This window comes from Sceloporus occidentalis, unplaced genomic scaffold (assembly GCF_023333645.1).
Source record: "Sceloporus occidentalis isolate IW3139 unplaced genomic scaffold, rSceOcc1.0.p SCAF_4, whole genome shotgun sequence".
Classification (NCBI taxonomy): Eukaryota; Metazoa; Chordata; class Lepidosauria; order Squamata; family Phrynosomatidae; genus Sceloporus; species Sceloporus occidentalis.
In genome coordinates, this window is record NW_028316984.1 from 78,255,358 (window position 1) to 78,360,727 (window position 105,370).

Below are 105,370 nucleotides of genomic sequence, written 5' to 3' on the forward strand. Positions count from 1 at the left end.
GAAGTTTACTCTGAAGGCATACAACAATTTACTTTAAAGACATCTCCCATTAAAGGCAATGCTAATTTGAACTGTTGATTTCCACCTGTGGTACAACTACTACCATGGGTTTCCACAGCTGAGTGTATTTGAACCTTGGTCTCCCAGAGACCTAGTCCAAAACTCAAATCACTCTACCATGCTATCAAAAATTCAACAGCTACTTAAAAGCTCACTGCACAGTCTCAAAAAGCACATGGAAAAGTTATTATATTTATTTTACCTTTCCTGCAAATTGTGACACAAAGTGGTTTACAACAACAACAAAAAATTAAATGGCTAAAAATAATCAAGTTATGGACTTTAAAACATGATTTAACACTCTGAAAAAGCTAAAACCAGATTAAAACATATATCATTAGAACACACACATACCAGCACAACAGTTAGCAATATCCAGTGTCTAAAATAGGCTTTATATAATCTCTCTTCAAATGTCTATCAGATTAGAAAAGTGCTTGTCCACGAAAAGAAAGTAAGGAGGGCGTCAGTCAAATTTCTCTGGGAAGGGAGTTCCAAAGGCCCGCTCTTGTGCTCCCACAAATGCATCTCTGAACCAGTTCCCACCAGATGGACCAGTAATGACATTTAGTCACATCAGTAAGCCCAGAGTTTTAGCTCTTCCACTTGTTCAAATGCTGCAGTTGTTACAGATGTGTTTGTAGTAATAATGGTATCATGTTTCTCTGGCAGTGGGATAAGGTAACCATGGTTTGCAGTGTCCAAGTTCCAGGACTTTTGTTTTTTAATGAGAAGATAGATGTAATCTTCCACCCTCACCTGGACTTCCCTGATCCTTCTGAATTTCACTACAACCCTGACAGAGAGAGACAGGGGAGATTTCCCCAGCAACAATAGCCCAGTTGTAATAGGAAGCATGTGCAGCGTGGGGTGGTCTTGAACAAGTTACTAAGACCTATGAGCTTTACTATGGCCTGGTGATGGAGGAGGCAGAAATTGGTTGGCTGATACGTGTCTAACATTTTTGCAAGGCTACAAGGATGACGACTCTGGGACCCTCAAAATTTACTAATTGTTTTGGTCTTCTAAATCTACACACGCAACACGAACCCATGTAAGTTGGTTTAGAAGTCAGTCCCATATATACCCTCAATAAACATGCTTCCATCATGATAATTCCTATTGTAACAGGCTGTGAGTGGTCAAAGAAACACTTCTGGATATATAAAGGCACTCAATTCCTTTGATGTGGGCTAATGGTTACACTGAAGCTATCCACCCAGGCCAGATTTGAATGTACTGCCAGTACAATGTTCTTATGGAGGTGGAAGTTTCAGTCTCTATAAGAAGATGAGGGGGTGAGGAACAGCACCTGCTCCTCTTGCAAACATTAAAAAGGGGAAAAATGTGGGAGGGGTATGGTTCTTTCACAGGAAAAGAAGAACACTAGATACAGTGAAGGCTATTTGATTTCAATATTTAGATGATCCGATCATATATTTGAATGCATGGAGCGGGAAGGCGATTCTAATATACCACAGAAAATAGGAATTAAGAAAAGCATGAAACACTCTAGGTAAGGTGGGAAGGCATGCATCTTGAGATTTTAAAAGAAGAAATAGTTGCTGTGTCTCAAAGGGGTAGGAGAAGGAAATGGAAAAGGCTGATGAAACCAAAACAATTGATAGAAGGAAAACAGCAGTTGGAACAAAGGTAGGCAAACAAAAGCCATGCCATAGGAGGGGAGGAGTTAAGGCAGTTGGTATCAACAACACCAAAGTTATGAAACAGATCTAAAAGCCCTGAGGCCCACTCATGAAAGTCCTTATGAGGAATAACATACAAGACATATTTACCTTTTCCCTAATGCAGAAAGTTTTTAAAAAGAGGACTTTTATTACTTCCAGAGCTCAACAAATACTTTGGTCCAACAAAGTACCATAACTCCATCATTCCATCCTTTCATCATTTCTGTGCTCCTTTTGCTTCTGCCTTGCGGCCCTTTCTCGGTTTTTAAGTATGTTCATCTTTCTCTCAACATCGACAAAATCTTCTTTGACCATATTCATCCCATTACTTTTCACTTCCTTCCAAAATTACTTCAGTAAAAGGAGTGCAGGAATCTGTTCTACAGCTCATCTCTAACTAAAAACTATTTGTACCATGTTCTCCTCTTTCTACCTTTGGGTCAAATGTTAGGTTTCTTCTCAGTTCTTTTGTTGAACATATTGCTTTTACATATTACTGATATTGTGACAGTTGGCTTCTGCTCTTCTGCTGCTGATAAAGACTGCATTCATTTTCTTCCTCTGATTTTTGGATCTTGTGCAAGTGGAGTATCAGCAGTTTAAACAATGAGCAAAATGCGAAATGAATGTTTATTTTACCAGTCTACAAACCTTTGTAAAGATTTTCACAGTGCAGTCACATGTCTACATAAAAGTCTGAAAAATTCAGTGAGGTTACTGTCAAGGAAATGGGCACAGGACTGGAGCCTGTTGACAGGTTATAATGCTTGACCTCCACTGGCAGAGCAAGGGGGGGGGGGGAACTAAGAAAAAAAAGCACTCCTTCCCCCTGATAAACTCCATAAAACATAATCTGGGGTGTTTAGGCAATTCTGAGAGCTGCATGGAATAGGAGGAAAGTTCTGGCATGCTGGTTTTCAGCACAAAGTTGGGTTTAGTTTGGTAAGCAATAGGAAGCATTTTTATGTCTTTCAGCGCCGCCAACATTTCAGAATACCAATGGAAAACATATATAGCAGACACTTTCTTACACTGGAAATTTAAAGAAAATTCATTTTATATTGTATTTTAATGCCAACCCCTATTAAAACAGTATTTAAAAATCTACGTGTCCAGGATGATCTGTGATAGTGATGTTCTTCTAGCAAGAGTAGAAATAAGCATATGGAACTGGTTCATGCTTTTGGAAAGTCTCAGTACTAGCTGAAACTGAAACAGCACTCTGCAAACTACTGTCCTTACAGTAGAACAAGGGACTGATTGTGATAGACAGACTGGGGTAATAAAATATGGTAGAAGCCATTAAAAATCACTGTGAGTGAATGGCTAAGTAAAACTCTTCTACTAGAAATTCTGAAAGTTTCCAATGTCTCATTAATAAACTGAATAGTAACCTCTGTGGTCTATACCCAATTGTTATTCCCAAGCAGAATATATAAACTGAAATGGAATCTTCGTAAAACTTAAATAAGCACTATTATTCAATGGGTTTATCTGTTACCCATGCTGCAATATAAATTTTGGGATCAATGATAACCCTTAATGACCCCTGGATGAACTCTAGCAACCTGTTCTCCATTACTGGCAAAGCGAGAGGACATGTACACCTCCCCTGAGGGAGCACCCATATTAACATCTCAGAGGGTCCAGGGAAGTCGCATGAAGGGATTATCTCAAGGCTGGGAAGAGTGAAAGGATTGCCTTCCCTGAAGCTATCACCCCTTCCTCAAGTCTGTTGTCCAAACAACTTAAGTCACTGATACTATCAGATCCAGACATCCAGGTGAAAAGAAAATCTTTAGAACACCTTTGTTTCGGCCAAGCCAGCCTCTTTGCCTCAGGCCAGATTTGGCCTATAAAAAGTCCCCACTTTGGCTGCTCAGCGCGCCATTTACACGGTCTACTTACTCCACGTCAGTCGGACCTCTGTTTTGGTAGCCGGCATTTCTGCTCAAACCCAGATTGCGGAGCAGGCTTGTCTCACTGTCCATCAACCCATTCGCTTCCCGGAGGGAATCTACATTCTGGTAAGCATCTCCATTAGTAACGCCTGAAATCTGTTCCTATTTTCCAACCCTAATTTTCCTGAGCCTTGTATGTGTGCGTGTATGCCAGTGAATCGTATGTGTTTTCCCCTATTTCAATAAATTAGACATCTAGTTATTAATATCCGTCTCAGCTTTATTTATTGGGATCCCCTGGTCTACTCCGTATACATATCGGGAGGGCGATTTCGGTGGGCTCTTGTAGCCAGCCCCTCTTGCAATATTTGAGCTAATAACAACATAATAAAATTCCCCTACGGACCCTTGGCTACATATCTTAACAGACTAAAATTGGATTTAGACTTATAAACAGCATGCCCTTCCCATGTGTAGGGGTTCGGTTCCAGCCCCACCTCCAGAATGAGAAAAAACATGAATGCTCAAGCCCCTTTATAGTCAATGGGTAGCAATATGCACACAGCTGCATCAGCATGGCCACATGCCACCACTGGCAATAACGGAGCAGGGTGATATGCAGATGTTTGAATTCAGAGATGGCTAGCCCACCAATACAATGGGCCCACTATAATACTGTACATACGGTATGTACAAGTAAATGATAGTCATATCAAGAATTTTTTTATATGGAATTGTCCTCCATGTAATTGTCTTTTGAGAATTTAAATAGTTTATAGATCATGAAGTTGCTTCTTGGCAAGAAATTTGATTAGTTTGTTATATGGTTAATTTAGATGCTACAGATAATGACCCCAAAAGCATCATGGCAATAACAGGTGGCAAAGAGACAAAAGAGGAAGCTGAACTATTTCTATTTTAATACTGTTTACAGTATTCAAAGGGATCTTGCAGCACCTTTGAGACTTTGGAGCAAATGCATCTGAGGAAGTAGGCTAAGAATACAAAAGGTCATGCTACCAACTTGTATCTTTCTGTTAACCTTAGAGATGCTGCAACAGTCCTTTGCATACTGATTTTCCAGACTAACAGGGCTATGTCTTTTATTTCTACTAATATTTAAAGATAATGAAAAATAATAAATTAACGAGGGAACTGAGTAACTTTTGTATTTCCATGGTCCATCATGTTCTGCTTCAACATCAGTCCCATCCATTTCTTTGTACCCTGCAACAAAGATGTGTCCCACTTGTTAATGATAATTCCGTAACAGAAATTTCTAGAAGTTTTCAACTCTGTCCATGAGACTGTTCCTGTGGCTATCATCTCTATGAAGCAAGTGGAAGCTACATATCATTGAATGGTTCTGCCCGTTCTCAGCAGGAAGGTCAGAAATAAGTCATTGGACAACTTATCCTTCAATATCTTTAAATGAAGGAGAGAGACCCAAACTTGTTCTATTTATCAGATGGTACTAGGTGAAGACTTGTAGAGATTATGTGGACTAGAATCATCAGTAAGGTAACACACATCTTGATCTTTTTTGAACTGCCCAGGTCCTATCCGTATGCACAGAGCCATGCTTGGGGGCTGGAAAAGAGGCAAAATAGGGGTACCTATATCCCCCACCCCAATTCATCAATGAATTCGTGTGGGCAGGCTCTCTGAGCAGAAGCGTCCGCAAATGCAAGGCTGCAGTTTGTTAGGAGAGATTATAGGGACTACATAGCCTAGGAATCAGTTGATAGCAATGTACAGTATTTTCCACCCTAGTGGAAAACAGAGCACTTCCTAGACACTGTGCATTAGAAAAATAAAATATTTTGAAACTATGGGAAAAGAACAATTTGTTGTCATCTGGGGGGGAAAAGCAAAATATAGTTTAAAAAAAACAAACATAAATTAGCACATTTTACAAATAGAAAGAAAGTTTGTTGCCTTAAGAACATAAGATCCCTTATGCATAACTTGGTTTTGCATAAAATTATCAGGTTTGATTATATTAAAAAACACAGCTATTATTAAAATAATTCCAAATCCAATTTCCCTTTTGAATTTCCTTTTGTTGTTGTTGTTGTTGGCCTCATTACAAATTGAGCTACACGGTTCCAGACTGTAAGGAACACCTGAACTTTAAGCAACCGCTTTGGTTTTGCAAGTTTCTAAGGAGCAGGCACATAATCCAACACAAACCAAAAATCAGTTTGGAAAAAAAATATTAGTAAAACAAATAAAATTCTTTTGTCTCCTCTAACCTGCTAAATTGCCAAGCAAACATAAAGCATTCATTCTCATAAAAGGATCAAGAAAACAAAATAAAGGCAAGGAACAGCAATAATTTAAGATATTGCACATAAAAATCTATATTGCTGTTGTGTATCTTCAAGTCGTTTTCTACTTATGGTGACCCTATAATGGCCTTCCCAATACATTTCCTTGACAAGATTTATTCAGAGAGTCTGCCTTTGCCTTCCTCCGAGACAAAGAATGTGACTTTCCCAAAGTCACCCAGTGTGTTCTCGTGGCTGAGAAGGGATTTGAACGCTGGTCTCTGGAGTCACAGTCCAGTGCCCAAATCACTATACCACATTTTGCATAAATCTGCTATGTATTTTTAAAAATAATTTGGGGACTGAAAACACAGGAACACCTTACCCTAAATATTTCATTCACAAATCATTTTCTTCACTTTTTCCCAGAAAATAAAAGCTTTGGGAGGAGGTTTTTCCCCTGAAATATTCAATTTTTACCCCCTGGACTTTCATATCTCTGTTGTGCATACATACAATGAGTTACAAAGGGGGAAGGAAAAGATTGTACAGATAACCCTTCTCACTTGCAGCTGCCAGAAATGGATCAAAGATGGCCACTATCCAAAATATAGCCTAAACCAGTGGTTCCCAAACTCTGGTCTTTCATCTATTTTGTACTTCAGCTCCCAGAGTTTCTGACCCTTAGTCTAGCTGGCTGGGATTTCTGGGAGGTAAAGTCCAAAATGCCTGGAGGGATGAGAACCATCATCCTGTGTGGTTCAAATCCTGCAGAGGATCATATCACAAAAGAAGAGGATCAGGTATCAGTCATATTTGTAATAACAAGCAAAGAGAAAGGACTATTGATTCTGTAGTTGAAAGCTCTGGCATGCTGCCAATTGGAATAAAAAAATTTCATATGAAGACTATCCTGAAATCAGCTAAACTAGATATTCTGAATGCAAATATTCCATTGATCATTAAATTAATTAGCCCTTTGGAAAGGGCATGTTCAGTGTTACAGTTACGATGAACCAATTATAGCGTTAAAGTGTTAAAGAGCTGAAGTGAATCAACTGCCAGTGAACTAAATACAATGAGGCGCTGTCCAGCCTGTTTCTCATCAGGCAGTCTGGCTGCAACTTTATGGGGCTCAACAAAGGTCCTTTTATTATCCAGCACACCAAGGACCTTGAATTCTAATAATTGCCAGGTCAAAATTGATTCAAACACATCATGTCTTGGACCAGTGTAACACTAAATGGAAAGAAGTTTGGGAATTCCTATCTATAGCACTAGACAGTAAATAAAGACTTGTGCTCTATTATTTTAATAGTTTTTAAATAGTGTTACATTCAAGAATGTATTTTTCACTGCTTCCCCTTTAAGATAATAAATTTAATCTCCTCACCTCTGCAACAATGTTAACTTGTCAGAAGATCCTACAATTTATCCATGGGCACCAATATTTGGCTATTATTTATTGCCTTTGAAATTGTCAATCACCACCATAATCCATCAGCACCATTATGATTTTTCTGAACAGCACACCACTTACAAAGCTCATGCAACTCAACAAGTTGTAGGCCACTCATGCACCACCAAAGAATTTTACCAAAGCTCTGTTTTTGCCTAAATAATTCAGAGGCAGATGGCTAACAGAAAGCATAACAAAATCATCAGTATTCTCCCCTAGGGAAAAACCTTCCTTCAAAATTCAACTCTTATCTGCTAGGAGCCACCCTCAGCTTGCTGGCCATGCGGTTCTCTCCTTAAGTTTGGTCTGGACTGTCCTTGGCATCTTGACATTTTAGGATAAGTTCCATGTTCTCTGTTCTTGCTCTTTTCCCATCGCCTGCAATTCTGCATCCCACGCTGACCCTGCCAACTGGCTGGCTCCCTGAGTTCACTATGGCTAGCCTCTATGTCATCTTTCTCTCTGTCTTGGGCCTCAGTTTTCTGCACTGATTCCCATTTCCCCACAGCGTTTTTCTTTTCTCTTAAACACAACTCTTCTTTGACTGTTGAGATGTCACTGGTACATAGCTCTTTTTTATCCATCTGGAAGGACACTTGGTCTTTGCTGCAAGATTTTGGAAAGTTTTGGCTGTACTTCCCACAGCTCCACTGCCCTCTCTCTTTCCTCCAGTTAGGTCTTCTACTAAAGGCTCTGGATTCTCCTTCAACACTGGTACGCATTTCTGCTGGCATCTCCACAGTCTTGAAGTGCAATTGCAAGCCAGGGCCTCGCAAAGATGACTTCTCCCCTCGTGTCCTCTCTCTCTTGCTGTGGTGATGGAAGGTAATAGGCGGTCTCGCTATTTTGTCAGATTCATTTCTCACTGGAACAGTGTTTATCATTCCCTGAGGATGTTCTGAGTCTGCTGGTGGCAGCTCCTTCTCTGCATCCATGGCATTCTCTGTAATGGTTCCATGCTCATATTGAGGGTCACCTGAAGACTGAGAAAAAGAGATAACATGATGAAAGGCAGAAAACACATGCACTCAGCATAGTCTGATCCCCAGGCTATGATACCAAGAGGTAAAATCCTGGTGTCACCAAATGAGTATTGAAGTCTAGACTAAACCCTTCAGACTTTGTATGCTGCAAAATGCTGCTAGGAATAATACTGTACAGATACAGAGTACTTAAAAAAATCGCCAAAGATATAAATAGCAGTCACCTCTTGCAATACAAGACAGGGTACATCAGCTACTCTCCTAGCAAAGAAAATCAACTGCTCTTGTACTGTGAAAAGATTTCTCAATTTTATCATTTTCCCCTAATACCAATCATCAAATTATCATCTCTGTAGTCCCAATGATCCCACTAACCTTTTGCAGGCTAATGAAGTACCGATTTCGCTCTGCCTCAGGATTAATGATGCCTCCTTTTGCTTGTTGTCTCTGATAGATCAGGTGTAGTTGCTCTCTGTGCAGCAGTGTCTGTGTGTCAGGTTGATATACTTCCTATGGGGAAAAGAAATGTTTTCTAGCAAGAGTTGAGTTTTCTGTCTCTGTGCTACAAATTTGTTATATGCTTATTTAAGCAAGACATGCAAGAGCCACTGGTTCTGCCCCCAGAAGGGCAAACTGTTTTGGAATTGTACAAATAATTATATCTGTAAGCACTGAAAAAAACACAAAATTCAATGCATCAAGGCTAGTTAAATCTACTACATAGTGTGTACTGAAAACAAGATAGCAAAAGGAAAGGTAGGAGAGGGGGAAAGGTCCCCTTTTTGGCCTGTGAATGTTCTGGCACTTGTTTTCTCTTAATCAGATTACAATCTTTCCTCTGGATTCAGGGGGTTAGCGGCGGAGGACCCTCACAAATATGGAAAATTGGCAAATAATGGGTGGGAACTAGCATGTACTCATGTGCGCGTACATTTCCCCTCCAAAGCCTCAAACAGCTCTAGCAAGCTGTTTGATGTGCTGGAAGGGCATGGGAGCACGTGCTGGCTGCTTCTTCTTTCCCTCCCAAGGCTTGAAAGAAGTCAGGGGACCTCTCTCAAACCTTGGGAGGGAAGGGAAAAGGGTACTTTGGCTGCATCTGCCTTCAGTACCAAGGCTTGGGAGAAGTCGGGGGGCCTCTGTCAAACCTTGGGAGGGAAGGGAAAAGAGTGCACTGGCCCTGTCCCCCTTCCCTCCCAAGACTTGGGAGAAGTCCAGGGACCTCTCTCAGACCTTGGGAGGGAAGGAAGGAGGGCGCTTTGGCCACATCCCTCTTCAGTCCAAGGCTTCAGGGAGCTCAATTATTCACAAGTCCCTAGCTGTGAGCGTGCACCTTCCTGGCTTTTCTGTCACTCACAGGGGAAAAGCCTGGGGGGGGGGGGGCAGGATGGAGAGAGAGGAGTGCACACGCACACACCTAGGGACTCGTGAATTATCGAATCCGTGAATTCGGGGGGACAACTGTACATTTCTTGGCAATGGATTAACATTCAGGTAAATTTTTCAGTACTCAAACCACAATCATCCACAATTCACAAAAGCACAGAGCACCATGTATGCTAAAACTAAGGGGCAAAACAGACTGCCACTCTGGAGCAGAGTCCTGTCATCCTTTTCTTCGCTGGCTTGGGACTGTGGCAACCACATACTGTGGCCCTGATCTGGCGCTCTGCCGGCACTAAAAAGAATGGCAAAATGCTGCTCCTTTTAGCGCGAGCAAAAAGGTGTTCTCACTGCTATGGCAGTGGCTTCTCAGTGCTCCTTTGCCACAGCATGTCTAAACGCTGCACCAACAGAGTGCTGTAACGGCTCTGCCATATTGTTTGGGGCGAGGCGTCAAAATGCCACGCTTCCACACTGGCCCTTCAAGACAGTTTGTTTAGCCCCTTAGTTACATGTGGCCCTCCATACTTATTACAATAAGCATCATTCTTCAAGTTTGCTACACTGGCTTGGGCTGATGATAGTTGCAGTCCAGCTGCATATGCAAGCCAGGCATTCCTCAAACTTGATGCATGTTGTAATCTGGAAAATATCAAGAACACTGTTTAAGAGCTTCTAGGTAGCCCTGATTAGTAACAAAGAATACTGGAAATAGAGGAAGCATCCCTTAGAGTAGAGCTGGGTAATTTCACAAAAACCTGGGGGAAATTTCACCCCAAACTCCCACAGGCCACATTCCCCCCATCCCCCAGCAAGCTGAAATGGTTTTCCTCTGCAATCCCTCTACAAATGGTAACAGGAAGTCACTTCTAATTGCCATTTTGAGAGGAACTGCAAACTATGGGGTTCTGTAGTGCTTGATGGGGGACAGTGGAGGTATTGTAGCACATTTTCTCATGGGCAAAGCTTGAGGGGGGTTTGTGCATGGCTTTTTTGATGAAATTGCACAGAAATCACACATTTTAAAAAATGGGAGGATTGGAAGACTAGCACATGGCTTCATGGACTACAAAAGTCAGATTCAGGGGACACATGTTTCCCACCCATGCTTTAGCAGGAGGTGAGATGCTCTGAGAAGTTTATTTTGAATGCTCTCTCACCATTGGTTGTTGAGGTGGTGGCGCTGTTTGCAGTGTTTCAAGGTCATACACCAGAGGCCCCCGGCACACAGGACATGGCACATCATCTTCCTGTACAGAAAAAAGTTAATAAAAAATTTAGATATGGATTAAGACATTACTGACTACACAGTCTACAATTTCTCTGATTTAGTAAGCAGCAATTTTCCTTTTTAAAAAAGTCCTCTTCCTTTACCAGTTAAGGTCACTGTTATTAGCAAAAGAATTGTGACACATCACTCAAGTGTTACTGGCATAGCCTGGATCCTGAGCAAAACGCAATGCTTTTTATGAACTACATTAATTGCCTGGCAGAGATTTTAGCCATTAAAGCTTTCTTCTTTTCAGATGCTATTAGATCTGCACTTAGGGCGGAAAAACTAAATGCATAGATATAGGATGGGGGACTGAATGAAACTACATGTGAAAGGGATCTGGGAGTCCAAGTAGACCACAAGTTGAACATGAGTCAACAGTGCGACACAGCAGCTAAAAAGGCCAATGCAATTTTAGGCTACATCAATAAAAGTATACTGTCTAGATCAAGGGAAGTAATAGTGCCACTATATTCTGCTCTGGTCAGGCCCCACCTGGAATATTGTGTCCAGTTCTTGGCACTACAACTTAAAAAGAATGTGGAGAAACTGGAGCATGTCCAAAGGAGAGCGACTAAAATGGTGAAGGGTCTGGAAGCCATGCCCTACGAGGAACGACTTAAGGAGCTGGGGATGTTTAGCCTGGAGAAGAGAAGGTTAAGAGGTGATATGATAGCCCTGTTTAAATATTTGAAGGTATGTCATATTGAGGAGGGAGCAAGCTTGTTTTCTGCTGCTCCAGAGACTAGGACCCAGAACAATGGATGCAAGCTACAGCAAAAGAGATTCCACCTCAACATTAGGAAGAACTTCCTGACAGTAAGGGCTGTTCGACAGTGGAACAAACTCCCTCGGAGTGTAGTGGAGTCTCCTTCTTTAGAGGTCTTCAAACAGAGGCTGGATGGCCATCTGTCGGGGATGCTTTGATTTGGATTTCCTGCATGGCAGGGGGTTGGACTGGATGGCCCTTGCGGTCTCTTCCAACTCTATTATTCTATGATCTTCTTGACACAGCAAGAGCTTATATCAAAACCAGTAAAAAACAAAACAAACTAACAAAAAATGAGTTGGAAGATCAGAGCTGGGAATACTGTCAAAAACTATTCTATTGGTTGGGAGATTATTTTGTTTCCTGAGAAACTAACATGTATATAGAAAAACACTGCTACATAAGAAGTAAAGTAATCAGTATATCTTCTTCTCCCCTTTCCACCATACAGATAGGCTTCTGGTCCACTCCCTTTCCCACCACACAGGTTGGATTGTGATCCACCCATAATATTTTCTATGTGGTTACTGGCATGCATGATCTTCAGTACACAGCTCCTTTATACTGGAGCTGCAAAATCCACCTCTATCTGTAGAACCCTAAAGTGTAGTAACTGGAGCAAGAGTTTATTGTTTATCTCTCAAGATAAACATCAGATTTTTGAATTTACTCATTGGCTATAGCTTTGTTCTTATTAAACAAAAGAACCCACAAACGAGTACAGTGGGCCTTGGTATCTGCTGGGGTTTGGTTCCAGGACCTCCTGTGGAGACCAAAATCAGTGGATGTTCAAGTCCCATTAAACACAACGGCCTAGTAAATATGTCTTGCTTCTATAAAATGGCAAAATTAAGGTTTTCTTTTTGGTATTTATATTTTCTTTGGAATATTTACAAGCTGTGGATGGTTGAATTTGTGGATAAAGAATCCCTGAATACGGAGGGCTGACTGTACAAATATATGACACTGAACAATGGGAAGCTGATTTCTATCTAGCCTGGAAAATGTTCTCCATGTATTATGATGCCATAATCTCAAAGATTACTCCAAACTCAGAAATCATTCCTGAGCAAAACAGCCAGAGAACTGGTAAAAACAATTGCAGTAAATAAAGAAAGTGCTATTACCTCTTTTGGCAGAGGAGCCAATGTTTGTAATCTTTCTTTCCTCTGTGCACATTTCTCCTCTTCCATATGCTGTGTATAACTGGCAAGGCAATATGAGTGGAAGTAATGGTAACATGGCGTCTTAGTGAAGGCTTCATTTTCCTGTACAGTGGAAGGGGGCAGAATATTATGAATATACAGTATTACCTCAAATACTGTGTGGTTTGAAATATATGTCACAAAGTGTGTTACTTCTAGAGTCTCAGTTCTCCCTCTGCAGTATGAGGATAATGCTTTGGATGTAAAACACATGTATTGTTCTGAATATGAACAGGGGTGTCTCATTTCTGTTGTAGCAAATTGCTCCTTTCCTTGAAAAGATCAATCTAATTGGTTGCTCCAGAATGACATACAGTGATATACCAAGATGGGGGAAGATGAATGTTTTAAGGTGTTCTGATAATTCTGAGTTCATAACCCTTGCAAGTTAGATAAAACCTCTAACTGCTGTAAGAAGACTGATTGGCATACCTCTGCATTCTTTACAACTGTTCTTTTCTTTGGGCTTTGGCCATCAATGCCTTGACAATTTTATAAATTCTTCAGCAGCTCCAAAGGCCAGAATATTACGCACTTTCCAGTCAGAAAAGATTACATTTACAATGTTTCTGACAAATAAAAAGAGTGAGCATCCTTGACAAGAATTGTAATATTTTATTATGGTGAAATGAATAGTTATCTTGGAAAGAACTTTTATACACTGGGAAAATAAAGATGTAAAATATAATCACTTATAATTTTAGCTAGGCTTAAGGCTTAAAATTTTTACCAAGCTGGTGGAGAGCAACATTTCATGGAACTATGGAATCTCCCTACCCTCCACCCCAAAAAGCTGTGAAGACCTGGGAGGGACCTTAGTTATTGCTGCTTACTGGCGGGGAGAGTAAGAGAGGAGGAGGTCATTTAGATGATGAAAATGCAGCGGGTCCTATGGCGGGGGGGGGGGGGGGATAAAGGTGTAATCCAGATAAGAGAGCACCCTTCTTTTCCTTCCTCTCAAAGCCCTGAGCATCCATGTCTTCACTATCTAAATGACTTCCCCACCCACTGCTAAGAAGTGACCCCTCCTGGGGTTTGACAGGTGCTGGGGGAGGTTTTGGATTGGATGCAATTAGTGAATAATTCCCTGCACCCCATCTAAAGAAACAAATTTCACACTTACATGTGTGCTATGTCACTAACAGGATGCTGCTCACAGGATGCTTCAAGACAATATAACATCTATTCATTTGTCACATGTCATCAAATCCAATCAGGTTTTGTATCTCACCACCATGCAGAGTTTACCTGGCTTTTTATAGTTCTTCCAGCTATAAAATCCTATGTGATGCTCTCTCATGGATCACCATAGATGTACAAAAGGCTCTGTTACAGATTTCCTTCTTGAGTAAACCCCATCATCACCTTATATCTTGGCCTCAGAGGGAGCGATCAGGCAGACCCAGCAACATCAGGGACTGCCTGAAGGAAGAGGCTCCTCCCTCTTTTAACTGTCATCTTGGCCTGAGAGGGAGCGATCAGGCAGACCCAGCAACATCAGGGACTGCCTGAAGGAAGAGGCCCCTCCCTCTTTAACTGTCATCTTGGCCTGAGAGGGAGCGATCAGGCAGACCCAGCAACATCAGGGACTGCCAGAAGGAAGAGGCTCCTCCCTCTTTTAACTGTCATCTTGGCCTGAGAGGGAGCGATCAGGCAGACCCAGCAACATCAGGGACTGCCTGAAGGAAGAGGCTCCTCCCTCTTTTAACTGTCATCTTGGCCTGAGAGGGAGCGATCAGGCAGACCCAGCAACATCAGGGACTGCCTGAAGGAAGAGGCTCCTCCCTCTTTTAACTGTCATCTTGGCCTGAGAGGGAGCGATCAGGCAGACCCAGCAACATCAGGGACTGCCTGAAGGAAGAGGCCCCTCCCTCCTTAACTGTCATCTTGGCCTGAGAGGGAGCGATCAGGCAGACCCAGCAACATCAGGGACTGCCTGAAGGACGAGATTTCTCCCTCCTTTAACTGTCACCTTGTATTTTGTATTGTATTACAATTTTTACTGTACACCGCTATGATCATCGCGGAATAGTGGTCTATAAATAAAACGTATTATTATTATTATTATTATTATTATTATTATATCACTGTTGTCAATTTCACTAGTTCTCAAATGGTTAGAACAAGAAAGCAATCCAGTATCTACTTACTTGAAAGCCATACAGGCAAATCACACATTGGCCATGTGGGATGTTGTTGTCAGTGAGGATTTCCTTTCCCTTCTATGAAGAGATGGAGAGCCAATATATCATTTCACATATGGTCAGGCATTCAAAATAAATTGGTCTCTCTGTTTTTCTGTTTTCTTACCTCTATAAGTTCATATAACATAGGTGTACCAAGTCGGGCCTTAGTAAGACTTCGCAGTGTCTGTGAAATCCTAGAATGATGACAAAAAAGGGGTATGAATAGAACTATTTTGATAAATGTTTAGAGGGTTTAGAGGGCAACACTTAAAGAATTGGCTAAACCAGCCAATTACAACAAGATGAACATCAATAAAATTTCAGCTGAATAGTCCACTACTTCAAGTTGTGTTCCACCTTCTATTTCTGAACATGTTGAAAAAAAGTGGTATGATGCCAACTGGTAAGTAATGTGCCCCTTGCTCAGACTAGTGCTGCTGTGTGAATGATCTTGTGATGGTTGTCTGGCAGTGGAATATGACCCATGAAAAGGTGTAGTTATTTCCTAATTTGGACTATGGCAACAGCAATTTAGAATTATTCACTTTTTCAGGGAACACTTTAGAAGGACAGGAAATCTCAAGATATTTGTCCAATGTCCATATTGATACCCAAGGATTAAAAAACTAGACCTTGTTTTCAATTAAGACAATACATTTTGATATTATCTCCCTCTTCTCTTGGTTGATTAAACACTTCTCTCTTTCAGAAAAGGGATTTCTATTTTCCATAACGTTACAAACCTACAGCGCTTTATAAATAAATCTTAATAATAATAATAATAATAATAAGGAGACTTTCTGCTGTGCTTTCTGCAACCGGACTTGTTTATCTCAGGTTGGCCTTTTTAGTCATCAACGCGCTTGTAGAAAGCACGGGATGAGTCCTTCCTGAATCTTTGTTCGCGAAGAAAAGTCAGAGAGAATAATAATAGCTAGGCATTTTTGGCTGTCAACTCTGCAGCCTGGGCATAAACCAATAAAGTACAGAATATAACCTATAGAGTATAGCATATAAAATATAACAGAGGTTCAGAAATCTAGATGCATTAGAGTGGGTATATGTATCAGTGAGAAATTGGCAACAGCTTAAGTCTTGGAAAATGCCTGCTCAAATATCAATGAAATATGACTGAGAATAACCTTACACTGTGGATGTGAGCAGATGTGACCGGTAGTAACCTTTAGCAGGTGTAGTGTGCTCAACTGTAACTAGGATAAGAGGACCTCCAGTAGATTTGACTAAGGATAACCTCATAGCTGGTGCTATGATGGTTGATGTAATCCAGACAGACAGCAGCTAAAGACTTCTAGTGGACCACAACCAGGATTATAGTTAAAGATCTTTGTTTTGACTGGATATCACAAACATGGGAACTGTCAGCATCTTCATTTTAATTTGATTGGATAACTGACAACCTGGGCAAGGATAAGGAGAGAATAAAAAGAGCCAAGATAGAGCTACAGATCAGACTGTTATTTGGGCATGTCTCCACTGATGAAGACTGTGGTCCTTGATAGTTGGGCTGTTACTGAGAGACGGTACTGGTGAGACATTTATCTAGGTTATGCTGAAATAGATGTATGTTCCATTATAGATGCCTGTTAAGATGCATATAGAAGATACTGTTAAGATTTAACAGTGCTCAAGGAGATTAACACTTGAATGCCTGTGTTATCAGAAGTGACTGTTTAGAGAAGGGTAGTGCCTCAACAGATTAGACCAGTGGTTCTCAACCTTCCTAATGCCATGACCCTTTAATACAGTTCCTCATTTTGTGGTGATCCCCAATCATAGGGGAATGGTCTCGGTTCCTAAAACCATTGGAAATATGTGTTTTCTGATGGTCTTAGGTGACCCCTGTGAAAGGGTCATTCGACCCCCAAAGGGGTCACGAACCACAGTTTGAGAACCACTGGATTAGACTGTATTCTTTGATTGTTATGGATATGATACAAGGGCAGAATTCTGTACATGTGAAAGCCTTTATGAAATATCTGTATAATGCCTTAACAGACACTATAGATCATATGAAAGAATGTGATGACGATGGATATATGGCTGAATTATATTGTTTAAGATGGTAATATTCATGTATGTGTTAACCATTACAACAGTTGCAAAGAGATAAAGGTTCACTCCTTATGAAAGTGAAATATCCTAATGGCCATCTTATATAATGTAAGGAAGGCATGATGCCTTACAAGTAACTTAATAAGATGAAGGTAAACACCGATAAATTGACATGTTTGTGTTCCTCCCTCTGAGGAATGTACATGTTTGTGTATTTATGAATACATATAATAAATAGCCTATATTACCCCAGAGCCTGCTCATTTCCCATAAATACCCTGAGAATCCAATATTTAAGAATACTTAAGACGAGTATTGATGTTAATTTGGCCTGTTTGGTATAACTACCATCATGAAGTAGGCACTCTGGTAGCTAAAAGGTGATGATGTAACCCTAAACAGAATCCAGATTAGCTGACAAGTCACAATAACACTCAATCCCTCAATTTTAAGAGACAGGGTTGGGGTTTGTTTTTACATTGTAGCACAGCAATAAACCAAAAGGTTTATGTTGTATATATGACTACAATATACAGTCCTATAAGGTATCTTCCTTCTCTTCCTCTCAATATCAGTACGACAGTAACAGCTTGAGCCCTCTCTGCCATAGTACAGTTGCAAATCTAAAAAAAGCGTTAACTAATGGATAATTCTCATAATATAATGTGGGCAAAACAAGATTATGTGATTAGAATTACTCCTTCCAAAGAAAGTCTGTAATAGAGGAAAATAATGTTATTTTAGTCTCTGCACTAAATAGTAACACTGAATGTTCTCCACATACTCCACTTACTTCCCAATCTGCTCATCTGACAGCCCGCGGGGATTTCGAATAGTTATTTTTGGCACTTCATTTGGATACTAAAATAAATAAATAAATAAATAAATAAATAAGTTAAAACAAATAGTATAATCATATATTATGGCAAAATGGCAATAAAGGGAGTATTTGGTTTTACCTGAACCGGCACAGACAGGACAAGAACAAAGCAGACATACTGAGAATCCTGATCATCTGCAGTTGCTGGATGTAAGGTGATGGAGATTTCCCAGGGGTCAGACCTACGGTTGGAGTAAAATTCAAGTGAGGGTCAGTTATCAGAAGAGCACTAACAAATGGAAGATCAAACACAACAATGACACAGGTATATGCTATTCCTTCCTTTCTCAGACTGAAGAAAAAGTAAATAGAGACTTTGCAAAGACGTATGTTCTTACCATGATTCTATCTATCTATCTATCTATCTATCTATCTATCTATCTATCTCCCACCCTTTCCCCAAAACCGGGACTCAGGGCAGCTCACAACATTAAAAAACAGTAGAGTTAAAAGCATACAAAATAGTACATTAAAATTGAATTAAATTATTACAATCTTAAAACATGTTACATATTAAAATAATAAAATGCTAAAAATACTTTAAAACAATACAACACCATCTCACACTTTAAAAACTTTCTGTTTTAAAAGCTTATCTAAACAGATAGGTCTTAACTTACTGGTGGAAGGATAACAAGGAAGGGGCCATTTGGGTCTCCCTGAGAAGGGAGTTCCACTGTCTAAGGGCAGTCACACAAAAGGCCCTCTCTCATGTCGCCACCAACTGTCGAGTAATGGTGGTGGGATGGAGAGAAGAGCCTCTCCTGAGGATCGCAGAGGCTGGGCCAGTTCATATACAGAGATATGGTCTGCCAAACAGCCTGGACCTGAGCCATGTAGGGCTTTATATTACAGGTGAAGAATCCTTTAAGCCAAATCTAGCCTATGGAGACTTCTACAGTTTCACCTCACTCAGCTTCACAAAATAGTGTTTTTTTTAAAGAAAATGTTCTTGGACATACAAGCAGGTATTGCTGATGTATGTGGGTGTATAACAGTGGCCTGTTACAGACTGCCAAAATAAAGCTGCTTCAGGTCTCTTTGGAGGTAAGCTATTTAAATGATGCATGGGTCCTAAGAGTCTGGAAGTCACACCAAAGCCACACTCCATTCCTAAGCACTGGAGGGCAGCTTTGGTGCAGCTTCCGGATTCTTAGGATGCATGCATCATTTAAATAGCATACCTTCAAAGAGACCTGAAGCAGCTTTATTTTGGCAGTCTGTAACAGGCCAGTGTGAGGTGGTCTTGCCCACTTTTTCTTTGGGCCCACCCACTTTTCGCATGCAGCCACAGGTTAGCCCTGAGTAAATGTAGCCCAGCAGCCATCTGTCTGAAAAAGGCTTCCCACCTGTATTTCATATCTAAGGACAAGCAACATATCTGACAATAATGCAAATACCTGTCATTTCCTTTAGTCACCTGTAGCTCATCCAAGTAGATAGACTCTAAGACTTCCACCTCTGAAGGCAAAACCCTGAAGACAAAGAAATGTTACAAACAGGCTCATCTTCTCAGATCTCCCTATCTAGATAGCAAAGCATTACTGGAGCAAGCAGGTTCTACATAATTATTCCAATGGGAATTGGTCTTAGAGAGAAAAAGACACCATGCAATCTTACTCCCTGCTCCCAAACAAACAAACATGAACTGGAACAATTTATTGGCTACGTTGTTACTACTTCTAATGATAATGTCTAATTAACAAATTGTAAGCCGCTCTGATAGCCTTTTGGCTGAAGAGTGGGGTATAAATAAATTATTATTATTACTATTACTATTATTATTAATAATAATAAAATCCACAGCTTTTAACCACTCCCCCAATCACATGAAATCCCATATCACTGTGTAGCTTTAAAACATATACTTTTCTCTTGATTCTACAGCTTTTGAAACATAGCTTTGTACAATCATGCAGCAACAGGCATAATCACAACTGTTGATATTGGTAAAGAGAGACACGCATGGAACTGGTTTATAAAATATGTAAGAAATGGCTATATAGTGGGCCCTGGTACCTGGTCAGCTTTGGTTCCAGGACATCCCCATGGATACCAAAATCCATCGGTGCTCAAGTCCCATTATAGACTATGGGGAAGTAAAATGATTTTAAAAAATGGCAAAATCAAGATTTGCTTTTTGGAACACACACACATACATATATACTATTTTCAAACCGTGGATAATTGGATCCATGGATAGAGGGATGACTGTATCTATGTCTTAGCTACTAGAGCAGCTGAATGTTAGGAGACCTCAGGGTCAGCATATATGATTTTAGAAAGAGAAGTCTTCAAATAAGGGAAACCATTTTTGTTATCCACAGAAACAAATCAACCGAAAACAAAAACAGTTTTGGCAAGACCCCTGGCAGCATTTCAGAAGAAGAAGGAAAAACGGTGGCCCCAATGCTGCAGACTTGTTACTAGGGATGGAGAGGGGTTAATATTCCTACTCCTCCGGTCACTAGATTCGGTAATTTATTTTTCTGTTCCAGTCCTCAGTACCTAGAATGCCAAGAAATGTCATTTTTCTCTCCCTCTTTCCTTTTTAAAACAACTTTATCTGATGAAGAAGCCATAGGAGCTTCGAAAGCTTGCATCATGTTATAATGTGCATTTTGGTCAGCCCCATAAAGGTACCACTGTTTTGTGGATTTTGGATGTTATTGTACATTAAAAGGTGACCAGATGTCACATCCACAAAGGAGGACAAGGCATCACAAAAATGAAGGACCTTCCAGAAAAAGAGGGCATGATCCAATAAAAGCTCAAAACACTCAGCAGAAATATAAATCCATGCTTCTTAGCTATGCTAAAAGTGAAGAACACTTGGGAATTCCTCCTAGACAGAAGGCTGAAATATAGGGCACATCCTGGAAAAGGAGAACACATCTGGTCACCCTGTACTTTGCGATATATAGCCAACACGGCTTCCCTGGCTATGTTTCCTTTTCCTTGGTTGGTCGTAACAAACAAAGTAAAGTTCTACAAGCCCTCCCTCCAGTCCATCTGCCTTGGTCCAGGCCTCGGAGGTAGAGAGGAACTGATGAACCTCTTACCCTCTCCCTCCACCACTCCCTTCTCCTTCTGTGTCATGTCTTTTTAGATTGTAAGCCCGAGGGCAGGGAACCGTCTAACTAAAAAGATTGCATGTACAGCGCAGTGTAAATTTACAGCGCTTCATAAATAAAGGTTAATAATAATAATAATAATAATAATAATAATAATAATAATAATATAGTTAGTCCTCCCTATCCATGGATTTAAATTTTTAAATTATATAAAAATTCCAAAAAAGCAAACCTTGATTTTGCCATGGTTACATAAGGGACACCATTTTACTACGCCATTGTATTTAATGGGACTTGAACACCCAAGAATTCTGGTATCCACAAGGAGTCCTGCAACCAAATCCCAGCAGACACCAAGGGCCTGCTGTAAAGCCATGTCTTATAGATTTTATAAACCAGTTCCATTCATGTCTCTCTTTACCAATACCAACAACTGTGATTATGCCTGTTGCAGCATGATTGTACAAAGCTTTGGTTCAAGAGCCATAGGATAAAGAGAACATTACATACTTTTTAAAGCTATCACAGCAATGTGGGGTTTGCTTTTTTTATTGAAATAAATGTAAACGTACATACAAAAATGGTACATAATTGGTATATTATTGAATGTATATAATAAATTGACTTCCTCTTCAATATAAGTCTTACACAGTTTCTTTATAGTTATCAATATCCTTAATACTCTACCTTAACCACTTATTTTCCTTCATTTACAAATTAAATTTATTCTACCCTCTTGAAAAACAAATATATCTATCTTGTCCTTTCCTTTATTATCTTATTTTCTCCATTCTCTACGTCTTCTGCTTTCTAATTTCTTAATAATTCAGTAGGTCGTTCTTGATTCCAAATAAGTCATGCCACCATTGAAGAATGGAGACCATTCTTCTTCTAGTCTATTTTTTGGTTTATTGTTAATCAAGCATGTTAATCTCTCTAGTTCTCTTAGCTCTTGTCCTTTTATTGCCCATTTTTCTATGGGCGAGACTTCTTTATTTTTCCAATCTTTAGCTATCATTATTCTGGCTGGTGTTATAAGATAAAAGATTACCCTCCAATGTTTCCTTTCAACCTTTTCTTTCATGATTGATGTTATATTTAACAGGTATAATTCAGGAACCATTTCAAATTGGATTTTAAATACCAGTATATTCTGAATTTGCCCATGTATCTCACATGACCACCACATATGATGCATAGAGAGATCTTGTAATTTATAGATTCTTTTTAGTTCTGCCGGTGTTAAATGCCACCTGTTGGATATGTTCATGTAATTTCCCTTAAGATCTTGTGAAGCTGTAAAGTTATTTGTTCTTTGCCATGCTTTCTGCCAATCTTCATATAGTATTACATGGCCGATATCTCTTGCCCATTTTATCATACTTTCCTTAATCGTTTCTTTTTCCATAGTTCTAGTCAATAATATTTTGTATGTATTAGATATTTTTTTCTTACCAGGTTTCCACCATAATTCATCTAGTTGATTTGCATTTTTTCCTATCCCATCTTTCCTGATGTCTTCTATGTATTTCCTCTTAATTTGTGTATATGTAAACCAATGTACTGTTTTACCTTCCTGTATTAATTCCTCTCTGCTTTATTTGAACATTACTGTTTTTGTCTAGCTTTGTTAACTCTTTATAAGTTAACCACTTTGAATTATCCTTCCACCTGTCCTAAAAAAAAGCCTCTTGCGTTGAGTGCCAGAGGGGTATTTTATTGTAGATTTATTTTTATTTTTAACCATATCTTCAAAAGGCCTTTCCTGATAGTATCTTTGTAGAAATCCTTATTGGTTTATTGCTTATTATACCAGAGGCATGCATGCCAGCCATGTCTCATGGGGGGTTTCATATGTTTGGGGAACTGGTCAAAAGCTACACATACCAAGGGCTCATTGTACAAGCCTTGCACAAGTAAACAAAAGAAGACAAAGAAAAAGACCTGAGCAAGCTTATATAAAGGCTTTCTTGGGTCTTCTTCTTCTCTCTCTCTCTCTTCATATATATATATATATATATATATATACACACACACACATATATACACACACACACACACAGAAGACCTGAGCATATATCTATGTACATTTCTATCTATACAGAAAAGAAGACCTGTATATAACCTGTTTATAACCTAATATATTAGCTTGCTCAGGTCTTCTTCTCTCTCCCTCTCTCTCTCTATTTTTCTATATAGGTATATACAGATATGTAGATATAAGAAGACCTGACCATATATTTATATCTACATACCTATATAGATATATATGAAGAAGATCTGAGCAAGCTAATATATGTATAAACAGAGGAAGATTTGAGCAAGCTAATATATATATATATATATATATATATACACAGAAGATTTAAGCAAGCTTATATAGAGTGTGTTTGTGTGTATAATATTAGCTTGCTCTCAGGTCTTCTTCTCTCTCTCTCCTTCTATATATATATGTGTGTGTGTAAGACCTGAGCAAGGTAATATATATATATTATATACGTATAATATATATATAATATATATGTAAGCCCTGAGCAAGCATCCTCTTCTTCTTTTGTTTACTTATGTAAGGCTTGTACAGAGAGCGAGAGCGAGAAGGAAAGGGAGAGAGCTCGGTTCGTGACCGGCTGCTGCCCGGTGTCCCTGGGGGCGCCCAGCCGCCCTCTCACCGGTCTTCCTCCCCTGGCTCCGCCGCCGCCGTGGCCGCTGCCTCCTCTCCTCCTGCGGCCGCCGCCATCTTGTCTCTCCAGAAAGGAAGGCGGGGCGGCCGAGCGAAGTCCACTTCCGGGCCGGGCGTTGCTAGGCAACCTCCGGGCGACGCCATTTTCTGGAGCCTTCTCCTCCCGTCCTCCTCTTCTTCTTCTTCTTCTTCTTCCCGAAGGGAGGAGTGTCGTCGTCGTCGCCCTTTGCCAAGACCCGGAGGCGGCGTAAGCCATGGAGGCCCGGCGGATGGGGGCCAGGGGATGGGAGGAAGCGCTCAGGCCGGTCCACACTGGAGGAATAACCCGGTTTGGCACCGCTTTCACTGCCTTGGGGTACAGACCCTGTGGGCTGAGAGGAAGGGATTTCCATGTTAATAATAGATTGCACAGATTAACATGGAAACCACTCCTCCCCACCCAGGGTCACGCAGTATACATATATATACACCCCCCACTCTCTTCCATGAAGAAACTCTTCCAGAACATGGCCTCCCTCATAGCCTGCACAACCAACCCACAGACAACTATGGATGCTACAACCCCTAGTTGCATCAAGCCCTAGGGCTGGCCCCTCTCTCCCTGGCCCCATTTCACACCAGACAGGAGCCTCAGCCAGGCTTTGTCACACTAAGGTTACTCCCTTGGAAAAAACATCATTGAAACTAAAATCCGTACAATGAATATTATACAATGCATGATTCCATACATATATTCTATATTCCATTACAACTTACCTGAATATCTGTTGCATGCCAGAGCCATTTCCCCTTCTGTTCCCTCCAAAGGCTCAGTTCCTCTCCTGGAGGTAATCTTCCCTCTTCTTTCCTCAATACTTTCTCAATCAGTTCTTTCCAGATTCCACCAGAGTCACTTCTTTTCCATAATCCCTTCTTTTGTACTTCCAGTCCGCTTGTCAATTGATCATTAATCGCTAATTTCCCTTGATACCACTCCTCCAACTGCAGTTATTTTCGTTTTGAGTATAATTAATCTTGCTGCTGTAATCAAATTTGTTATCAAATCTTTCCCCCCTTTTTTCCCATTTCTCTGAGTTACATAACGATAACAATACTATATTCGGACTCCCGTCTGCTAATGCTACTCCTAAATCCTGATTCCCATAGACCACTCTGAATGTCATGCTCATAGTTGCAACATAAACAACTAGCACAGTTAAAATTATACCTTCAGGTCACAGTTTTCATATGTACAACCAGATGTATTTACTTATACATAGTGAAGAATTGGCTGATATGTGATGTTTTTTCAAGATTTTTTAAAAATATTTTTTTAATTTAATTTTTTAAAAAATGTAAAATTTTTGTAATTTGAAATTTTAATTTTAAAAAACCCTGCGGCCTCTCCTTTCTCCTCCCTCTGAGCTCCACCCCAATCCCACCATCTCTTAAAGCATTTTAAAGGGAGGCAGATTAATGCCATGGGCCATTTCAGCCAAAAGGTAGGTACTGTACTTGAAGAGAGGTGGTGACACCCCCCTCCCCTTTAAGGTGTCACTTGGTGTGGTCCCCACCCGCTTAGTGACAGCACTGTTTTCTAATCTCTTACTTGGATGGATCTAGATGGAGTTTACTTCTGAGAAGACGATTGCACAATCATATACAGTTGCCCCTCTGTTTTCACAGACTTCAGAGCCACGACCCTCGCTTACTCGCAAGGAGCAAATGGAGAGGGTTAAAATGGGGAGCGTGCCTGCAGCCGCTCACAAGCACCCCCTCATTCAATCCTATGGGACTTGAATATCTACGAGTTTCCATTTTCACAGGGGAATCCGGAACAGATCCCCCATGAAAACGGAGGGCTGACCGTAGTCAAAACAAAGGAATCTTGTGGGGCATACACTTAAAGCGTTTAAGACTAAAGCATTATTCTTTTCCCCCTCCTTCTATTGCTGCTTTTACTCCTTCTGTTTTTCAGATTAAATGCTAACACAACTATTTATTTCACAGCAACAAATCCCAGTTAGCTTAGTGTGATTGTCTGTTCCTCCATGGCAGCCCTCTTCAAGTTGCTTGTAGTGGGAGCAATTATATGATTGCAGCTGTCCATCGGCTTGTTAGGAAAGAAACTCAGGCCTCCTGATGTAGGTATTGAAGGGGAGTCAGCCCTAGAGACTGCCTCAGCCATCATGGCAATAGTGGTCTCATGGGCAACCTCTCCTATAAAACCTTGTTCTGAACAAGTATCCCTTCACTGTGAGGCAGAAGTATTTGTCAGGCTCTCCGAAGAGCAGTATGACAGGGCTCTGCACAAAAAAAGTGGCAGGCAGCAGAAGGGGCCATCTTGATGGTGGGGTATATGTACAATTTGCCATCTCAAAATCTACTATCTATTGATGTATGAATGAATGCCAGCAAGAGGGTAGCACAGAAAAGGGCAAAATTGTAAACAGCTGAATTTCTGCATTTTCAGGTTAACACCCATTCGTCTTCCCACATTCCTATCATGGAGCGGTATCATGTGTTGGAGATGATTGGAGAAGGCTCTTTTGGAAGGGTATATAAAGGACGCCGTAAATACAGCACACAGGTAAGGGCAGAATGGAAGAGTGGGATGGTCATCAACAGCGAGACGACGTAAGAAATGCAGTAGGTGTTAATACATAATTCATCTTTCAGGCAGAGAAATAGGACATGTTTTCAGCTCCCCTCCTGCTTTTCTTTTCTTTTTTAAAACTTTGACAGATAGTGGCCTTGAAGTTTATCCCCAAAGTGGGCCGGTCACAGAAAGAACTGAAGAATTTACAGCGAGAGATTGAGATCATGAGGGGGCTTCATCATCCCAATATTGTCCAGATGCTTGACAGTTTTGACACTGATAAAGAGGTGAGATATTTGCTTGAATGGAGATGAGGCAAGGAGTGTACATAGCAGACCATAAGGAAAGATCTAAAAAGGTGCTTCATTTTGCTCAGCAAATTTCATGATGTATGGTGTTTCAGTTGTGAGGTCTTAGCAGGAGTGGACCAGGCACTAGCAATTTTGATGACAGCTGCCTAAATTACAAACCTTTTCCTGATGGCTAGATTGCCATGTTAGGCCTATTGGCTCATAAGGCTGCATCTGGCACTTATCCTGCATCACAGTGGCATTGTCCCAAATAGCCACCTATGAGTTTTGACCACTCCCTAGGTATCATTGCCAGTTAAGTCATCAGAATGTGTTCATACCTGTTGAACTCTTCTTTTGAACAGTGGAGATGCACTAGTTATAGTATTGCCCCTTCCTATTGCTATCATTGGTCTTCTGGTCTGATTTTCATCTTCCAGGTGGTGGTAGTGACAGATTATGCTGAGGGGGAACTCTTTCAGATCCTTGAGGATGATGGGAATTTGCCTGAGGATCAGGTAAGTGATCTAAAGGGAGACAGTGGCCAAGCGGGCATTTGGACAAGCAGACCAATATCAAAAGTAATAGCATGTACATTGGCCACATCCTGCTAGGCCATGAGTCCTCACCTGTGAACTTGGTATAAGTCTTTTGGATTTCCTAGATAATGATCAAGGTGTCATAATGGTAGAGATGGACAAATGTTGTCCTGGTTCTCACAAAACAAAAAGGAAGATTCTGGAAACCTAGAACTGTAAGTCTTACTTTGATTCCAAGAATGATACTAAAACATATGAAATTATTAGATCTGTTATTATTTTGATGATAATGTAGTAATTAGTATAAAGTAAGTGTTTTTTTTTCTAAGTGTCAAGGTCACAAATTCTTTCTCAGGTTCAGGTTATTGCCTCCCAGTTAGTCTCAGCACTGTATTACCTGCACTCCCATCGGATCCTCCACCGTGACATGAAACCTCAAAACATCTTATTGGGAAAAGAGGGTGTAATCAAACTCTGTGACTTTGGGTAAGTACTGTAAGATCTTCCATTTCCTATTTTTAAAGTTGTGGAAGCTGAAAGATCTCAGTTGTTTTCATTCTTTTCTGTAAAGGTTTGCCCGTGCAATGAGTATTCACACCATGGTACTGACATCTATCAAAGGAACACCACTGTATATGTCTCCTGAATTAGTAGAGGAGAAGCCCTATGATCACACAGCTGACCTGTGGTCAGTGGGATGCATCCTGTATGAACTGTATGTGGGGACTCCCCCCTTCTACACTAACAGCATCTTCCAATTGGTCAGCCTGATCATCAAGGACCCTATCAAGTGGCCAGAAAACATGAGCCCTCACTTCAAGGTAGTTTCTATTTACAAATCTTTTGAATTCCATGCAGAGAGTTCAGGGCGCATTTATATGCACAAAGTCCTTATTTTGATTTCAGTATATAAGAATAATTCCTGATAGATCTGCTCAGGGTTAACCATGAAGCATTTTGCTGCAGGGATTTATAATTTTGAGTTTCTCATGGCTAAGTCTCACTTGTATCTGCTACATCATACTGTATGTACTTGTGGTCTGAATTCATTCTCTCCCAGGAAACACGATATCTTTATGTGGATTTCACATATGCTGCTTAATCTTACTCTCCCACTGTCAGTGTCTGATAATCTGTTATATTTTTTTAAAAAAAACTCCCTAATTACAAGATGTTTTCGTAATGCTGTTTGTCTCATGTAAATCTGGGCATATAGAATTCAACACAGAATTCAGATTCTGAGATATATTTTGACTCTTGAGAATCCAAATAGGTATGTTTAAATATGAAACAGTGTTCTAGTTCCTTTGGTTCTAGAAAGGAATTTGAAAAGGGTGCCCGTAGTGGCAAACATTCCCATCCTGGTCAGTTTCCTCATCGTTTCAACCCCATTGCCACCATCTCAATGTTTCTATGGCCTTATAACTCAGATCTCTCAACATTAGCTTTTAACATAGGTTTGGTGACACTGAACCATAAAGCACAAGCTCTTAGAATCTTAGAGTTGGAAGGGCCATTTAGTCCAACCCTCTGTCATGAAGGAATACAGCGTGCCCTCAGCTTACGCAGGGGATCCATTCCGGCCCCCCCCCTGCGTAAACCGAATTCCGTGCATGCTCAAGCCCCATTGGAATGAATGGGGCTTGTGCATGTGGTGGAGTGGTGGTGCGATGATGCATGTGCACACGCCCCATTCTTTCCATAGCACTCCTGCCCTCCCAACAGTTCAAAGTTTCAATTACTTCAGTAGGTCCAAATGTATGTATCTCTTCAACATCTTAGAGCTATGACTGGGAGAAACATGTACTCACTAAGAGAGATGCTTTGATTAAAAAAATACTTTCTAGCAGCATTGATTGAGCAGTCTAGTTTTTTAAGGCACAGTATACAATCAGGGATTCAGTATTATTATTTCTTCCTACTGCAGTTTTGAAAGATAGAAACCTAAACACAGGGGAAAAGTTAACATTCTCAGGTTATTATATGTAGGGTTGGATTAAAGAGACTCACATTCACAGCAAAGGAGGTGCATCGCTCTGATGCTCTTCTGCTTAAATTAGTAGATAAGATTGTAAGAAGGCTGTGGTTACTGTCTGGATATAGAAGTGATCATCTTTCATCTTTTTGTAGAGTTTCTTGCAAGGTTTGCTAATGAAGGACCCTCGCGAGCGTTTGTCCTGGCCAGAGTTGCTATATCACCCCTTCATTGCTGGGCAAGTCACTGGTAAGCATTGACTCTTACCCATTTCTGCCATTTCTCCCCAATCTGTCTTTTGCATGAACTGAACTGACTACTCCATACAAATCTGCTTCCTGACCTGGACCCTCTCTTGCAGTGATTGATGACACAGCAGATCAGAGCATAATTAACCCCTTCACCAGCAAATTGCCCCCTGATTTACAAGCTTTGAAAGAGCAGCAGGCACATTCACTTGCCCCTCACAGTGGTGAGTCAAAAATCTTGAGAAAGGCACGGCAGAAGATGGCCCAGGAAGCTCGGAGAAAGGTGAGAGTCATGTAACACTGTCCCTGCAAATTCCTTTGTGGGTTGATGGGCACAGTCCATTTTACATTCCAGTCTGATCATCTGATGTTTGGCCTTTTACAGGAGAGGGGGAAACCCAAGGCTTCACTTAAAGTAGTAGTTGTCAAAGAGAGTGAAGTGTACCCACATAAAACCTGCCTTGCTGAGACAAATGGTAGCAGAGAGCATCAAGAACTTCCTGACATTGGAGAATGTAAGCCCCATGCTTTAGGAGGAAAAGGAACAGAGTGGGAGCAAAAGGATCCCCTCTCCAAACTTCGGTAAGGATAAGAAGCAGAGGTTGGAGATAGCATGATAAGGATGAGGAGTATAGGGTGGATGCTAGTCTGGCTTCAGTTTCTAATCCCCCTTCTTTATGGGCAGAGAAAACTTGATTACACAGGATTATGAACATGAGTTCCCAGAAATACAGCCAAGAAGTTGCAGAACAGAGACCCGAGCAAGATGCAGCATTGATACTGTTGATCTAGAAACTGAGGTGAGAATATAGCTAGATAGCACAATCCTTTGCTAAAAAGTAAGGAAGTTATTCTGTGTTCTCTTGATCATTGTGGTCTTCATTGGTCTTCATGCTTGCTCTTTAGGAGATAGATAGTGATGAAGAGTGGCAACACCTTATAGATGCCACAAATCCCTCACAGATGCAGCTGAGTGCCCCACTGAATCTTTTGAGAGACCCCGCATTTGTTCAACGGGTCAAGGTCCGGCTCAAGGATTCTGGTCAGCAGGTGAGTTGCATACAAAGCCATAAAATTCATACTGTGTTCTGTGGCTAGTCTTTCAGAAGCTAAGATAAAAATCTTATAATGATACACACTGATAGAAATATTCTTCAATTGTAAGATTTGCTTTGGTCATTTAGATAGTATTTGCAGGGATAAGACAATCCATAGATGGATACTGGAGGAATGAAGAATGAAAGAAAACCTTATGAACTGATAGGGTGTAGAGGAACTGATGTACAAAGTAGGGATGTGACATATAGATGAGCCCTCCATACAGAATGAAGTTAGGGATAGTAATGTTGTGTAAAGATGTAGTTGAAGACAAAGTGATAGTGGAACCAGTGGTTTGCAAGTTTCTGCCGTATTTTATGATTTGAGCTGGTGGTGGGGAATACAGTTACCTCTGGCAGAGTTCTCAGCCTGTATTTACATGAGTTGTATATTAATGTACATTGGTCTTTTCTTTTTCTACAGGTCTTGGAGGGTATGCTTGAGGGAGCATCCCATCTTCGTCTTGCCCTCCATGTCATCAGCAATTTGTTAGGTACCCACTGCGACTCTGAGTTGCTGTGTTTGTTCTGCAATGACATAGGACTGTCACAGTTCCTGGTACAGCTAGTGGGAAGCATTCTGGAGAGTTTTAACGTCAAACAGGTAGTGACTCCTTGAGATAAAAAGTTGTATTCTGAAATATTAAAGCATCTAGGTGAATTGCAGTTAGTTCTTTTGTGCTTGTATCTATAGTACAGTCGTTCCTCCGGATTGGGGGGGATCCGTTCCAGACCCACCCACCCATGGCAAGTATGAAATTTTGCAAATATTTAAGTTCCATTGTTCCCAGTGGCAGCACCATTGTGGACAATGGGACTTGAATATTTCCTTCCTTACCTCCTTCCTGGGAAAGTCACACGGCCCAGAAAATGGTGGGGCCAGCTGCTGCAATGCCGCACCAGCTGAGGAAAGGCTGCATGGCCAGGGAAATGGCCACGTCAGCTGGATGAAGGCCTTGCCTTGGCCAATGTGGCCTTCTTCCAGCCAGCACAGTCTTTCCTCAGCCGGAGCAAGGTCGCACCAGCCGGGAAAACTATAATGCCACCTGGGGGAAGGCCACACCAGCCAGAAGAAGGTCTTGCCTCGGTTGGCGTGGCCTTCTGGCCATCACAGCCTTGCCTTGGTCGGAGCAAGGCCGCACTGGCCAGGAAAGCAGCATGCCGGCAGGGACAAGACCACGTCGTCTGGAAGATGGCTTTACCTCGGCCAGGGTGGCTTTCTTCTGAGGGTTTACCTCAGCCAGCGCAGCCTTACCTCGGCCAGAGCAAGGGTGCGACCTTTGGGAAAACAGCCGTGACAGCTGGAGGAAGGTTGTGTTGACCGGAGGAAGGCTGTGTTGGCTGAGGAAAAGCTGCACCAACTGGAAGAAGGCCGTACCAGCCGTAAGGTAAGGGAGGGAGCCATGGGCTTGTTATTCGTGAGTAATCGAAACCACGAATGGCAAGCCCATGGATACGGAGGGACAACTGTATTTCCCTTTGTAGCACTAGGAGAATTTCAGGCAAAACACATTTAAATCTCTCTTTTTAGAACAGACCTGCAAAATGTAGCAGTAGGCAGGGGCCAAACTTCAGGCCGCAGATAGGGGTGGTGGTGGAGCTGCCTTCGGAGCCCCACCTGACAGCCACCTTGCAAGACACGGAGGACATGGGGGGTGAGGTGGTGCCCTCTCAGTCCCTGGGACTTGGAGGACATGGTGTGTGTGTGTGTGTGTTTGAGAGAGAGAGAGAGGTGGTGCCCTCTCAGTCCCTGGGACTTGGAGGACATGGTGTGTGTGTGTGTGTTTGAGAGAGAGAGAGAGGTGGTGCCCTCTCAGTCCCTGGGACTTGGAGGACATGGTGTGTGTGTGTGAGTGTGAGGTGGTGCCCTCTTAGTCCTTGGGACTCAGAGGGCATGGGATGGGTGGGTGTGAGGTGGCATCTGAGGGTCACCATAAGTCAGAAACAACTTGAAGGTACAAAACAAGAACAAGAACAACAACAAAGCCCCATTAGAAAAGGCAGGGTGATGGAAACATTTAAAGTTGGAGACCAGGGTTTGAATCCCCTCTTGGACCACTGGGTGACCTTGGATAGTCACACTCTCTCAGTCTCAGAAAGATAAGGCAAACCCACTCTGAACATAATCTTGCCAAGAAAATCCCATGCTAGACTCGCCATAAAACGGGAATGATTTAGAAGGCTCGTAAAAATCATGCATAGGATTGCCATAAGTCAAAGTTGACCTAGAGGCAGTGAACATCAACAAGATGCTGCTTTTAGGACCCATCCTGGATCTGATGCCTCTTGGGACAGAAAGCTTGGAGTCTAAACCATCAGGGAGGTTGCTGTGGAGGTGGGAAAACCCCTCGACTCTCTTCTTCACCCACTTTCTTGCCACACTCTCTCAGCCTCTTCTCTCCTCCTCGCCCCATGGATCCACTAGCTGGCTCCCCCAACATTGCCACAAGTGAGAATGTTAATGTTTGTTGTTATTACTCAACAGACCTCTCCTTGGGCTGCTGTTTTTTCCTGTCCGGGCTGCCTGAGGTTTCTGGGGCAGCAGTGGCACAGCCATAGCAACCAAGTGCCAGGCTAAAGTAGTGGCTGCCCATCTGCCCGCCATCCTCCTCCTCCTCTTCTCCCTGGGCGGTTGCTCAGGCAGCCAGAGAGCTGCGGCTGCCTCACGCTGTTACCATGCAGGGCTCTGGAGGCCTGGGAAGGGGGCTGTGCCTTCGGCCGGGTGGGTGGAAGGAAAGACGGAAGAAAACTTGTATCCTCTACATCCCCAGGAGCTGCACAAAGTGCTCTGGGTGGCCTCCTGCGGCCCACAGGCTGTATGTTGTGGAGGCCTGGTTTAGAAGAAAAAAACATTGGCTAGTAATGCAACATATTTAATTTGGACAATGTTTATTCTATTTGTTACATTTATACCCCACTGTTTCTTCAATTTGTTTAGAAAGTGGCATACCATTTCTATTCTTATCCATTTTCTCCCCCCCACTGTCACCTTGTATTTTGTATTGTATTGCAATTTTTACTGTACACCGCTATGATCATTGCGGAATAGCGGTCTATAAATAAAACGTATTATTATTATTATTATTATTATTATTACCATGTGAGGTATGTCAAGCTGACAATGAGTGACAGTCCCAAACTCTGCTGTTAAGTTTTATTGCTTAATGGGGATTTGAACATGATTTCTGAATTCCTCATCCAACATTCTAACCACTGTCCCACACTGGTTCTCTCAAAGTTGACCATAGTGTTAAGGTATCCACAAATTTTCAGCTATTTTGGCCAGAATTGTAGGGAGTGAGGAAGAAAAGGAGATACAGTATGCCCTTGCTATGCATGGGAGATCTGTTCCGGAACCCCCCACGGATAGCAAAAAAATGTGACCTTTTCCCGTTCTTTTCAATGGGCATGTGCACCCACTCAAGCCACCACCTGCATGCATGTGTGCCCATTGAAAAAGCTGGGGCTTGCAGTCTGCAGAAGCTCAAACCTCTGATGGCAAGCCTGCAGTTAGCGTGGATATGCTGTACAAGTGGTGGGCAGGGAGTAAAAGATAAGGGATTTACTGGATACTTCAGCACTTGACGTAGCTAGTACTTGTATATATGAAACATAGAAACACATAAAATTAAGTGAGATTATTTGGAAATTGAACATTTTGTCTGATTCTAGCTTTAGAATTGCATGGAACTTACACCGTTATGCAAAATAGCTTTACCCATAAAGATTTTTTACTGAATCTGGCACAGAATTCATCTTACTTCATTTAGAGCTTGGTTAGTTTTTCTTTTCTTCATCTTCCTAAGGCAGATTATCCCAACTGGGACCAGTTATTCTTGATCATTACTTCTTTCTGTGGGGCTCCCTTCAGGTATTCAGCCCCTGGGAACACATCTTTCTCTGTCTGTCCCACAGCAGCCCTGGCACATCACACTGCTGACTGACTTAATTGCTGTGATGTCGGTTTTCTTTGCCAGTGATTTCATCCAAGAAGAGTGTGGGGAAAAGCCAAGGTAAGGAACTTGCACAATGAACAGAATATGAAAGGAAACAATATTTAAGAGCACTATGTTTTTATTAAGATGGGGGTGGGGATACTTTATTTATATAGCACTGTAGATTTACACAGGGCTGTACATACAGTCAGTAAAATTGATAAAAATGAAACATGCCAAAGGCGTACATTCTACAGGATAATAACAAAATACATATAAAAGAATAGATAATAATACAAGATAGAATAAGATAAAATAAATAGGCAACAAGTTAAAAACATCAAATATCTAGTTAAATATGAGATAACAATCAGAAGAACAATCACATGATGCCTGGGAATGCTTCCTTGAACAGTATAGTCTTCAACTCAGTTTTGAAACTAGTTAAAGAAATGATGACCCGTGTTCGTGGGGGAAGAAGGTTCCAGGAGTGAGGAGCAGCAAGTGAAAAGGGATGAATCCGGGACGGGGCAGTGGAAATCCTTGGCTGGGACAGCAGACCTTGACTACCAGAATGGAGGGCACGAGGGAGAATTTGAGGAGAAAGAAGTTCAGATAAATAAGGAGCGGCCAGCCCATGCAAGGCTTTAAAAGTCAAGAACAGAAGCTTGTACTGAATGCGGTAGGGGACTGGGAGCCAGTGAAGGGATGATCTTAGAGGAGCAACATAGCCAAAGACCTGGACATAGCAGGTTATACCCCTGGGTGGATACAAAGACTGAGCTAGTCAGAGGATGAGGAATTGTTGAGTGTAAGTGCTGAGTTAACTACCATGTTTCGTAGCTAAACTCCTGGGTCTCACCTAGCCACCCCTAGTGTGGTGTCCTCTAGATGTGTTGAGGTTCAACTTGTATAACCACTAGCTTCAAGGATTACTGGAATCATTGTCCAATATTTATATGGAATTCCTGGTTGGGGAAGGCTGGGTTCAATATATAAACACAGATTTATTTATTTTTAGTTTGCAGACATTCCAAAGTTCTGCCAGTCACTTCCTTACCCTGTTGCCAGCATTGCTCGCTCAGCCCACAGATCAAGAGGGCAGGCTGCGAGAACAAAGCCTCATGGTAAGGGTCTACTTCTCTGTCTTTTGTGTTAAGCAACTTCATCTTGTCCCAGCTCTCTCCTTCATCACCCTTCTGTAACTTTGCCATTCAGTGCCCTGAACAGTACACATGTACAAGTGGTGCCTGAAAACTCATCTCTTCAAACCTTTTCTCTGTTAAGAGATGGCTTCAAGCCATTGCTGCTGTCCATGCTCTTTATCATTTATTAAGCCTGGATAATTATAGCATTCTGTATGGTAGGGGTGCCCCAAGAGTCACATTTAAGCTTTGCTGGTGGGCTAGGGACAAGGTTGCCAACAAGCCTCAAAGATATTCCCAGGAATGTTTTACCAAAATCCCCAGAATTGCACAGTATTTACCGGAATATTCAGTCAAAATCCTCAGAAAGAAATTAATTAAATTCCTGAAATTCTGGGGAATTCCCCGGAAATTGGCAGCACTGGCTAGGAACCATATAGGTTTGCACACACACACACATTCTAAACAATGGGCAAGGATGGAGAGGTTTAACATTCCTCTTCCTGTTGAGATCTAGGAATAGTGTGGGAGGGGCATGAAGGAGAAGCCTCACTGTCAATCCTACAGAAATTATTCGGCTTTAGCCTGCATTCCTACTCACTACCTTCAATAAATACAGTTGTATTCAGTTTGAGAAGATCTGTCTTCAAGTTGAAATCTTCTCTCCCAAGAAAACAAATTTGGAATGTTGGTTTCTCAAAATATCATAATCACCTTAGAGTCACACAGGTTTTTATAGAGAATTGAAACAGAATAGAGAACAGTTGTGATAGATCTCCATTCTCTGTAGGTCTAAAAGTCTAAGAATGATATTTGTTATGTGAACAGTGATGGGCATAAAGAGTTATGATGCACTGAGAGGATAATTTGGAACCCTTCAATTTCTCAGTGTGAAATAGCTTTTCCAGCTTTTCAATAACTCTCACAGCTCCCTTTTTTGGCTTTATAATTTTCCAATGCTCTTTCCAAAGTGTGGTTATCAAAGGTAAGCACAGCATTTCAGCCCAATGATTAAAAGCACTTATTTAATCCTACTTAATTTTTCTTTGTTCATCCATCCAGTAATCAAATTATTATACATGTATCCCTTTTGTGTCTAAATAGTATACTGAATTCTCAATCAGTTGTTTGCTCAAATCTCTAAGCCCATTACAATTACTCTGATTCCAGCAGCACACATCCAGTGTGTAAAACTGAGGGAGTGTTCCCCTCTTCCAGTTGTGCTCAATTCGCGTCTTGAAACAGCAGCTTTTATCTCCTATACTTGCAGTGCTTCACTCATTTGTGTGAGACTATGAATAATGCCTGCCCTTCCACCTCCATCCCCTTCTATACGGGTTTGTTTGAGGATCATTGCCCTCTGCTGGATGCACTCTGTCATGGTGCCAGTTATGAGCAACCCATTCAGGCAGGTAAGATACTGATTTTAGAGGACAAACAAAATATTTCCATTTTTTGATGTGGCTACTCACAACCATTGCATTTCTCGCCATTGTCTGTTTTACCAACTTGTCTTTTAAGTGCCAGTTGGGGATTGCATTATAAAGTTATTCTGTTATTGACGGCAACTGAAGCAAACTACAAACTAGTGTGAAGCACTGACCTGGGTCCGATTTTAGGGCTCAGGAGAGCAGAGCGTTCACACGCTCCCAAGCCCTTCCACGCTGTCTGGGCACCATCATGGCTCACCCCAATTCACACGGGCCGCCATGATGACATACATTCAGCGCAGCATCCAAATGGCGCCATGTGGATGTCATCATTGCACCTGAGGGCGGCAATGGCGCCCTGCACGCAACCTAAAAAAACCCACTGGAAGCGGGTTATGTTTAGGCCTCGTGGAGGCCTCGCCATTTGGTTGGTGCAGCCTCCATCCAGGGTAAAAATGGGCGGCTACAGGCCGCCCTTTCAGGGCAGTCTGTACAACCCCTAAGTCTCCAGGACCAGATGAACTACATCCAAGGGTATTAAAAGAATTGGCAAATGTAATCTCAGAGACATTGGTAATAATTTTTGAGAACTCCTGGAGTAGTCCCAGCAAACTGGAGAAGGGGCAAACATTGTCCCCATCTTCAAAAAGGTAAAAAAGAAGATCCCAATAATTATTTCCCAATTAGTCTGACATCAATACCAGGAAAGATTCCAGAGCAGATCATTAAACAGAGAGTCTGTGAACATTTAGAAAGCAATGCTATTATCACAAGTCAACATGGATTTCTGAGAAACACGTCATGTCAGACTAATCTGATCTCCTTTTTTGTTAAAATTACCAGCTTGGTAGAAAAAGGAAATGCTGTAGCTATAGCATATCTCAGTTTCAGTAAGGCCTTTGACAAGTTTCCCATGACATTCTTAAAAACAAGTTTGTAAAATGTGGGCTAGACAAGGCAACTGTTAAATGGATTTGTAATTGGTTGACCAGCTGAACCCAAAGGGTGCTCAACAATAGTTCCTTTTCATCCTGGAGAGAAGTGACCAGTGGGGTGCCACAGGGTTCTGTCCTGGGCCCAGTGCTATTCAACATCTTTATCAATACTATTCAATATCTTTATCAAACAGAGGCTGGATGGCCATCTGTTGGGTATGCTTTGATTGAGAGTTCCTGCATGGCAGGTAGTTGGACTGAATGGCCCTTGTATCTTCCAATTCTATGATTCTATGATTCAATTACTTAGATAGAGGAATAGAAGGCATGCTTATCAAATTTGCAGATGACACCAAATTAGGAGGAGTAGCTAACACCCCAGAGGATAGGATCAAAATTCAAGAAGACCTGAATAGATTAGAAAGCTGGGCCAAAGCTAACAAAATGAATTTCGACATGGAGAAATATAAGGCACTGCACTTTGGGCAGAAAAATGAAATGCGTAGATATAGGATGGTGAGGACCTGTCTTAACAAGACTACGTGTGAAAGAGATCTAGGAGTCCTAGTACACCACATGAGTCAACAATGTGATGCGGCAGCTAAAAAGGCCAATGCTATTTTAGGATGCATTAATAGAAGTATAGTGTCTGCTATTCTGCTTTGGTCAGGCCTCACCTAAAATACTCTATCCAGTTCTGGGCACCACAATTTCAAACAGGATGTTGACAAATGGTGAAGGGTCTGGAAACCATACCTTACGAAGAAAGACTTAGGGAGCTGGGTATGTTTAGCCTGTAGAAGAGATGGTTAAGGGGTGATATGATATCCCTATTTAAGTATTTGGTCTCACATTGAGGATGGAGCACATTTGTTTTCTGCTGCCCCAGAGAATAGAATACAGATGGATGGATGTAAGCCACTGGAAAAGAGATTCCACCTCAACATTAGCAGGAACTTCTTGACAGTAAGAGCTGTTCAGCAGTGGAACACACTCCCATGGAGTGTGGTGGAGTCTCCTTCCTTGAAGGTCTTTAAACAGAGGCTAGATGGCCATCTGTCAGGGATACTTTGATTGTGATTTCTTACATGGCAGGGGGTTGGACTGAATGGCTCTTGTGGTCTCTTCCAACTCTATGATTCTATGATCCTAGAGGAGTGAGAATTCTTCCATACTTCATTTATTCATTTATTTAATTTGCATGTCACCTATCTCTCAGAAGGTGACCCAAGCTGGCTCTCAGATAAAAACATTTTAAAAAATACAATAAAATTTAAAACAGTTACAATCATCTAAAAAGAGTATAAAATTACATTAACATATACAAAAGTTAAAGTTAAAAGGCATGACTACTTTGCAGGTGTGTATTTGAGCCAATGCCTACCATTGTCCTGTTTTTGATGCTAGAAGTGAGCTCCGAATGGGGAGGGACTTTTCACCATGTGGAAAAGCATGATCTCTTTATTAATGCAGAAGTCCAATCATCTCTAAAATATTTTGGACCATTAGAAAAGGAAGTAGTAAAACATTTTTTATTTTTTCTGTGAGCTTGAATCACAGCATTCTATTAAATTATTTACTAAGGTACAGAGCTTTGTCAGATGCATTGTTCAACTTCCATGGTTTTTACTCTTCTTTCTCCCTTCTTTTCTAACAGTGCCCCCAAAAAATACAAGGTCAGAGGAGGAGTGGAGTGTACGCACGGTAGCTACCTTCACAGCAGCCCTGGCTGCATCCTGTGTCATCCCTGTAAGGCACACCATTTGTCAAAAGGCAAAAAATAAGGTTGGAGTTTTCTTAGCTTTTATGATTTTGAGGAATTGGTGTGCAGCACACTTAAGTAGTAGGGAACTAGTGATAGTGTTAGTGATGGCTGTGCTGTAATTCTTCTGCTCACTAACAGAATCACACTTACCACTATATTTGCAAAATTACTACCTGCTATTTATTTCTTGGCAAAAAGTGAATAACTAATTGGAAGCTTATTTCTCTACGAAATGATGCCCTTGGTAAGCCTGCTGAAAAATCACATTAGGAAATAAAGGCTTTAAAGATACTGGTATGAATACCAGATGCAGTCTGTATTTCAGAGGAAGGAACTGGCAAAACCACCTCTGAGTATTCCTTGCCTAAGAAAACTACGAAATTCATGGGGTCGCCATAAGTCAACAGGACACTTGAAGGTGCAAACACATATGCAATGCATAAGAGGAGTTCACTCCTCCTGTCTCCCCTTCCTTTCATTTCTTACAGTCACAATCACAATGATTAGAGACTTGGAACAAAAGTGTTGCTTGTTTTTTGTTTGTTTTTTACTTGCAGATCTCCCAGCACATAGCTGAGAAGCTCACTGAGAAAGAGAACCAGCTGCTGCTGAACTTTCTCTTAGGAATTTCACGTCCAGCCTGTGCTTTGCATTGCATAAAGGTAACACTTCTTGTGTTCCTTTTGTTTCTATGTGAGTTGGAGAAGAGATGCCCAGCCACTTTATCCTACAGTACAACATGTTTTAATGCATTCTCCCCCCCTCCTCCCAGCTGGGAAAGGAAGACATAATGATTCTGTGGTCCCCTTTTGTTTGTCTTTCCATCACCCAGGTCCTGTACGCCTGTTGCCATGTCAATCAGACTCTGTGCCATCACTTAGCAACACCCAAAGTGCTAAATTCCCTGGTCTGTCACCTGCAGGGCAAGGTAATTATTCATTCATTCATTCCTACACTATAAAGAGAGTTGTCTGGCCATGGAGGCCTAAGCCCTCTGCCTGTTCCATTGTGTACACAGGGTTGTGACTCAGGGAGAGGGAAGCAAGAAGTTATCTTATAACAGGTCTTTCCATGTGCTTTGATATTGGCGCGTTACAGACTGCCTGTTTGGGGCGGCCTGTAAGCGGCCCTTTCCCCACTGTATCGGGGGCCTCAGCTGCCACAACAGCAGCCTCCAAGGCCCCTATCCGCCGCTTTCCAGGCTGCGGGGAAGCTGCAAAAGGCCGCTTCCCCGTGGCGTGGAAAGGGGTGTCCTTGGGGCTTCATGCCCCAAGGACACCCAATGGCGGTGGGGAGGAGGAGAAAGGGGCCACTTGGCCCCTTTCTCCTCTGCGTTGCTGGCGCAGCCATGTAAAGGCTGCGCCCAGCGACACAAAGCTGGAAGGAGCTCCGAAACAGAGCTCCTTCCAGGGCCACAGAAAGGGCGCTCTAGGCGCCCTCGCACGGCCCCACTACATCACAACCGCGCCACCCCATTTAGAGGCGGCACGGTGGTGACATCATCATGGCGCCCCCCGTGTAGAACGGGCGCCACCATTTTGTACCTGCTGAACACATACTAGGGTTGGGGGCATCCGGAAGGGACGCCCCTTTCTAACCCTAGTACGTGCTGAGCATGTACTTTTAGGCGTGTCTGTAACGCGCCACTGTCAGCTTGGATAAGCAGTGGCTTTTCCAGGTGTCTTTCCTCTCACTGTTCCCTATATCTCCAGTTAAAAAGGATAAGGTATTTCAGGATTTTGAGTTTATGAGTAGGGAATGGGAACAGATACTACCAGGAGAGAGGGAGGAAGATAATAGGAAGGGATGGGTTGGTAAGCAAGTCATTGGGAAACTCCATAGTCTTTAGAATGAGGCAGTGTAGGAATAAAACCAGACAGCCTCTATTTGGACTGCATAGGGGGATTTGTTGGATTGTGGGGACAAGGTTTTAGTGCTGAGCCTCTTCTTTTCAAAAGGTCCCACTTGATGAAGTGGCTCAAGTGCAGACTGCTGAAGGCTTATTGAGACTCCTCTCTTTGCTGCTGCTTCAGCTCCAGTTTCTTCCTCCTCAGTAAGTGTTTGATTATCAGTTTTCATGTTATCATGCATATTATGCAATTAGAAGGAGGGGTGAGGTGTAGGCAGCAAAGACATAATGCTTGACACTGATCAATAAAAAGTGAAAAGCCTTCCAGTAACGATACTTCCTGCATCTGTGGGAAGGTACAGATAAGGGCCTGATTGGTATATCTGTGGAAAACTTGCACACATAACCTGCACACATAACCTGCTGTGAGGGATAATCTGTAAACTAAGATTCAGTCTAGGAAATACTTAAGTGCTGCTACATGCTTGTTCTGCTGTCTGGGTGAGTGTTTCTGGGTTTGTTTGGCCGGTTACAAACCGGCACTTGGGACGTCCGCAGGACGTCCCATTTTAAAAAAGGGGCGTCTCTTCTAGACGCCCCTGGGTCTAACACAGACTCTGGCCGTACAATATGGCGCCAGCCGTTCCACATGGCCGGCGCCATCTTTACGTATTGGACGCTGTGCGTCCAAACGTGTCGCGGCGCCTGTGATGTCGCGAATGCGCCCCTGGCGCCTCGCGACGTCACAGAGGCGCCGCAGAAAGAAGCTTCATTTTGGAGCTTCTTTTTTGCTCCATAAGGGAGCCGTGCGGTGTGGCTGCGACGGCTCCCTTATGGAGCAAACGGCGGCGGCGGCAGACCGCCTCAAAGTGGTGGTCTATAACCCGCCATAGTCTGTTTAGATGAAGCTTATGAGGTGCAGAAGGACTGCATTCATAACTTGTGGATATATAATTGTCATGGGCACAGAAGATCTTATTAGCACATAATGTGAGAGCCAGTGGTCTGAGTGTTGGACTACGAGTCTGGAGACAAGGGTTCAATTACCATTTCAGCTACAAAACCCACTAGTGATCTTGGGCAAGTCTCATGCTCTAAGTCTCAGGGGAAGGCAATAGCAATCTTCCTGTGAAGAAATCTTGCCAAGAAAACTTCATGATAGGTTAACCTTCTGGTCACCACAAGTCTGAAGTGATTTGAAAGCACACAACACAAACACACATTCTACTGGCTTCATCTGCTGGTCTACCTACATCCATTTCTAGATGGACAACTCAGAGCCAATCATTTGTGCTTTATTTAGTAGCCTGCAGACTAGGTTACTACTGTGCACTATACCTGATTTTACTTTTTGAAGACTGGGGAAATGAAGCTATTGCAGTAGACGATGGACACATTAATCACAGGGACCAGATGGTTGGATCATGAGGCACTTATTTTGGACTATCTGCAGAGCTGCTGATACACATCCAAGCCTAATTCATATCTTGATTTTAACTTGATGTGGCTTGGAACCCTAGTTCCAAGACAGAACACCTTGTAAACCTGCCTACATCCTGAGAACCACATCTGAAGCCTTCCTTAGAGTGGGAGAAGCCTAAAAGGTGATGAGAGGGGAGAGGACCCTTTTAGTTGTGGCCCACCATCCACTGAAATTTCTCCCCAGTGAATCATAGAGTTGGAAGGGACCACAAGGGCCATCCAGTCCAACCCCCTGCCACGCAGGAAATCTAAAAGCATCCCTGACAGATGTCCATCCAGCCTCTATTTAAAGACCTCTAAGGAAGGAGACTGCACTACACTCCGAGGGAGTTTGTTCCACTGTCGAACAGCCCTTATTGTCAGAAATGCACAAGTTCCTCCTAATGTTGAAGTGGAAACTCTTTTCCTGGAGCTTGCATCTATTGCTCCGGGTCCTAGTCTCTGGAGCAGCAGGAAACAAGCTTGCTCCCTGTTCAATATGACATCCTTTCAAGTATTTAAACAGGGCTATCATATCACCTCTTAACCTTCTCTTCTCCAGGCTAAACACCCCGAGCTCCCTAAGTCGTTCTTCATAGGACATGGTTTCCAGACCTTTCACCATTTTAGTTGCCCTCCTTTGGACACGCTCCAGTTTTTCAACATCCTTTTTAAATTGTGGTGCCCAGAACTGGACACAATATTCCAGCAGAATAGAGTGGAACTATTACTTCCCTTGATCTAGACACTATACTTCAATTGATGCAGCCTAAAATCGCATTGGCCTTGTTAGCTGCCGCTTCACACTGTTGACTCATGTTCAACTTGTGGTCTACTTGGACTCCCAGATCCCTTTCACATGTAGTTTTTATTCAGCCAGGTGTCCCCATCCTATATCTGTGCATTTCATTTTTCTGCCCTAAGTGCAGTACCTTACATTTCTCCGTGTTGAAATTCATTTTGTTAGCCTTGGCCCAGCTTTCCAATCTATCAAGGTCATTTTGAATCTTGATCCTGTCCTCTAGGGTATTAGCTACTCCTCAAAATTTGGTGTCATCTGCAAATTTGATAAGTATGCCCCCAATTCTATCATCCAGGTCATTGATAAAGGTGTTGAATAGCACTGGGCCCAGCACAGACCCCTGTGGAACCCCACTGGTCACTTCTCTCCAGGATGAAAAGGAGCCATTACAAATCCATGTAACAGTTACGTTGTCCAGCCCACATTCCACTAGTTTGTTTGCAAGAATGTCATGGGGAACCCTGTCAAAAGCCTAACTGAAATCAAGATATACTATATCCACAGCATTCCCTTCATATAACAATTGGGTCTGGCCTTGATATTATCTTTTTGGCATCAGGGTGAGAAGGTTTTCTGTTTACCTGTTTGTTGAGATGTTAGTGTCTAATTTATAAGTATTGATGTAAGCCAAATTGATTATCCCTGTAATTTGTTCTTGAGGAAGATACTGGCCAAGATACTACATAGCATGGTGAAGTGTAACACTGGGTGCTGTTCCACTAGGCTACCCAATCAACCCCCTGTAGAAAGCTACTTCGTAACACTGGATTGTACCTCCACAGCCGTACAATAGATGGGGAAGGGGGGGCTGAGCAGTGTTCAGATGCAGTTCTACAACTAAGAGAATAAAGGTTGCTCTTCTGGATCTCTAAGAAGTGCATTGGCATACTCTGAAAATCCAGAGTGTGGCTGTTTGTGAGAACTAGGGTTACTCAGCTGATTTCATAGATAATGAAACCTTGATGTGACTTGTCCTGTTCCTCTAATGCTATTATTTCTTGATGGTATTTTAGATTTGACATTGTGATGAAAAAGACTATGGAACTTTTCAACCCTGCAGCAACTCCCTCTGTTTTAGTGAGTCATTTTGCTAATAGTCTCTGTGTCACAGTTTAGAATTTTCTGTATAAATTCATAATGTTTCATAGATATGGTCTGTTATTAGATCTAGCTATGTATATTCTCTGTGAGGAGAAATCCAATCATTATCTACCTGATGGCAAGTTTAAGAGGAGTGCTTTACACACTGCCATTAAATCCTATGATGTATAAATATTTAAATAAAATAAAGGAAGGAATTAAGCCCGTCTCCATCTTATAGTTATTTGAACGTGTCAGGGACAAAACTTCATGGACTGTGTAAAAGAGGACCCCACTGCTTCCATGCATTATGACAAGTGTGCACTAGGTCTATTTGAAATACAAAGAAAGGGGTAGCCTAGCTATTATGGCATCTAGCTGGAAAGTTTTACTATTGGATTCCTGTGAACTATGAAGGAAGTAGTAGTTTATTTGAGAAATCTAATCACCAGCTCCATATCCAATTAAGGTCAGAAAGCATTCTGATGTTCAACATGGAGCAGTGTAGAGCAGACCTCTACATAGATGTGTACAAAAATGTGTGGTTTCCTTCCCATGTAGAGTGCTGCAGGATTGCTGCTTACAAATCTTATCCAGTATGGTGCTACTTTAAAGCTCAGATGGGAGGAAGCCTTGACATCTATAGCTACTGCATTCACAGAACCTGCAGAGGTAAGAACTTTCTACAGAGAGGTTGGAATGTATCAGACAGTGGAGGCTCTTGGCTGTACTGTGCCTGACATTCAATAGTAGTGAACTGTGACACCTCTCCTGGCTCAGGTCTAAATCTTCTTTTATGTCTTTCAGCTCTCTTTGCCACCACCTATGGGAGCTGGCCTCTATGATAGCCTGCTGATGTTACTACTCCACCTATTAAGTCAGGTATGTGGTTTTTTTCCATGTACCACAAAGATTTTTGTTATTTAAAAGGAATCCATAAGTTATCCAGAAAATAGGCATCAAGAAGGTATGAGGCTGCAGTTGCAGCCAGGTGGGGAAAATGGACTACTGTATATAGTCGACTATAAGTTGACTTCATGTATAAGTCAAGGGCAGGTTTGGGGGCCAAAATAAGGAACTTTTATGTGACCGTGGATAAGTCAAAGGTAAAACATAATGGCAGCTATGCCGCCATTAGTGACAATGGGTGCTCAAAGCAGGGGATTCAAAGTAGCTCATAGTGTAAAGAAGGCTACAAATAAAATACAGGGGCTGGAAGGAATTGGGAGGGGAGATAAGTGGAGTCATTTCATAAAGGAAGACAAGATCCATGTGTAATATCTATCTCTCCTTCCATCCACTCTCCTAACCAGAGAGATCTGAGGGTCAGTCCAACTGTACCACAAACCCTGTCTCTGCTCCTGTGCAATGCCAGGTCTGTAAAGAATAAGACCCACCTAATATACGATCTATTAGAGCAGGGGTAGGCAACCTTTTTGACCCGGGGGCCGGCTTGCTGTTCCTCAGACAACTGGGGGTCCGAAGCCAAAAAATAAATAATTAAATAAATAAATAATATATGACAACATTTTCAAATGTAGGACACTTTTTTTAAATGGAGGACATGCAAAAAAATTGCTGTTTTTTAAAAAATGTTAATATAAATGCATGTTTCTTAGCCATGATCAAAATAGAGGACATTTGGGCATTATTCCTAGACAGATGACAGAAATATGTACTTTCCTTTTGGCCAACCCCTCTCCCCCATTCCAAACAGCACATTTGGCCATTGAACATGGCTTTACTTAACATGGCCTCTTGCATATTTCAGAGGCTTACTGCATAACCAAACTCTTTGGGTTTCACACTGAACATGAGTTCACATGGCTATGCATATTTGACATGTAAAGCTGGTTTAGCAAGAAGTGATTTGCCCTAGGTTTCAATGTCTTGCACCAACTATACTACTCAGAAGTGTGTACTTGGTCAAGGGACTTTGTTTTTTCTTCACTGCGCATGAGTTTGTAAAAATCAGAGCAACTTGCATTGGCTGTGCCTCAGAAGCTGGCTGATATCAATATCACCATCATCACCACCACCATCATTGTCACAACAAGGCAGCATTATAAGGACAAAAAACGCACAGAAAGACAATTTGGAAAGTCACACTCTCTCGGCTTCAGAAACAATGGGCCCATATCTCAAAAGCTGACTGATATCAATAAATAAGGAGGAAATATATAAATAAGGGGAAAATGTACATGGGAATATAATTAAATCCAGGGGGAAATGTACATGGGAATATAATTAAATCCAGGGGGAAATATACATGGGAATATAATTAAATCCAGGGGGAAATATACATGGGAATATAATTAAATCCAGGGGGAAATATACTTGGGAATATAATTAAATCCAGGGGGAAAGAGACATGGGAATATTATTAAATCCACGGGGAAATAGACAGGGGAATATAATTAAATCCAGGCGGAAAGAGACATGGGAATATAATTAAATCCAGGGGGAAAGAGACAGGGGAATATTATTAAATCCAGGGGGAAAATATACGTGGGAATATTATTAAATCCAGGGGGAAAGAGACATGGGAATATTATTAAATCCAGGGGGAAAGAGACATGGGAATATTATTAAATCCAGGGGGAAAGAGACATGGGAATATAATTAAATCCAGGGGGAAAGAGACATGGGAATATAATTAAATCCGGGGGTAAAGAGACATGGGAATATAATTAAATCCAGGGGGAAAATATACATGGGAATATAATTAAATCCAGGGGGAAAATATACATGGGAATATTATTAAATCCAGGGGGAAAGAGACATGGGAATATAATTAAATCCAGGGGGAAATGCATATTGGAAATGGTACCTTCCTCCTCCTCCTCCTCTTGTTGCTCATTTTCGGAGCCAAAGGGGTTTAGGAAACAACGTCCCTTCCTTTCCCTTCCCTCTGAGCCAGAGGTCTTCCTCCTCCTCCGCATCCTCCTGCTCTTCCCAAGTTTCTCTTCCTCATTGAGGCTGGCCAATGGCAGAGTGGGGCTAGAAACAGCCCCCTCCCTCGCCATTTTTCTATTGGCCAGCCCCTGCCAGGCTCCCTGAAGAGAAGGAGCTGCTCTTTGCAAGCCCTGTAAGCGCGCGCTCGCAAACAAGGGCTTGCAAGAGGTGTCTCTGGCCCCGGAGAAGGCGCAGGAAGAGGAGGCGGAGGAGGCTGCCAACTGGCCCAAAGGCCTTGGCGGTGGCGGCGCCTGTGGCAGGACCGGGCAGGGGCCGGATCTGGCTCCTCCCCGGGCCGGATCCGGCCTGCGGGCCGTAGGTTGCCGATGCATGTATTACAGGATAAGAACTGTGACCTGGCTTGCATTACTGAGACCTGGCTTGGGCCTGAAAGTGAAGCAGTGTGGGCTCAGGCCCTTCCTGCCGGGTACTCAGTTAAGGACCAGACCAGGTTAGGTGGGTGGGGGGTGGGTGTTGCCTTGATTCACAAGAACACCTTTTCCTTAACCAGGAACTATGTCCGACAAACTGCCCATATCGAATGTATTTACCTGACCCTGAAGGCCAGAGACAGTTTACGGATTCTGTTGGTCTACCGGCCACCCCGTGTGCTAACAGACTCCCTGGCCGAGCTGACATAGCTGGTCTCGGAGCTGGTGTTGGAGTCCCCTAGGCTTCTTGTCCTGGGGGACCTCAACATCCCCTTTGAGGCCAGTCATAGTCCAACTGGTGCGGCTCAGGAGTTCATGGCTACCATGACTGCCATGGGCCTGTCTCAACTGGTCTCAGGGCCTACGCATTCTGCTGGTAATACACTGGGTATGGTCTTTTGTACAGACATGGAGAGTCCCTGGGTGGAGGTAACAAATATCTCCACCTTGTCATGGACGGACCACTTCCTGGTCGAGGTTAAATTCAAGGCATCTACCCAGATCCCTCCCGGGGGTGGCGGACCTATTAGGATGGTCCACCCTCAAAGGCTGATGGAACCCAAAAGGTTCCAAGAAGCCCTAGAGGGGCATATGGTTGGAACTGACGGCGATTCTGTTGATGCCCTGACTAACATCTGGGATACCAATCTCTCCAGGGCTATACACAGTATCGCTCCCAAGCATCCTCTCAGGCCTGCTTCCAAAAAACAGCCCTGGTATACAGAAGACCTCAGGGAAAGGAAGCGGGTTCTGCGACGACTAGAGCGTGACTGGTGAAGACACCAGCACTTAGCCGACAAGGCACTCCTGGACTCTCATTTGGAGGCCTACGGAGTGGCAATAAGTGCAGCTAAGAATTCATTCTATGCTGCACGTATTGCGTCCGCGGAGTTGCGTCCGGCAGAGTTGTTCAGGGTAGTGAGGGAGCTTACCCAGTTGCCCTCCTCCCTGAACTCTATTTTGGAACCATCCAAGGCCTGCTGTGATGAGTTTAACAACTTCTTCGTGGATAAAACCTCTCGGATAAGGGCTGATCTCGATGCCAGTATTTCTTCAGGATCCAGAGTAGAGGTCCCCAGAGCCTCCGTGGACTCGATTGTACTGGATCATTTTGAGTCTGTGAGTACCGAGGAAGTGGACAAGATCCTTCGAAGTGTTAGGAAGACAACGTGCTCTCTCGATCCCTGTCCCTCTTGGCTAGCAGCTCAGGGGGGGTCGGTTGTAACTGTTATGTTGCGCTGCATAATTAATTCATCTTTTAGGGAAGGGCGTTTTCCATCCAGCTTGAAATTGGCCATTGTAAAACTGCTGTTAAAAAAGCCCTCCCTAGACCCCCTGATTCGAAGTAATTATCGGCCTGTTTCCCTGCTGCCTTTTTTGGGGAAGGTGATCAAGAGGGCAGTTGCCTTTCAACTTCAATCGGTCTTGGATGAAACAGATTTTCTAGATCCATTTCAAACTGGCTTCCGGGCGGGCTATGGAGTTGAGACTGCCATGGTCGCCCTGGTCGATGATCTCCGCCTGGGCATGGACAGGGGTAGCGTGTCCCTGTTAGTGCTCTTAGACATCTCAGCGGCTTTCGATACCATTGACCATGGTATCCTTCTGGAACGCCTGAGGGAGTTAGGTATCGGGGGCACTGCGCTCCAGTGGTTCCGTTCCTACCTCTCGGGTAGATTCCAGATGGTGCAGCTGGGGGACGTGTGCTCCGATAAGAGGGCACTTACATCTGGTGTCCCTCAAGGAGCCATTTTGTCCCCCATGCTATTCAACATTTACATGAAACCGCTGGGAGAGATTATCCGGAGACACGAGGCGCGGTGTTATCAGTACGCTGATGACACCCAAATATGTTTCTCTGTGTCTCCGACAGATGCAGTGACCAGGGATGGCATCTCTCCTCTAGACGCCTGTCTGGAGTCAGTAATGGGCTGGACGAGGGAAAACAGACTCAGCTTGAATCCAGAGAAAACGGAAGTACTCGTGATAGGTTCCCCGGGCCCGGGGATGGAGATTTGTCCACCTGTCCTGAATGGGGTCACACTTCCCCTGAAGGACTCAGTTCGCAGTCTGGGGGTGCTTCTGGACTCGTCGCTCCACCTTACATCTCAGGTGGATGCGACAGTCAGGAGTACCTGTTATCAGCTTTGGCTGATACACCAGCTGCGACCCTACCTGGGCCAGGGGGACCTTGAAACGGTGGTACATGCTCTGGTGACCTCTCGGTTGGATTTCTGTAACACACTCTAAATGGGGCAACCCTTGTACCAAACCTGGAAGCTTCAATTGGTGCAGAATATGGCAGCGAGGTTGGTCACTGGATGTTCCAGGACCAGCCATATAACGCCTGTCTTATACGATCTGCATTGGCTGCCCATTCGCTTCCGGGCACAATACAAGGTGTTTGTTCGGTTTTATCTTGTAAATTTTTACTCTGTTTTTAATTAATCTGACGTATTGTTGTGGTTTTTATATGAATACTGTTTGTAAATTGTACATTGTGTAGTACTCTGTTGTAACCCGCTTTGATCTCCCAGGAAAAGTGGGCTATAAATAAATAGTTTATTATTATTATTATTATTATTATTATTATAAGTAAAAGAGTCAAGGTGGTGAGGAGGGTTGGGGAGCCAGCGCTGATCCCGGGAGAAAGCCAAGGTGGAGGGGAAAGAGGAGGGCTCACCAAGGAGAAGAGGAAGAAGGAACTGCTTTAAACCGGATCCCAGTGCCCAGTAATTTCTCCTGTCCAGGTTTAAAGCAGCCCCGGAGGTGAACCATCCACCCCTGGGCTCTCAAACGGAAGCCTCACTAAGAGGAGGAAGCAGCAGTGATGGCATGCTTTGGGCAACATTTGGAGATCTGCAGGAGCAATGGGTGCATGGCTCGCATGTGGAGCATGCCAAGGAGGGCTTTGAGGGGAAGACTTTGGCAGCAGCCGGGGGGGGGGGGGACTCCGCATGATCAGTTTGCCTCTGGTGAGCTTCTTTTACTTATCCCTCACTCCCAATTTCTTCCAACCCTTGTATTTTATTTGTATCCTTGCTTTACATTGTGAGCCACTTTGGATCCCTCATTTGAGCCCGTTGTCCCTAATGGGGGCACGGCCATATGTATGCGCTGTCACTGGGAACAGTGAGGGCTTACCTGACTATATTGACCAATGTATAAGTCAACCCAGGTTTTTTGGGTCAATGTTTTGAAAGAAAATGTACAATGTATACATGAGTATATACACTGCACCATTTAATTGTACCCCACAGTGTTTAGCAGTAGATAACTGGGTTTTGTCCTTGCTTTACCCTTTCTGTTCATGGGAATCCTTAGAAATAGCTCTGCCCATAGTGGGAGAGGCAGCTACATCATAGGAGAGTAGATGGATAACACAGGACCTAGAAAATCCCATTTGCTATCACAGTTCTACAGATAGATATGGTAAATCCTAAGATTTATTTCTTGGTACATGGTTCAGGTTTAACTTCTGAATTAGAAACTGGAAAAATAATAATTTTTGACATTGTAGCTTGGCAGTGAAACTGAAAGGCAGTGTGTGGAAAAATTCCAACCAATTTCTCAACCATCATGTGGGCTAGCTCTCCAAACTGGTTGTTTATTTCCCCCTTGACATAAAAGACACACCTTCAGCATTTGCAGAATTAAGGGTTCCATACTAGCAACTGTATGTTCAGTTTGGGATTGGCTTAGAAAAGTTGCTCAACCCTGTGTAGTAATTCCTCTGTGTGGAAACCCAAATTTCCATCTCTCTAGTTACAAAGGGAAAGAGAAGCCAAGTAAGAAAACTTATGTGGAAGGTAGTATATCAAGCTGCAGATGGAACATCTACACAATTCAAGCTAGGCAAATTACTAGGGAAGGCATTCTAGCCCCTGTTTAACTGGTCTGTCCCTCTCCTGATAGGGCGATGCAGCAGTGGTGCGGGCCTTCGCTGCTTCAGAACTCTGGAGCATCATATGGCATCGCTTTGCCATGGTGCTCCACTTGACCACTCAAGAGCCAGTGATAGATGGAGAGAACCCCAGAGCTGGTCAGCATGTGCCAGTGCCAGACTGGACCCTCATCTCACCTCAAGGTACAAAAATAAAACAATCCAGGCCTCCCAGAAATCCCTCCTGCTGTCTCAGTGACAAAGACACACTGGGAGGTTACAGTTTTCATGAGGCTGTATGTAAAGATGTTCAGATTTCTCTATCATTACATGTTTGGGTATGGCAATCAACTTTGGGAAGGGTATTTGTCCATTAAATGGACAAACATGGGATACTTGCTCTCCCTTTCTGCCCTGTAGGAACCTTGCTCTTCCTCAGCTTAGCCATCTTTGTCTTCACACATGAACCCCACCAGTGTCTTCTCCAGCTGGCCCAACCTAATGGAGTTATCATGGCAACTTTGAACAAGCTCCTGGAGCCTGATTTCCTGGAGTACTTAGCCCAAACGTGAGTGATAAATGTATCCCAAGTTGACTTGCAGAAGGGACAGAATGGCAACAGAAGTTTAATGATATGGGGGATTTAAGGGAGAGTATTGTACAGAAACATATTTCTTATTTATCCAAACATGACTGGTATCATTCAGCAGTTGCAGTGTGTCCCACTCAAAACCTTACTTTTGTTGCTTCTCTTCTTTCAGCTTCTGTTCTGAACAAGAAAGCTGCCAGCAGAGACCAAAGTAGTGCATGTGATAGGGAGACTTCTGTGCTCCCCTGGATCTTTTATTGCCATCTAGAGTTGTGCATGATAATTTAGCTTTTTAAGAATATTAACTTTCTTAAGAACAGAAGTTTATAGCGTTACACTTACCAGGAAAGATTTTGATGTTGCTGGACTGTGAAATAAGAAATACTAGATGGATTATACATACCTCATTAACACTTTCTCAGCTTTTAGCATCAGCCTCTCTGTTGTTGAGTGCCTTCAAATTATTTCTGACTTATGACAAATGTATCATGGGGTTTTCTTTGTTTTTCATTTTTTCCAGACAGGGTTTGCCTTTGCCTTCCTCTGAAACTGAGAGAGTGTGACTTGCTTTAAATCACTAAATGGGTTTGCATGGCTGAGCAGGAATTTGAACCTTGGTCTCCAGAGTCATAGTCAAACCACTATCCCACACTGACTCTCATCAGCCTCCTTATGGTCACCTTATTCTTTGTCCTTTTTCAGCTCAATTCTCTTTAAAATATTAAAATGGTGCAAATTATTATTATTTGTGCAGATTTACACAATCTGGCCTACCTCATTTGAGCATAATATTTGTTCCTTTGAGGCCAAACACAGTGGTTTGGCTCAGAAATCAGCATTTATTGGCTAAAATTCATGGCATGGCAGGTAGAATATTGGTGCCTGTCTCATATTAAGTCAGACTACTGGTCCAAGTTCATCCAGCTCAATATTGTGTACTACACTGAGTGGTGATGGGTCTTCAAGGTTTTGGGCAGGCTTCTTTCTCAGACAGCATCTGGAACATTTTGTGGGCAAAGTGTATGTTCTGCTAGTGAACTGTAGGCCTTAACTTACTCTAGCTGTGGTATAGCCACCTGGAAATGTGATTCCACTGGATTTAGCTTTCCTTTGGCATTCAGACAAGACACTGCTCATACTGGGAAGTGGGTGTTTGATTCATTGCTGCTCTCTTGCCCTATTTCCAGGCAGTTGCATGAAGATGGTGATCTAGAGCTAGTGCCAGCTACTGTGCTCCAAGTCTGCCAGCTCTTCTGTTTCCCTTTTGCTATGGACATGGACCCTGAAATATTAGAACGTATTATGACTACTCTGAAGGAATTTGAAATCCCTGCCCGGTTGCTCCAGGTAAAGCTTTTTTTGTTAAACTCTGCTCATTCTTCCACACTAGAAATGTGAAGCTGCGGGAGGGACCATGCCTGTTCCACCTCACTTTTCCCAACTGATTAAGTTTCTTCCCTAGCCAGATCAGTCAGTTCTGGGTAGATCATGTGGTTCTGTTCCATATAGAATATACTTCACCCTGCCTTATTATGGCTCTGTTTGTGAAGACATACCATCCTCTTAAACAGGTTTTTAGAAAATGTTATTCACAGGTGATTTTTTAGGCTGGGGGGTAGGGGTGAAGAATAAAAGTTCTATCCTTGACAATGCATAGATTTTTGCCCTTCATAGGCAGCTACAATAAGAATCAAGAGCCGTTTTGTTTCCCACACTTTGCTCTGTTTTCTTGTCTCTTTTTAGGTTTGCATTCACCATCTTCCCTTTCTGGAGACTGAGTTGCCATTGAGTCTCCTCTGCCACTTGGTACTTAGTGATGAGGAGGTTATTGAACAAGTGGTGGGAGCAGCCACCTCACAACATGCTACTGACTTCTTGTCATCCATTTTCCTATCAGACCAAGTATCCCTTCTTGCAGACCTGCTCTCGCTCCTCACCCATATAGCCCGGGCCAGTCCAACTCACCTGCCTTTTGTAGAGAAGCTCTTATGTGGCTCTACTTCCCAGGCACTGAACCACCTTCTCTGCCACCCGGAGTGCCTAGTCCGTGCCAGAGCCTGCAGCCTTGTAGGCAATCTGCTGCGCCATAGACAGGGATTTCCTCAGGTCCTGCAGGGCCAGACTGGGCTGCTGGAACGTCTGCTGGAATGTCTTTCAGATGAAGATGGACATGTGCGTCGCTCTGCCAGCTTTGCTGTTGGCAATGCTGCCTACCAAGCTGGTTCTTTTACGCAGGCCCTCAACAAAGCAGTGCCTTGTGTAGTTCAGCTCCTAGGAGATCCTCAAACCAAGACTCGTTGCAACGCAGCTTCAGCACTGGGTAACCTGGGTCGGCAGTCAGTGGAGTTGGGGGATTTGCTGATCCAGAATAAGGCACCTGATCTTCTCTTGGATGTTGCCTGCCATGATTCCCAGCCAGCTGTGCAAAATGCAGCCCTCGTTGCTCTCCGCTCCATTAGCCATCAGCCCGGGATCCACCAGGTACCAATTCCTCAACTGTGGAAGCAGTGGGATAATGTTGTGAATTCTTAGCTTGTTGTGCTTCAGTTAATGCACTAGCATGTATAGTGGAATCTTCATTTTCAGATTCCCTGAAGTAGTCTTTGAAGGCAACAAAGCACAACAGCCTTCAAATCCATCATTTACACATCAAAAATTGGAGCCACTTAGGGGGATTAGAGCCAAAGGAAAATGCAATTGGTAGGTTCCTTGTAGAAAAAAGCTTTAAGAGTTGCTACCAAGGTTAGAAAGATCACAGATTTGGAGGAGCTGCTGCTTATCTTGATTTCTGCTCTCTGTAAAGTTGCATTTTATAGTGACAGTAAGACAAATTGCTCTCAATATTTTAACTAGTGGATATTGATGTGCCTTGATCCAGAGTTTGAGAAGTTATTCTTAGCAAATTTAGGTTTCCTGCTCCCCAGTTTTCTGGCACACTACACAGATTTCAACACTAACCCCGCATCCTTATGAGGTCATCAAGTCTCCTGTTTCCCACACTACATTCCAATACTCATTCATATGGTTATTTACTCTCCTTACCTTTATACAACATCCTTCCTCCTGCCTTTGTTCCTCAATGGCCATTATTTGAGAATGCTACAACTGATGGCCTATAGCACAAACCATCCTCCTTGCACACACAGATGCTTGTTGCTTTAGCACTTATAAGTGTATAAAACATAGGTCAGCATTTGAACTGTGTGGTATTCCTTCATTTACTGAGGTCACACCCCAATAAGTTAAAATACACCCACACACACAAAGTTTGTTATGCAGAAAGGGATGTCATTCCACCTGTTACTATTGTAAGGTTATAAAGCTATATCTTAATTATTAGGAAAAGTAATTACAAGTAATTAGCTGTTTTTAATCTCTCCCTGTAACTGTTCTGTACTTTCTAGGAGAGTTATACCTAGAAAGTACAGAACAGTCCTATTCTTTTTCTTAATTACAGCTATGCACATTTTAGTGTCCAGTACACTAGTCAGCACACACTTTCACTTTCTATGAAAACTTCTGGTTAAGAAAAATGTACTTGCCTCAGAAAGTACACATTGATCTTGTTCTGAACTTGAAGGATTTTTCTATAATTACCTCCATTACCCAAGTCAAGGTGCACAATATTACAAAAACTTAAAGCCGATTGTTTTGGCATCCAAGATAATCATTTCATAACCACCTTTCCCCTCTCTGGTAGCAGAAATACATCTACTGTATAACAAATTCCTTAGCTACCCTTTTATGATGGCAAAATCAACTATCCTTATTTTGCCTAATGATGGGGTTGGCCCTGTTCCAGTATGTTATGATATTCCTATGTACTAGACCCCAGACTCCATTGGACTTTTACTTAAAAGTATGTGCCTTATCTAGCCCTGGTCCTAAAGCAGAAAGTTCTTTAGGACAGTGCTGCTTAAGATATCTAATGTAAAGGATCAGCAACTCTTTTCCCCCTCATGTGCCAGGGAATGGTATTATATTTGTATCCATAGGTTACAATCATTTCTTTCCTTTCTGAAACCTCTCCAGGGGCTGGCACCAGTAGACAACTACGGGTTTAGAGGAAGCTGGCCATTAGAGAAGATACTATGTCAGGCCAGTAAGCTCCTATCATAATCTGTTTTTTAGGTGCTGGTGTCACTCAGAGCAAGTGAGAAGCTGGAAGCACATTTCCTTGATCAGTCTCAAAGTTGTACGTGTAGCAGCCCTTGGCACTCATCAACACAGCACTGCAAAAAATTGATCCACCTCCTACAGCCTGCCCACAGCACTTGAGAACGAGAAGGGGCATACCTGTAGCATTTCTTCCCAGCACCTGAGCCATGGAGAAACTTTCTGAAATGTGCCTTCAGTTTGCTGAACAGGAGACCCTAACCTTTGTAACTGAAGACTTCTTGGTTAATAGTTTTTATGGCATCCATTTTGAGTCATCTGATCAGCCAGGACACCATTTAAAGCTGCCTCTCCAACCAGCCATCTGTGTATGATTTATCTTTTCCCTATTTGGCAGAAAAAGCCTATGCAGGAACAGCACTAAATTCCAAGTATGAAATGTTCTGTCCATCCCAAGTTATGACACTCCTGTCAGCAAGTGCCTTCTAATATTTTTATATTTCTTTTGAAAAAGATGGTCAACAACTGTACCTGCTCAAGAGAGAGGACCATGACACAGCAAGCCAAAAGAAGGCATTCTCTTCTTTTTGCTTTAATTTATGCAGATTAACTTGTGGAGAAGAAGCTAGGAGGCATTTTGAGTTGACAAAGAACAACCTTCCTGAACAATCATAATACAGTGCATGTATTATTTATGCACGAAGGCCTTCAGGATTTTGCTAGAACACAGGCCTAGTGCTCTTTTGCATTTTTATTTACTACTATGTATTTCTCATAAAGCCTCTTTTCTTTCCTGAAGTGTTCTTGCTTATGTAACACAGAAGGAACTAATAGAGATATTTTTAATTCTGCTCCAGTAATATTCAACACACTTATAATACACACATGGCTTATACTTGAAAGGTTTGTTATAATATTTAGTATTTAAAATGGTATTATTCCATTTTCATGTCAAATACCACTATAGGAAGCTGAGGAAGGAAGGACTTCTGCCTTGTACACATTTTGCTAGGAGTTCAATATGGACAAATAAACACAGGATTCGCTGCAGAGCTGTGATTTTATGCATACTTGCCTGGAAATAAGTCTCCTTGAGTAATGCAAGACTAATTAGGCAATAAAGAATACAAACAGCTCAGAATGGATTTACTAAGCTTACCTAACAGTTTTTGTTGTTGTGTGCCTTCAAATCATTTCTGACTTATGACAACCCTAAGGCTCAGCAGGTTTTCTTGGCAAGTTTCTCCAGAGGGGTTTTTAATCTCTAAAATAGTAGCGTCCTTTGATTTTTCTATCTGTTTCGGGAGTAAGCCATCATTATGCATTTTGAAATGAAAGTGAGGAGTAGCTGTAGTGACAGCTACTATATTTCATCCAGTATACACAGAGAAGCTTAGTGAAACTTTTGTTGTAGTCAACCAAATTTGCAAGCGCAAGTTGCATTCTGGAAACTCAGTCAACCTTATCCTATCTATTTACTTGGCCAACTAAAGGAACCACAATGAAGTAGGGAAAAGTTATACAAGTTCATTAAATTAGTTTCTTTTGGCAGAGCAATGGCAGCCCTGTTTGTGAAAGGAAACAAGCAGGAGATCTTGTATACAAAGAAAAGAATGCAAGAAAGTTTGATGGCCTAGCACTCCCAAGAAGTATTCATCTTCTATATGCAGACTGACTGAGTTTCTGGTCCAAAGCCACAGAATCAAGGGCAATTAAGCTACAGTATTATTGCTGTTACTATGATGATCTGGCAGAACAGGAATAGTGATTCTGAGCTGCACAAAAGTTATTAAACTACATAATAAATCATATCCCGTTATAGTTTCATATAGGTATGTAACTTAAAAGTACATCTTATTTGAGTTTTAAATAATTTTGGCATGCATGTAATGTAACATTTATTGATAGATCACAGAATCATAGCATTGGAAGAGACCACAAAGGCCAGCCTGTACAACCCTTTGCTATGCAGGAAAACACAGTCAGAGCATTCCCAACAGATGGTTATCCAAACAGCTTAAAAACCTGCAGAGGAGACTCAACCACACTCCAAGACAGCGTATTCCACTGTCAAACACTTTTTACCACCAGGAAGCTGATAATAATGTTAAAGGTGGATATGTTTGCTATTTTTTAAAAGCCAAGTTCTGCGCTTTATTAAGAGTGTGTGGTAGTAACTGTAAAATAAAGTTGCTGCATTCTTGTTTTGTGAATGGGAAAAAACATAGAGGAAGATCAATCAAGGAAAAGAAATGTATGTTGTAACCTGTTCCAGCCTACATTCAAATCCCCAAATAACAATTTGGACTGTATGACTTTGTTATACTGAAGATCCTTTGGGCACCATCCCCTACTTTATAAGACAGCTGTCACTTCAGAATGAGACCAAAATCACCATTGTGTTGGCAGGTTATTTCTAGTGCCCGCATGGACAAAAAGTAAATGTTGTAACACAAATGTTTGGTTACATACTGCTGGGCAACTGAAGTTTTCATCCTGTGTATATGGAGTGTTTTTTGGAAATCAGCCATATGATTAAGCCTAATCTTTGCACTTTTTAAAACTAAGTGGAATAGAAAGGTAAGATGAAACCTTTTGTTAACATTTTGATTGTAGCAGGTTGATTGAGCTTCCCTGACCTTTGCTGAAGATCCATGATCCATACAGTAGCAAGTAAGCTTGCCAGCTGACCTACACATAATAACAGGCTCATGAAAAGATCTCCTCAAACTAACAGAAGCAGGAGCCCATATGTATAAAAAGGAGAATTTAACATGTAAGTCAAAGCCACTATGTTGCTGTATGAGAGCCAACTCTGCCAGTAACCATACAGATTGGTCACGGATGTCCTTGGTTCATAAGTCCTAGTGCTCTGACAGCAGAGAAGCAGGAAGTCTGCATTCAGGCTTTTTAACCTGAGATTGTGTGTGTTTCGGGGGGGGGGGGGGATGCCACTTGATTCAATATTCCTGTGCAAGGAGAAGAAATTCTGACACATCAAGGAGCTGCTGTCAGATCAATGATCTGTTGATGTGCTCCTTTTTTTTACATCAAGAGACACTTTGCAAGGAAGAGCAATCAGTATTATAAGTCCTCACATACTATGTTACATACTGTAGTTAAGAAAGATTGATTGTCTCATTTGCGGGTTGTGAAAACTAACCCAAGCACAAAAAGGAGTTCTACAAGGATATGTAGGTGTACTCTTTTACTCTGCACAAGAACCCCTGACATAATCACCTGAATCTGGGTAAGGAGCAGAGCGTTCGCAAAGCTGCTGCAGCAGAAGTTGAATGGAATATGGGTCTTGAGAGACAAGGATGAGGGTAACAGCCACTTGACCATGGAAATGGCTGCCTCATTCTAATACATCAGAGCCATCTGTGGAAGTGAGCAAAGGGAAAGGGCAAATGGGAGATGGTAACAACAGAAGACAATTTTTTCCACCAAGAGAGCTGGCAAAAGGCATGCTCGCAAGGATTACAGTCACACACCCTCTGCCCACCTGGCAAAAAAAGCTGACAGATCAGCTAAGAAAATAACATTTTAAACCCCAAATTCACATCTTTCACCTTTTTTTATTAAAAAGACTACATTTTACTTTTAAATATTTAGCCATAGAATAAACATTGCTACACAGTTCAAAGTCCTCCACCTTTACTGGGTGACATTAGCAAACTTCTAGCTCTTCAGTAGGAGACCCTTGTCCCAGAGCAACATGGCACTATTGCCATCCAAAGAAAGGAGGAGTGCTTAGAGCTCCAGAGAGAAATACCAACACATCACATGCCTCCTTTACCAGAAAAAGAAAGTGAGGGCTTCTGGTTATCAAGAGGTGGTGGTAAAATCTGTGCTCAGGACACAAAACAGAGGCAGGCAAGCATCACACTCAGTGCCACACGGCTTCCCATTTCCAAAGTGCAAACATTAAGAGGAAGCTGTTTTTAACAGCTATCCCTCCACAATATTTGATCGGGGGAGGGCACGGGTCAGGCAACACAAGACAGGACAAGAGTCAATCCTGGGGAAGAATATTGCAAGAAGATTTCCAGAAATCCAGTGAAGAAACCCAGTAAAGGAAACCCAACTCAATACAGGGGCGGAGGAATTGAATTGCACAACAACTAACGTATTCTGAAATAGACCAAAACAGGAAAAGTCTTGCAGATACATGTGGAATTCCTCCTTCAGTTTGAAAAATATTTTTAAGAGATGCAGTGCAAAGATGTAGCATAACATCTGAAAACTAAGGTGCACTTGCTCTTATGCAAAAACCAAGAGCATCAGGAATTGCCAAGAAGTGCCCATCCCGAATACTTTACACAATGAGATAATGATCAATTCACAATACCACTGTCATGCCCTACTCTGCAATCCCTTGAAATCAGACAAAAAGAACTATTCCAGGCAGCAAACAGTGTTCACTCAACTGATAAGGCAAATGCCAGAGGCAAATCTTAGCCTTGCAATGCACTCATGGGATGCACACTGAATGGGCAGAGGAACTCTGTTTCTATATAATAAAAACCATTATACTGTTGTAAACTAAAATCCCCCTTTGAAAGATTCAGTTACTCAGTAGTTTCAACCAGATTTCCTTTTTAAAAGAAAAAATACTGCGAAGCTGTGCAAAAAGCACGCTCCACAGGCAGTAATCACCTTTGGGGAATAAAGCCTCAACAAACTTCCCACATCCTGAGAACACAAATAGGCACACTATTCCAACTAGTTAAATAAAAAACTATAAAGCATTCTGAAAGAGGCAGCAAGAGAAGTTAGAGCGCTTGCCCCACAAAGAGTCTAGGGTTCTTCCCACTTTCCTAGATATTCCTCTCTTCTCAAGATGCTTCTTGCTTCTCCCAGAAGCAACACTGAGGAAAGAAAAGCTTGCCCTCTGCCAAGGTTGCATCACACAGCAGGACTGGTTTAGTCAGGTTTTAAGAAAACAGGAACAAGCACATATAGGGGTATTTTGCATTTAAAGTGCAGTGGCAGCAGAATGTGAAAACAGAAGGCTTTCAGGTTACCTCATTTTTTCAGTTGAATTAAAGAGGCTTTCAAGAACCTGGCTTAAAGTTAGAACAAACAAGACTGGGCTCTCTTTTCCTGGAGCCTAACTCAGGTCTGTCAAAGTCACATTTCTCAGAGAGGAAATTAGACTAGGAGTTTAAAATGATAGAGAAGGGAAAGGGTTGACGGTTGAAATTTAAGGAGCAACTGCTATTTGGTGCAAAGTGGGTATCAAAGCCCAGATGTGTCCCCCCCCCCTCATCCAAACAGCAAAATTACTGGTGTCTCCTTTGAAGCTGCTTCCTTTACCCATCCAAGTTTCTATATAAAGGGAAGAAGACCTCCCCAACTGATTTTTCTATATAAAAATCCTCATCCCTGTTCAACTAAACACCCAATGTTTTAATAATGTTATATACAATTTAAATCCTCCTACCCCATCCAATAAAACCATTTAACTTCCTACTGGGTGCGTTGGGATGAGCAGCAGGTATACCTAGAGATGGTGTGCAAAAAAACAAAGACAAAGACAGACGAATTGCAGCAGCAGACAAAAAGACAGCATCATCACTAGAAAGCATGGATGGACACAATGACCTGATGGGAAGGTCAACACAGGAAGAAATGGGAGCAACAATTCACTATTCCAGACATAACACTGTGAATGCAGATGCTCTGCCATCCCAAGTCAGCATAGATCAAACCCTGCCATGTGTTTACTTGTCCTTCCTTGCAGCTACTGAAATGCAGGAGAGTAGCAAGACCTAGGAGCTCGGTGATGATTCTTCTTCAAGAGGGAGAGGAGAAGCTGTTGGAGCTGGGGTCTCTCCAGAAAGGCCCAGCTCTGCATCCATCTGCTCAAGCTCCTTCTGATCTAGCAGCTCAAAGTCATCTGCTTCCTCCTCCTCACCAGCCAGAGAGGCTGCTCCTATCTCCTCACTCTCAGACAGCTGTGCCTGGAAGCTGAGTCTCTCCTCAGGCTCAGTGGGCAGGAACTCAGAGAGGGAAGGTCCCTCACTGTCCTCAGAGGAGCGGAGCAGGGCTGACAGGGTGTTCTGCACTACGGTACTGATAGCAGTTGTGACAATCTCTTGGCTCAGTGAATCAATGTGCAGCCCCAGGCCGCCTGCAGAAGCACCTTCGAGCTCAGGAGCTCCTCCTGCCACTGCCTGCCCATTCCCGTTGAAATGCGTATTTACAAAATGGAGGGGTGAGGCCAGGCACAGGATGGATGGGTCCGAAATGAGGGTTGTTGATGCCTCCACCTCTTCCTCGGCAGAGTCCAGCTGCTGGGCAGCATGGGCAGGCACCGCAAAATTGTCATCCTCATTGGGTGGTCCTAAGTCTCTGGAATGAAACTCTTCCACGGAGGGGAATTCTGCCATGTCCTTGGAGAAAGACTCTTCTGGCTCACTGGGAAGGCTCTGTTGATCCAAATCTGAAAAGCAGATTGAGAGTTGATTAAACACCATTTTCAAAACGCCAAAGGTTGAAACCTCAAATCTTACTCCACTTCAGCTGCTTGCCCAAGAATGGCTCTCAGTCTGTTTTATTACACCAAGTCATTTCTGAACATTTTCACTTGGCTTTTTGCTCCTCTTTATTTTCTTACTCTGACCTTGCTCAGCAATGCTCATGCCAATCTTCACAACTGGTCATAACAGGCCAGTCATTGGGATAATACAACAATCCACCCAGGTTTAAGATTATCAGCCACAAAAATGATCCTATTCCTGATTCTCTCCCTTAGTTCTTCATCAGAAGAAAGCAGAGCTGATCAGTGTGTGTGTCACTGCCTATGATTTCACAAAAGTCATTTAACCTAATGGCTAAAATATGCTGTGCATCTTTCTTCTTTTCAGCTCTGGAGAGACAAAAGCCCTACCCACTGTTTTCAATAATATGGTGGTGGAATAAAAGAACAGACCAATATGAGGAGAGTTCAGCTAAGCCAGCGACGCCAACCAAGGCTTTTTTACTATGCTGCGGTATAACGTCAGGCAGTTTGTCTGAGGCCAACACCAATAGTCAGGGCAGGGGAGCTACAAGTTTACAAATGGCAAGTAATATGCAGAAGAGTACAGGGTGACTATTATCGACAAAGTACAGACTTATTGGACCCACCACTTTAATATGCTGAGACAGGACACATGCAGCCCAGTTCCTCATGGAGAAGAGAGCTGTATTCAGAGATCAGAACTGACAGTTCTCTGGTCTTATCCAGTCCTACACTCCCTTCTTTCCTATTAATCTTAACTATGCAACTACTCTTCTGATCTTATTTCTGCTCTGTTATGTCTCCACCAGGGAACAAACAACCTGTACTCTATTATATAGGTCAATTCTCAACAGACTGGGGGGAGGGGGGAATGAGGGTTTGGGCAATAAAAATGGCACCTTCAGACACATCTGTCAGCTGTGGTGTGGTTGCTCTTGAGACGGTGAAACCTCCACTCTCCAAGATAGAGGCCTCCTCATCAGAGAGCTCCGAGTCTGTGATTGCCAATGCTAGTGCTGTCTTCTTCACATCCACCTGCAAAAAGGAGGAGAGTGAGGAAAAACTGCAAAGCTGGACTTGGCTCACTGGGATTTGTGGCTAAAAACCAAAAAGAAGAGAGTTCACTTTGTAACAGGTCCACTACCTGTGGGCTTGGGGTCTCCACCCTCAGAAGATGCTAAGGCTAACTTGTCCTTAGCCCTTGCTCTATCTTTGAACCTGGTTAACCTTACAATCACCTGTTCACTAGACCATCGTTCTCATAATACAGCTGGGAAATAATTTATAACAGCAGGGCGATCTGGCTACGACATCTGTCACCCCATTGATCGCCAGGGTTGATTGGGCTGATCTGGCAGGCTAGGCGGGTGTCCCCTTCCTCCCTCACCGCTCCATGTGTGTCCCTCCCAAAGCTGCGCGCTTGGTGGAAGAGGAGTGTACCGTTCTTCGGTCAAGGGTATACGATAGCTGTGCTCCCCTGCTAGAACCTCCAAACAAGCTCAAAAATAATGTAAACTGTTTGTGCTGAGTACAAGGTGAGCCAGCTACTTTATGTATGAATATACCATATGAACCACCAAGGGAAAAAAACTTAAACACTTTTATCTATTACTTTACTTTTATTAATTTTATAATATTTGTATCCCATCTTTCCCCTACAAAAAGCATTCAAGACAACTACCAGACAACTAAAAGTAACATAAACAGTCCACACAATAAAAATCACCACCATATTGATTTCAAATTGAGAGGCACTATATAATTCACTTTTTACTGAATGAAAAAGATAGAAGAACGTGTTTCTGTTTATTGCTGCAACTTTAAAAAATAGTTCTAATTTTAAAAAGACTATTGTCCAAAGTAGACGAATGAATGGCTTGGGAGAGATGCTTAATCATTTTTTGATTTAAAGTTGTGCTCAACTCAATTCTTGTGCCCTAAACATCTTCTCACTCTGACTAAACAGAAGCTTGAACACAGACCCATCATTCCACAAACCATAGTCAGCCACTGTGCAAAGTATTAAAGTAAAAACATGATGAGAGAACTCTCCTCTGCTCTCACTCTTTTCATGTTGGTATCAACAGTACAATGAGGAGAGCATTCTCTCCATGTGGAGATTCTCCACATCAATCTGAAATTCCTCATCAGATTGTCAGCCACAAGATCTGTAACGTGATGATGGACAGGGCAAGACTAGCACTCTATCCTCCTTGTTTGTCCACTTTCAACTACATTGCAGAATATCTGTGCAGAATCAGATGGGTTATATATGTAATTAGTGCTTGCAATACTGGGGAACAGTCATATGGCAATTCCACCAAACCAAGGAGGACCAATGGACTGTTGCTCCAAAAGAGGGAAAATGAGAGGAAACTGAGGGAGAAATGCTTTTTCAACAGTGTGACGTCCCAAAGGCTCACAGCTCTCAAAAATGTCAGCCTTTTGCTCCCTCACACTAGAAACTGAAGTTCATACCAAGTCCCTTGGTCAGCATAAATGCACTAGCTGGTAGCTGTAGCCCCCTCGACCCCTGATGAAACAACAAATCCCAGGTCTCTAACATCCTAATCTTTTAAGGGAGCTTTCTTGGAAGAAGATAGTTCTTGTGCATGAAGCCTCATGTCATCATGCTTGCGCTTACCACTGGAGAGTAGCCAGACAGTTCTGCCTCACTCTCACTTTCCGTCTCTGCCATTGGCTCATTACCCGCTTCTGGCTCACTCTTTCCTTGACGTTCTGTGGAAAAGAACAAAAGAAATATTTTGGGTGGTGTTTGTGAGTCTAGTCCTACAAGAAAGAGACTAAGGTAAGAGCTTTCTCAGAGTAATTGTCCCATCTGCACAATGATATCCAATTATCCCCAACTATTGTAGGCCCTGTCCCCATTGCATCTAGGATTCTCACCAAGTCCAGTCACTCCTTGGACATTTTAACTTGCTGGGGCTTTTATCTTGTCCCACCATCAAAAGCAATGTATTTCATCAAAAGTAATGTTTTTCAGTTAGTAGAAACCTATTGTCTTACTTTTCTTTTCATGTTTAACATGCAAGGTCTCCACCTTCATGCTGTAGTCCAGTTTCATTAGGATAGGTTCCAAGCGTGTATACATCCTTTGGATAAGCTCATGGTAAACCACTAGTGGCCACAGCAAGATACTGAGCACTAGAGATATGAAGAAAGAACAGAGTGTGTTAGAAACAAATACTGTGGAGAAATGAGGTCTAGTTCCCCGTTACTGGGCTCAGTCAATACTCCACCATGCCTAGGTCCAGAAGCACCCAACTGCCACTGCCCTAACCTCAGAGGGAGAGAAGAAGAGGCAGTATCTGCTGGACTTATTCCTCTCCCACACTGCTATTCCCTTTTCCTTTTGTGTCATGTCTTAGATAGAGAGTAATTCTGAAGGCAGGGAATTAAGTTTTGTTTTTCTGTAAGACTTTTACTTGTAAAGCACCATGTATGGACAGGTTGCTCACCTGTAACTGTGTTTCGAGTGGTCATCTGCGAATTCACACAAATGGGTTATTCTGCACCTGCACAGCAATGCTCAGAAACTTCTAGAATCTCTGGGCAGAATGCAAAGTAACTTTCTGCAACTTTTTGGCGGTATCCCCGCCCACCCCTATATAAAGCCCCTAGCGGCCTGCTCTCCTTCAGTTCTGAATGAGCCGCCACAGTGTGATGGTAACGTCAGCAATAATCATGAGCGGGACACTGAGGGGATGGATGGGCGGGATTTGTGTGAATTCGCAGATGACCACTCGAAGAAACACAGTTACAGGTGAGCAACCTGTCCTTCTTCTTCGTGGTCTCTGCGAATCACACAAATGGGTTAGACTGGCTAGCTAAAGTCAACGGAGGAGGGAGTGTCCAAGCATGTAAATCAATGAAATTTATTGACACAGAATAAACAATATGAGCAACACGGCCTTGTCTGTGTAATCAATGCAAACCTGAGAGTAACACTGCCCTCCCAAAGGCTGCTCCCTGCCTATCCCTAGAGTCCAGCCTGTAGTGCCTAATAAATGTCAGTGGCTGGGACCAGGTAGCAGCCCGGCAGACATCCTCGAGGGGAATCCCCATCAAGAAGGCTGAGGATGCTGCCACCGCCCTAGTTGCATGGGCCCGAACCCGTACCGGAGCAGGGATGCCTGCCAATTCATAACACAAATAAATGGTGTTTGAAACCCACTTAGAGAATCTTTGAGATGAAACAGGCAGTCCCTTTTTCGCTTCCGAGTAGCAAACAAAAAGTCTATTGGAGAGCCTCGAGCCCGAGGTCCTGTCCAAATAGAATGCCAGTGCCCTTCTGACATCTAGTGAGTGCATACGAAGCTCCTCATCAGTGGATGGGTTCGGGGCCAGAGTGGGAAGAATAATGTCCTGATTGAGATGAAAGGCTGACACCACCTTAGGCAGGAAAGTGATGTCAGCCCGAAGTACAACCTTGTCCCTGTGGAAGTGGAGATAGGGCTGGTCAGCCCGAAGCGCACAGAGTTCACCGGCCCGACGAGCAGAGGTGATGGCTACCAAGAAGGCTGTCTTCCATGTCAACAGCCTCAGGTCCGTCGTAGCCATGGGCTCGAAGGGCTTGGAGGTCAGCTTGGAGAGTACCAATTCTAGGCTCCAAGCAGGGGAAGGGGAAGAACAAGGCGGGTGAAGGTTATTGAATCCTCGCAGAAATCTCTTTACCAGCGGGTTTCTAAATAAAGAGGGTTTATCTCCAAATGTATAATGGGAGGAGATAGCAGACAAATAACACTTAATAGAATTCAAAGACAGTCCTGCGTTGGCCAGGGACATAAGAAAGCCCAAAATCGTGGAAATAGAAACCTGGGATGGTATAATATCCTCCTCGTTAAGGAAAGCGAGAAATTTGTCCCACTTATAACTATAGGCCCTGCACGTAGAGGGCTTCTGAGCCGCCATTATCACGTCCTGGATATCAGCCGGGAGGGAAACTAACAGCGGATCCTCCATGCTGCCAATGGGAGAGACTCCATGTCGGGGTGCAGGACCATCCCGTTGTGGAGGGAGAGGAGGTCGGGACGGTAGTCGAGTCGGAGATAAAGGCCTTTGGACAGACGGAGGAGTGGAGCGAACCACGGCTGTCTCGGCCACCACGGGGAGATTAGAATGACGTCGGCTTGGTCCATCATGATTTTCGACAGCACCCTCGTTAACAAGGGAAAGGGGAGAAAGGCATACAGTAGTCCCTGGCTCCAGTCGAGTTGGAAGGCGTCTCCCCTGGAGCCCGGTCCCCGAGTTCGAGAGCAAAACTCTGAAACGTGGGTGTTGTTTGGAGAAGCAAAAAGGTCCAACACTGGGAACCCCCATCGGAGGAAAAGGTTGGCAACCACCTCCGGATGGAGCCTCCATTCGTGGCAGGTCTTTGGAGATCTGCTCAGTTGGTCTGCTCGGTCGTTCTGGTCCCCTGGTAGATGGATGTACTGCAGCAAGATGCTGTGGGCGATGCACCACTCCCAGATGCGGAGGGTGATCTCCAGGAGCATTGTTGATCTTGTGCCTCCTTGCTTGTTGAGGTAATACATGGTGGTAGTATTGTCCGTAAGCAATAGTACTACCTTGTTGGTGAGGAGGCAGCAGAAGGCTTTGAGAGCTTTCTCCACTGCGAGCATTTCTAGAGCGCTTATGTGGAGAGAAGTCTCTGTCCGCGACCACTTGTCCTTGATGGTAAAATCCAGGACATGGGAACCCCATCCTAGTAAGGAGGCGTCTGTTGTAAGGGTAATGTCCGGCTGTGGGGGTATGAAGGGCATGCCCACGCAGACGTTGTCGGGTTCGAGCCACCAGCGCAAGGATCTCTGGACCTTCCTCGGGATGGTAAGCACCTTTGCTGGAGAGTCTTGTACGGGATCGAAGATGGAGAGGAACCACGACTGAAGAGGCCTGAAGCGAAACCTGGCCCAGGGGGTAACGAATGTCGTGGAAGCTAAGTGCCCCATGGCGACTTGGACTGTATGTGCCCGGGCTTTCCTTCGGGAGAGACAGTCCTTTAGAGAGGAGGTCAAGGCGTGAAATCTTGGGCGCGGAAGGAAGGCCTTCATCTCTTCGGAATCTAGAGTCGTCCCAATGAAGTCCAGCCTCTTCGTTGGGGAGAGATGTGATTTCTGCAAATTGACCCGGAGTCCCAACGCCTCTAGCAACGATAGTGCGAACTGGACGTCCCGCAGTAGCGTCTCTCGGGATGGAGCGGTGAATAGCCAGTCGTCCAAGTAGGGGAAGACGGTTATCCCTTTTTGCCACAGGTATGCCACCACAGGGGCCATACATTTCGTGAAAACCCTTGGTGCTGTGGAGAGGCCGAATTGCAGAACCTTGTACTGGAAGATGTCGGTCCCAATGGTGAAGGCGAGGAACCAACAGTGACCTTCTCTGATGGAGATATGAAAATAAGCGTCCTTCAAATCTAAAGTGACGAACCTGGAGTCCTTCTGTAACAACGGCAAAATAGAGGCAAGAGTTACCATTCTGAAACGTTTGTAGATAATAAAAGAATTCAACTCGCGTAAGTCCAGGATAGGTCTAAGTCCAGAGTCCCTCTTCGGGACCGTAAAGTATCTTGAGAAGAAGCAGTATCGGGCCCGAGCGGGATTCACGGGCTTGATAGCGCCTTTTTCTAAAAGGGACTGCACTTCGTCGAGAAGGGTGTCCGAGGGTAAGGTGGAATTAATAGCTCCGGTGGACGGGAGCTGCAGAAACTCAAGGGCATAACCCCGTCGGACGATGTCCAAAACCCAAGAGTCCGTTGTGATCGAAGCCCAGGCTTCAATCTGTCAGAAAAGGAAGGAGCGAAGTGCGCTGGGGGACTTCAAAACCTACGCTTGCCTTTGCCATCTTTCTTCTTATAGCCCTGCTGGTATCTGGGCTGGGACGTCTGGCGTCGATCCGGCTGGGCCGATGGGGACTGGGACGGATGGCTCTGAGGCGGCCTGTCTTGAGGATGAAATTGGCGGTCCTGCTGTTGGGACCGGTGCTGTGAGTGTGGGTACCATGGGCGCTGGCTGCCATATCTCATGCGAGGAGATTTGGAGGATGAGGACATCCCATGCTTCCGTGCGGCCGTCTTCATCCGGTAACGGAAGCTTAACTTCTCATCGGTCTCTCTGTTGAACAGACCGGAATTATCAAAGGGCATATCCTCTATTGCGGACCTGGCCTGTGGAGTAAGGTCCGAGGAGTGCAGCCATGCGTGGCGTCTGAGGGCTATCGAGCCCGACAAGATCTTGGAAGCACAGTCAGTGGAGTGTCTGGCCGAAATGATCTGCTGTTCTCCAATTAGATGAACCTCATTGAGGAGAGCTGTCATGATCCGCTTTTTGTCATCTGGGAGTTCTGCGATGGTCGGGTCCATCTTCTCCATGAGGAGCTGTACGTACGCTCCCATGCACGCCGCATAATTGGCGATTTTGATGTCCAGCGCCGCGGATGCGTAAAATTTTTTAGCCAGTCCATCAATCTTCTTTCCCTCTTTGTCCACGGGAGAGGAAGCTTGACGGGGAGTAAAGGACGTCTGCGACCCCTCCACTATGGCAGAGTTGGGCTTGGGATGATTGAAAAGCCATGACGGGCCTGATGGAGTGACCCTATAAAGGTTTTCTATCTTCCTCGATGTGGAGGAGATAGTGGCAGGAGTTTCCCAGGACCTCTTGGCAATTTTTTCTAGAGATGGGAGAAAGGCCAGAGAGGGAGGAGCAGGAGCGCAGCCATGGATCCGTCTCTCCACGGGGTCGAGGGCATCATCCTCCATGTGGGACACCTCCAATTTCAGTGCGTCGGCCATCCGGACGACTCTATCGGCAAAGGATCTCACATCATCAGATGGGGACGGGGCGTCCGGAACCCCAAAGACATAAGGTTGGTCCTCCTTGGGAAATGGAGACGGAGAATGGGATCTGGATGGAGATCTCGAGACGGACCTGCTCGGTTGTCGGCTAGGTGGCGAAAGGTCCCTCTCAGAAGATGGTCTCATCGTAAACAAGTCATCCGACTTGCGAGTGGTGTCTTGCCGCGGAGAGCGAGGCTTCACCCTGGTCGGGCCCGGACAGCGTTTCCGGAGGTGGGAAGCATCCACAGGCAGGAAGTACTGTCCGGAGTGATGATCATAGACCAAGTCCGGGTAGGTATCAAAGAGGTCTCTATCCGGCAAGTTGCGGTCGTCACGGCCCTGGTCCAAGGCCTCATCTGCCTCGGTACCAAGGGCAGCTCTGTCTCTGCGTAAGGGAGACCGGGCCCGACGGGAACCTTTGGAAGGCGACCTCAATCTGCAGGGCGAAGCCAGCGGGTCGGAATCCGGGATCTCCCCCTCCGATTCGGAGCTATGGTCCAAGGTGACTATATGGAGGTCCTCATCAGGAATGGACAGATGAGGCGAAAGCAAGACCCTCGGTTCCAGAGGTGGGGGAACGGAGCTTGAAGCCGGAGTCGCCACAGTCCTACGGTCTGGAGGCGGGACCGAGACTGTACTCGGCGGCCCCTTTCACCTCGTCTTCGGGACTGGAGATGCTGACCTAGCCCGCCTGGCCCCTTCATCCTCCTTAGAGGATTTGTGCCTTTTCTCCTTGTCTTCCTTGGAGGATTTTTGCTTATCTTCATGTCTCCTTTTCGGAGCCTTTGCCTTCTCGGCATGGGACACAGACGGTGCCTCTTCGGGAGCTGGTTCTCCCGAGAAGGTTGATGGTTGGAAGACCTTCTCGTAAAGGGAGGCCTTCAATTTCTGGTCCCGGTTTTTTAGGGCCTGGGACGTGATGGCCTTACAATGGACACAAGAGCCTGGGATATGGGTCTCCCCCAGGCAGAGGACACACTTATCGTGGCCATCCGACATGGGGATTTTCACCCCACACTTGGAGCACCGCTTAAAGGAGGCCATAATGGCCGGTGAGAGCGGTATCGCGGGGGTCAAGGTCGCTTACCAGTCCAGGTCGAGCCGAGAAAAACACAGTGCGTCTAAATCTAAGGGAAAGTCCGTATGAAGTGGTCAGTGGGTCAAGCCGGTGGTCAGTATTGCCAGAGATTCAGTCCAAATGGTAGTCGATTGCTAGCGAAGTTCCTCGAGCTGCTTTCGCGGCGGAATGAAGGAACTGAAGGAGAGCGGGCCGCTAGGGGCTTTATATAGGGGTGGGCGGGGATACCGCCAAAAAGTTGCAGAAAGTTACTTTGCATTCTGCCCAGAGATTCTAGAAGTTTCCGAGCATTGCTGCGCAGGCGCAGAATAACCCATTTGTGTGATTCGCAGAGACCACGAAGAAGAAAGTGATGATGCTATATAAACAAACAAGCAAACTCAGTCTGGAACCATAACTACACAAAGCATCAAACATGATCCTAGAAAAAGTATGACTGATGCACCTATTCAGCCTCTACATTCCAAAATAACTCATAAGATGAGTCCATTCATATTGGATGGAAGAGGAAGGAAAAAGAATCCAAGGTTGAAAATGTCATTCAGTTTCATAAGCAACCTTAGAAGTCTCTTCCATTTGTTTTCTGTAACATACTGGAAATGGGAAATAGCCCCTCTCTACATATCTGTACTCCTTAGCAAAACCAACATAAGACAATAGCTGCTTTAGAGTCATAGCTATCATTGTTTGAAGACCACGATGGCTTCTGGATTTACAGCAGGGGTTATACAACACCATTCTGACTGATAAGCAGGTGCAGAGAAAGGGAAGAAAAACCTGTATTGAAATGAATGTGCTTGATTCCTTCTATGTTAAGTTTGATACACAAGTTTATTGGACATAAAAAGTACTTCCTACAATACAGCCTGCTAAATTCATGTGTCTCTTCTTAAGGGATACAAAAGACTCAGTGGTACTCACAGACAATGTAGGAGATCATGATTCCTGGAACATAATGTCCTACTACTACTAGGATCAAACATCCTGAGCAGACCCTGGCACAGAACTGGAGGAAAAAAACAAGGGATACAGAAGAATAATTTAGTAATAAGGAACATTACCTATTCCTGCCTGAGTATCCCTATCTAGAATTTCAAAATATGAAATATTCCAAAATCCAAAATTGTCTACATAGGTGGCTGAGATAATGACACCTTTGCTTTCTGATGGTTCAGTGTACACAAACTTTGTTTTGTGCACAAAATTATTAAAAATATTGTATATAAAATTACCTTCTGGCTATGTGTAGAAGGTGTATATGAAACATAAATCAATCTCATATTTAGACTTCAGTTCCATCTCCACGATTATATATAAGTACTGTATGTCTATGCACACACACACACACACACACATATGCAATGCTACCCCCACCACCCAAAATAAAAAATCCAAAACACCTCTGGCCCCAAGTATTTCAGATATGGGTGACTACCTGTACCAGTTCAGGAAGACTTCAACACAGTAACCCAGGTTTAATTTCCAGCTCAGGACTCTTGTCTTCTTAAGTAACAGCTTGGATGTACTGATACAGTTGTTCTACATGGTCACTGACTGTGCTGCACCAGAATGCTTGGCTACAATTATGCTTTAATGTACTGCTGCCGCTTGGTAACTATATCTCAGGGCCAGTCTAAAGGTAAAATTCCAAGAGACCCTAGACAAGCAAGCCACAACCAAGATCCTCTTGATGAGTTGTATTAGGGGTGGCTATTGTTGCATGCCTTCAAGCCATTTCTGACTGGGCAACCCTAAGGTGACTCTACCCCAGGGCTTTCTTGGCAGAATTTTTGCAGAGGGAGTTTGCCCTAGCCATCCTCTGAGGCTGAGAGAGTGTGACTTGCCCAATATTAAATGGCTGCAGGACAGCACCCAATAACAGCTCACCTCCAATGCCCATGAATTGCCTCTGGGAGTATCATCTGGAAGCTTTTGCACAGCCAGGAGAAGACATACAACCTTCATCCTCCCCAATCCACACTGTAAGTAAGAAAGCAGCAGACTGTGCTCTGCCTGTATCAATTAGGATCTTGGCCCAAATGTTCAGAAGTAACAGTAACAAATGATGAATTAGCAAAACTTTAAGCAAAAATAGTTGACAGTCACTTTTCCTGCATCAGTCCCAGCATTTGAGAGCAGTATTGAAAGGGATTTGCTTAGAGCAACAAGGGGCTAGAACATAACTGTATGTTCTGAAACAGCATAACATCTATCCATTTTCCTACCTCATCTCCTTTTGCTCCCACATCTGCTTGCCTTTCACTTGACTTTCTTACATAGGATATGTTAGGCACTGCTTGCTCCTCCAAAGAAAGGGAATCATTGGTCCACAGACAGGAATGCTAGAAACCTCCACTTAAAAATTGCAAGAAGACCTCACATTCTGTTTAAATTAAGTCCAGACCTTCATATTATAACAGAAGTGAAGCTGCCACTACAAGCAATGTTTTCACACCTTCATCTGCTTTACTAATAGAAATTATGCAACTTCATCACATTTCAATACGCCTCCGCAGTGAAGATGTGGAATGCAGAAATGTACAGTACAATGATATTGCGTCATGCATTTTGGATTGCTTATTGAGGTAAAAAGAAGCAAGACAGCACTCCTGCTTTTAATGACAACTATCACACCAATATTCAAGTCTGGTCTAAGGACATGTTCTCACCCAGATGGTTTTCTCAGCATAGTTCTTGGAATGTGATAGGAAAAACCTGCACTTGGTCTGAAATGATGTAATCACTCAAAATTCTATTTCTATTTTTGGTTTCCACATATACTGAGATATACCGAGCTAAGTTTGAAACGGAACATGTATAAGAAATGGAAAAAGGGGGAAATCACGAAAAAGGAATTCAAAGAAATAGCAGGCATGTGTAGGGGTAAAGTCAGTAAAGCTAAAGCGCAGAATGAACTCAGGCTTGCTAGAGAGGTTAAGAACAATAAAAAGAGCTTTTTTGGATATGTCCGCAGCAAGAGGAAGAAGAAGGAAACAGTAGGGCCACTGCGTGGAGAAGATGGCAAAATGCTAACAGGAGAGAGAGAAAAGGCAGAATTACTCAACACCTTCTTTGCCTCAGTCTTCTCAGAAAAGGCAAACGGTGCTCAACTTGAGGATAATGGAGCAGAGGACAGAATAGGGGAATTTCAGCACAGAATAAGTAAAGAGAAAGTAGAGGAACACCTTGTTAATCTAAATGAATTTAAGTCTCCGGGACCAGATGAACTCCATCCAAGGGTATTAAAAGAACTGGCAAAAGTAATATCGGAGCCATTGGCAATCATATTTGAAAACTCCTGGAGAACAGGAGAGATCCCAGCAGACTGGAGGAGGGCAAACGTTGTCCCCATCTTCAAAAAGGGGAAAAAAGAGGATCCCAACAATTATCGTCCAGTTAGTCTGACATCAGTTCTAGGAAAGATTCTGGAGCAGATCATTAAACAGAGAGTCTGTGAACATCTAGAAGGCAATGCCATAATCACAAAAAGTCAACATGGGTTTCAGAGAAACAAGTCATGCCAGACAAATCTAATCTCTTTCTTTGACAAAATTACCAGCTTGGTAGATGAAGGGAATGCTGTGGATATAGTATATCTTGATTTCAGTAAGGCCTTTGACAAGGTTTCCCATGACATTCTTGCAAACAAGCTTGTAAAATGTGGGCTAGAGAAAGTAACTGTTAAATGGATCTGTAATTGGTTGACTGGCCGAACCCAAAGGGTGCTCAACAATGGCTCCTTTTCATCCTGGAGAGAAGTGACCAGTGGGGTCCCACAGGGCTCTGTCCTGGGCCCAGTGCTATTCAACATCTTTATCAATGACCTGGATGACAGAATTGGGAGCATACTTATCAAATTTGCAGACGACACCAAATTAGGGGGAATAGCTAATACCCCAGAGGACAGGATCAAGATTCAAAATGACCTGAATAGACTAGAAAGCTGGGCCAAAGCTAACAAAATGAAATTCAACACAGAGAAATGTAAGGTATTGCACTTAGGGCGGAAAAATAAAATGCACAGATATAGGATGGGTGACACCTGGCTGAATGAAACTACGTGTGAAAAGGATCTAGGAGTCCAAGTAGATCACAAGTTGAACATGAGTGAACAGTGTGATGCGGCAGCTAAAAAGGCCAATGCTATTTTAGGCTGCATCAATAGAAGTATAGTGTCTAGATCAAGAGAAGTAATAGTGCCACTGTATTCTGCTTTGGTCAGGCCCCACCTAGAATATTGTGTCCAGTTCTGGGCGCCACAATTCAAAAAGGACATTGAGAAACTGGAGCGTGTCCAAAGGAGGGCGACAAAAATGGTGAAGGGTCTGGAGACCATGCCCTATGAGGAACGGCTTAGGGAGCTGGGGATGTTTAGCCTGGAGAAAAGAAGGTTAAGAGGTGATATGATAGCCCTGTTTAAATATTTGAAGGGATGTCACATTGAGGAGGGAGCAAGCTTGTTTTCTGCTGCTCCAGAGAACAGGACCCGGAACAATGGATGCAAGCTACAGGAAAAGAGATTCCACCTGAACATTAGGAGGAACTTCCTGACAGTAAGGGCTGTTCGGCAGTGGAATGCACTTCCTCGGAAGGTGATAGAGTCTCCTTCCTTGGAGGTTTTTAAACAGAGGCTGGATGGCCATCTGTCAGGGATGCTTTGATTGGGATTTCCTGCATGGCAGGGGGTTGGACTGGATGGCCCTAGTGGTCTCTTCCAACTCTACGATTCTATGATTCTATGATTCTATGATCTTTTTTATGTTGTTTGACTAAGTTTAAGTTATTTTAAACTGGGCTTGAAGGTACACTGGTTTTCCTGTAATGAATCACTATTAGGCATGATGAAGTCTTAAGTGTAGGCACAAATAAATATTAGTAAGCCAAAGTCCAAAGGCAGCATGGGAGACTTTGCAAGTATTACCCATACCACTACTTCATATCACAAGCCCAGCTGACTGTTTGCTTACCTTGGCAGGGTTTTGCCTCTTGTACTGCAATAGTTCCTGTAGGTACAGCCTGAAGGTAATCCAGCTCTCAGCCAGGTAACGGCAGAGTTCTGGGACACTTAGCAAGTGAGGCTGTGCTTCTGCCATCTCACTGTCACTACAGCAATGGAAAACATACTTGAGTAAACTAGGACTTCCATATACACTGCCATTCTGTGATTATAAGAACCACAAGCAATAAAGAGAAACTTCCCCCAAACAGAACAGCAAGATCTCTAAGGTGAGCCACACTGACTTTTTCAGACAGATGAATAATGCAAAGCTCATATTGCAGCTTGTGAAATCCATAAAAGAAGCCAAAAGACTCATGCTACTGGAGAAGGAACATTGGAAAGCACTTTTCAGTTTGCAGCACAAATCAAAGTTATTCACCTTCCTACACAATACAAAGAACATGGGACAAGGCAAAGGGATGGCAGGTAAAATCTCCAGCCTCATATTCTGAATTATATGACTTTGAGCAAACCTACCTATCTCTTCCATGTTCTTCCAAGGGCTGTGCTGTAGAAAAAAAGAGTGAAAAGAAATATAATTAAGCTAAATGAATTTAAATCAGGGACAGAGAACACATTGCCTCCAGATGTTAGTGGACCACAACTCCCATCATTCCTCACCATTTGCTATGCTGGCTGGAACTGATGGAAGCTACAAACCAGTAATATCTAGAGGGTCGTACTTTCATCCTCCCTGCACTTGATGTTTGCTCCTTCAACAATGAAGCCTTTAACAATCATTCTGCATAGCAGGAAGAGCAGCACAATCAACATTTGATCATTCTAGAAAGAAAATGGAGTACTTGTTGACAGGTACTGATGAAACATCAAGAATTGAAATGGGAAATTGTGTTTTCGGAGAACAATCCCCAGGATTCTCCAGCCAGATAAGGTGTCTGCAGAATTCTGGGAACTATAGTCCAAAAAATAACTCTTCTAAGCTCTGATAACCATCTGATGTTATACAGGTACACACTCAAACACAGAAGATTTAAATTTAATATGTACTACTAACAAAAGATTAATGAATCAGAATGGGCAGAGTCCGGCTGACACCCAACAGTGCTGGGCTCAAACTACACAGTCCTGGCACATCTACTAGACACAGGAAAGCTTTGGGCAGGAACAATAATACAAAATGTTGGTGCTTATGTTGTTGTTTATACTGATGGTTTTTATATTGTACATGTAAATGTTGTTAACCGCTTTGATTTGAAGAAAAGCGGTATATAAATAAAAATTATTTATTAAAATTTTGAATGGAAGAATTTCAAGATGTTGTATTAAAACATTGTTCTAACTTCTATGGTTAAACATACATTTTGGAATGGCTGAGTTCACAAAATACTTCTGTATCCAAACGTATAGCATCTACAGTCTACCTGCATGTCCATTTAAATTTCAGATCCTACTCTTCTATCAATGCTTTTTAATATATATTTATAGTCCATACCTTTGTAAAAAAGTAATGAACTTGTCCAAAAGTAATAATAATCAAGAAGACAATGTTACAAAAAATGCATATTAATATCTGTGACCGAATGTGGATTGCAGGATTGCTGCAGAAGATAGTATGCTTTGGCACAGAATATAAGCAATCCCTTGCTACTGCAAAGCCACCTGGGAAAGATCTAAAACGTGTATCCAGACATCTGAGACTTACTAACCTAGTTAAACAGAAGTATTGTGAATAACCCCCTACATGCCAGACATTTGGAACTCATCTGAATTGACTATCTGGTGTTGCTGGCATGCTGTACCATTATTTAAAGCATGCTGTGAGTTGTGCACAGTCCCTACAAGCTATAGCACTTGGGGCTAGCTCAAGGCAATGAACACAGAGCTGACAGCCTGGTGAACAGTGTGCACTGGAGTGGCAGAAAGCAATCTTGTTAAGTCTGTGACCCAGATTCCAGACAACCAGCCCTAGGTCAGGGAGCCAATCAGGATCTTCCTCTACCCACAGAGATTCTGGTGGGGACTCGAGCAATAAAGCAGGCACAGCCCACATCTTGAAGCCATTCCAGTAGCATGAAAAGCTACTATTGTTCAGTTAGTTATATGTTCACAACATCCATTTACGGCACCTACAAATACACTGACTACTGTGCTGCCCTACTCTTTTGATACTGCTGCCTGTCATAATGGTGAATCTGGGCATCATGTACTGGAACACTACGGATATGAATCATTTCCACCAGCCTATTTTTAAAGCACAATTTTGTTGAGCTTTGAAACTTTGGTACTTCATAATAATCTCTCCTTCTGTTGTAACCTTACATGCCTGGAAGATTTAAAATAAACGTCAGTTCTCCAGAGGTGCTGCAACAAATACTGTAAATCACCAACTCTGCTTCCACAGTGAAAACCAGGTTCTCACTGTGATTCCAGCATCAGCACATGCTCCAGCACTGTACAGCTGAACTGTTATAGGATGCAAGAAGAAAACAAGCAAGAGAAGCAAAATCCAGCCTTTATGTAGATATATGAAGCTACAACTATATTCTGCATACTGAAAGCTGAAGCCTTTATGTAGATATATGAAGCTATAACTATATTCTGCATACTGAAAATATTCTGCAAAATAACTGATCCTTCATATGGGGAAGAAGCAGCACTTTGTTTGATGGGAAAGCTTTGTCAATGTGATTTGCAGTAGTCTTAACAAAATCTGCCAGGGACCAAAGCTTGCTGACAAGGTCAGAATATAGCATCCAAGTTTCTTGGAGAGCCGGCCTATTTGCTGGTTTAATATAAAACAAGGTTCGGCACCTAATAATAATAATAATAATAATAATAATAATAATAATAATTTTATTTATATTTTCCTGCCTCAATCCACCTGGGAGTGAGGCGGGATTACAACCCAATAAAATATAGAAGACACAACAATAAATTACAATAAAAATTAACTAATAATTTCATTAAAACCAGTTCTATCAAAAATCGACAGTGGAATGGAAATATACAGATTCAAGGAAGGAAGGGACAGTATTTCTTATATGAGGTCAGGTGGATAAGCTTGCCGGAAGAGATCCGTCTTAACTGCCTTCCTAAAAGCATCCAGGAAGTAATAAGACGGGTCTCTTCCAGGAGGTTGTTCTATAGTTTTGGAGCTGCAATGATAAAGGTTCTTTGGGAAGTTGAAACTAATCTAGTTTTTTGTAATTCTAGTTGGTTCTTGCCAGTTATTCTGAGAGTGTGGGGCAGTTAACACCTTAGTTAACTAAGAAGAGAGAGATGTTTAAGAATCTCAACAAATCCTAAAAACATACCTTAGCCCATGTTGGATGGTCTACTGTTTTGTGTTATATAATAACATTGCAGCGCTGTTATCTACAAGTGTTACAACTGGAATTTAAAAAGCCCTTAATTCAGGTAATTTTTTAACATGAAGTCAAGGCCCCCTGATTTTGCTACTTTAAAAGATATGCTTCTCAAAAAAAAAAAAAAAAAAAAAAAAAGGTAAAAGCTAAGGCACATTGGCAAAGGTAGGAGAACTAAGTGCTTTGCCTCACCCAGAGCCATGAAATCAGTCTGGCAGGATCTGTTTCATTGTCCAAGAAAGATGAGAGAGATCAACAAAGATCATATTATTTGGGCTGTACTCTTTTAATGATTGCTGCTTGACACAGGGCATCTAGTATCTCATCCCTCTTAAACCATTCCCCTAGCCAGTGTTGTGCTCAGGGTAAGCTTTCTGGCCAGAGTCATGCCTTTTAAATCAACTAATGACTACATCCACACAGGTGACTCCCACAAAAATCTTGCCCAAAGCATGCTTCTTGCAGGATTTAGTATAAATCATTGACACTGTTTAAGGAAGGCCAATTCTTGAAGGTTTTTTATAGCTTGGAAGTGCATTAAACTATCCACAAGTAGCCACTTGCCACAGCTTCTCCCCTGTGCATTAATAAACAACCAGTGGATTTATTAGAGATGATCCTGTGACTGTTTCTACAGCTATTAAGACACAGCCTCTACCTGATGAATTCACGAGGAGAATATTTGGAGAGGAAATGGAAAGAAAGGCATGCTGTGTTAGTATCACAGAGTTCTCACTTGGATAAATTGATAATCCTAGTTGTATTTGTTAGGTGCAGTGGTCCACATGCTTTAGAAATTAGAAACAGATGCTGTGTTTGGTACAAAATAACGTGCTGCACTTTATCTTACTTCAGACACACAGAATTTCTCATATAGCTGGTCTTAGCTAGTTGAAAGCTGCTTTAATTAATAATCAGAAACACCCTCATTCTAACCACATAATCCCATTATTGGAAGTTAAGGTTGAACCTAAGTTGAGAACACAAGGTTGGTAATATTTATGTCAGGGTTTGATTGCCTTTGCACTGTTAGGATCTAATGGAACCGAAGATGAACCATTTTGCACAAGTCAACAAGAGCAGAGAAATGAACAGAAAGCGAAGACTAATTTCCCTTTGGTTTTTCCCCACAAAAACTAGAGAGGCTGCACAAAACAGCACAAATGCTTTTCTCTACTTTGGGTTAACAAAAATCCAAGCAACTTGTAAAACAAACTCTCTCTAGAAGCCAATAATTGTTGGCTAAGTAAGTAATTGCCCACTACCATCCAGAAGTGTTGAAGTGCCATTCCTGAACATTAACAGCATTACCTGCTTAATCAGTGATAAAATGAAATAAAAGTACCAGCCCTGCGCTTGACAGGCAGGAAATCACAGCAGAACAGGAAGCAATGAAATAAACTTGCAAATGTGAGAGAACCAAAAAGGATGGTTTGTGCTTAGAACTTGAACCCTTTCATCTCCTATTCAACTATCACTAGTCTCATTTACCTGAGAAATCCAATAGGAATTGTGGCTTCCATCTCTCCAACAGGAGAACACCAATAAGGCCAATGCTGAGGAGGAACAGAGGACGCAATGAAGTGGACGAGAACAGCCTGGAAGATCATGAAGACAGGTATTAAAGGGAGTACTGGAAAGGAAGTATCCCCTTGTGTAAATGACATGGCAGACAGGGAGTAAAATTAACTGGAACAGTGAGTATTGTACAAATAGAAATACCCAGTTATTTCATATTATAGCTCGGACATCCCCTTCAAGGTGTGGTACTGGGGAGGGAACCTCCACACGTTGTATAGGAAGCCTCTGCAGTCCAGAAGTTCCCCATCTATGATCTAGGCTATATGTCATGCATCATTTTCAATTATAATCTCTTCAGTTTCCAAAATTCAAGACTATCTACAGGACTATGACCAAAGTTTGAAGACTAGTATCCTGTGCAACTGAGAACAGGAAGAATTATAAGCAACCAGTGACCTGCAAATTTATGGGCAACTTGTAATATTTTAACCCTGGCAAGAATCCTCCTAAAATAAGATACTAACTCATTTTCTCTTTCTAGTCTTATGTTTATTTGTCTTTGGGAAGATTTTTTTTTAATGTGGAAGGTGTTTTCCCCCCTGGCAGAGCCCAATGTGCTTCTTTACCATCACAAAACTCCCAAGACTGTAAGAACAACCATGTTATACCGCTATCTTAAATTGAGATGTCTACAACTGCAACCTCTAGTGTGTACTACCAACCCTGGTATGTCTCCAGCCAGCAAATCTGTTCTGCTGATAGTCAGTACATTTTTTAAAAACGTAAACAGGATGTTTTGCTTTCTCTCCGTTTGCTGGGCTCTTAACTATTCATGCTTGTTAAATATTGCTGCGTATGCAGGGGCAGGATAGGCAGGAAAGAATGTACTAGCACTGCAGTTCTAAGTGACTATGGGGCTTAACAAGGGCTCATCTGGCGGAGGGCAACTAGCAGCTTGTTCGGCTTACAACCTGGTAGACTGCCAGAAATTGCTAAGCTACCAGCCCCAAGATGGGGATAGTGCAGACCATGTGGCTCCAACATAGCAAGTACACAAACTTAAACTAGAAACGCTGCTGGGCAAACCTCCAGATATCTGCAGCTGCTAGTAGCAGCCCTCGTTTATCACAGGCCAAGTCCTCAAGCCACTCTTGGCAGCACCCATGTGTCAGGGAGAAATCTGTTTATACTTTCTGAGTGAAGTAGGAAGGTTACTTGAGGCAACACTCACTCAATGTTAAGTTACACATCCTGGATTATAGCTACACCTCTTTTAGGATCAAGCATGGAGGACATCAGAACATCTGTATCAAAGCAAAACATTTTGGGGTTTGCATGGGACTTACATCTGCACTGGGCTCAGGGATAGTAGCAATTGCAGCACTGCATTCAGGACAAATTACATATAAGAGATGTCTTCCTTATATAGCCAGTGGTAATGAACATGCTCTACACACAAAGTAAAACCATCAAACCATGGCACTTCCAGTTTCAAGGATTTCAGGAATCAGGGCCTGTGACCATACAAAATCAGTAAAAGTAAAATCTAAAATAAGACCTTGGGCCTATGTAGCCCAGAAAAGACATTTGAGAAACAGGGCCTGTCCCTTCTGATGCTAAAAAAAGGCCTTTGGAGGCCTAAAACAGGGTTAGGGCAAATTATGCTTGAATGGCAAATCATTACTTCCCAAAATGCTTCTGAAATATTTTACCATGTGAGGGCAGAGGGGTTGCTGAGGGGTGTGGAAGGAGAACCTGAGTATCAGTTGCAATCTGCAAACCATATTCTACATACATACTCTGCCTAAACTAGACAGCATTAGTCTAGAAATATAGGTGTTCTGATTATTTGTATGGAATATTCATTTAGACAGCATACACTCTTTTCTTCTACTGAAGCATCCCAAGCTCATTCTTTCAGACACATCTAACTGCAGCCTCCCAACATGATTCAGAATCATTAAGCCCCAGGACACAATGTTTAGATTAGAATCACTACATTCCTGCTCAGATATAATGACTACATAATAAGGGTTACTCAAATTTTCTATTTTTTATTGTTTCAAAAAAAGGTCTAGTTTGCTGGAAGGAGAGTGACACTGGAATTGGGCAGAAACACTGTGATGTTCTGCTAGAATCATTCCCTTGAAGCAAACAGCAATGTTAGGCTGGATCTACGGAAACCAGCAAGCCCTTTTTTTTGCTTACCATCAGAAAACAAAGCCAAAAATATGGAAGGCAGATGATATAAAAAGGCTCATGTCTCACTTCTAAGCCAGAAGGAGGGAATCGATCATGATTTTCATGTACAATCCATCCACTATTAAATAACAATTCAATGTGTTCATAACTGAACAGTGTATGACACTGTCCTTATTAGTGTGACACCAACTTGCAGCTGAGCATGTCATTTTCATACATGCACCTATTCAGTATGCTGAGGGTGATCTTCCCTCTATTATCACCTCTTTTTGGGAGGCATTCCTACAAAAATGTGTATTCTTTGAAAAAGAGTAATCTTGACTACTGAGGAAAGTCAAACTGGGCACCTCATAATCAGAGGGGCTCATTATTCCTCCTCTACATATCAGATTGATTGCCTAAAATGCTTTACTGCACTCCAGTCATGGAGAAACCATAAACTCTCTTCCTTGTTCAAATGCTCTCTCATGGACACCAATATTCTTCTTCTACATGTACATTTTACAATTTCATGCATGACAGGAACTTTCTTCCAGGACTCCACTCTGTGCTCTACAACTGCTTGTAGTCATTGCCTATCTTACACTGCTACCAGTCAAATTCCAACTCTCTGTCCCTCCAACTGCAGATCTCTCACACATTCTGGGCCTTACTAAATAAGACACCTTCCTTCAACAGTAGAAGGCATTGTCTGTTTCCCACAGTATCTTTCCCCACTTTCCCTTAGAATTCAAGAAAAACATTCTGTCTCAGTATTTCCATTCATTCAAAATCTTTGTACAATGTTCTGCACTATTCAGTGATACATACTGTACATTACTTAATGTCTCACAGTGCACCACTATATTTCCCCAACAGTATGACTTGAATCTGGATGCAAATCCTAGCTCAGTCATACAGCTCACTACCATGAGCAAGTCATTACTAGGATTGTTATCCCAGCCTAGGATTTTCACTTCTCCGGCTCAGATCCGTCCCTTTTCACTTGCTGCCCCCCACTCATGGAACTTCCTTCCCACATAAGCATGGTTCATCACCTCTTTAACCAGCTTTAAAGCTGAGTTGAAGACATTTCTGTTTAGGGAAGTGTTCCCAGACATTACAGTACATGATTGTTGCAGAATGCTTATTTTAAACTGTTTGTTTGCTATATTTTAATGTTTTGAATTTTATATGTATTAATATGTATTAACTTCTAATTGTTTTACCTAGAATGTATGCCACTGCCAGGTTTATTTTATTTTATTCATTTTAAGTGATTGTATGTACAGTGCTGTGTAAATTTACAGAGCTTTATAAATAAGGCTTAATAATAATAATAACTTGTCACACAGGATTATGAGAACAACATTGGGACTGCTTCCCCATGCAGTCCATCCTGACTTACGGTACTTAGAAAAGCAGAGCAGAACAAATGGGATCAACAAATAGAAACCTAAAGGGCTGGTACCTACTCCAAAATAAAAAGTATCAGACACCTGCAAAGGAACCAAATGGTTATCTTTATTTCAGAAACAACTCTACAGAGTGTTTCTTCTTTCTTCAGCCTTAAACTGGCCAACTCCAGCCCTTACCTACTATATAAAATGCTACAGCTGTCCTATGTGGGCCACATCATGAGAACTCATGAATCATTAGAAATGCAATGGTGCTGGAGAAGGTAGAGGGCAGCAGAATGAGAGGAAGACTGCATGCCAGATGGATAGAATGAATCAGGGAGACCACAGGCCTGAGTTTGCAGGAGCTAAGCAAAGCAGTGGATGATGGAGGGGTCTTGGAGAAGTGTCGTCCACAAGGTCCCCATAAGCCGAGGGCAGTTAACAACAACAACAACATGCTAAAGCCCCCACATGGGTATCCCTCATACACTGCAGAGGTACAACTTCTTTCCCACCAGACCTTCTTGGAAGACAGATGGGGCAGTACCTTGGGCAAGTCACACTCTCTCAGTTTCAGAAGACGTCCATGGCAATGAAGAAACTTGCCAAGAAAACCCTGTGATAAGGCCTTAGCGTCACCATCAAGGCACACAACAACAACAACAACAAGCAAGTAGGTAGGACCAGTGGCATGCCATCATCTCAAGCAAGGTAACCCAATGTCCTAGCCACAAAGGAGGACAAGGCACCACAAATGTAGGACATCCATGTAAAATGTAGGACACAACCAACTAAAAGCTAAGAACACTTAATATAAATTCATGCTTTTTAGTGATGCTCAAAATGAGAGGACATTTTGGAATTCCTCTTAGACAGAAGGTTGAAATGTAGAACACTTCTGGAAAAAGGAGGACACCTGGTCACCATTATCCCAAGGCACTGCTAGTATTAAACTCTTGCAACATCCAGTGTGGCGCAGTGATTTGAGTGTTAGACTATGACTTGGGGGGCCAGGGGTTTGAATCCCCACTCAGCCATGGAAAACCACCAGATAACCTTGGACAAGTCACACACTCTCCCTCAGAGGATGGCCATGGCAATCCTCCTCTGAAGAAACTTGCCAAGAAAGAGCCAGATAACTTCACCTTAGGGTCACCAAATGCTGGAAATGACTTGAAGACATACAACAATAGCAACAACAAACACTCTGGGCAGTCACAAGCACCAGGGGGCCTTGGCCAGCCTGACAAGACAGGTGCTGCTGCTGGCTCAACCAAGGTTGTGCTGGGCTGATAACGCTCCCAGCCACACCATAAGTCAGAAATTACTCGAAAGACAACAACAAAGATCCTAGAATCATAGAGCTTGAAGAGATCCCCAAAGGCCATCCAGCACAACTCCCTGCCATGCAGGAAGACACAAAGCACCCCATGTGACAGATGGCCATCCAGCCTCTGTTCAAAAACCTCCCAAGGAGAGTCCACCACTCCTGTAGCTTGACTCCATTGCTCTGGTCCTGTTCTCTGGAGCTGCAGAAAACAAGCTTGCTCCATCTTCAGTATAACATCCCTTCAAATATTAAGATAGGGCTTATCATATTGCTTCTTAACTGTCTCTTCTCCAGGCTAAACATACCCAGCTTCCTAAGGGTCTCCTTATACGGCTTCATGGTTTCCAAGCCTTTCATGTTTTAGTCCAGTGATGGTGAACCTTTTAGAGACCGAGTGCCCAAACTGCAACCCAAAACCCACTTATTTATTGCAAAGTGCCATGTCCCTCCGGCTTTCTAGTAACAAACTCTGGCAAACTATGTGCCCACAGAGAGGGCTCTGAGTGCCACCTCTGGCACGCGTGCCACAGGTTTGCCATCACTGTTTTAGTCAGTCTCCTCTGGACACACTCCGGTTTGTCCACATCCCTCTTTGTGGTGCAAAGAACTGCCCTCAGTATTCCAGGTGACACCCAGCCAAAGCAGGACGACACTACTCTCCTGTTGATGTAACCTAGGATCACACTGGCTTTCTGAGTCCATTGCTCCGTGTTATTCTCTGGAGCAGCAGAAAACAAGCTTGCTCCCTCCTCAATATGACACCCCTTCAAATATGTAAACAGGGCCATCATGTCACCTCTCAGCCATGATGATATCACTTCTTAACCTCTTAATCATTGACAGCCTCTTCTCCAGGCTAAACATACCCGTCTCCCTATGTCTCTCGTCATAAAGGCATGGTTTCCAATTCCAAACCTTATGTTGGCGGGTAAAGGGAGTACCCAGCCTGGGTTTGTGTTTCTAGGAGTGTCCTGAATTTTCCTTGAATTTTCCTCTTTCAGCCTTCTTGGAGCAGAGACTTGTATTCACGGGAGTGCCTTATAGCTTTGAAGGTGGCCATGCCCTGCCCTGGCTATATACATAGCCTGGGTGACCAGAGGCGTCCTTGTATCCAGGAAGGATCCCAAAAGGCCCTCCATCTGGAGCAGGGCTGAGGAGCATGGGAGTGCTTGAGAGCTTTTCACGTGGAGGTGTCCTACACTGCAGGGAGGCTACACAGTCTCTGTTTCTGCTTCTATTACTTTTCTGGTTGGCCTGTTCCTTGGCCCTGCCCTCCCTCCTTCTCCTTTTCCTTCTCCCTCTCCCTCACCAGAGGGCGGCTCCGAGGGCGAGGGCCCCGGCCAGGCTCTGCGGCGGCCTCTCCCAGACCAGCAGCCGCTGCGCCGCAGCCACGGCCGCCTCCCAGCCCCTCAGCCGGCGCCTCAGCCGGGCGGCCAGGGCCAGCACCTCCTCCTCTTCCTCGGCCTCCGCCGAGACTCCGGGGCCGGGAACCACCAGCGAGGCCGCCCCTCCCTCCTCCTCTTCCTCTTCCTCGGACGCCACCGGCGCCGTCAGGACGCCCGCTCCGTCCTCGGCCTCGCCGCCGCCGCCGCTCGCCATCGCCTCAGCCACCCACCAGGGACGGAGTCCTCCCTGACAGCCGCCACCGGAAGCAGCGGCGCGACGACGAGGCCCAACCCGCTCGCGACATCCAGTCACGCGGCCCCGCCTCCCACTGCGCACGCGCGGAGGTACAACTGCGCATGCTCAGAGCTTCTTTGTTTGTTTGCTTTTTCCTTTTCCCAACTGTAGAGCGAGGCATCTAAGACCAACTGCGCATGCCCCAAGCGTAGAGCTAGAAATGGAAGACAAAGGCACATCTAGAGAAAGCCATGGAATCAGAGAGATGGAAGACGTCCCCCGAAGGCCCCCAGAGCAACCCCCTTCTGCCATGCAGGAACTCCCCATCAAAGCATCCCCTGTGACAGATGGCCTTCCAGCCCTAAAGACCTCCAAGGAGGGAGACTCCACTACGCTCCGAGGAAGGACTGTGTTCCACTGTCGGACAGCCCTGACTGTCAGGAAGTTCCTCCTAATGTTGAGGGGGAATCTCTTTTCCATTGTTCCGGGTCCTAGTCTCTGGAGCAGTAGAAAACACACTAGCTCCCTCCTCAATATGACATCCCTTCAAGTATTTAAACAGGGCTATCCTATCACCTCTTAGCCTTCTCTTCTCCAGGCTAAACATCCCCAGCTCCCTAAGGCGTTCCTCATAGGGCTTCATGGTTTCCAGACCCTTCACCATTTCAGTCCCTCTCCTTTGGACACATGGCTCCAGATCTCTTTATACAGTATACTGATTCCACAGAATAATAATAATAATAATAATAATAATAATAATAATAATAATTCTATATTGTTATCTATATAATACAGCTATATATTTGAAATCCTTCTTTTAGTGAGTCTCAAAGGACCTTCAAGATCTCATAGCAGCAGCAGCAGCATTAGCCTTCCTGCACTGACTGCCTCTGAGGGAGGAGACTGAAGCGCAGGGAAGCTCCTGCTCCCAAGTCCCTTCTTTCTCCCAGTGAGCCTCAAAGGTGCCACAAGATCTCTACATACAACAACAGTAGTAGTAGTAGTAGTATTGTGTAGCCCTTCCCACACAAAGGCCCTTCCGGGAGGAGGAATAATATAAGCCAAAGCTCTTCGCGGCCTTCCTTCCCAACCGGCGCGGCGCTGGGAGGAAGGGGCGGCCGCCGGGGGAGAGGCCCTCCTCCTCCTCCTCAGGAAGAGGAAGAAGGAGGCCAGGAGAGGCGGCGCCGCCGCCGGCACCGCGCCCTTCCTTCCTTCCTTCCTTCCTTCCTTCCTTCCTTCCTTCCTTCCTTCCTTCCTTCCTCGGCCTCCAGTCCTTCTTCGCCTCAGAAGCCGGGCGTCGGGTTGCCAAGGCGGAGGAGGAGGAGGAGGAGGAGGAGGAAGAAGAAGGAGGAGGCCCTCTGGACGGCCAGCCATGGACCTGGAGGGGCTCTTCGTGGACGAGGAGGGCGCCTTCTCCCTCAGCGGCTTCCAGGAGTTCACGGTGAGAGGGGCTCCCTTCCCCCGCCGGGACACGGCCTCCCCCTCGCCCTCCATCTTGGGCCTGATGGGCCCCTGCGGCGGGGCTAATAGCGAGGCCTCTGAGCGCTGGGCTGCTGGGGCTCTCTGCTGGAGAGGGCCTGCTCCAAGGGAGGACGGGGCGCTTGCCCAGGGAGAGACTCGCCCCAGAGAGTAATAGGGGAATGCTCGCCCATAGAGAAGCATAGCAAAATACTTGGCCATAGAGAATAATGGGGGAATAACTGGCCGTAGGGGAATGCTTGCCCATAGAGGGTCATTAGGGATACTTGCCTATAGAGAAGCATTGGAGAAGACTTGCCCAGAGGGAATAAGTCATAGGAGAATACTTGGCCATAGAGAATAATAGGGGAATGAATGCTTGCCCATAGAGAAACATTGGGAAATACTTTCCCGTAGAGAGGCTCATGGGGTCATACTTGCCCATAGAGGATCATGTATGGAGCCCCTTTTCAGAGCCTCTGCATTCCCCTATCAGCAAGTATTCCCCAATGTTTCTCTCTGGGCAAGTATGGTTTCCCTATGGAACACTACTGTCATTTGTTTTAGGAAGTCCCTCTGAAGAGCTCAAAACACTTATGGCAACCCTAAGGCCACCAAGTCCCTGGCTGGCCTTGGCCAAGTCACACCCTCTCAGCCCAAGAGGGTGGCAATACCAAAAGAAATCCTCTGAAGAAGCCTGCCAAGAAAGCAATGGCACCCCCCCCCCCCTCTGAAGCAACATATGGTTTTTCTTGGCATGTTTCTCCAGAGCGGGTTTGCTATTGCCACTTTCTGAGGCTGAAATGGTGTGACTTGGCCAAGGCCACCCAGTGACCTTAGGGTCACCATAAGTCAGAACGCCTTGAAGGCACACAACAAGAGCAGCAAAAGAAGCATGGATTTACATTTATAGGAGTGTTGTTGAGCTCTGTATTTGGGCATGTCCTCCATTTTAATCTGGAATGTCCTCCGTTTTGTAGTGCCTTGTCCCTCTCCTTTGTAGCAAGCACCTCTGGTCACCCTGACCCACCCTGGTCTGCCACTCCTCTTGCCAGCCCCCTCATCCTTTTCTTGAAGTAGGGTAACCAGATGGAGAGGACAAAAAGGCACTGTAAAATGGAGGGCATGGCCAAATAAAAGCTCTCAAAACACTCCTACAAATGTCAATACGTGCTTCTTAGTCATGCTCAGAATGGAGGACATGGCCAAATAAAAGCTCAACACACTCCTAGAAATGCCAGTCCATGCTCTTAGTCATGCTCAAAATAGGAGGGCATTTTGGAATGTCTCCTGGACAGAAGGTGGAAATGCAGGACGTGTCCTTGAAAAGGAGGGCTGAGTCGCCCTGTGAGGCACTCCCCCTGCCCTGGGTGGCTCTTCCTTCCCCACCTGGCCTTCCCCCATTGCCTCGAAGGAAAGGGGTAGCAACACTCTCCCAGTCTGCCCATTCCTTCTTTGCAGCCTGAGAGAAGGCCTTGGTTGTTGTTGCTGTGTGCCTTTAAGTTGTTCCCAAGTTATGGCAACGCTAAATAATGGGGTTTTCTTGTCACATTTCTTCAGAGGAGGTGTGTCATTCCCTTCCATTGGGACACTGGGGTGTTTCCTTTTTGAGTTAGGCATGACCATCATGTCACATGAGTCAGTTTGGGCTGACAGTCAGTTAATGGGAAGGCTCTTCCAGTGCATTCAGTACATATTTGTTGTTATTGTGTGCCTTCATGTCATTTCTGACTTATGGAAACCCCAAGGCAAAACTTTCATGGGGTTTTCTTGGCACATTTCTTCAGAAAGGATTTGGCGCTTTATTGGCAAGAGTTGTTCAGAGACGGGTTGCCATTGCCTTCTTCTCCTGAGGCTGAGAGAGCTGAGAGAGCAGGACTTGCTTAAGGTCACCTAGTGTGTTTCTGTGGCCAAGTGGGGATCTTGAACCTTGGTCTCCAACAGTTGTAATTCAATCCTCAAACCACTACTTTACAGTGGCTCTCAGCACCGGTCATTGTTGCTGTGTGCCATTTCAGACTTATGGCGACCCTAAGATGAAACTTTCATGATGTTTTCTTGGCAAGAGGGTTTTTTGTCACTGCCATCATTTGAGGCTGAGAGAGTAGTGTGACTTGCCCTCTGTGGCAGGTTATCTGGTGGGTTTCCATGGCTGAGTGGGGATTCAAACCTCTGGTCTCCAGAGTTGTAGGCCAACTCTCAAACCACTATGCCCACATTGGGTTTTAGCACCAGTCTTTCTTGTTGTCATGTCTACCTGCTACATAATTTTCAGAAATAGTATTAGGGCAATAAATACAGAATAAATACAGAAACCCCTTGTCTTTAAAAAAAAACACCACTTCATTCTAAAAGAAATTATTCCATTATCCAACCTCCCAGCCATCTACTTAAAAAAAAAAAAGCTGTGGGAAGAAAGGAGAAAATATTTTTCTGAATATTGTTCTAATTTTTTCTGGGCTTTAGAGTAATATTTACTATCTGTGATTTTGCATTTTATTACATCCTACCATCACTGCTAATATTTTATTTCCAACTTATGTCGATTCTGAGGTGAACATATCGTGGGTGAACCTTTCTTGGCAAGATTTGTTCAGTGGAGATTTTGCATTTGCCTTCCTCTGAGGTTGAGAGAGTGTGACTTGCCCAAAATCATGCAGTGGATTTTTATGGTCAGTACTGGATGAAAGTCTTACAAAGAGAAACCAGGAGGAAAATCTCATTAGGGAGACACATTAAGAAAAGGCATGAACAATTGGGGATAAAATGAGAGGAAAGCATAAAAATGGTTATACTGGGATGTTAGTGGTGAAACAATGAGGCATTTTATCCAGACTAGGCTTTATTTTGTTTTGTGTTTCCAAGCAGGGCATAAGTCCATTGATCTGTTGTTAGCACAAGGAACAAAAGAAACCAAGTTGTTCAATGCTCTGTTTTATTCTTCTCAGTGGGAAACTGTAATGGTGTCATCAGTGAAAGAAACAGCCAGACCTTGAACAAAGGGAAGGGCCAGACCTGGGACAAAAACAGACAAAAGATTGGCAGAATTCATTGCTTTCCTTGGGTGCAGTTGTGTCAGCGACCAGGTCACATGCTCTCAGCCTCAGGGGAAGGCAGTGGCAAACGTCCTCTGAACAAACTTTGCCATGAAAGCTAACAATGGGTGATTATAATCTAGCCATACGGGGAGGGCCACATTTTTCCTGTCAGTACAGAATAATTGGCTTCAGACAACCTGCTTCACTGTTGGTCATTATTCAGCCACTTTTTAAAGAAGTAACCATGTCTGTTTCAGCATGAAAAGAGGAGGGGAAAGGGGGGGGGAGGGGTGCCTTGTATTATCTTTAAGAACAGTACATCTCTCAACAGAGAGATAAGGGAAGAGAAAAAGCAGGAACACATTCTCATTCCTGCTGTCTTTCTCTTCCTATTGCTTCCAGATCATACTCCCCGTCACATCACAACTAGTACTGGTTGGTACACATCTTCCCAGTGGTGGCAAGTGGGGGAAAGACGGTGGACGGTGGTTTCCTAGAGCCAAGGAATGCTATTTAAGCAGTCCTGGGAGCTAGAAGGGAGCTCCCTATTCCAAAAATATGGTAGACTGATTAATGGCCTTAGAAAATGACAAGTTAAACTATTATATCTCCTTCCTTTTTGTTACTTTTTGTTGACTCTCCAGATTAGAGAGTCAACCAAAAACAGGGGGGAGGGGGGGTCAAGAAAAAAATTCTGAAAAATTGGGGAAAAAAAGGATTATGGGTTATTTTCTTTTGGAATGGTGAACAAAATACTTAAGATGAGGTGTTCCTCATTTGTTCCCCCAACATTATAGTGTATTTATAAGAATTATGTAACAGAATTTTGGATAAGACTATAGCCCCATACAGACAGGCCAAAATAAAGTTGCTTCGGGTCACTTTGGAGGTATGCTGTTTAAATGATGCATGTGTCCTAAGAGGCCAGAAGCTGCGCCAAAGCTGCACTCTAGTCCTTAGGACTGGGTTGTGGCTTTGGCATGGCTTTCGGACTCTTAGTAAGGGGCTAATGTATAGTATCTTTCATTATTGCACTTTCTGACCTTACTTTACTACTTTTTGTCCCTTTCATGGGAGTGAGTGCTTTTTGTATGTTTGGCACTATGGGACACTAGAGGCAAGAAACAGCATTCTTTGTTTTACTAATGTTGATGGTTTCTTCTGGTTTTAGTGTGATTGTGTATTTTTGTTTAGTTTTGGGGGGGTTTTGGCCTCTCCTCATAAATTGGCAGAAGCACAGGAGCCAGCATGATGTAGTGGTTTGAATATTGGACTACAACCAGGGTTCAATTTGTAGCTCAGACATGAAACCCAGGGGGTGATCCTAGGCAAGTCACACACTCTCAGCCTAACAGCACACAAGAAATCATGTTATGGAACATTATATAATGAGGGGCTGAGAGAATATTATATAAGAGATGACTGGGAACATCTACGTTAGAGAAAAGAAATTGTTAGTTTCTACTTCTTAAGGCAGGGTGGTATATTCATATGTACAAGTATTTTCGTAAGTGTTTCCTGTGGAGTCATTCAGGTGGATTTAGCTGTCCAGCAACTTGAATAAATTAATCAGATGCTGTAGATCTGGTGAGGCAGAAGGATGCAGAGTCCCAGTACTGCATTATATTCTCCAGTCCTTTCTCTCAGTTTCTTCCCAGGCACCAGCAGCTGAGTGATCGGGTACGCAAGCGACTTTACTATGGCTGGGATAAGGATGGTACTCTTGATAACCTCTCAAGTCCTGTTGCAGGTGAGTCTGGCTGTGGGATGTTGCAGCTGGGCTGGAAAATGAGGGTAAAGGGAGGGATACCCTAGCTGATGTTTTAATTAAGTATATGCTGGACAAAACTCATAAGAATTGAACTCCATTGCTTCCCTGCCTCACCTTATTGACATTTTGATCTTGACATAAGTTTGTCAGGGCTGACATTTCTCTTCTACCTATGTCCTTTTTTTTTCTTGTCACCTAAAACATGGCTCTTTACCCCTTACTGCACTCTTAAATTTGGTTCACAGCTGGTAACAAGTATTTTATATTAAAGGATGTTTTGCAAGCGGAGTTGATAATTGACTCCTGCACCAAGGTCATCATTGTACACAACACTAAGCATAAAAAATATGACACTCACTGAAGCCTGTAGGCATGAGTGAACTAAGGGGGACTTCTATACTACACCTTGGCCAGAGTCAGGATAATGGATGCTAAAATGCAGCCTGAACCATCAGGAACAGGCTGGCTCCTGATGGTTGCTAAAAGACAATTATTTCAGAAGCTGGCAGTCCAAAGTTTGGCCAGCAATTTCTGGTTGAACTTGTCTGGCTGGAAAGATTTGTGAATCATAATAAAAATGCTTGGAACAACTACTTAGGTTTATTTTATGCTTTTGAAGAAGTATCCAAAGCTATACATTCAAAGGCCACTTACCCCTTGTGTGTGTGTGTGGCAGCACAGAAACTCGGGAAGAATGTCTTGCATTGATATTTCTGACCATTCACAGGTCTGGGTGAGAGATATAGGACACTCTCAAACTGATTATCTAAAACAATTAGGGCATCACTGGCATGGTAAAATGACAGTCACATATAGTGATTTTTCTTATATGTCTGTGGTTGAAGCCAAAGGTTGCCTTTTCCTACCAGATTCAGATTTGACACTTTACTGGGTTTTGCAAGCTTTAAAAGAAGAAATGCCAAAAGAATTTTAGTAGTTAATCAAAGTTAAGTGTAGTTAATTTTTTATTAAATTAAATTTTAAAGGATGGCTAACATCAAAATAAAATATGTCTCAATAAGAGGTAATGGGGTTTGTTTTGTTTTGTTTTTTGGCCATTACCCTGAAGAAAGTTTGTCACCAGTCCTGGAATAGTGTATTTTTAGAACTACAGCTCCCAGGCCTAGACCCAGTTATTAATCCCAACTAGAAGAGACGCACTGCATCCAGAAGAAACTTAAGTCAATATTTGTGTAAGTTTCATTGATTCAGTGGGTCAACTATAGAGTTTGGTGGGATGAACAATTGGATTGGGCCCAGAATGCTTTCATTTTGCAGACTGCAAGCTACCTCTTTCCAAAACAGCTGAACTTAGGGGTCTGTCAGAACACTTTCCTCTGAGTTAAATGTGTTTAGGATCTGGGAATAATGAGGCAAATCTTTTGATTCAGTTGTCAGCTTGTTCATGTAATAAGTCTTTACAGTGGATCCTTGTTATACGCTGGGGTTTGGTTCCAAGATCCCCCGTGTATAACAAAATCCGTGTATGCTCAAGTTCCATTAAATATAATGACATAGCAAAATGGTGTCCCTTATAAAAATGGAATATCAAGGTAAATTTATACTTTTTTGGAACATTTTCAAACCGTGTATGCTTGAATCCGTGTATAAAAAATCCGTGTATAAGAAGGGCCGACTGTACTTTAAAGCCTTACCATTTTTGATTTTGTATTCAAAAGGATACTATATGTTTGGAGGTGAAATTGCTTCTCTCACCTTCATAACTTTTTAACATTCTGCTTTCTATCCTCAAGCATGTTTTTTGGTCAGAAGGAGACGCAGCTTTGGTTTCCTAGAAAGGGACATATGTTTCCATCATACAGTGTTTGGACTAGGTCACTGATGTGGCTTTTCAACAAAGGGCTGTGCGCCTAACTTTGAACCCTGTTGCTTTCTTTTTTCTAGATATTGCTGTAGAATTACTCCAGAAAGCTGCTCCAAGTCCTATTCGGAGGCTTCAGAAGAAATATGTATCTCATGTCTCCCGGTATGGCTCAGACTCTTTTCTGCTTTTTCCTCTCAATATTTCTTATCCTGTATATTCATACATTTCTCCCTCTCTTTGGGAATGTGGTTTGGGATTTGTATTTTTATTCTTTACATTAACTTTTGGATTGGCATTTTGCCTTTAAAGTCATTTTAATTGGAAAGGAAATGTGTGTTTGTGTGCGCGCGCGCACATGCGTGCGTGCCTGCACACACAACTTCAGATCATCTGTTGACTTATGGTGACTCAATGAATTTCATATGGTTTTCTTAAGTAAAGCAAATTCAGAGGTGGTTTTGCCAGTTCCTTCCTCTGAAATACAGTATTTGTTGGCTTGCTCCAATCCGAGGCTGCATTCACACTGCAGAAATAATAGAGTGTGACACCACTTTAACTGCCATGGTTCAATATTATGGATTTCTGGGAATTGTAATTTGTTGTGGCAGCTGAGCTCTTTGACAGAGAAGGTTAAACATCTCATAAAACTACAATTCCCAAAGTACCATAACATTGAGGCATGGCAGTTAAAGTGGTGTCATACTGGATTATTTCTGTAGTGTGGACTAACCAAAGCTGACCTTGTTTAAATTCCAAGATCAGACAGGTTCTGGTGCCTTTAGGGTGTTTAGATCCTAAGGCATTATATACACTGAACTAAGAATATATTTACACACATACTAATAACTTTGTACACAACTCCACCTTTAAAAAAGTTGGAAGAGCACCAGTATGTAGCAAAGCCTTGCCACAGAACTATGAAACCACTAGGATATGTAACATCAGGATCAGATATCTCGAGATATACAATTATTTGACCATATGTCTGATGATGCATTTGTTTACATAAAATCAGCCTTACTGTTTTCCAGTAGTGGGTGGTAGTAGTAATAGGTTGGAACAGAGACATTGTAAGGCAGTTGTTAACAGTTATGTTGGGAGAGTTTTTGAGATAATCAGTTCTGTATGAAAGAAATGGGAATAATAGCTAAGAACACTTAACAAGTTAGAAGTCAAACTGTTGCTCCCAACAACTTTTCAGTGAGAGTTTAATATGGCAGAATGAGCTGCTGTAGATATAATCCTGTGAGATATTCCCATTTTCAGGAATGACCTGTGTTTTTGCAAAATCCGCAAAGACAAGCTTATTTTTCCATACCTGCTTCAACATATTACACTTTCTTGACCTGTTTTCATGAATATGACCATGTCTCTTAATCTGCATTCCTTTTTTGTGAGGGGGCTGAGGGGGACGTTTGAACATGGTAATGATAAAGGTAATGGAAATACTCAACAGCCACATTGTGACATATATATTGTGGATAGGAGTAAAAAACATGGTAGATCTTTACTGTACAGGATGAGTTGTTCCAGATCTCCAACTCCTTCTGTAATACAGTTCAAGATTATGCTTTATGGCTGAAATGATAAAGAGAAACTAAGCTTGTGTCCCCTGGTTCTAATTCCAGAGAGGCTTGCATCTCCCCCTGCTCTATGATGTTGGCCCTGGTTTACATTGAGAGACTTCGGCACCGCAATCCTGAATACCTACAGCAAATCTCGTCTTCTGATCTCTTCTTAATCTCCATGGTAAACTTCTGATGAGCTGTGGCTGGGTAGCATTTGCCCAAAAGTTGTGCATGTTTTGTATAATGCATCACTGGTACCTAATAGTCTTTTCACACTTCAGAGACCTATCTTGACCTCACAGCTGAACTGTTATAACCCTTTTGATGTCCCCGTCTGTCCCCTCACACTACAGTATAATTTGGTTGCCTTCAATTTGATATAGAACAACTACAGTAGCTGGCAGATTCCTTTCTTGAAAGCACTGAGCTGAGAATGAGCATCCAGAATTACCCGCCATAAATTTTAACTTGTGAACTCAATGGAGAGGATTAAAGATAAGCGGCTGTGCTCCAAGGCATGGTCTGGATGATTACAAGATGGTCTGGAAGGACTAAGAAGATTAATTTTCCCTTGATACTTTCAGTATCTAGTTCAGCCACTCAGCTGCTCTCTAACTACAGATACTTGCCTATTTTTGAATGCATGTTCTGTGTATAACTGGCTAGGTTGTGGGGATTGATTTTTTCATACAGAAGAGATAGGGAGCCTTTGGCCCTCCAGATGTTTTGGCTTATAACTCTTACCAGCAATTTCCAGCACGGCCAATAGTAAGGACTTGTGAGAGCTGTAGCCCATAGCATTTACAAATTTGTTTAGTTGAGTTTAACAAGCTTCACTGTAGATTCCTTCTGCCCCTCTGCTTATTTTGGGAGCTGGCATACAGGAATCCTGAAATTGAGGCCAGGGTTTTCACATCACAAGTAACTGGGAAATGGACTATATCTAAATCTCATGCTTACAAGAAAACAGGGATGCCACACTGCAACCTTGGCCAAAATGTCACACACTGTGCTACTTCAGTGCATCTCTTGATTTCAGATGGTTGCAAGCAAGTACTTATATGATGAAGGGGAAGAAGAGGAGGTCTTCAATGATGAATGGGGAGCTGCAGGCAAGGTGGATGTACAGACCATGAACGCACTGGAGATGAATTTCCTCAGGGCCATTGTAAGTGCCATGTGAGAGGGAAGGAGGGGTGCAAGAGAAAGGCACACAGACATCTGTTGCTCTCAGTCAAAGTTCAAATGAGCACAGAGAGCTTGATAGAATTAGAATGTCCATGATATATATAAATATGCTAGAGTTTGAAAGCATGTTGGTTGCCTGGGAATAAGCATTGAATGCGGAGGCTGGGCTTTTTGTTCCGTTGAAATACTAATACTGCTTTTCTCATCAGTGTGCAAAGTGTTTTAACATAGGTGTGAGTGCAATAACAAAAAAAAAAAAAAATAACAAAAGAGCAACAGCAGTTTTAAAGTGCACAGCCACAAGAGGGCAAATCCTCCATTTTAAAAAAGTGATAAAAATAGGTTTTTATCCGGTGCCTGAATTCCATGAATGGAAGGACCTTCCCACTCATCTGAAGAGTGCACCCATGAGCAGAGTGTCAGCACTGCTGAAATGATGTCAGATTTGAGAAAGATGCCTAGCTAGCTGTCAACACAGGGAAGGTTTCTTCAGAGATTACTGCACCACACCCTTATAGTGCTGCTATTCCACTTTTACTGCTGTGGATGCCTCCTATAGCATTATGAGGTTTATAGTTCAGTGAGGCCTAAGAGCTCTCTGACTGAGAATGCTAAATGCTCCTCCCTGAACTGCCAATCCCACAATGCCACAGGAGGCAGCCAAAGCAATTAAAATGGAATAGCAGCACTATAAGAGTGTAGTGCATAGTGGGATTATTGCTGATTCATCCTCTCCCTCTACCACAGTTTGTCCAGTAAAAGTAGGAAATCAATGCTTCAAATGTTGTTGAACTGTCATTCCCATCATCCCTTGTCTTTGGTAGTAGTGGCTATAGCTGATTGGAAGAGTGGTCCAGAAACATTTTGAGATCCACAAGTTCTCTGCCTATATAGTAGGGAATTTCCTGTATTTCATGTACCTGCCAAGTAACATTTGTGTTCTGTTTTATTGCTAGTGACAAGAAGACAGTTCTGTCTCACTTCTTTTTTATGTGTTCCCTTTTCTACAGGACTGGAGCCTCTATACAGATCCCAAGGAACTTTTTGAAGTGCTCAGCTGGCTGGAAGGATGGTAGGTATTCTTTCTTTTTTCAGGATGCTGTTGTGCTGCTGTGGCAGGAACAGGGGGAATCCTTTGGCCCTTGTACTGTCTGCTGTCCATTCTGAATGAACTGAGTGTAACATGAGCATCATGCAGACTCCACTTGATCTGGGAATTATCCTCCACATGTCACTTCATGGAGGATAATTCCCAGATCTATGGCTAAATTGCAAGGCTTTGATGAAGCTACTATACCTTTAAGAGGTCCAGAGCAGTGAGCTCTACAGTATAGATACATCAGCCTGCCTTGTGTGCCCCTCATGTCACTTCACAGTGTACCAGACAATAGTAACAGATACTTGTGATTAGGGGTTACACCAAGTCTACAGTTAGCCATATCCCCATGAGCCCATTTATCTGGGTACTTCCTGCTTGTGCAGCAGGGTGCTGCCAGGATACAAGGTCTGTGATGAGCCATTCTTGGGGCAAGGTTTCTAATTCTTCCTTCTGTTTTTGCAGTGTGGCTGAGAGGCAGGGCATCCGACGTGGCTGGTTTACCTACACAGACCTATGTGTCTTAATGGAGCAAACATTGTGGCAGCAGGCTTTGGGCCAGTTTTATCAACAGGTGGCCAAGGTAAGCTAGAGCAGGCTAAACCCAGCATGAGGAAGGCTAATGGGGGTGGAAAAAGCATATAGCTATCCTTTGGTAGAGAGGCAGAGATAGAAACAAGTGAGCAGACTTTCAGTGGTAGAGGGCAATGTGTTTTGTTTGTGTGTGTGAATAAGCATGTGTTAGAGAGAGAGAGAGAGAGCGATTTCTACTAGATGAGATCTGGTATGCTTCTGTTTATACTATTGCCTGAATAGTAAACTTTTTGATTCTGCTAATGTTAATCTTTTAAGCCACCCTTCATCCCACAAGATCCTTAATGTGTTAAATCAAACAAAAGAGAAAAGGAGTTGAAAACATACATAGCAAACAAACAAAAAACCTACCACAACCTGGCTAAAAAGAAAAAGATCCAGACATCATAACTAAGGCGTCTGTCTGTCTGTCTGTCTTCTGATCTCCACAAAACAAAATTTTAAAAATTAATTTTCTGAGTATAAAAAGGTGGGCTGGTCAGCATTTACCAGAAGAAATTTGGCAGAAGAAAGGCTGGTAATCTGGTGGAATTTGGGTGAAAATATTACTATTTGATCAGCTTTCACTCTTCATGTACATACAAGCTGAGCAGACCACTCCTTTTTGTGTTTGAATGATAGACAGGTGTTTAAGTGGGATGCTTAGCAGTGTCTGTTCTTGGGCCTAGCTGGCTTCCTCCAAGTGAGGGAACTTGTGGGGTAAAGGGGAGACAACACGTAACCACCTTGATCTTCTCTTCCCACAGCTGGCTTGCATTCTTGGCATGGTGTACTTGACTGGGATAGCTGCTGTCCTTGCTTCTGCAGTGATCGTTCATCACACTGTACACTTGAAGAGGACAAGCCCTATGGAACTTATTGGCACAAGGAGTGCTCTAGCTCTGTGTCTGCCTGTTCCATCTTCAGTTCAGCTGGATCACAGCTTGGGGCTCCCTGACAGCTCTCCTTACCCAAGAACAGAGAATCAAACCTTTCATGATGAAGAACAGCATCCAGGAAGCAGTGGTGTCATGGCTACAGCTCTCTACCTGTGGAGCAGCGTCCTCAATGTGTTATCATACCCACCACCAGCTCCCATCAGTTCCTCACATTGTCCACGTTGCAGTCAGCCCACCACCTGCATGGCAGCCAACCACACAGCTTGCACCCACCCTGCTACACAGTCAGCTCCCTTTGGACTTCCTACATATTGCACAAGTTGTTCATGCTGGAACTGGCACCTTCCCATGTCGCCTAACTGCAAAGACTGGCCTGAACCACTGACGCTTCAACAGTGTTCCTCACAGGCAGCCTTGGAGCTTGGAAGGATAAAGGCATTCATATTTCCTAGCTAGGGACATAGCTTAGTAACAGGGGTGGGTGTGGGGTGGATCTAGATGGGAAGGTCTGTGGGTGTCATAAAGGCATAGGGCACAAGGGCAGAAAATGCTGGGAGATGGGTTTAGTGGTCTACTAAAAGGGGTGCCAGTTCCACTTTTTGGGTATATCTTCCAAACCTTTCTGCCCCCTTTCCCCTTGGCAGCTGTGCTTAAAAGCTTCAAGGAGTTTACTGGAGATGTGCATCCCATTTTAGAAATCAGGCTGGGATAGAAGGAGGACTGAAACAATGATGCTTCAGTCTGTTGCAACTATCAGCTGAGCCATTATTTGGTCTGGAAGACCTGGCTGAGTCTTTGTTTAACAAGTACAGCTTAGGGTGGCTTCACACGCATTGGGCTGCTAGCAGAAGACACTGAGCCACCTCCTAGCTTGATTTTCTTGTGTGTTAACCTGTCTGGGGCACTTAGAAGTAATGATTCATGGTAGCTCACAACCATGGTGGCAAATGCCAGCAATTTTATATGTTTAAACTATTGAGTGATTTACTACATAATTCAATGTTAATGTGTGAATGCATTCTTGTCCTGAGCTTGCCATCCTTGTTTTTTCTAGTGAGGAAAGTATCCCTTGGTTTCTAAGACCCATGCAGGAGTTAGTGAGATTTACTTCAGCCATAGCACTAGGAAGGAAAGAGGTGTCAATTGCAGATTGAGGTTCAAGATCCCATTATACCAGATTAATTCTGTATTTTGATACCTCCAATCTGTTCTTGTGAGTGCTTGCCTGCTTCCTCCAGTTCTTAGGGTTGGGAAACAACCACATCCTGCAGCTTATTCCTACCAGTGCTTTCTCCTGTACTTTTCACCGTTTCTTGTAGATGGTATCTCTTTCAATAAAGGTAGCTAATAATGTCTCCGTGTTTCATGTTTTTCTCCCCTGTATGAAACCTGAAGTTGGGTGCCACCAGTCCTTTCTAGCTCGTTTTCTTTGTGGGAAAGGTACCAGCACAGTAGGTTCAACTGTCAAAATCTAATAGGCTTGCCTTTGGGGAAATTTGAAATATTTGAGCAATGAGTGCTGTCATGGAGGACCCAGGACTGCATATACAGCCTGGAATTGAAAGTGAGGCTGTTAGTCCTGTTGAAGGCAACATTTAGCTTTTCAAACTTTGTGTTTGCCTCTGAATACAAGATGTGAAAGAATATGAGTTGAAAGGTGCCATTGTTCTTGTGTTCTGCTAGTGGACTTCCCAGGCCTTTGATTTGGCCCAGAACAATTCTATTTTCTTTGTATATGTCAAAAGAACATACTAGAAATATGAGGTGCCCTTTAATCATAATTTTGAAAGCAACTAATTGAAACAGTCAAATAATTGCTGCTTACACCTAATAGTAACCATGCAGCTCATGTATTTTGCTGCACAAAGTAATAATTGCTTCTTGCTAAAATGTAGGACTTGATGTGCATTTTATATGCAAAATTTGCATACATAGCTGTTGAACAGGTGTGCTCAACAAATTCTGTTCCCCTGCATCTTGCAAAATCTTGTGAGTCTCTTACCCGACCCATACATTGTCTGAACTCATCTGTGTGAACAAATGCAGTCCCATTCATTTTCTACCAATACCACCGCCTGGGATTAAATGGTGACTATGCCCTGCTGAGTCTTCGTAGCCACAATTGAATAGTCTTTACAAAACCGACATGCTCTGAGTAGAGTTACTCATAAGGACTGAGGCATAATTATCAACCTTCTCCCACTACAGCAACTGTGATAAAACTGATCCAGGAAGGAGCCAGTGCCCTGCATTACACAGCACAGCTAATGGTGCATGTCCTGGAATGAAAGTAAACAAGAAAATGTGGTCTTTTTATGGTGGTGTTGGATTTTCTTACCTTATGAAGGGAGGAGTATATATGAGAGGGAAGAACATTTAAACACATACATAAATGGCTTATATTTTATTCAGATAAGTATTTATATGCCTGGCCATGTTTCCTTCCAACCTTAGCACCACCTTCAGGTTTTTGGGATGGGTGGACATTCACAAATCAAATCCAACTGCTGATGCTTTCTGGCAGACCAGGGCTAATAAATAGCATTGCTCTATCAGAGCTTGATTTTTAAAAAACAAAACAAAACTTTTTTGGATTACAATTTCCATAATCCCCCAGCCATCACAGTCACTGACCATGGTGTCTGGGGGATTCTGGAAACTGAAGTCCAAAATAACTTTTCTGGGCTTTATGCTATTCATGAAGCTCTGGTTCATACCTGGTCAGTCCTTCCTTTCCTCTCCAAGAGAGAGTTTGTTACTGGACAAGTTAATGGCTAACTGGAAGAGGAATAATGTCCTGGCGAGGCCAAAGGTGGAAGTGCATGGGCATATGGCCAGTGAAGGCAAGAAATAAAGGAAGAGGAGGAGCTGGAAAGAAACTCTGTTGCTAGGCTTCATTCCACACAGGAGCACAAAGGGAAAGGAAGAAACTGAGAGGATGAACAAAGCTAGCAGGTCTTCCCAAGGCATTCTAGCAGGTCCTCCCAAGGCTTATGCAGATCCCAAGTTGCTTTCATGGCCCCTGAGTTGCTTGTTGGCCTTGCAGGTGAGTTGGGATGCTGGGAGATAGCACAACATCTAAGAAGAACAGTACCCTGAAGAAAGGGCAGCAATGATCAGGCATCAGAAGAGTTTCTGGTGGTGAGATATGGGCA

At 43.2% G+C, this 105,370-nt stretch overlaps 4 protein-coding genes across 7 annotated transcripts; 2 read left to right on the forward strand and 2 right to left on the reverse strand.

Moving 5' to 3' along the window:
* Nucleotides 1-7,362: 7,362 nt before the first annotated feature.
* Nucleotides 7,363-23,962, reverse strand: RNF25 (ring finger protein 25). The gene is made up of 10 exons (XM_089520399.1): nt 23,871-23,962; nt 19,528-19,602; nt 18,207-18,309; nt 18,041-18,108; nt 15,299-15,368; nt 15,139-15,210; nt 12,911-13,051; nt 10,902-10,991; nt 8,737-8,871; nt 7,363-8,361 (listed from the first exon to the last, which is right to left on the reverse strand). The coding sequence occupies exons 1-10, from the start codon at nt 23,936-23,938 to the stop codon at nt 7,633-7,635; spliced, it is 1,551 nt and encodes a 516-aa protein (XP_089376525.1). The 5' UTR covers nt 23,939-23,962; the 3' UTR covers nt 7,363-7,632.
* On the forward strand, nt 18,261-58,803 carry STK36 (serine/threonine kinase 36). 3 transcript variants are annotated; one of them, XM_089520394.1, is made up of 27 exons: nt 18,261-18,392; nt 26,334-26,450; nt 26,606-26,746; nt 27,190-27,267; nt 27,644-27,774; nt 27,860-28,109; nt 29,419-29,512; nt 29,625-29,794; nt 29,897-30,093; nt 30,197-30,311; nt 30,418-30,561; nt 31,033-31,212; nt 34,524-34,621; nt 35,565-35,670; nt 36,959-37,100; nt 39,711-39,838; nt 40,376-40,480; nt 40,651-40,746; nt 41,777-41,871; nt 44,944-45,007; nt 45,572-45,682; nt 45,818-45,892; nt 52,312-52,483; nt 52,700-52,847; nt 54,056-54,215; nt 54,612-55,349; nt 57,000-58,803. In XM_089520394.1, the coding sequence occupies exons 1-27, from the start codon at nt 18,384-18,386 to the stop codon at nt 57,144-57,146; spliced, it is 4,011 nt and encodes a 1,336-aa protein (XP_089376520.1). In that variant the 5' UTR covers nt 18,261-18,383; the 3' UTR covers nt 57,147-58,803. The 3 variants fall into 3 exon arrangements, with proteins under 3 accessions (XP_089376520.1, XP_089376521.1, XP_089376519.1); XM_089520395.1 differs by lacking the exon at nt 18,261-18,392 and adding an exon at nt 24,069-24,128; XM_089520393.1 differs by lacking the exon at nt 18,261-18,392 and adding an exon at nt 24,097-24,209.
* Nucleotides 58,804-58,869: 66 nt separating this feature from the next.
* On the reverse strand, nt 58,870-89,795 carry RETREG2 (reticulophagy regulator family member 2). Of its 2 annotated transcripts, none has more exons than XM_089520398.1 (9): nt 89,780-89,795; nt 82,239-82,345; nt 77,899-77,929; nt 77,390-77,525; nt 73,344-73,428; nt 66,520-66,657; nt 66,137-66,231; nt 64,392-64,527; nt 58,870-63,432 (listed from the first exon to the last, which is right to left on the reverse strand). In XM_089520398.1, coding segments are annotated over exons 1-9 (1,404 nt in total). In that variant the 5' UTR covers nt 89,782-89,795; the 3' UTR covers nt 58,870-62,758. The 2 variants fall into 2 exon arrangements, with proteins under 2 accessions (XP_089376524.1, XP_089376523.1); XM_089520397.1 differs by lacking the exon at nt 89,780-89,795 and adding an exon at nt 88,489-88,864.
* Nucleotides 89,796-89,904: 109 nt separating this feature from the next.
* Nucleotides 89,905-103,570, forward strand: CNPPD1 (cyclin Pas1/PHO80 domain containing 1). The gene is made up of 8 exons (XM_089520400.1): nt 89,905-90,240; nt 94,943-95,045; nt 96,972-97,053; nt 98,520-98,640; nt 99,499-99,627; nt 100,658-100,719; nt 101,209-101,326; nt 102,084-103,570. The coding sequence occupies exons 1-8, from the start codon at nt 90,172-90,174 to the stop codon at nt 102,669-102,671; spliced, it is 1,272 nt and encodes a 423-aa protein (XP_089376526.1). The 5' UTR covers nt 89,905-90,171; the 3' UTR covers nt 102,672-103,570.
* The last annotated feature ends 1,800 nt before the right edge of the window (nt 103,571-105,370 follow it).

Excerpts from the sequence above, each read along its gene's own strand:
- RNF25 (XM_089520399.1), bottom strand. The coding sequence starts at position 23,938 with ATGGCGGCGGCCGCAGGAGGAGAGGAGGCAGCGGCCACGGCGGCGGCG. Across the intron at positions 15,211-15,298 it reads TGTTATATGAACTTATAGAG|AAGGGAAAGGAAATCCTCAC; the intron begins GTAAGAAAACAG and ends ATCTCTTCATAG. Across the intron at positions 8,872-10,901 it reads CACCACCTCAACAACCAATG|GAAGTATATCAACCTGACAC; the intron begins GTGAGAGAGCAT and ends TTTTCCCCATAG.
- CNPPD1 (XM_089520400.1), top strand. The coding sequence starts at position 90,172 with ATGGACCTGGAGGGGCTCTTCGTGGACGAGGAGGGCGCCTTCTCCCTC. Across the intron at positions 90,241-94,942 it reads GCGGCTTCCAGGAGTTCACG|TTTCTTCCCAGGCACCAGCA; the intron begins GTGAGAGGGGCT and ends CCTTTCTCTCAG. Across the intron at positions 98,641-99,498 it reads ATCTCTTCTTAATCTCCATG|ATGGTTGCAAGCAAGTACTT; the intron begins GTAAACTTCTGA and ends TCTTGATTTCAG.
- STK36 (XM_089520393.1), top strand. The coding sequence starts at position 24,165 with ATGGGAGGAAGCGCTCAGGCCGGTCCACACTGGAGGAATAACCCG. Across the intron at positions 27,268-27,643 it reads GGAATTTGCCTGAGGATCAG|GTTCAGGTTATTGCCTCCCA; the intron begins GTAAGTGATCTA and ends ATTCTTTCTCAG. Across the intron at positions 39,839-40,375 it reads GTCAAAAGGCAAAAAATAAG|ATCTCCCAGCACATAGCTGA; the intron begins GTTGGAGTTTTC and ends TTTTACTTGCAG.
- RETREG2 (XM_089520397.1), bottom strand. The coding sequence starts at position 88,778 with ATGGCGAGCGGCGGCGGCGGCGAGGCCGAGGACGGAGCGGGCGTCCTG. Across the intron at positions 66,658-73,343 it reads CATGATCTCCTACATTGTCT|TGCTCAGTATCTTGCTGTGG; the intron begins GTGAGTACCACT and ends TCATATCTCTAG. Across the intron at positions 64,528-66,136 it reads TGTCTGGCTACTCTCCAGTG|GTGGATGTGAAGAAGACAGC; the intron begins GTAAGCGCAAGC and ends TCCTTTTTGCAG.